Genomic DNA, 136373 nt, shown 5'->3' with positions numbered 1-136373 from the left:
TGGGCCCGGGGCTCAGGAGGCGGGAAGCAGGTGGCCACTCCCTGGTGCCTCTCTCCGAGTTCCGAGCTCTGTGTGTTTCTGGCTGCATGAGAGGAGCAGAAACTGCAGGCTCTTGCTGGCACCTCAGAGGGAGAGCCCAGCCCAGGGCAGCCAGGTGTGGCAGTCAGCCGGGGCGTCTGCAGGAATGTTCCCGGTCAGCTGCTGGCCGTGCTGCCCGTGGCCCTCCCTCCGAAGAGCAGCGCCCCTTCCCTGAGTCTTGCCAGTTCTTTGTGTGGAGGCTTGTGGGGAGGAGGGGTGGCTGTCCTTCCAGAGGGGCCTTCATGGGGCAAGGGCCTGCCGTCCGGTTCTCGGCCAGCCGGTTGTCCGGAGTCGAACTGCGGCGGCCCACACTCCTCTGAGCAGTGCTGGCTCTGACGCCGGACGGATGAGGGCGCGTTTGTCATCTCTGGCCAGGGCTGGAAGCGAACCGTGACGGCTGGACAACGAGGGAAAGACCGTCCTGCTCCCCACTTCTCCAAAACACAAGAGTACCATCGATTTCCAAAACAGCTTCATTGTTCTGGGAGTTCTGTTTTGTTGTTTTAGTGCTTTTTAACAGTTACTTGCCAGTGACTGTCAAGGAAGGGAAAGATTCTGTTCCACCCCACCTTGTCCCTTTGGGGACTTCCCACACATTTTCTGATGCTGAAAGTAAGGTTTTGCAGGGGCATGGGAGGCCTTGGTATCCAGAGGGTTGGTGGCGAATCCACGGGATGGGGTCAGGGTGGACATCCAGTGTCTGCAGTGAAACCCATTCTCAGTCTTGGGTCTAGTGGACACCTCTGATCAGGGTCCCAGACCCCCTGGCCCGGTGGAGACGAGCCTCTCCCTCTCCTCCTGAGGGTGGCTGGGCCACAGGAATCATGTATGTGCCCCCCACCCCCAGAGTCTGCAGAAGGGCTGGGGGGTGGGCCACCCCAACCCTCCCCCTTACACCCTCTGCTTTCGAGGGGTTTTTTGTGTTTTGACAGACAGGCTGGTAGGTGATCTCCAAGCCCAGTGGTGCAGCCAACCCCAGGGGGCTTCTCCTTTTGGGAGCTGGAGCCTGAAGTGTCCTTCCACTATGGTGTGCAGGCCAGGAGTGGCAAAGGTCGGGGGAACTTGGGGAAGGAAGGTGAGTGTCAGAGCCCTGGCTCAGGAGCATCGTTGGCCTCTTATGAGGTCTGATTCTTGGGCAAGAGGGCATGAGACCCAATAGTCCATGACTACGTGTCCTTAGAGAAGACTTGACTTACTCTCAACAGTGTGGAAGTAACAGAAAAGATGACCTACTTAAATTTTTTTAAAAGATCAAGGTGAATCTTTAAAATTGCTATTTTCACTTCATTTTGGGGTTTGGCGTTGTCTTGCAAATTTAATCTGCTTCCTCTGTACCACAATAATCAGAAATAGGTTAATTTAAGCATAATATGAAACACGAATTATCCTGTGGAAAATATTAATGGTACTTACAAAAATAGCTGTGCAGTTTCTAGAACTGTAAAATCTTCAGGAACGGTCCATAATGCAGGGCTTGGGCTGATTTAGGGTGGCTCTGAGCTGGGGATTTAGAGTCTACCTGTAGGAGACAGCTGGACTCTGTCACAGAGCATCTAGCATCCCCAGTTAGGATGTTGGGGACCGGAGGCCCTGCCCCTGCTGGGGCCGTGCAGAGTCTCAGGCTCATGGGAAGGAGGACGCTGTTTGTGCTTTCCTGCTGGGCCTCTCACTGGGCGGGGGGCTCAACTCCCTGCCCTGGGAGCTGCTCCTGCCTGTTGTCACCATCACCAGGGCCCAGCATGCCCCACAGTGGGGAGGGGGGCGGTGTTCAAGCCACTTGGGCCTTGTCCTTGAGTGCGCAGGTCTGGTCAGAGTGGCTACGCTCGCCACATGGTCCTACATCCTTGTGCTCAAGAATGTGCAGACCCCCATCTGAGGGTGGGAGGAAGGAAGCCCCTGCTGCCTGCCCTGGGCAGTGAGAGTGGTGGGGTGGGGGGGGGGCGTGGAACGACACATTCGTTCCAGAGGCTTTCAGGACCTAGCTTCCGTTGTGGGGATTTGCCACATCAGACACTGAAGCTGAGGCCTCATGGCCCAAGAAATGGGGTGTACGCTTGAACTTGTCGGTGGTGGCAGGACCTTGAATCTGAACCTGAAAGGTCAAGCCGCCATTCTGGTCCCTCCTCTGCCTCACCTCTGCAACCTGAAGGCTTGCTTCTCACCAAATCCAGAAGGTTCTTGGCCGCTGTCTCCCTACTCTCTCCTTCTGGAATTCCTCCTCTCCTCTTTCACGTCTGTTACCCTCTCTCATGTGTTCATCTCATTTTCCTCTGCATTGCATTTGAATAATTTCCTTAAGAACTGTTTTTATTCTGGAAAGTTCTGCTTTTTTTTCCAATCTGCGTGATCTTTTTTGATGTCTTACTCTTTTCTCACATTTTTTTCTGTATGTGTTTACTCATTTTGAGCTAGGTCTGTTTTAGCATTTGTACCCGTTGCTCTGTTGGATGAGGCCCCGGGGTCTGGCCCGCTGCCTGCGTGAAGGGCCTGGGGGTGTGTGCTTGGTGCGGCCCCCCTGACTCTGCTCCTCTCAGCTTCCACTGTGGGCTCTGGGAGGTCCGTGTAGGTCCGTGGTTACAGGTTCCCTGCATCCCCGGGGTGGGGGGCGGGGGTCCTTGACCCCTGGTGGCCACGGCAGGCCTCCCTGGGTCAGCATGGCTGACACGGCATGTGGTTTCCCTCCCCTTTGGTCCCGGTCCCTTGGGCTTTTCCTTTGGAGCTCAGCTCCTGTCAGGGATGCTGGACAGCCTTTTGTGTTGTGTGGGGTGGTTGTGGAGGACGACACCTGGCCTCCTGATGCGGGCTGAGAAGCAGACGTAGCAGGTGCCCCTCCACCCCGACCTGTTCTTCAGGGGTCACAGCCTGACAGCGTCGCGGGGTGGGCTGCTTTGAAGGCCTGATGACATTTCCGTGAAAAGTTTTCACCTCTAAATTTGTGGTCTTGGCTATTTTCTGCCGACCCATTACATGAGAGTGAAATTACGACATGAACACTTGGGCTGTTGGGCCCTCTCTTCGAGTGTCACAGGGAGACCTCCCGCACGGCCGCTGGCCCTGCCCTGTGCGCTCCCCAGAGTCCCGGCCTGAAGCCTGCCGTCTTTGCTCTGGAGGATGAAACCCACAGGTTCGCGCCCCCGGGGCCGTGGCCGCCTGCATGAGGTTGGTGAGACCGAAGGTTCCGGGTCACCTGGAACCTGTGGACCACCTAAATGCTGGGTCCTGCCTGCCCCAGTTCTAAACCTGCAGTGGGTTTCTAACTTGGACATACCACTTAGTGGTTGAATTCTGTGTTAAAATCTGCCAAACCATGAGAAAGAATTGCTTTTTAATTTAGTCTCTAAGTTAGGAAACAGATGCATGTATTCAGACTCCTAAATGGGGTTTTTCTATGACATCTCTACCTGTTAAAAGTGCTCACTTGTGCTCAGACACAATGGTGCTGATTTGTGAGAACTCCTCCCACTTGCCTTTCCAGGGCCCCAGTGTGGGGGGCACAGGCTGGTTCTCTCAGGGGAGCGTCCCTGAGGTCGGGGGGCCGGGGTTGCTTTGTCTTCTGAGTGTTCCTGAGAGTGGGGGGTCCACAGGTGATGCCGAAGTCGGTTCTGCTGGACAGGGTGCCCCCCGCCAGGTGCCCCGGTCAGGGATCCGACGGGGAGTGTCAGAGCACGGGTACTGGCGGGGAAGGGGAGGGGCCTAGATGCTGACACGGTGGCTTGAGAGCAGGGATCTCGGGTCGGTGCAGGGGGCGGGGGCATGTCCGCCCAGGCCCGGCACTGTGTGAGGTGGGGGTCTCAAGCAGCACCACCTGCCCCCATCTGTGAACTGGCACCAGGTTGAGAGAGCCAGCTGGGGTAGGCCTCCTGTGGTGCCCACTGCGCAGGACACCGGACCACAGGACTTAGTGGGGTGGGGGCCAGGCGGGCCTCAGGAACCACACGGACGCCCCCCTGCCCTGAGCCCGTGCGTTTGCATACAGCCACCCCGCCCCCCAACCTTGGCCAGGGCCACGTCGTCATCCTGGAATTGCCCTGGCTGCCCAGCTGGGCACTGAGGCCTCGCCCAGAGCTGACATAGGATGCCTGTCCCTTGCCTGGCATGGAGTGGCTTCTAGGAGCCCATGTCCCCACGTCTCCCCCGAGCCAGCTGCTCTTCACACACTCCTCCCCTCCCGAGGGCTGCCTGCACTCCTGGCGGCTCAGCCCTCCCCCACCCCCACGCTGCTGGCCAGTGTCTTGGCACCAGTGGGAGCCAAGCTCAGTGGGAACAGGCTGGGGTCTGTGCCAGGCCAGGCCCCGCCCATCATGGAGTCCTTGCCGCCGCTCACCCCACAGCTTAGACTGGGGCATCTTGTGGCCCGGGATGGGGCCAGACCGGAACATTCCCTGACCTTTGACGGGGCGCTCCTTATGGGTTTTGTGTGTGAAACCTGACCCTCCGAGGGAGCCTCGTGGTATCTGGTGGTGGTGCTGAAGAACCCGCTAGTCCGTGTGTCTCACCGCGAGGGGCCGCTTGGTGGCTCAGGTACCCACCTGTGCCCTGCTGGAGGCAGCTCTGGACCGCTCAGGCGGCTCACTTTCCTGATTTTATAACTTTGCTTTCAAATAATTATGGTGTAATTGGCCTTTCTCTCATAATTGGAGAAACTGGAGAAAGTGGGTATGGGCCTATGATCACAGGTCAGTGGTTTTAAAAACACGTAATGAAGTTTCCAATACTGTATTATGAATAGGACTGTAATCCTGTATGAAGCCTCTTTGCCGGGAAAGCTTTGTAACGGTTCACGTGTCAGCGGATCGGTGAGGCTACCAGAAGGCGGTCCTGTCGCTGCTTCGTTACCAGCACGTGGAGTTACACCCGTAAATATGTACGAATTTATTTTTTACGCCATCTTTTAATTTTTGACGTCCGTGTTAGTAACGTGCAATGTCTCCGGTGTTTCCTGTCGTCCGTACGAGGCAGCATTGGTGTATGTACCGAGGGGCAGTTCGTCTTGTAAACAGACCGAGAGGGACAAATACCGTCCTGCAGGTGTATTTTCTCTTTCTTTTGATTTTCTTTGTAACACTTTGTTTTCTGTAGCTTAGTTTATTGTGAGAATACAATGTATATAACACACAGAACATGCAGAATGTGTGTGGATCAACTCCCTGTGTGACTGGCAAGGCCTCTGGTCAGCAGTGGCTATTAGTCATTAAGTTTTGGGGTGCCCACTGTGTGGGGGGCTGGTGCCCCTCACCCCTGTGTTGTTCAGGGTCAGCTGTTCAGGTGTTTGGGTCCCTCTTCTCAGTTCTGGGTCGTGACTGAGGAGCGGCCTCCCTTCCAGGACGGCTGCACTGTTTCCATCCCCTCCCACGTGCTTGAGGCCCCTGGCCCCCCTACCTCACAGGGTGGCACCTCACCTTGTGGTTGGTGGTTCTGTGATTTTGGGTCTGTCTGATCACAGCCATCCTGGTAGGTGTGAAGTGGTCTCTTGCTGCGGTTTTGATGTGCGTTTCCCTGCTGTTGAGGGGCGCGGCCTCCTCGGGTCTAGCCCCGCCCTTCGCCCTTTGTCATAACTGAGGTTTTGTTGACTTGCACTGATGCAGGTCCCTGAGCAGATGCCCGATCTGCACGTTGTTTCTCCCAGTCCGTGGTTGTCTTTCCACATTCTTGCTGGCATCCTTTGAAGCACAGGAAGGTCTTGACTTGGATGAGTTCCCACTTTCCTCCTCGAGCGTTTGCTCCTCTCGGCAGTGTGGGTCGTCGCGGCAGCCGGGGTGGCGGCCGGGGTGGTGCCCATGGCCCCGGCCCTGTAGACACCGAGTGTTCGAGTTTTCTCTGTGATGGTATGAGGAAGCACTTGTTGGTAGAGAAGGCGCCCACAAGCAGTCTTCGCCCTGACAGGCCTGAGGGGGGCCCCCCACGGGAATGCTGGTTCTGGCGGCGCGGGCGGCCCCCACTTGGAGAGCATGGCGAGCACACGTAAGAACCACACACGAGGCTTGGGTCGTCTCCCTTCACGGAGCCACTGTTCAGCCACGTAGGAAGCAAGCCAGTGATGGGAGCGGCGCTAGAGTAGGGGCTTAGAGAGGGGCCAGACCGGCGGCGGGACCTCAGGCCACACTCGGCCACATTTGCCTGGGACTCGTGGCCCTCGGGAGGGTCAGCACAGGCTGTGGCCCTCGTGGTGGCCCTTCTTTCCATTTGAAGAACTCGGGTGTGTGGGTGACCCCACTAGGGCACGCTGGTCCCCAGGGGTGCCACCCCCCCACTGCTGTCATGTCGGCCCCCTGGAGGAGGTCGCTAGTGCGGCCAGTGACCTCACTCCCGGGCCTCAGCCTCTGCGGGACACACGGGTGCTGTCTCCTCATGTTGGCCTCGCCACTTCGCAGAAATCCTTCCCCTGAAATCAAAACAGCTTTGGATGTTTGGTGAACCGCTCTCCCTAGCTCCTGGCATGGACCGGCCTCGACTCCCTGACTGCCGACGAGTGCTGGTCTGGCCGGAGGCCGGCGGGGCCGGCACAGGATGGGGGGCGCAGGGCAGCTGTGTTCTGCAGGAGAGCACGTGCGCCCAGCTCTGTGAGCTTCGGGGCGCTCAGGTTCATCTCCTGGAACTCGTGGCTGCTCTGTGCCGTTCACTTGTCCAGAGTGGAAGCGGCTCCGTGCAGAGGCTGGTGGTCCTCCCAGTACCCGACTGCTTTCCCGACGGCCATCTCAGCCGGACACGGCCGTGCCGCTCGCAGGGCCGCTGCAGCAAACCCTGGCTTCGCGCAGACGCCCGTTCGCCGGGGGCTGAGGCCGAGTGCCGGGGGCAGGCCGCGCTTCGCCCCGCGTTGCAGTTGCCCTGGTGCGGGAAGTGGTGGGGGCGTTGCTCCAGGCCCTCCTCCACGTGCCCTGGGTGGGTTAGGTTTCGCCTTCACTCGTGGGCCGGGACGTGGCATCTCTGACGTGGCTGTGGCGGTGGCCCGGGCAGAGGTGGGACGTCTGTTGGCCTGGCAGCCCCTTTGCCAGCTGCTCTGTCATTGGAGCCCCGTGCTGTGCTTCCTTACCAGTGAGACTGTTGGAGGTCTGAGTGGTCAGCCTCAGGGTCAGGCTGCCTGAGGGCCAAGCAGCAGGGTCTCAGGAATGGATTGATGTTCCCACTGAAGGGGGCCCTGTATTTGCTGATAAATAAGCAAGCAAGAAGGAGTCCCCCCTGTGGCCGCCTTTTCCACCATTTGGCTGTATCCTCCTTGGTGTCTAGGCCTTTTTCAGGGACCCCATCCCCTTTCTGGGAACCCTCTGCCATCTCCCTGCAGAGCCCTGCCCACCAGCGCCATGGGTCTTTGTGTGAGGGTGCTCACAGATCTGGGTCCTGCTCCAGGACCAGCACCCCTGGCTGGCTTGGACAGCCGTCTCTGTGGGTGTGTGGAACTGGGAAGATCCACCTCTGAGGCTGGGCCTCAGAACCCAGGTTCAGATGCTGCTTCTCTGTCTGGGGCCCAGGTGGCCTCCCCCAACCAAAACACCCTGCTGGGAACATGACTGTGGCCTTCCAGGGCTCCTGGGGGCCCCTCAGCACTCCTGCTCTGTGGGGGACAGACTGGGGGATTCTTCTGGCACCAGCCAGCTGGTCTCTTGGACCAAGGCACGTAGCTGACCCAGATCTTGTAGGACTTGCTTGAATCTCCTAAGACTAAGAGGATGTGAAGACCAAAGTGGTGGAGTCCAGTCCCTCCTCCTCATGCCACACCCCTCAGCCACGCATGCGCCCCCAGCCTCGACACCACGAGAACTTCATCTGTGCTCATTCCCGAGCTTGACGACCGTGACCCCCCGGTGTGGCTAAAGCTGCCTGCTCAGCGCCAGGCCAGCAGGACCCCTTGGGGGGCACTGGGCGGGCGTGGAGGCTGGTGTCTGGCGGTGTTTTGTTTTGCTTTTGGGTGTAAAAACCGTTTCTGTAAAGTTTGACTCAAACCCCTTGTCTGGAAGTTTCAAAGCAGGGACCATCAGCACCAGATTGGCCGTGAGAGGGAAAGGGGCTTTGGTTCAAGACCTGTTGTTTGGCTTCTAATTAGTAATTAATTGGTAATTAGGCATTAACAGCCGAGTAGATGAGCAGTGTGGAGAGCACGAGGCTGAGGCCCAGCAGCTGGGCACTGCCCAGAGTGACTGTCCCTGTCTTGGGAGCCCCTAGTGGACAAGGCGGTGGGGTTTGCCCCTGCTCTCCTGTGTGGCCCATCTGTGGCATCCCTCCGTGGGCCTGTGAGGGAGTGGGGCTGGGCTCTGCTGAGGTGCTAGGGCCAAGGCCACGGGGGAGGGGGCGGGGGGGCTGCTGCAAGGCTCTCGGCCCCCTGATCATGGAGCTGTCCGCTGTAGGGCATGTAGACCTATAGACCGGGCTCAGCCTGCTGTGGGGTCACTCATGGCCGCTCCTGCCCAGCTGCCAATGACCCACCGTCTGGGTGTGGCCAAGATGCCGCGCTCCCTGTGGAGGATGCGTATGGTTGGAGGCCCCGAGTAGCTACAGGATCTGCTAAGTCCACCCCCACCGTGACGTCTGAAAGGGTTCACGTGCTCCTGAGCCCTGGGGAGCCTCTCCTAGGTCTGGGTCATTGGTCCTTTGTCCTCCTTGGACTCTTTGCAAAGGTCTGGCCCACAGTGAGCTGGGGGTCTTGGGAGGATAGGATTCTGCTCTTCGTCCCACCTGTGACTTTGAAATTCTCTTTCCTGATCCCTAGGGAATTGACCAGAATTCAGCCCCAGACCACCTGCACATTGGGCAGAAGAGGGTCTCAAATGGGTCTTCCTGATGTTTTTTGCCCTGGCGTTTGGCTGAGGGCTGTGGTTCTGTTGTCATCAGCTTGTGCTGGGGCAGCTGGGCTGCTCCCCGGCTCAGCTCTCCTGTGCCCGGCCGGGGGCCCCTGCCTAGACCTGGTTGCTGCTGCTTGAGCACACACCCCCGGAGAGGCTTTCTGGCCCCAGGGGCCGTGCCTGACCCTCACCTGGGCCTGGTGCTGCTGGGGGGGCAGATTGCTGCTGCTGAGCCCTTCCCTGGCTCCCAGCCTCGGCCCAGCCACTGCAGGCTCAGGGACCCGGGCTCTTCTCCTCTGTCGGGATGCCCCCCGGCTTTGCCGAACCTCAGTGGGGATCCAGAGGTCTGGGCCTGCAGACGTGCACACAGTGACTGGCCGCAGTGAGGACGCTGGTCTTCTGTCTAGGGCCACACTCCCCCGTCAGTGCCCAGGCATCTTGCTGGGTGGGCGCACTCACCTTTTTCTCCAGCCATGGTGCTTAGCACTGTTGGGCCAGAGGGGACCTGGGTGGCAGTTGATGTCAGCCCCGCTGTGTGGCGCTCGGGGCTGCATGTGTCCCTGGCTTTAGTCCACGGGGCCAGAGCGGGTGGAGCACCTTAGTGTAGTAAGAAAACAAAACCAACACAGTTCCCATCTGCTGGGGGGGATGGTCCTCGCTGTGCCCGGTTGTACATGCGCTCGCAGGTACCAGTGACCTTTGTATCTGTGAGCAGCCTGCACAACCGAGCTGAGTGTGCGCTGGCCTGGCGCCATGTGCCAGGGGTGCCCAGACAGGGCAGGGGGAGAGAGGGGCCTGGTGGGGGACGTCGCAGAGAAGGGTGGGGGAGCGGGGGTGTGCTGCCGCTGCCGGCCAGCCCTCAACAGACGTTTGCTTTGGGACCTCGGCTCGCCTGGCAGAGCTGGTGCCCCTGGTTCTGTGAGCGTCCGTAGCCCCAGTTCTAATGACAGAGTCTTCGGACCGTCATGTTCAATCCTCAGCCCAAGGCCCACATGTCCCCCAAGTACGCGTGGATAAAGTTTGGGGTCCGTGGACCTGGGTGGAGAAGGTGACTAGTATTCCCATCGACTTAGAGGGACCTCTTCCTCCTGCGGGTCCGCCACCCAGGGCGGCGCCCGTCCCGCCTGTGTGAGCTCAGAGCCGCCGTGGCAGGTGTGGGGGCACAGCCCCGTCCGAGCTGGCTGTGTGTGCACACGGCGTCTGGTACATCCGTGCATGCAAGCTGCTGGCACACGGTGCAGACCTGCCCGGCCTCGCTCTCCTGGACCGGTGCTCTCCACGCGTGTCCTGTCCTCGCAGCCGGGTGTCCCTCCTTTGGGCCGTCTGGGTCCGTGACGCGTGGCTGTGTGCCCAGCCGGCCTCTGGCTCTGCCTGGCAGGTGGGTGGGAGCTGCCCCCCTTCACTGCCAGTGTCACCCCGCACCGGTTCCCTGGAGCAGCCAGAGCTCCGTGCCGAAGTTGGGGTGTGGGCCTGGGCCTCGGGCCAGTGCCATTAGCCAGCATCTGGAACATCTTTTCTCCCCCACTCTGATCCCCCATGTACGGTTTTTCTTTCTGTTTGAAGGTGTCCGGGGCGGTGCACAAGGAACCGTGCATGAGAGGTGGCGGGGCAGGCCCTGGGGACCTCTCCTGGGTTCATCCCAGGGCAGTCTTGGGAGGCGGAGTGGTAATGAGCTCATTCCCCCAAGAAAATGTGGGGTACTGCCAGTGGCCTCTCTCCCAGGAGTCTTGCATCTAGGGGTTCCCAGATGCCAGGTCAGGGCCCACGCCCAGGCCTGCTGCCCTGCTGCTGGGACGTGGGGTTCTCAGCAGAGCGTGGGGGAGGGGACTCAGAAATCCAAGGTAAGCCGCTGGTCTCTGAGCCCAGAGCTCTCCTTCAGCCCTGCCCTGCTTCTGGGCCTTGGCATAAGCTGTCCCTCTATGCGTTTGGGGCTCAGGCACAGAATGAAGTATGTCCTTTGTGAGCACGAGGCCCCAGGGCTGATGCCAGAAGCTGCCCCAGCTCCTGGTGGCCGCTGGCCGTCTCGTCTGCCCGGCTTTTCCCTGCACTGGCCTTGGGTGGTGGCCACAGCCCCAGCAACCACCCTGCCCCCCACTCCCCTTGTATCTGATGGAGCCTCTGACATGACGGGGTCCCGCGGCCCAGCTCGACAGAAAGGTCCCATAGGAAAGTCACTCCTGCGTCATACCCCCACATCCTTGCAAACCTCCCGAGGCCCCTGGGCAGAACCTCATCGTGGGGTGTCCTCTCTGCTCTGTGGGGTGCACACTTGGCTGCTGGAAAGCCCTGGGTGGGCGCCCGCGTGGTCTGCAGCCAGCTTTTTTTTAGAAACATTTATTTTTAAAAATTGTGGTGAGATGTAGACAACATAAAATGTACCTTGTGCGCACGTGAAGCGTACAGGTCAGTAGCAGTAAGTACATTCACATTGTTGTGCGGCCATCACTTCCAGCCATCATGGAATTTTTTTCACCTTGTAAAACTGAAACTCTATACCCATTAAACATAACTTCCATTCCTACCTCCCTTCAGCTCCTGGCAAACACAGTATTTTTTTGAACTTACTAGTTTCGGAGGTAGAGATCAGTGATCATCAGTTGCATAGAACAGCCTGTGCTCATCACATCACGTGCCCTCCTCAGTGCCCGTCCCCCAGTTACCCCGTCCCCCCACCCATCCCCCCTCCACCAACCCTCAGTTTGTTCCCTAGAGTTAAGCGTCTCGTATGGTTTGTCTCCCTCTCTGATTTCGTCTGGTTTTATTTTTCCCTCCCTCTATGATCCTCTGTTTGGTTTCTTAAATTCCACATATCAGTGAAATCCTATGGTATTTGTCCTTCTCAGACTGACTTATTTCGCTCAGCCTGATACCCTCGAGTTCCATCCACGTGGTTGCAAATGGAAGATTTCATTGCTGTTGACGGCTGAGTAGTATTCCACCGTATATAGACCACGTCTTCTCTGTCCGTTCATGTGTCCGTGGACGTCTGGGCTCCTTCCACAGTTTGGCGATGGTGGACATTGTGCTCAGCCCTTCAGCAGAGTGGCTGCTCCGTGGCTGGCAGGGGTCCCAGAGGCTGTGTGTGTCCTGCGCGGGGGCGTGTGTGTGTGGGGGCACACTTGTGCATAGTGGCCCATGCTCTCGCCCTTGTGTGGGGCAGTGCTCTTCTCTGCCCGGAGCCCCACGGGTAAGCATCTGTGGGGAGTGGTGTGGCGTGCTGTGGTAGCCGTCCACGCGGTGCGGGACCCTCGGCAGGCTCTTGGCCTGAGGCTCGGGGGAGTAGGCCCAGAAACCCGCTCCCTCCTTGAGGGTTGTGGGCCCCCATGATCCAGCTTGGACCAGCCTTGAGAAGGGTCAGAAACCAGAAGTGACTGTCTTTACCTGCTTGCTGATCTCTTGTGGAATGGGGATGCCACGGGCTGTTGCTGGGGCTCAAGTGGGCCCTGCTAGGAACAGTGGCCTTCCAGGCCCGGAGAAGCACGTCCTGCCAGGGCTTTAGATCGCTCTCAGGTGAGAGGGAGCAGCAAACCTCCCTCAGGGCCTGTGTCCATGTCCTGGCAAGGCTCCCCTGCTGGCCTCTTCCTGCTGCTCGCTCACTTTCATAGAAGGTTCTGCTCATGGGGTTTGTCCTGCTGTAGGACTCTCAGAGGCATTACTCCAGCTGCCCGAAGACCCATCCCCATCCTAGGGTGGACAAGCTTGGGGTGGGGGGTGGGAGCGTGGGGGAGGCTCAGGCCCTTTCTCCAGAGCTCACAGGCTCGGTTTAGTGCTCCGTGTTTGCAGGCCAGGTCCCTGACTGGCAGCCTCACTCCCCCACCACACGGATGGGGTTCTGGCCCGTGGGCGCGGGGCGCCACTAGCCAGCCACCATGTGGGGGGGGGTGACCCTACAGCCTGAGTCGCGTGCACCCCCCAGGAGTGCTCCTGAACCTGCGGGAGCCGGTGCCAGGCCTGTGGCTTTTCTCTTGGTGAGAACTCAGCTTGTTTCCTCTCCTCCCTGCTTCCTATCTGCTCAGACAGGAAGCTCCACCCTTGCTGGCGTAACCGTCCCCCCACCCCATTGCCCGGCCGCCAGCCCCCCGCTCACCCGCTCGCAGGAGGTATCCAGGCCGCGCGGGCAGACGTCACCGGACGCTCTCCCCTAAAAAGCACCAACAAACGGGTCTTTCTTTCCTGAATGATTGTTTCATGTCTGAGCAGACCGTCCACAGTCGTCTGTGGGTACCCCCCCGAAGCGCCTTCTGGAGCTGGGCCTGGGCCTCTGAGCTGCGGGGCTCCGGGCCTCAGGGCAGCTGCTTCTCTGTGAAGACAGAGGCCAGTGCACCCTGCACAGGGTCTGAGGTCCTAGTATTTCCTCCCTGGGTCCCGAGGGCTGCCTACGTCCCAGAGTCCTCGACCCTGCGTGTTTGTCCCCCGAGAGGGGCTGCCGTGGGGTGGGGTGGGGTGGCCCCGTGAACACGCGTGCATACGGACATGTGCCGGGCTTGGTCGGGCCCTCTGCCCAGGATCCCGTCTGTCCTGTCTCTGGAATTTTGTGATGACGGCCCTGGTAAGTGGGGCACCTCCGTTGACCACTTGCCTCCCTGCTCTCTTCCCCTCCCAGGAAGCCCGTGTCCCCCCAAGGGGCCAGGTCTGTGACACAGTATTTTCTCCAAGTGTTCCTGGAGGTGGGAGGAGCCTTTCTTCTCTCCCCCCCACCCCCCCAATACTGGTCTCCCCTCCAAGGCTTCCCAGCTGCCGGCAGAGCGCCCCCCACATCTGCTCCCTCCTCCTGAGGTCAGGCCGGGGGGAGTGACAGGGCATCGTCCTGTCGGCCCCTGGCCCTAGGTGGGTGATGGCGCAATGGCCTGTGTGTGGCCCCCAGCACAGCTGCCCTGGGCGGGGGCGGGGGGGGGGGCACTGTCCATCCTCCACAGACGATTCTGTTTTCTCGGGAAGAGACCCTGTCTCCCTCAGGATCCTGCGCCATTGGGTTGGGGGACTTTGTTCTCCTGAGGCCAGTTCTGGAGGCCACTCTGACTAGTGTCCCGCAGACACAACTTGGGGCCCCTAGGACGCTGGAGGAGAACACGAGCGTGGCCTTGGTCCTGAAGCCCTGGGCACTCGGTGGAGAGGGTCGTCTCTCTCTCTCTCTCTTTTTAAAGATTTTATTATTTGAAAGAGAAGGAGAGACAGTGAGAAAGTACAGCAGGGAGGAGAGGGAGAAGCGGTCTCCCTGCTGAGCAGGGATCCCCATGCGGGGCTCGATCCCAGGCAGACGCTTCGCCAACTGAGCCACCCAGGCACCCCAAGAGGGTCGTCTCTTATTTGGAGAATGCCTTTCTCCTGAGATCTTGCCAGACGGATGCTCTGGCTGACAGCTAGTTGTCGGTTCTGCTTGGTGGAACCCAGAACTTTGGGGACCTGGGTGAACCCCCCTGATGGAGGGCACCACACTTGGCCAATGAGCCTGCCCGCTGGGCTGCCCCTTCCCCATCCTGGCATGACCACGGCGGGGAGGCCAGAGTCCACGGCTCCCGTCAGCCATTTCGGCACCAAGTCGGCGGCGCACAGACTGGGGGGCTGGGGCAGGGGGCTGTCCCCTCGAGTCCCCGCCCGGAGCTCGGCCTGGGCGCCCTATCCTGGGCCATCTGCAGCGGTGGGGTGAGGTCCCGGCGCGGCAGCCCCACGGAGCGCTCGGGGAAGTGGCTTGTCCTGCCCTGGGGTCAGGGTCTGCGCGTCACTGTACGCACCTCGTGCACGGTCGGGTCTGCTGGCTGGAGGCCTTGCCCAGAGCGCGGATATCTCCGGAGGCGCCAGCAACAACTTCTGTGTTTCTCACAGGTCTCCTCCGAGCCCCCGGCCTCCATCCGGAAAACAGATGACGCCCCTTCCCAACTCCCTACGTCTTCTGAGAAGGACAAACAGTCTGGCTGGCTGCGGACCCTGGCCAGCTCCAGCAAGGTTGTGCGGGGAGTGGCGGGGGGGGGGGGCTGCTGAGCACGTCTGCGGGGTGGGGCGGCCGTCACTGAGGCTCCGCACTGCAGCCTCTCACACCCGCGCCTCTCTTCCCGCAGAGCCTTGGCTGCGTTCACCCTCGCCAGCGCCTCTCCGCTTTCCGACCCTGGTCCCCTGCGGTGTCCACGAGTGACAAAGAGCTCTCCCCACACCTCCCGGCCCTGATTCGAGACAGGTGGGTGCCTGCCATGCTGGCGGCCAGTGGTCAACACAGGCCTAGGGACGTGGGGCCGGGGTTGGGTTCTGCCCCCAGGTGTCTGTAGTCATCTGCTGGGTGAGACCTTTCCTTTATGGGGTTGCCTGGAGTCTCTCAAAGTGCACACGATCTAAGAGAGGCTGTCGCTCTGCGTGTCTCAGGACGGGCCTCCCCCAGTCTGCGGGGCGCTCCTTCGGTGGCCTGAGTGCACAGTGAGGCGGGCTCCGCGTGGGCGGGATGAGGTGCCTGGAGCTGTGGGGCCGCATGGCCAAGGGAGCAGCCGGGGAGGCCGGCCAGTCACCACAGTGCTGGTCCTTTAGACGGTGTCAGGTGCGGCCAGCTACCCCGCAGCTGCTGGCCTGCATCTCCTCCTTCACACTGTCCAGGGGGCAGGTCCCCCGAGGAGCCTTCACGTGCTGGCCACGGTGGGAGGGGGACTTGGGGGGGAGGGGCAGATGCCTGTGGCCCCAATGCGCCCCCGCCCCGTGCCCCGCAGCTTTTACTCCTACAAGAGCTTCGAGACGGGTGTGGCCCCCAATGTGGCCCTGGCACCGCCGGCCCAGCAGAAGGTCGTGAGCAGCCCGCCATGCGCCACCGTGGTCTCCCGGGCCCCCGAGCCTCTGGCCACCTGCCTCCAGCCACGGAAGCGGAAGCTGACCGTGGACACCCCCGGAGCCCCGGAGACGCCTGTGCCCGTGGCCGCCCCAGAGGATGACAAGGACTCAGAGGCTGAGGTGGAAGTGGAGAGCAGGGAGGAATGTACGTGTGAGTCGGGGTCCTTGCCTGCCGATGGCGCGGTGCCGCACGGTGGTGCGCCGAGCACCCTGGTGACCTCCACTTCCGTCTGTGTTTCCGCAGTCACCTCCTCCCTGTCCTCGCTCTCCTCCCCATCCCTTACCTCATCCAGCTCCGCCAAGGACCTGAGCTCCCCCGGCGTGCACGCCCCGCCCGCCGCGCCCGCCGCCCCTGAGGCTGCGGCCCCTGCCGACACCGCGAGCGGCGGCCTGGAGGCCGAGTTGGAGCATCTGCGGCAGGCCCTGGAGGGCGGCCTGGACACCAAGGAAGCCAAAGAGAAGTTCCTGCACGAGGTGGTGAAGATGCGCGTGAAGCAGGAGGAGAAGCTGAGCGCCGCGCTGCAGGCCAAGCGCAGCCTCCACCAGGTGAGGCCGCCACGCCCGCGCCCCCCCCCCCCCCGCTCTCCCTGCGTGACGCGCCCTGCCCCCGGCTCGGGCCCTCGCGGGGCTGGCCTGTCCATCTGGGGGCAGCGGAGGCTGGGCTGCTCTCAGCGGGGAGCCCAGGCCGGTTGTGGGTCCTTGGCGTGCGCGCACCAGCACGGCCTGGAGTGTGCAGGACGCGGCTCTGAGGGTCCCTTCCCCACACGTGGGGTTGTCTGAGGTGCAGCGGGCAGGTGCTGTGTGGCGAGCGTGCAGGCCGGACCAGGTGGCTCCAGGCACAAGCTCACGGCTTCTAGCTGATTCCACAGAAGTGACTGCTTCCTTCTGAAGAGGGGGCTAGAGGCCTGAGGGTGTCTGGGCCCCACCTTCGTCCGCCTCCCACCTCAGTAGGGGGCACGCCGCAGGGCCAGCCCCCAGGTCCCCGGGCTGTGGCTCCACGCCACCTTTCCTCCCAGGTGGGGGAGGCCCAGAGTTCGCAAGGTCGGCCAGGGCGGCGCCTTCACAGTGGGGCTCTGCGGCCTCGCCCGAGGCCCGCCCGGTGTCGGCTGAGTTCACACCTCTGCGGCTGGCGGCTGGCGTCTGGCAGCTTCGCACGTGGGCTCCTAGCGCGGCACAGCCTCGCCATCCTGAGCGCCCCAGAATTTCAGACGTCTCCCCTCAGTGTGTGTCAAGCGCTCGCTCAGGACGCCCTTTCCCTCGTTCTGGGTGGAGGTGTGATTTCACACGTGCATCCTCCTGAGCACGTCTGCGGCTGGGGCGGCCGTCACTGAGGACGGGCGGAGGCCGAGGTGCTGCGGAGGGCGGCCCGGGAGCCCGAGCCGGGGCTCTGCCTTGAGGAGGTCCCGCGGGCTCTGTGAGCCGGGCTGAAGCTTGCGCGGCGCCGCCACCACCGCAGGCCGTAGGCTGGGGAGCGCTGGGCCGTGGGACCCTGTGGGAACGGGAAGGCGGGTGGCAGCCTTGTCGGGGGCGGCCTGGGAGGGGGCACGGGCTGGATGGTGACCCCGGCCTGCGGGCTGTGCCGCCTGCCCGCCCAGGAGCTGGAGTTTCTGCGTGTGGCCAAGAAGGAGAAGCTGCGGGAAGCCACGGAGGCCAAGCGCAACCTGCGGAAGGAGATCGAGCGCCTCCGAGCCGAGAATGAGAAGAAGATGAGAGAGGCCAACGAGTCCCGGCTGCGCCTGAAGCGGGAGCTGGAGCAGGCGCGTCAGGCGCGGGTGTGCGACAAGGGCTGCGAGGCCGGCCGCCTGCGCGCCAAGTACTCGGCCCAGGTACGGGCGGGGACTTCGTGGCGGGTCTTTGGGGCACCACCTGGGAGGCAGGAGCCCGGGCCTGGCGGGGGGGGGAGGGGGCACGGAGGCCTGTGCGGGGCCACGAGACACCACCTGCGGACTCAGCTGTGTGGCAGGTCCCAGGTCTGGGCGGGAAGTGGCAGGTGCTCTGTTGGCAGCTCCGGGACGCACTGCAAGCGCGGGGGACCGTGGGGGCCCAGCAGGCTGACTTGAGCACTGCACACTGTCCTGGACTCGGGGGTCCGTCCTCCACAGGGAGGCGGTCCCCTGGCCAGTCAGGACCACCATGCGGGAGTTGTGCACGACTGTTTCCCGCCTGGCCATGCCCTTCCGCGGTGGCTTTGCTTGAGGAGCGAGCTCTGAGCCAGCCCCGGGGGTGCAGACGAGCCCCCATGCAGCCCCAGCTTCTGTCCTGGGGCCAGGGCTGCGGCCCGCCCACCGTGTGCGGTTATGAAAGTCTCAGCACAGCCGATCGGCCGTCCTGCCCGGCCCGGAGTCCTGGATAAGGGGCCAGAGGGCACCGAAGCTCCTCCTCCCCTGGCTTTGCTTCTGCTTCGAGGGCCTGGCCTGGGCAGCAGGCTCTCGAGGGAAAGTCTGGCCTCAGGAGGTCAACAGGGTACCCCCAGGCCGCTGCTCTTGGGGCGCATGCCATGTCTGGACGTGGGTCATGCTGCCGCCTGAGAGGCTCTCCCAGGCTCTGCTCGCTGCCTCCCTCTCTGGAAGGAGGCCGGGCCGGGCCGGGGAGCGGGGGCCGCTAACGCCCAGCGTCCCTTTCAGATCGAGGACCTGCAGGTGAAGCTGCAGCACGCGGAAGCGGACCGCGAGCAGCTGCGGGCCGACCTGCTCCGGGAGCGCGAGGCCCGGGAGCACCTGGAGAAGGTGGTGAAGGAGCTGCAGGAGCAGCTGTGGCCGCGGCCCCGCCCCGAGGCTGCGGGCGGCGAGAGCACGGCCGAGCTGGAGCCCTAGCGGAGCCCGCTGTCTGCCGCCGAGGTGCGGACGCCGCAGGGAGCGGGCGGGCGGGCGGCCCACGCCAGCGGGGGCTGGGGGGGGGCTCTGCGCGCCGGCGGGCCCACCCCCACGTCCACATAGCACAACGTCTTACTGTGCCTATAACCAAGCGAGTGTTTGGAACCACATACTTTTGGAATCCACTGCAAAATTTTCTACTGGCCAAGTTCAAATGCGCAAGCCGGGTTCCCAGCCGCAGCCGGAGCCAAGGGCTCTGCGCCTGCAGCGGCCCTCTGCTTGCTGGAACGTTCTAACATTTACATTTTTGTTATAAGCTATTTAAAACCAATAAGAAGACTTGATACTCAGAAAAATCAACAGGTTTTTTTAATGACTAACTTTTAAAAGCCCCACCAACACGTGACGCCATCCGAGGACCTGCTAAGGGAGCCGGGGTGCAGTCGCCCCGCCCCGCGAAGCCATCGCAGCTCGTCCGTGGCCGCGAGAGGACAGGGAGGGTTTTCTCCAGAGTCTATTTTTTCAGCGACGAGGACCCAGGCCTCCTGTGCCGCCGCCAGGAAGAGCAGGGAGGGCTCGGCGAGCCGGGCCGCCTGACCGCCCGCCTGCCCGCCTGCCCGCCAGGCAGCCCCGGGGGGCGCAGGGAGTGCCGGGCCCGCTCCGCCTCGGCCGCCCTCCCCGGCCCGCTCCTGTCGCGTCGGGACTGAGGCTGCAGCGTTGGAACAAAACAGCATTACTTCACTTTTTTTTCTTTTTGTTTGTTCATTTAAACATATATTTAGAACTGCACTTTGTCAAAAATCTTCCCTTCTCTTTTTATTCCCCAGTTAACTGAGGTTTTTACTTTTCAAATATTGCAAACCCATTTATAGAGCAGTCCACATCCTAAGTGCTCGAGTGTTTAGAAACCCCCTCTGGTGCTTGGTTGAACAAGGGAATCACAAAACGAAAATGCAAAAACTGAACTTCGGGGGGTAGTTCTGTGCCTTCCAGCATCTTGTACAGCAAATCCTGACTCGTCTTTTTACCCCCGAGACACCTGTCTTCAGACTGAATCTGCCACTATCAGAATAAGTTACTTGCATTTATTCCAAATAATCTCGTTTACTCTCAACTGTTCATGCAAATTGTATAAGGTTTTTTATGCCCAAGCTTGAAAAATGATTTCCCAGTAGACGAGAGGCGGCTACCCATCCTGAAATTACGGTATTTATGTACATGAGAAAGATCTTACCAGAATTCTTCGCTTGACCCCGTTCTAACGCCGAGGCAGCTGTGAGCGCAGACGGAGGTGGGGACTGCTGGCCCAGGTGCAGGCGCCGCCCGCCGCCACGACCAGCAGAGGCTTGGTGACCATGTCATCTGCAGGGTTCTCGCCCGTGGTTTACTGGGGGGAGGGGCGCAGGTGCTGCTGGACCCCCCTTCTAAAGTGCAATGCAAAAGGGACACCATATATATGCAGCGTTTGTTTGGATTTTTTTTTTTTTTGCTTTTGTTTTTTTTTGCAGTTATGAAATCTGTATGCATGGAATGTTAAACCTCTGCCGTATGTGTACCCATCGATGGGCATTATTACCGGGTCCTGGAAGGGGCCGGTCGTGCTACACAACACTCAGAATGCTGTGTTCAGCCTTGTTTTTCCAGAGTTGTGTTTTTTCAGTCATTTCTTCAAGGGAAACTAAATGATTTCGTCGGAGCAGAGCTTTAAGTGTGCCCTCGTGCTTCTGGGCGGCGGTGCTCTGTTGCCAGGAGAGATCAAAGGGCCCCTGCGGCCCGGCCCCCCGGGGCCACCCGTTCACTTTTTGGTTTTGGGCTCCAGAGGGCCGTGAGCTTCTCTTGAGTTCTGTGCAGGGGCCCCGCCTCCCGTCGCCCTCGCCCTGCCCACCTCCGGTCACCATCTCGACCGCTGGGTCCACGCCTCCACTTGCCAGCTTCGTCCCGGAAGGTCGGGAAGAGCTGGATGCGCCGCGGCCGCCCCTCCCATCCCCACCCGTCCCCGCCCGAGGGGCCTGCGGCCCGCCAGAGCTGGGGTGGGGGGACCTGCCGTCCCCGGCTCCCCGGGCACCAGCAGCTCGAGCCCTCCTGGGCAGCTCCCTGGGTGAAGCCGGGGGGAGGGGCGCAATCGGCTCCTTCTGGCCGCTTCCATCCGAGGGGGTCCAAGACCTGGCTTTCGTTCGTGCAGCTGCGGTTCAGTGTCTCTGCAGAAGGGAGAAGAGTCTATCTTGTCGGCTGCTGACGCTCCCTGTGTGTAATATCCATTATCCAGATGATTGTGTATTCAGTTTAATTACTCATTATTTCTATGCTGAAAGAGGATTTTTAACGAAGGGAAAAACAACAGCAATAACATTCATATCTTTGGAGCAGCTAACTCACACATAATATCCTGCTTTTCGTACAGAACTAGCCCCGTGTAAAAACAGTCCCTGTAAATACGTTCCCTGGCAGTGTCGTATCACGCGTACGCGGTGGCTCCTTTCTCAGAAACTCGTTTCTTACCTGGTAGTTGTCTTGTTTTCTGGGTTGTTTTGAACTGAGGAAGAACAGCTCACCTGCCCGAGGGGACGGACCCTCCGCCAGCCCCCATGGCACCCCTGCGCCCCCCAGCCCCGGGCTCCGTCCTCCCGCCCGCCCGCCCACCCACCTACCCACCGCGTCCACCAGGCTCGAGAGGCCGTCTTGTTCTTGCTTTAAGTCAGGAGTCACAAGCGACATTTTTTTTTCAATTAAGGAAAAAACCCCACAGCTCTACCTTCACATCCGCCAGGAGCGTCTGCATCGCTGTCCGCGTTCCCTCCTTCGCTGCTGCTAATGACAACAGGATGACTTACTCTACTATCGAAAACTATTTTTATGTAATTAATGTATGCTTTCTTGTTTATAAATGCCTGATTTAAAAAGAAAAAAGAAAAAGCTTGGCATATTTATCTACTTCGCTGTGTACCCGTTAGTCCTTTGGCGCCCCTCCCCCAAACAGATGACATTGTACAATAAAGGACTTTGAGAGTACGCCTAGGACAGCCGTGCTTGCCCCCCCCCGTCCCCCCGGGTCACCATCTGGGCCTGATCCCAGGGAGGGCACGGGGGTGTCTGTCTGCCTGTCAGACTGTGCGGACCTTTGGTCTCCATCGACCCCGAGTTACGTGGGGCTTCGGTGGGCAGCGCCCTGGCTGGGCTGCTGTCTGTGTAGGTCCCACCCGGCTGTGGCCCACGGATAGCAGCTGGAGGGGACCGTGCCCGGGGCCTGGAGACCTGCCCCCCGGGGTAGATGGCCAGCTCCCCAGCGTGCCATCCTGAGGGAGCAGCATGGCGATGCCACAGTGCCGGGCACTGCGGTGCCGCCTCTCCCAGCTGCCCGTCCCTGCCCGTGTCCCGCCTCCCAGCTAGCTCCACAGCCATCCCTCCAAGGTCATGTGGAGGTCACTTGGAGAGCCGGGCGGTGGGAAACCCAGTGTCCAGGCCCCGGCTGCACACGCACCCCAGCAGTCCTCAGGAGCCCCCCAGGGAGGGGTGCGGGGTTGGCTGGGGTATGGACCACCCCACCCAGGCAGCCTGGAAAAACCCGCTCTACCTGGGCTCCAGGCTCCTGCCCAGGTCAGGCCTGGAGCGGGAACAGTGGGGACCAGGAGGAAGAGCCTCCACGCCCACCCTCGCCTCTACCTGTCATTCGTGGGCTCCCCGAGGCCAAGATCCCAGCCACTTGTGGGGTGCCACCTAGGGTCCGACACAGAGGCTGAGTTGGGGGCAGGTGAGGAGGGAAGGCAGACGGTTTATAAGCTGGGCCCCAAACCACAGCCCCCACCTCTGTCCCCTCCTGCCGCTTATCAGGCCCCGGGGCCCTGCCTGGGGTGCTGGGCTCGGAGGCATGGATGACAAGCTTACCGCAGTGGGACTCAGACCCCAAGAGCAGAGCCCAGCCCCCTCCACCACCGCCCCCTCGGTCACCTGGGTGTCACCTGGGCCTGGCTCCCCGTTCCTCTCGGGGGTGGTCTCCCAGGGAGCTGTGGGACCATTGGCCAGAATCTGAGTGCCCCCTTCCTGGGTAGGGCTGGAGACCTGGGGTGTGGGCCCCCTATTACCACCTCTGCCCAATGTCCAGGGCGCTGTCCAGCACTGTTGGGAGGGCTGCCCCTTGCTGTCTTCTGGGATCTCCCAAGTGGACAGTTGTCCACTGTGGCCTGCTGGGGGTCCCAGGGGCACCCCCGCAGCCATGGGTGTGAGCTGAGGGCTGCAGCCAAGGCCCTACCTGTCCCCGGGGCCAAACACTTGCCCCTTTCTCAGCCTCACGACCAGGCCCACCTGGATGGGCAGCAGGACCTCGTGTGACCTTGCTGACTTGTGCAGACCTGCCATCCCCATGGGGCATCGATGCCGTCACTGACGTCCCCTCCGTGGGGCCTCCCAGGCCTCGTCCTTCCCCAGAGCATCTCCTGCTGCCGCTGCTCGGGACCCGCGGGCTCTCGGCCTCCCGGCCTCCACCCCAGTTCCACTGTGAAGGTCTGCCTGCCACTCCAGGCCCCGAATGTGGGAGGAATGAGGGTGGGAGGCAGGAGGGGAGAGGCAGTCCCGGAGGAGGGCAGGAGGCCCATGCCGGCCGGGGAAGGAGGGCTTCCCCAGGGCGCAGGGCCGGTGCCGGCCGTGGGTGCACTGTGTGGCCAGCGTGGGGCTTGGCCCGGGCGCGCCTTGGCGCGGGGCTGGCGGCCGACTCAGAGGCGCGGGATGCTGGCCAGCACCTCGAGGGGGCCGGGGCTCCACTTTTGGGTTCACTTTCGGGTATAAATTTAACTTTAAAGGGCCCTGGGTTGGGGCACCCGGGTGGCTCAGTCTGTTAAGTGTCCGACTTGTGATTTTGGCTCGTGGGTATGGGGACGGAGACCCGCGTCCATCTGTCTGTCCTGGCTCCGTGCTCAGCGGGGGGTCTGCTTGAGACTCTCGCTCTCCCCCTCCCTCTGCGTGCTCTCTGTCTCTCTCAAATCCGTCTTTAAAGGGCCCTGGACACCCTGATGCGGTGCAGACAGGACAGAAGCTGCCTGGACAGAAGCTGCCCCCTTCCCAGTATTCCTGGCCGCACCCTGCCTCTTCGCCCCACCTCTGGGTCCCCTGGCTCAGGACCGCCCACACCACTGGCATGCCGGCCAGGCTCTCTTCGGGGGCCCATGAGGCTGTCCTGCTGCTTGGCCTCCCTTGCCCAGAGCCCTGGCCTAAGCCAGGGTCCCTGTGCCGGCCGCTCTGGGGCCCTCCCCACATGGTGCTGCTTTCCAAACCGCCCAAGGCCCCAGGAATGCGGTGAGCCCGGGGTAGAGGGGGTGCTCCCGGGTGCCTACTCAGGTCCCAGGTTTCTGGGCCTGCCCTGTGACCCCACCCCCCACCCCCAGCTTTCACTTCTGCCTCTGTCACCAGCAGCCAGGGCCCCACCCGGGTCTCCTGTGCACTCAGCTGTGCCTGCCCGTCTCTGTCTTGGGATCTCCACCCCTCCTCCAGTCTGTTGACCCCAGAGCCACAGTCTGGCCCCCCAGGCCCCACCCAGCACCCTGTGGTCAGGGGGGCTGACCGCAGGCCAAGAACTCGCACCCTTATCTGGGGAGGCGGATGCCAGGCGCACCCTCCGTGGAAAGAGGAAGCCGCCTGCCCATTTACAGTAACAGCTGGTACGGCCCATCCTCCCCTGGGCCCCCGGGGAGGACTGTGGGGTCAGTCCCTGGCGTTCAGTATGGTCCCCAGCCTCCACCCCACCCACACCCCCAGCTGTAGCCAGCAGCCCCCTCCCTGGCTCACCCAGCCTGGAGCCTGACCTGCCTCTGCTCCCCCCTGACACCCCTTTCCCTCTCCGCCTGTCCTGTCGTAGGTCACCCCCTTCTCGCTGGCCAGGCAGGGACAGGCTGGAGGGCTCACAAGATTCCCAAGGCCCCACACCACACTCTGCTGGCCAGGGGCCCAGCACACTCTGGGTGAGCACCGCCTGCAGGAAGGCAGGGGTCCTGTAGGGAAGATGGGCAGGAGAGTCCCGCAGGACAGTCTGTGCCCTCAGGAAAGGCTGTGCTGACCCCAGCCGGATGTAAAAGCAGGGCCTTGGAGGGGGACCCTGACCCTCCCCACAGAAACCCACTGTGCTCTGTGCCCTCCTGTGTGCCCTGCCCACTGCTAGGCAACCCTGTCATGGGTGGGGGGAGAAATTTGGGGGCCTGGATGCCTGCCTGCCCGCCCCCCCCCCCCCCCCCCCCACCCAGCGGGGACGTGGGCCTTGTAGGCCCCCCCAGCGCGGCCACTTTGGCCCAGACCCATGCCAGGGGCTGGGGGCCGCGGATGCTGGGGCTCCCAGCCCCTGGAGCAGGTGGCCCCTCTGTGGGGGGTGGTAGGGACAGGCAGGTGGAGCGGCCTGTGCCAGGCAGGGTCGGGCCTTCCTGCTCCAAGCCTGGCCCAGGAGCCCTTATTGGCAGGAAGTTTGGCCCAAACTCTTGCCCAGGTCACTCCTCCTGCCACAGAAGCTTGTTCTGGAAACCTCCAGGGACAGGCACCTTGTGAAGGATGGAGCCTGACGTCAGGGCTTGGCCCCCACCAGAGGACACCTGAGTCTAGCTCGAGGCCCAGGCAGGGGTGGGAGAGAGGAGAAGGCAAGAGAGCGCCCAGCACACAGGGTAGAGAGGTAGGGCAGGGTCCACATTGCAGGGTCCCCTCTGCAGCCCAGGTGGGCCATGGACATGGCTGTGGTGCCCGCACACTTGTGTGCATGGGAGAGCCAGGCCGACTTGCACATAAGCCGGCAAGTGACAAGGTGCCCACCAGGCCCCCTCCCTGTCCCCCACCTCTGCCCTCCCTCCACTTTCTTCCAACCCCCCGCACCCCATTTCAGCCCCACCCAGGTAGACGTAGGTATCCTGGACCCTCCTTGCCTTCTCTGCTCCCGCACCAGGGCTTCCCTCGGGCACGGGGGGCTGCAGGCGTGGGGCAGGGTGGTGAGTTCCCCTGGGGTCCAACTCCCCTCCCTTGCCCCTGGTGGGGCCTTGACCCAGTGGAGGTGTGGCCCACACCCCCGATTTCCTGTTTCTAAGAAAAAAACAGTCCCAGCAAAGGCGCTGGGGGTCTATGGAGACTACTGGCCAAGGTCTGGGGAGGGGCGGGGAAGGAGTTTTGTTTTGTCCAGAGGCCCTGGGACCCGGGGAGGGCTGCAGCGGGTGGGGCCAGCCTGGTGTCACTGGCGGGCCATCTGCCTTCCCTGGACACCTGCTTCCCCAGGCAGGACGGCAGCGGTCAGCTGGGGCGGGCCCAGGTCAGGGCTCCTCCGCCGAGGCGCGGCCACCTCGGGTCTAGCCTCCCCCTCAGCACCCTTGTGGGGACGCAGGCCACCCACCATCCTGCACCCCCATGTTTGGAGTTGACCACCCCTCCCAGTCAGAAGCAGATGAGGCTCCTCTCCCGCGCCCCCCCCGCCCCGCCCCTGCCCCAGGGGGAAGGGCAGGGGCTGGGAATCCTCCCGGGAATTAGAACACTGGTTCCAAAACATTCCAAATTCCTGCTCCTTCCGGCCGGGCCGGAAGCCCGCCTGGGGAGGGGTGGGCAGGGCGGCGGCCGCGCCGTCCCCCTGCCCGCCCCCGAGCCAGGGAGGCCGGGTGTGCCCTCCGGGGCGCGGGGGCCCCTGGCAGGCCCTTCTGGGGTGAGCCTAAAGCCGGCTGCGGCCGCCCACACGGATCCGGGTCCGGGTCCGGGGTCCAGGCCGCGGACTCTGGGGGCCGCGGTGCCCGGCGGGGTGTGGGGGGCGTCGCCCGCGGCTGAGTCAGCGCGAGGGCGCGCCCCTGGGGGGGCGGGCAGGCCGGCCTGTCCCCGCTTCCTTCCGCGGAGTCGCCCTCTGGGGGCTGGTGCGGGGGACGAGGGCCGAGACGGAGGAGGGGGTGCGCCCCCCGCCCCGCGGCCTCAGTTTCCTATTACGCGCCTGGCAGGACCCGGACTCGATGCCCCCCCGGGGCTGCCCCGCCGCCCGGTTTCACTTCCCCCCACTCCCCGCCGGGCGTCGCGTCCGAATTCCACCCGCAGCCTCGCGCTCCGACGGTGGGCTGCCCCTCCCCCCGCCCCCGCGAGGGGCGGCCCCGGGTCCCGGCCGCCGGGGGGCGCGGAGGGCGCTGGGGTTCCCCGAGCCCGGGCGCGTGCGCGCGGTCCGGGGGCGGGGGGAAGGCGGGCGCAGGAAGTGCCCCCTCTCCCCCCCAGCCTGCGTCCCGGGCGCGGTTAACCCTTCCGGTCCCTGCTTGGGGGTGGGGCGGGGGGAGAGGGTCTGGAGCTGGGGGACCCCGCGCCGAGCCGAGCCCCGGCGGGCGGGACGCGGACGTGCCTACGTGTCGGGAGCCGGCGCTGACCGGCGGCCCCCGGCGGCGGAGGCCGGAACTGCAGCCGCGGCCGGGACGGGGCCGGAGCGCGCCTGGGGTCCGCGTCCCCGTGGGGCCGGAGCCCGAGGGAGACCGGATCCTTCAAGCGCCAGCCCCCTTCCTCCGCCCCGCACCGGGGAGGCGCCTGCCCGCTGGTGGAAGAGCGCCCCTGCCGCCAGACCTCTGCGCCTTCCCGGGGCTCCGCAGAGGCCCCGGGCCCTGTCCCCCCGCGCTGGTCCACATCGAGGCCCCGAGTCACTGCAGGGGGACGCACGTCCAGGGCCCAGCTGCTCTCTTTGGGCCCCGTGTACCCCCCTCCCGCCCCCGCCCCGGTGGCTTGGGGACACTGTCAGGGCCCTGGCTGGGGAGTGGGGTGCGGGCCTTGGCAGGTGTGGCCACTGGAGACCCCAACACCCATGGAAAGCCACATGGTGGCCTGTGAGCCTCTCCTGCCTCTCCCTTTCTCCTCTAGAACTGGCCCCCCCTGCGGCGGGCACTCACTGTCACCAGGATGTTGACCCCCTATCCACACATCCTGCTTCTCCCCCAAGCTGCCCCCCCAGTTGGGACCCCACTTACCTAACCCCCCAGTCCACATCCAGGCCTAGCCCCCACCCCCAGCTGCTTGGGCTTCTCCCTCCTCCCTTCTCTGCTATAGCGCAGAGCAGGCCCAGCCCCCCCACACCTGGCCTCATGTTCCCACCACCCCTTCACTCGGACTTCAGTGAACCCCCTGGCCGGGAGCTGATCCGTGGCCCACATGTGCCCCCAACCCTACCCCGGGCATCCACCCAAAGGCCCTCTCACCTCCATTTCTGCTCCACCTTTGCCCTCCTTCCTGGGCCGGCGGGGGGGTTGCTCTTCAAGAGGGGGGCTCACTAAGGATTTGCAGAGGGAATGAGGGACCCCTGGAAGGCCGGCCCCGCCCTGACCTTAGCCTGTGCAGAGGCTCCTGTGGCCTCCGTGGCCTGTGGCCAGCACCTGTGTTGCGGGCAGGGCCAAGGAGGGTTTGAAGGCTTGGGGGAGTTGGTAGCACCCCTCCCATGCCCTTCCCCAGGCCGCCCCAGGAGGAAGGCCCCACAGACGGGTCCACCCTGCAGGGCACTTGTGGGTGGCACTTTGTCCTGGTTCCTCCTGCCTCTGGTTGTCCAGGGTGCAGGACTGGGGGGCGGCTGACAGTTCTCTGAACCCCTGGGCAGAGTTACCAGGAGGAGCAGTATCTAGAGTTTTGGGGAGTGTCACCATCCGGGGGTCACATGGGGTGGGGAGGGCTGGCCTGGAGGCTGAGCCCAGCACATCTGGCAGGCTCTGTCCGGCTGCCCGGCTGCCCGGCCGGCCGATGACAGCCCTATTTATAGTCTCCATCAGAAAACGCCCGTGGCCATGGCAGTGGGGCGGCCCGCCTGCTCCTCGACACCTAGGGCCTCGTGCCGAGAAGAGCCCGGGCTGGGGCAGCTTCGGCCAGCGCGGGTTGCTTCCTGGCCCACTTCCTCCCCCTGGCCACCCCCTAGGCTTGCGGGGGGACCACAGCAGTCCCCGGCCTGAGGCTGTGGGGCCCCCAGGTTACCTGATGGGCAGGGGACCCAGGGCAGCTCCTCCCCACCTGCTCAGGCTCCCCCATCTGACTCCCAAGGTGTCCTGTGCCCGCTCCGTCAGAGAAGCTGTGGGCTGGCTCTCAGTGGCTGTGCCCTGCCTTGAGGGGACAGGGCAGGAAGGGGACGGGGCCCCATGCAGCTGTGATCGTTGCCAGCGCTGAGGGCTGCCCGCCCCGACATGGCCTTGCTGAAGCAGGCCCGGTGGCTCCAGTAACAGTTGCCCAGGGCTGAGGACCCCCAGGGTGCTGGGGGCCACCTGGGGCAGCCGGGGGGCTGGCAGACTGAGCCAGGCCGCACGGGAACCCCTCAGGAAGCCCCGCCTGGGAGGAGGGGCTCCGCACTTGGCCTTGCCACCCTCCTGGCACCGAGACCGGGCGGCCTGCCCAGGCTTTGCGGAGGGGGGGCCTCCCCCAGGAGCATCCTGGGCGACTGGCCGGCCGGCGGGAGAGGAAGCTGGGCGAGCTGTCTGTGCCGGACGCCAGGTGAGGGGTGGTCTGAGACGTCGCACTTGCCAAGGCTCTGCTGGGAGGTGGGCCACGCAGAGAGACGGGCATCTGAGCTCTCTGTCTCCCCAGTCTCTGAGCTGTCTCCCCGATCTCTGAGCTCTCTGGACTCTGGCTGGAGAACTCCTCGTGAAGAACGAATATGTTCTCTTCGAGGCCGAGCCTGGCCAGGTGCTCAGTGTGGGGTTGGCACCCTGCCAACGTCCCCTGAGCAAGTGCACGGCAGGTGGGGAGAGCACCGCGGAGAGACTGGCCAGGAGAGGCGGCTTTCGGTTGCACACTAGATACTGCTGGGCCCAGAGCCTCCTCCCCAAGCCTCCTGGGGGCTGAGGCGCTTCTTGGAGTGTAAGGCATGTCGGGGCCGCCTCCCGCCACCCCCTCGACCAGCCCCTGCCTGCCTGCCAGTCCCAGCGAGACCCGGGAGAAGCCTGCCGTCCTGGAAGGAGAAGGCCCTTGGGGTCTCTGGGGAGGGCCTGAGGAGGCTGTCACATGGCCCCTCGGTCAGGACCCTGCGCATAACCCCCCGCCCCCCAGCCTCCCAGCCCGCTGGGACAGCACCCATGCTGCCCTGCCCTGACTCGGGGGGCGCTCCCCCAGCCCCCCACCCGGCTCTGCCCTACGCCAGGACAGGTCGCCACGGGCACCGTGCTGCCCCAGAGGGCCCAGGCCACAGTGCGTCTCCCCCGCCAGCCCGGCCGCTGGCGGATCTGACGGCCAGACCAGTGTCTGCGGCCAGGCCTCTGCGGACCCTCCCTCTTCTATCTTGAGAATTCACATTTCTTGTGGATTTGTCTGTGGGACACGGTGCGAGGACAAGGGATCAGGTCAGGGTGAGAGCAGCTGCCTCTGGTGTCACCCAGCATGGCCGCGCCGTTGGCAGACGTGCCCGCCAGTCCCAGGGCAAAGCCCCGGGAAGGGCTGCTTGGCACTGGTCAGAGGGGCCCTCAGCCAGGCGTCCCAGCGGGCGGGAGGCGGGGGGACAGTGGGACGGGCCAGGGAACCCCGTCCGGCTCAAACACGGGTCCGTGGGGGCTGAGCTCTCCCCAGGCCTCGCTGAGTGGCCCCTGCCCCCGGGGCCTCAGCTGCCCCCCCAGGAAGCTGGTGGGGGGCGGCGGTGGGGAGAGCCTGCCCGCGGGTTTGCTCGGACGACCGGAAAGCAGCCGGTTTCACGGGCCGTGTATGCAGGCCTGCGGAGCTGGCTTCGCTCCGTGTCTGCGAAGGGCCCGAGGGGACAGACTCCCCCTCTCCGCCCACGTCCAGGGCTCCGGGGGCCTCGGTCTGCTAAGGGAGCGGACTCTGAACTTGTGTCCTGGGTTTTGTGACCGAACCCTGCGGGGCTGATTTGGAAAGAAATACCGGAGGACCCCCCGGACAAGCTGGGAAACACAGCAGTGGCTTCTCTGCCCAGCACGTTTTTCTTCCTAAACTCAAACATCATTTTCATTGTTTTTTTGACAGAAGTGTGGCTTCATCTAGAAGAGAGGAAAGAGCCTCAGAGCAAGTTGCCGAGCCTCAGGGGCAGACCGCGGCGGATGGTGAAGCTCAGACAAAGCTGGGGGACTCTGGAGTGTGTGGCCCTGCTGACCCCTGGTTGTCCACGCGGGACTCGGCCTCCATGTTGACGCGGACACGTGTGGGTGCAGCCCCCATCTGCCTCCTTGCACTTTGGGCAGGGCGCAGCCCCTAGGGCCCAGGCACTCTGACCCAGGAGTCTGTGGGTCCCGGGAATGGAAGCTTTCTGGGGACCCACTGCTGGGGACACCGGCAGTCTGTGCCTTCCTAAGGGCCAGTCAGAGGCAGAAGCCCGGCTGAGCCAGGCTGGCAGCATCTATGGCCACCTGAGCTCTTGGAACCAGAAGGCTGGCGGATGCAGCTTGCTTCCCACACGTCAGGCTCAGAACTACCTCAATTCCCCGGTCATGGAGGTTCGGAAGCCCCTTTCCCTCGCTGGCTCCCATGTCTCCCGGTGGCCTGCCGCTGTGGTCAAAGCTGGCGCTCTAGCGTCGGCTCCACCAGCTCTGGAGGCCGGGACTGAGCAGGGGCGAGGACCAACTGGGATGACCAGTCTGCCAGCCATGAACTGGTTCAGTCCTGTTAAGGCAAAACTGGATGGGAGACCGATGAGGGAAGAGCAGGAAGGGCAAAGGGAGGGGGCAGCTGCCAGGGGGGTGATGAGAAAGGCTCTCTGGCTTTGGGTTGGTTTTGACGTAGGGATCCTTTCCTCCTCTGCCACTTCTTGCCTTTAGTAAGAGCACAACTGTTCCATGTGAGCCTACCACCTAACGACAAACGAACCTCCGCTCCATACATCCATAATTACATCCATCCCCCACCACGCTCCCACCGGACCACCCATCCGTCTATCTGTCTGTCCATGCATGTACTCATCCCTCTGTTTATCCACACTCCCATCCATTCATCCACCCAACTGTCCATTTGTCCATCCACCCATCCAACCATCCACCCAACCATCCATCTGTCCATCTACCCAACCATCCATCTGTCCATCCATTCACCCATTCACTGTCCATCCATCCATCCACCCATCCACCCATCTACCCAACCACCCATCTGTCCATCCATCCAACCATCTGTCCACCCATCTACCCATCCACTGTCCGTCCATCCATCCATCTATCCATCCACCCATCCACCCATCCAACCATCTACCCAACCACCCATCTGTCCATCCATCCAACCATCCGTCCACCCATCCACCCATCCACTGTCCGTCCATCCATCCATCCGTCCATCCATCCATCCATCCACCTAGCCCTCCTTCCAGTTATTCCGCTACCCATCTCCCTGCACACCTCCTCTGCCCAATTTGTCTCCAGTGCCTCCCATTCTGCCTGGCACAGAGTAGGTGCTCCACATTCACCCATTCATTCAACAATTATTTGCCAAGGGCCTCCTAAGGGTCACGCACTGTGCTAGATGCTGAGGTTATACAAGTGAACAAAACTGACCAAATGCCTCCCTTTGGAGGTTGCAAACCAGACAAGTGAAGTGCACCTGTGCAGAGGACGTGAGCTGGGGAGGGAGCAGGAAGTGTTTGCTGGAGGTGGGGTGAGGCTTCAGAGCTGGTGGCCAAGGAAGGCCTCATGAGAAGGTGGCATCTGGGAGATGAGCAGTGTAGGCAGAGTGAAGAGCATATGCAAAGGCCCTGAGGCAGAAACATGCCTGGCAGGACGGAGGAGCTGTAGGGGCCGGTGTGAGTGGAATGCTGAGAGCCAGGGGGAGCAGCAGGAGGTGAGGGCAGTGAGCATGGGACCAGCTCTGGTCGGCCTGGAGGTCCTGGCACAGACTTGGGGGATGAGCCCTGACAGAACTGCTGTGTGCAGAAGCTGCAGGGTGTGGGTGGATGGAGTCAGGCTGGGGATGCACTTTGAAGCAGGATGGACAAGACTTGCCATGGACCACAGGGCAGGAGCGAAGCACAGGCAGAAGCCAAACATTTGTGCCTGAACAACGAAGACTACAGGGTGGGGGGGTGGGGGATGCCCCAGCGCGGGGCCGTCAGGGAGCCGAGGGAGCAGCTGCTGTGTGGGTGTGGGGACAGTGTGTGGTGCCCCGAGGGCGGGGTGGGGGGCCCCATCCTGGAGGGTGGGGGGCAGGGTGCAGACGCAAGTGTAGGAGGGAAGTGGGTGCTGGACGGAGGGGCACGGGGTCTGTAGGGTTCCCAGGATGGGAAGCAGCAGTGTGCTTCTCGTGGCTGGGGGCTGGGTGCTCCCCTCCCCGTTCCTCATTCCTCGGAGAATGACGGAGAAGAGTGGTGGGCTTCGAGCGAGGGCCCAGCCTAGCTCCAGCCAGTGCCGGGTGGGCACAGGCTGAGCCCCAGGGGCCACGGAAGCTGGAGCCGGGCGGAGGCCTTGGATCCTGGCTCTGGCCTGCTCAGTGGAGGCTGAAGGAGGCCCCACCACCCGCCCTTCCCTGTCAGCCTGCCACAGCCTCCCCAAGTCTCCCCGCTCCCCTGCCCTGCCCCGCTCCCAGGCCCTGGGTGGGTTTCAGAGGCAGCTGTAAAATCCAAGAAGTGTCCCCCAGACACGAAGCTCGTTTCCGGAAAACCAATCACCTGCTGCTGCCTCTTGATTTCTCATTTGGCAGCGGGTTCCCATGTCCCCGGGCTGCCTGTGAGGAGGGGTGCCGAGCCACCCTCCAAGGCCGGGATCGTGGGCGGGAGGCAGTGCTGGCTCGGAGGGGACAGGAGGGCCGGCTTCACTGCCAGACTCTTTGGGGAGCTGGGTGGGGCAGGACCGCCCCCTCCCCAGCCTGGCCTGGGCTCCCCCTGGGGACTGGAGGTGCCAGCCAGAATGGGGCCTGGCTGTGTGGGAAGGGGCTTGCTGTCAGGGTCAGGCGCCTCTCGGGAGTCGGTGTTGAGCGTTTTATTGAAGCCATGGGATGCTTGAGGGGGGCCCTCCAGCCCGCACTCAGTCCCACCGCGGAAGTGCAGGAAGGTGCCCCGCAGAGCAGAGGGGGCTTCTCTCCATTCGAAGTGAGGATGGTCTCCCGAGGGGCATACTGGTGGCTGTCAGGAGCATGGGGGTGGCTCCCCTAGCTCGGGGGTTCGGGGCCTTCTCCAGGGACGTGGGGCTGCTGGTCCGTCCCCTTCCCCAAGACCCGAAGGTGTTTGAAGGCGGTGGGCAGCGTGTGGCCCAGGAAGGGAGGGTCGGTCACATCGCGGATCATGATGACATACTCCCCTGCAAAAGACAGGCGCTCAGACGAGGCCCCCAGGGCCCCTGACTCCCCCCCCAGGCTCCTGCCCCTGCCTCTCTCCGGCCTCGGTTTCTGTCCCCCCACACACCCTGCCTGGGACCCTGGGACCCTGCCTCAGTGCCCCGATGGCGGCTCCAGGCCTTCTCCTCGGCTGGTGACCCTGGGACCCGGGGGTGCGGAGAGCCCCTCACCGCTGACGGGGCTGCACGGCTGAGTGCAAGGATTCTTTTGAAAATATTCCCTATCTTTTTAGGAGAAAGAGAATTCGTTTCCTCTAAAATGTTTTTTTAAACAATGAAGCTTCTGAAAACGTGGCCGCCTGGCCGGCTGTGGGCTAGGGCAGGAGGGCCGCCCTCCGGTGCGCTCGGAAGAAGGAGAAGCACTTTCCCTCTTGCAGTCTGTAAACTGTCTGCAGAGCTTCAAAGTTGGAGAAACCATAAAAAAGAAAATAAGAAATAACAGAAAGTGCGGTTGCCATAGAAACCGTCCTCTCCCCTCCCCCGAGCCCAAGGGGGCTGGCACCGGAGCGTGGAAAAAGCTCGCTGGGCTGGCCCGGGCTCACACCAGGAATGCAGCCGCAGCTGAGATGGGGCGCAGGATTCGGCTCACACCGTCAGAGGGAACATTCCAGCGCCCCGGTCTGGAAAGCAGGCCCTCTCCCCGCTGCGCCCTGCGGACACCGCGTGTTCCTGGGGCAGGATGAGAAAGGGCTTCGGCGGCAGGAATTTGCTGGGCTCTGAGTCAGTTCCTTCAGCAACTCGGGGGGCCTGGGAGGGGGCCCACATTCCGCAGCCCGGGGCACCAGGCCCCCTGGTCGGCCTGGAGGAGACGCCGTGCATGGCAACGCCGCAGTGTTTCCAAGCAGCACGGGTTTCTAGGTGTTCCCAGGAACACAGCTCCCCAGCCTGTGGCGCCGGCTGGGGAGCAGGGCGCAGTGGGCAGCGGCCGCAGAACCCAGCCCAGCCCTCGTCTGACCTCGCTCCTGACGCTCTTCTCCCAGAGGCCGGGAGAGGGTCTGGCTGGTGGCCACCCAAGGCCCGGCCCACACGGTCTGGCCGCGGGCCCGGTGCCCGGCGTCCCCACAGAGACGGCGCTGCCCACATCTCAGGGACCTGGCCACCCGCTGGCTTTGCCCCTCGCGGTCTGGAAGTTGCTGCTCCTCAGGGCCTGGCCCTCCTCCAGCCAATCCCCCATCGGCCCCTCCCAACTCAGCGTGGGGCGTCCCCTCTGCCCACCCTCGCCCCCTCCCGCTGGGGCGCGCACGAGGGTCCCAGGGGCCTGAAGTGTAGACTCGTGTGGCTGCTGCTGGGGCTCCCAGTGCCAGCCCAAAGGGGGACGTGGGGGGCGCTGCCCAGGACCCAGCCCTCCTCCTGCACAAGGTGGGCTCAGGGGCCACGGGCCCTGCCAACACTCCCAAATACACGCGGGGTCAGAGGGGGCCCAGACCTGGAGGCCTGCCAGCCTTCCAATCAGGACCCTGGACACAAGGAACCGGGGATGTTCACTTTGCCCATGGGGACAGAAGGGCACCCAGGATGGGGATGGGCAAGCACCCCTCACCATACCCTGCCCCGTGCCCGCAGCCCTCTGAAGGGACAGAGGCTGGAGAGGGTCTTGTGGCGGCCCTGGGCCCATCCGTGTCCCCTCCACCTCTGGTGCCTCTGGGGGTGCCCGGGTAGTGTGGGGGTGGCCAGGCTGGGAGCTGCCCGAGCCACGGTCAGTGTTGAATTTAGGGGTGCATTCACGGGAAGGGGGTTTTTCCAAAGGGTCCACAACTATGATACATGCAGATTGTGGGGTGACCAGTGGCCTTGGCCCGTTCGACTGAGCCCTCCTCCTGCCCACCTACCTGGGAAGGCTGCTGCCGCCGGCTCGGTCGTGGCCGCCCCGTCAGGCCTGCAGGGAGAAGAGGAGGAAACCCCTGGAAGACTGCAGCCCCGAGGACGGCAGAGACGCCGCAGTCCTGGCCCCGCGTGGGCCCAGCCACAACCATCCTGTCCGGAGGCCCCACCCCTGCCTTCCGAGCGCAGCGTGCGCACTCCTGCTGGACAGCTCTCTGCCCCCCTGCCGGTGCCTTCCCGTCTACACCCGAACACGCCCGTGGACGGACGCTGGAGCTGGAGCCTCACAAGCTCGCCCGTTTCCACAGCTGGTGCCGCCGCGTGCACAACCAGGTGTAGCTTTTGGGGGCACCGAGGCCGCACAGCGCCGGGCAGAGCAGCCGCCCAGGAAAGGGCCGATGCGCCGGGTCCACTGTGTTTGGCATTTATATTCCAGTGGCAGCTGGGCTCCGCGGGAGGTGGGGCCGTGGGGGGCACTGGTGTGTCCCCTTGGGTCCCCCTCAGAAGGACTGAAGGTCGTTACCTGGGAGACTCACAGGAAGGGACAAAGTAGCAGGCAGAGACAGGAGGGCTGGGCCCAGGCCTGGCCCCAAGTCTGAGGGACGGAGACCCTCACTTCTGGCCACGGCAGCCCCAAGAGGGCCCTGGTGGGCAGCCCGAGGCAGCAAGCCTGAGGCCGAGGGCTCCGACCCGACCGGAGGATCTCCTCTCCGTGGTACGCGGTGATGTGCCCGCTCCGCCCGCCTGCGGGGGCGGTCACCCGCCCGGGGGACGTGCCGTGTGCCGGTGAGGACACCTGGAGCACGTCGTCAGCTTCTGCCCTGGGTCAGGCCCTCAGCCTCCTCGCAAGGTGGCAAGCCGGGGCAGTGTGGACGCCCACCTGAGTCCTCCAGCTGCTGGACGCACTTTCCTGGTGGGACAGAGGCCCCGAGTGTGGCGGGCTGGGCTTTGCCCTGAATTATCTATCCAATGGGACTTGGGCAGGGGGGCTGGGGGACTCCTCCCACCCCTGCCCTCCATGGCTGTTGGTTTCCTGTCATCAGAGCAGGGGCGGGGGGCTGGAGGCCAGGGGGCTCCCTGGCATCAGTTCGGCGACCCGCCAGGCTCCGACCCTGTGCCAAGCTTAATTACCACAGGCATGGTTTGGGTGATAAAAAATTAAAGACAAAAGATTTTAAAATTACTTCATTTCAAGTGGGGGAAAATGGGCCTTGGCTTGGACCCAGGAGCCACGTTACAAATTCTGAAGTGTGGGTGAGGAGGGGAATGCAGATAAATAATTCAGCACTAAGAATAACCAGAGTCTGTCAGCCTGCCAGCTTCAAGAGAAATAGACGGGGTTACAAGAATCCTGAGAGTTTTTACAGAACCCCCAGGGCTTCAAGAAAGCAGAGGCAGAGCCGGGAAGGAGCGGGGGAGCCTTGGTGTGAGGTGATGCCGGGGGCGCCCATTAGCGGGATGGCTCTCCAAGCCGCGCGGGGTGAGGGCACGGAGCCCTAGGAGACCTGGGAGGCGCGTCCGAGAGCCGGGCGGCTGAGGGTGCAGCCGGAGCCCTGGGCAGCAGGAACCCTGCACTGGGCACGGACCTTGCATACAGCACCAGGCGGAGCCTCCAGGGTTCAAGGGCGATCAGGGCAGGGAGAGGTGACAGGCCTCCTGGGCAGACTTGGGAGCCCGTGGTGGGTGGGCAGGGGGCTGGGGGCCTGGGGCTCAGGGGCTGGTGCCGGGAGCTGGAATGGGGCCGGGGCCCAGCACTGCATCCTGTGTTTTCTCTTGATCTGCAGCTGGTGTCCTTGTCCTCAAGCTTCCTGTGCTTGGGGTTCCTTGTGTCTTGAATCTACAGGTTTATATTTTTCATGAAGTTTGAAGACATTCTGGCCGTCATTGTTTCTTCTGTCACTTTCTCCCCTGCAGCACTTGGAGCCTCTGATCCTGCATGTGGTTGGCCGAGAGGCGCCGTCTGGCTCGTGATGTTCAGTCTTTTCGTTCCGGGTTTCATTTGGGGGGTCGCCAAGGCTGTGCCCGCAAGCTCACGGCTCTCGTTTCCTTCCACCCGTCCCTGCCCACATTTTTCAGCTCCGGCGGGTGAGTCTACTCCTTCACGCCTCCGTGTCTGCCGAGCGTGGCCAGTCTTCCCTGCTGGACATGCACAGTCCACTCACAGCGTTTCACCTCCCCATCTACTGACTCTCCCATTTGTGTCATTTCTGGGTTGGCTTTGATTAGTTTATTTCTTCTCATTATGGGTTGTACTTTCCTGCTTTCTTCGTGTGCCTGGTAATCTTTGGTCAGATGTGAGACATCGTGAATTTTACCTTCTTGGCTACTGGCTACTTTGTATTCTTTTTTTTTTTTTTTTTAAGATTTTATTTATTTGACAGAGAGAGATACAGCGAGAGAGGGAACACAAGCAGGGGGAGTGGGAGAGGGAGAAGCAGGCTTCCCGCTGAGCAGGGAGCCCGATGCGGGGCTCGATCCCAGGACCCTGGGATCATGACCTGATCCGAAGGCAGACGCTTAACAACTGAGCCACCCAGGCGCCCCTACTTTGTATTCTTATAAATATTCTTGATGCTGTTCAGTTCCTTAGAGATGGTTTGATCCTTTTGGGTCTGGCTTTAAGGTTTGTTAGGTGGGGTTCAAGATAGGGTTCATTATTCCCCACTACTAAATACTCTTCTGATGTCCTGTGAATCTGGAGGTCTTCCAGGCTGACCGCTGGACCGAGCACTCTCCACAGCCCTGTGTGAGCTCTGGGCAGGGCTCGCTGTGACCCTCTCTGTGGTTTTCCTGGCCTCAAGCACGTTCCTCATGCTCTGCAGATCTCTAGGACTCTCTCCTCTCCCATGCCCCCTCCTGCAGACTCTAGCTGCCTTGGCTTTCTAGGACTCCCAGCTCCATCTCTGCCCTTGGGGGGACCCCTGGAACTGCTGGGTCCCCTCCCTGCACCACAGCTGGAAATGCTCAGGAAGTGAGCTGGGGCCTCTAAGTGTTGTGAAGGCTGGCTGTTGTTTCCTGGATCTTGTCCAACTTGTTTGTTGTTTACCTGTGTGTGTGGGAGGGCCAAATCCTGCCCCTTGCACTTCATCCTGGCTGGAAGCAGAAGCCTGTTTCTGCATCTGTAGACCAAACTGGAATGTGGTGCCCCGATGGCCCCAGCTCGTGTCCTTGTGGTCCGTCCTGAAGGGCTGGGGCTCCTCGTGGAGGGCAGAGCATGAGGCCTCTGCCACTGCTATTTGGGGTCATCCTTTGAGGGCCCCCAAATGGCATCTTGTCCTGACTGCTTGTGGCCCCTTGAGGCGGGGCCTGGTCCTGTGAGAATCATCTGTAGCGTGGAATCACCTTCCCATGGTGGGTCTTCCAGTCCCCACAAGGCCCCAGGAGGGGAACTGGATGGCCTCCTGTCAAGGTCAACAAGGTAACCCTGCAGGTTCCTCCTAGGTGCTCAGCTACCTGAGTGGCTCACCAGTCCAGTTGCTGTCCCCTCAGCACAGCTGGCCCTGGTGCTCCCCATGACCCCATGTCTTTCCCTTTCTTCAGGCCCTGAGAACGTCCTTTCTGAGCCACGTGACCTCGACTAGGACAGGTGCATCTCAGGACTGCACTGAAAAGTCATGAGGCCCCTCAAGAAGGCACCTGGGACTCCGTCCCACTGGAATTACCGTGAGCATGTCTGACCCTAAGCAGAACTGTCGCTGAGGCGATGCCCACAGCAGCCTGGGCAGGGCATGGGGACCACAGGCAAGGTCTGGGGCATGTGGGTCCTCAGTGCTTCTCTGCAGGCCCGGGTGTTGGCGGGGGAGAACAAATTGGCAGAGCTGAAGAAATGGCCATAATTGGAGAGGAAGCCTGAGGCCAGTCAGCCAGACCCTGGCCCAGTGGGCCTGGAACCTGTGTGTGCACTTGTCCTTTCACTGGGCAGCTGAACAGAGGGAGGCAATGGTGAGGGGGTGTGAAGACCCCATGGCCAAGCACACGGTGGGTGGCAAGAGAAGGGGGTTCCCTTGGGTGAACCAAAGGTCTCCAGTAGCCCAGGTGACCCGGGCCTGTCCACCCACAGGTCATTGAGGGACCAGCAGGGCTTTGGGCTTGGTGGCCCTATGGTTAGACAGAGGAGGCCCATTGGCTGAAGACCGGACTGGGCGGCAGGGGGCTGGGGGAACAGGCTCAGGGCTTCGTCAGGCCTGGTCCTGACCTTTGTTGTCACTGGTTTTCAGGCTGTGGAGGGGGCACGGGGACCAATCTGCCCAAGGCCCACCTAGGGCAAGAGGGCACAGGGACCCTTTCCCGCATCCTGGTTGGGGGAGAGCCCCCACCTCCGGGGCAGTGTGTGCCAAGGCCCAGGATCCTGGCCTTTGCCCACGGTCCCCTGGGCACCACGGCTGTCCTCCTGTACTAATGGGTTGTGCTGGCTGAGGGAACCGGGGAGCCATGGAGTCAAAGACACAGATTAGGAAAACTGCTGCCCGGAGGGCGTGTGGCAGGCAGAGAAGCTGCCCGGGCTCTCCTGACCTGCTCACGTGGGATGTGAGCCCCAGGGCTTTCTGTGGCCCCCATGGAGGGCCCGTAAGGAAGTTCCAAAATTAGAACAGTCAGCTAGCTGCGGGAGCAGGGCTGGCCTGGATCTGGGGCCGAGCTGGACAGCATCGCGGCTCCCTGGGGACCCCCGGGATGCAGGAGGTTCAGGGCCGTGGGCCCCGAGCGAGAGCCTCGGTGGGCAGCCCCGGCTTCTCTCCCAGACAGCGCGGCCCCAGAGGGTGGTCTGCTCCGCGGGGCCCCCAGCAGGTCTGTCCCCACCTAAGCTCACACTGGGATGGGGGTTACGCTGCCACAGCGGCCCCTCGAGTGAGGCCCCTGCACACACGCGTGTGTGGGAGAGCGGCTGGGGGCCAAGAGGGAGGGGGCGCAGATGCACCCAAGACTCCAGGAACTCTCAGCCTAGACCCGGGGGGCCAAGGCGGGGCGGGGCTCCAAGGACCATCTAGGGGCCCCTGTCCCCAGTGGGCAATCAGCTCTGGGCCCTGAAAGCCCACAGGGGGTGCCTGCTCCCTCGCGGGGGTGGGGGGTGGGGCCACCCGCCGGTGGCCTGCCGTGGGCGTGTGAGCGGTTAGGGCCCCGCCTGCTGCCAGCCTCCGTCTGCTGTCACGGTCACTGTTCCGGCCCCGCGGTGCCGTGGGGGGTTAGGGCAGCCCGAGCGCCAGCCCAGCTGCTCCGTCCGCCCCGCCGGTCCTCACACCTGCTTCCGTTTATTATTCCTGCTCGGACGAGATGGGGCTCATTTCTCCATCTTTTAAGTTTCGGAGGAAGCAGAGAAAGCCATCAGTCCCTATCTCCTGTTTCCCACGAACACACGCAGAGGAGCTGCCAGCCGCCGGACGGGACGGCAGAGACCGAGCCCACTCTGTGAGGGCTCCGTGGCCAGGGGAAGGGCGGCAGGTTGCAGCGGGGACCAGAGCCCCCTACACGGCGCCCTCTTGTCTTGGGAGCTCTCACCCCCGGGGGGGCTGTCCCAGGGCCCACCTGAGATCAACCCGCCCCTCCCTCAGCGCCGCAGCAGACCCGCGCCAAGAGCCCCCTGACACACTCCCTGGTGACGCAGGCTGCAACCCAGCGGAGGGTCAGCACGTACCAAAGGCTGGAGGGCCCTGCCTGCACAGAAGGGGGTGGGGGGGAGGCCTGGGGGCAGAGGGGCCTGTGGGCTTCACCCTGGACCTCCTGTGGGGTTTCTTTTTTTTTTTAAAGATTTTATTTATTTGACAGAGGGAGGACAAGCAGAGGGAGAGAGAGAGAAGCAGGCTCCCTGCTGAGCAAGGAGCCCGATGTGGGACTTGATCCCAGGACCCTGGGATCATGACCCAGGCCGAAGGCAGCTGCTTAACCGACTGAGCCACCCAGGTGTCCCCTCCTGTGGGGTTTCTTTGGGTCATTGGAGATTCAATTCAAAGCACCTGCCCCAGCCTCCTGGGCTGAGCCCTGTGTAGGGCCCAGAGTGGAGGGAGAGGGTGGGGTACACCCAGAGTGGGCCCCCAGAGATGCCATGGTGCGGTGGGAGGCCTGCGGCCCAGCCAGGAGCCACGAGGCTGCTTCTCTGTGCTCTGCGGGCCCCGGCCAGGCCTGGCGGCACAAGCTGCACTTTCGGGCTCACACCCAGCTCTGGCTCTTCACCGGCCGGGTCTGCCCCACAGGACCCCGCACCCCGCCGGGGCTGGCACCGCGAGCCTGTCCTGCTGACCCTGGAGGCCCCTGCCCAGAGCATCTCTGGGTCATGGTGAGGCCAGCCAGGGGTGGACAGGACAGTGCCCAGGCCCCAGGGCAGACGAGGGGGGACGGTACGTGGACCTGTGTCCCTGGGGCAGGGTCAGCGAGGAGCCCAGGATGGAGGGGATGGGGGCCTGCGTCAGGTGCTCAGCGGTCACCTGCCCGACCCTGCGCGGATGGGCTGCCAGCCCCAACTATCTATTCAAGTAAAAACATTAATTGGCTCCATCTGTGTTGGCCTGATGACTGATTAAATGACTAATCACGGAAGTCTTAATTAAACCCATTTTTCTCCGAGTGAGCAGGGGAGGGGCTGGGCCGGCCAGCACGCGTCGGGCTCCGGCTGGCCCTGTGCTGAGCCGGCAACGAGCGGTCAGGGGCGAGGTCGCCCCCGGGGCCTCACGCAGGGCAGGCTGAGGGGTGGCGTTTCGGCGGCTGGGGCCGCGGGCCGCTGCGCTGTCCCACTACAGAGCACACATTTAGGGTTTCGGGGAGGGCGAATGCCCTGTTCGATGGAATTCTCGTGGGTGGCTGGGCAAGCTCACGGCCACATTTCCAAAATCGACTCCATCTTTTGCAGCTCACAGGATCTCACATCACTCAGGAACCGACAGGCCTCTGTGTCATGTTGTGAAACTCCGTGATGTGCCAGGAATGTCTCCGCAGGAAAGCAGCGAGAAGCTGCGGTGGAAGCTGGGCTCTCCCGGGGAAGAGCGGCAGGCCAGGCAACGCTCCGCGGTCAGCGGGGACCCAGAGAGGACAGGCTCGCGGTGCCAGCCCCGGCGGGGTGCGGGGTCCTGTGGGGCAGGCCCGGCCGGTGAAGAGCCAGAGCTGGGTGTGAGCCCGAAAGTCCAGCTTGTGCCGCCAGGCCTGGCCGGGGCCCGCGGAGCACAGCCGCAGGCCCCCGGGGCCCTTGGGACGGAGCCTGGCCCCAGGCCGTGGGCACAGAGAAGCAGCCTCGTGGCTCCTGGCTGGGCCACTGCCACACTCGGCCGCAGGGATGGAGTAGATTCGCAACTCCCGCGGCCATCTGCCGACCCGCCCAGTCTGGGTCCACACTGAGGGGCCCCAACCACAGGCTGCCTCCCCCTGCTGGAGACGGCTGGCCTTGCGGTCCCACCTGAGCCTGAGGAGGGAGCAACTCAGGGCCCGCCCAGGCTCTGAGATAGTGGAGAAGACAGGGCCCCAATTCATGCCATTCCCTGGGGAAATGGAGTCAGACGGGGCCACACCCCTTCTGGGACCCCAGGACCCGGCTCAGGACCTCAGCAGGCCCCTTCCCTGTCAGCCACACGCAGGGCCCTCCCAGCCTGGGACTCTGCCAAGCGTGGCTGGGTGGGGGTCTGTGTGGCGAGGGGCCCCGAGTGGGCCGGGGGCTGGGCCCCTTAGCACTTGGCTGCCCCTGAGTGCCCCCTTCCCTGGGCAGGCACACACCCCAAGAATAAGTAGTCAGAGCATGTGTGCTGGAGGGTAGAAGCCCAGTGGCCACGGCGCCTGACCGACCCTTCACCTCCCTTCCCTCCACCAAAATGCACAAAGGTGATTCTTCTTAGACAGTGAAGATAATGCAGAATTATGCCTGGAAGTTGTAACAAGAGGCAAAGGATTCCTCTGGAATGCTCTACCCTTCTTATGTAAATTAAAACCTCTGCCAGGCTCCAAAATTACAGGGTGGCGAGTCCCTCTTAATCTTTTTCAATCATTTCTATTGTGTGAGCCTCCCGGATGGTAATAATGGGCTGCTCTGTGGGCAAAGTGAGTAGATGAGCAAGCGCGTGGTTTACTGTGGCTTTGAGGGGTCATCAGGGAGGGGGGGACAGACAAGGGTCCACAGCTGACCGGCGGCTGGAGGCTCAGCGAGACCTGTCCTTTCCCAGGGCCCTGGAGCACGTTAGAGGTGACTCCTGTCCGTGGGGCCGCAGGGGGCTCAGGGTACGTCCGAGGTGCCCTTGCGGGACAGACGGCCTGTGTCTGCGGGCGCTGTGCCCCAGGCCCGCAGCCCAGCCCCCGTGACCGCTCCCACAGACCCTTGCTCCCCACTTGGGTCACCCCAGGTGGGATGGCAGCCACCTGGACTGCTTCTCCCGCCCTCTCCAACCTCGGGGTCTGACACCACGCACGCACGGCTGGGACAGTCACGTCAGCCCAGTGGTGCCGCCGTCCCACTGCCCGCGGGAGTTCTTGAACCCGCTGCTGACACCCACAGACCACTTTGCGCCCCTGGTCGCTGGCCACTGGGAGGGGGGCAGTGTGTGGTGGGTTTCTGGGTGCGGAAGCCATCTGCAGACACCCCCACGGAAATTCTCAACTTTGGGAACTTGGAAAGGACGGAGGCTCTGGAGTCGCTGGGGGGCGAGAGGAGGTGGGTAGAGCCCGTGGTCTGGAAGTGGTGGTACCAGGGCCCTCGGCTCTGCATCCCTGGGGCTGTGTTGGGTGCGGCCCCTTTGTTGGATAGGGGGAGACGGGCTTGGGGGGGCGCCCCCTCCCAGCCTTTTCCCCCCACGGCCACTCCTTCCAGGGGGCTCTGTCTAGACTGGGAGGCAGGCTGCAAACCCACAGGCAGAAATGCAGAATGCCAGGCTGGGATGCCCAGCTGGCCTGACGCAGTCTGGGGGGGACCTGTGGGGAGAGCCGACGGGGCCCGGCACCCCACCACCGGCCCGCTCCCCATTACAGAAGGTGGGGTCCGACTGGTGGCCTTCCCGGGAGGCCAAGGTGTGTGTGAGATGGCATCGCAGGCCCCTCGGGAGGGGAAGGTGGTGGCTGCGTGCTGGGTGGGGGCTGGCCTGTGGCAGGAAGCTGCCAGAGCCCCTCCCAGACGCTCCCTCCCCCGTGGGTCCTGGCAGCTGGGGGCTCGCAGAGCGTCAGGAGCATCTCGTTCCCTTGGCCCTGTCTCGTTCATGTGGAGGTGACCCCAGGGGTGGTCCGGAGGGCCACCACACATCTGAGACGTGGCCGAGACCCGGTGGGGGTTCCTCACGGCCAACCAGACCCAGCGTGAAGTCCAGGCCTTCTGACCTGCCAGAGTTGCTAGGAAGGATGGTTTTCTTAGAATTCCAAAACGTGGGCTTTGGGGGTCAAGAGCCAGGTTTGGACGCTGGTGTGGGGAGTTGGTGCCCGAACCAGAGTCGGAGGCTGGTGGGGGGACATCGGGACACCCCGTGTCCCACAGCAGAGCTGGTAGGGGGTGCTGGGGCCGATGCCGGGGGCCTTGGGCAGGCTCCCCCTCACTCTTCTGTGCATGGGGCCGGGGGACCACAAGGCACCCAGATGGGTAGGGGGACTCGGGGGCACAGAGCAGGGGCCCCTGAAGGCAGTTGTGGGGGTGGTGGGGTTTGAGAGAGGTGATGTGCCACACAGACCCTGTGACAGGGGCAGGGGAGGGGGCTCAGGGGGGCGCTCTACAGCCACAACAAGGCTCAGACCTGTGCCTGTAAACGTGCCCCCCCAAGTCACGCGATCCACTGGAGCTCACCATGAAAACCATCTGTCCAGGCTTCTTATATGCGGAAGTTGTCAGCTGGGCTGCCCAGAGATTTGGGCTTCCCGGGGAGAAGGGGCAGCAGCCCCCACGAACCTCAGACGGGGGCAAGAATGCGTCACGGCCACGTCACCAGCTCACAAAGCTCACTCACAGAGATGCGGAGCATTCCACACGCAAACATGCCTTCCTGGGACTGCCAACCCCCCACGACAAGGGCCCCGGTCGGACCCCTCCCTCCCGGTGCTGTCACCCCCCACGACGAGGACCCCGGTCGGACCCCTCCCTCATTTTCCTCAGGAGGGACCGGACAGCGAGGGCCTTCTGTTTGCTCGAAGTTGCCACGGTTACAGCCCTGAGCCCGGAGCCCTGAGACCTGAGACCTGAGCCCTGAGCCCGGAGCCCAGAGCCCTGAGCCCTGAGCCCTGAGCCTGGAGCCCTGAGACCTGAGCCCTGAGCCCTGAGCCCTGAGCCCGGAGCCCAGAGCCCTGAACCCTAAGCCCTGAGACCTGAGACCTGAGCCCTGAGCCCGGAGCCCAGAGCCCTGAGCCCTGAGCCCTGAGCCTGGAGCCCTGAGCCCTGAGCCTGGAACCCTGAGCCCTGAGACCTGAGCCCTGAGCCTGGAGCCCTGAGCCCGGAGCCCTGAGCCCTGAGCCTGGAGCCCTGAGCCCGGAGCCCTGAGCCCTGAGCCCTGAGACCTGAGCCCTGAGCCCGGAGCCCTGAGCACTGAGCCCGGGGCTGTGGGCGGCTGTGTCCGCTTCTGGCCCGCACATGCGTTCCTGCCACTGAAACACTGGGTGGCCGCGGCGTCTCCACGTTTAGCAGATCTTGGTCGTTTTTCCCACATCTCTGCTTCTCTAGTTACTGTGCAGAGCGGGCCTCATAGTTAATTCACACACCATGACTCAGAGCCACACGCAAGGGAGGCACCTTCCCCGGGAAACAGCGGGTCCTGGCTCTGCTGCGTGAGCGGGATCAAAGGCTTGTCAGCCGGCCGACACGGTGCCAGCCTCCGGGAGTCCCGGCCCGGCCCACGCCCACTGGCGTCAGCGATGAGCAATCTCACTGCGGGAAGGCATCAGGCTGTGGCGGCCCTCTTCCCATTTCTCCTGGATTTCTCAGTTTCCTCAAGTTTCGTCATCGGGTCTATGCCCACAGGCCTCTGCCCACGAGCGTGGCTCTCTCTGCAGCCCCCTGGCTGGCGCGTGAAGAGAGAGGTGCGCCCCGGGCGCGGGCGCCTCGGCCCCTGGAGCTGATGGGACCACACGCGCCCGTCAGAGGCCTGCCCTCGCTGGCAGGTGGGCATCTGGGAAGGCCTGGCACCCGTCCCTGTCGCCGAGGGGCCACGTTGTCCCCTGCCCCGCCCACGCTGGGCCCCGTGCGCCCTGTCTCCCGAGGGAGGGCTCCTGTCTTTCAAGAGCAGGTGATTTTTCTCAGGGTCGGCGCGCCGCAGTCAGGACGTCCTGCTTGTAGCCCCAGGTCTGCTCTGCTCGGGGGGGGGGGGGGGGGGGCGGGGGCGGGGGCTCTGCACCCCCGTGTGCGGCCCATGGTGCTGCAGCCAGCTCTCTACGGCTCCCAGCTGCTGGGGGAGCCCCGGGGGGAGCGAGGTGAACTCAGTCGGGCCACACGGTACTGACGAGGGCGGTCTCCTCGGCCCCCGCAGTGGGGCACGCAGCCCTGTCCAGTGGGGCTGCTTTGCTGCAGGACAGGCCGGTGGGGACCCCGGGCCTGTGGCAGGCATGTGGCTGGCGTGTGGTGAGCCCGTGGCCGCCTGGCACGCAACAGTGAGGAACGCTCTGCCCACGCTGTGGGCCCCTCCCGGCCTGTGCGCACGCTCGAGGAGGATCCCTTTCTGCCCAGCTGGCCCCCGGGGGAAGGACCGGCGCGGCTTCCCCACCACTGGCATTATGTGAAGAAGCAGGCCGCCCTGCTCTGCCCACCTCGGGCCTATCTGAGCGCGCGGGCCAGCGCGGCCCGACTGGACCAGGGCTGGGCTCCCGTGAGGCGGCAAGCCCGGCCTCTCCTGCTGTCCAGGCCCAGAAGCACCCGCAGCCCCCGGGCACCCTGACCTCTGCCTGCATGCACCTGGGAGGCTACACCCGCAAACGCCCCGAGTCGGTCAACTCTCCTACCTGCTGCCTCCTGGCGGGTCCTGCACGGCGGGCATCGTCCTCCCGGGGCCCAGGCTGCCTCTGGGCCTGCAGTCCGCCTCCTAGAAGGAGTGATGGGGGAGGGCTCAGAGGGGCTCCCGGGTGCCCTGGCTCGGCGCTGGGCAGTGTGCGGGCTGAGCCGTGGCGGGGGTGGCGGGGGGGATCTCCCTGCCCCTACCTCACGGAGGCCGTCCAGGAAGAGGACGGGGCTGTACCCGGGCGGTGGGGGCCCAAGGCAGACGTCCGAGAATCGGGCGCAACCTTGTTTGACGCGCCGGCAGTTCTCAGGGCAGTGGGGCTCGCATCCCCAGGAAGAGGAGGAGGTCTCTCCTGAGAAGCGAAGAACAGAAAGACCCTTTGCAGTAGCACGAAGCCAAGATTGGAGAGAACCTTCCCGTGGCCTCTCCGAAATGCAGCTTCTGCCACTGAGCCAGCTGGGGCCACGGGCAGCCACGTGGGCCCGGGGTGCTGGAGCCCTGCTGCCCAGAGCGCTGGCCGTGTGGCCATCTCCAGGTGAGTGGCCGGGCAGGGGGCAGGGCCTGGCGTACACAGCAGACTCCAGGCCGGTATATTTTGGGGCCCACCATGAGGGCCTGGCAGGCAGATTCTTTGGGGCTGGGAGGGTCCTGGGTGCCCGGGACAGGGCCTGGACAGGCCCCAGGTCGGAGGCCCTGCACTGGGCCGGGACGGGCCTCTCCTGCCCCGTGTGCCGGGAGGAGGACATTTCTACTTCATGGCTGCGTGATGGCCATGGAACACGAAGCGCTGGCAGCCGCCAGCCCCCATTAGGGGCAGCAGCCTCCCAGAGACCCCCAGATCCTCTGGCATCTAAGAATGGCAGTGGGCTGGGCTCAGCCCTGCAGCAGGTACCCCCACTGTGGACCCTGTCCCTCCTGGCTTTCTTCATTCCCCTGCTCCTGGCACCCCAAGGTGTGAGGGGGACGGGGCATTTCCCTCCCCAGGCCCCGCCCCACTGGGCTGTCCCCTTCCTTCCGTCCCATGCACAGGAAGTTGGTGGCTGGGACGGGGTTGTCACCGGGGCTGTCCCAACACACATGCATCAGGACCTGCTATCCTGTAGGGGCTGGGCTCCCGGCTCTCCCGACCGACCTCTGTCCTGAGGTCCCTGCCCCGCGCTCACACACCGTCAGGGAGAAGCCACCAGCAGGAGTGGTCAGACCTCAGGGAGGAGGCTGGATGGGGCCCGGGGGCTGTAAGCATTAAGGCCCCTTCCCTGGAGCCCAACTTCTGCAGACGGGCCCCAGAAGTATTTCCAGATCACAGGTAGGGAATAATTTCTCTCAGAGGTGTCTTCATTTCATCCTTATGGTGCATTATAAAAAGTAAAGTCTGTCCTTTGGCAAGGACATTCTTTAACTAATGCCCTTCTCCCCATTAGCTTTTGCTGTCCTCACGCGATTTATGTCCTGGGCAATGACTGGGGGCCGCGGGGCTGATGGCATAGTTTCTATTTCCGAGTGCACGGACGGCTTCCAGTGGGCTCGAGCGGAGCTGGTTGCCTCCGGATGGTAAAGACCCTGGCTCAGTACCCTAGACCCCCGTCCAGGTGACCGCGCAAGAGTGGGTCGCGGACGCACCTCCGACAGCAACACGACGTTTCCCGGGGCAGGGGGGGGGGGGGGGGGGGGGGACAGGCACACCCAGCCCGGAGCACGTCCCCTCCCTCCGCTCGGAGCCAAGCCGCTGTAGGCCGATCCTCCCAGAAATCTCCAGGCCTCTCCGAGCAGAGGTTCCGTCATTACATCCACTTGGTGAGGAGAAGCCAGGCCCAGAGAGCCAAGGGCGCCGCCCTGCTGACCTCCACGCTCTGCCTGGTGGCACGGATGTCACTGAACTCAGCAGGGCCCTTGGGCGGGGCGGCACGGGGACAGCCAGTGCGATTCAGTAAAACCGCGTCTTCTAGCCACAGGCTTGACATCCGCCATCACCTGGTCTCCCATCCGCCCCTCCCCACTCACCACCACAGGTCTCCCTCTGCGCCATCCATTGCCAGTGGACCAGAGACCCCTTCTTGTCCAAACCGAGAGAAACCCAACGCCAATGACCTTAAGCCGAAGCAGCCATGTGTGTGCGTCGGGGAGGCAGTCTTCTAGATTTGGCCTGCTCGGGCCCACAGGGTGCCGAGGTCCCTTCCCTGCATATGTGGGCCCCTTCCGCACATGGGGCTCACACACCTGGCCGCCGCCCCCGCCGTCCCCACTTCTCAGATGTGACGCCCAGGCCTGCTGCCACCTTCCCAGGGATGGGCACCTCTGGTGCTCGGGGCACAACCTAGCCTGGCCAAGCTCGGTCCCCACACACGGGCCCCTCCTCCTGGACACGGCCCCGTGGCCTCCTTCGCCTCCACGTCTCAGCTGGACCGTGGCTTCCTGGCTCGTACATCCAAGCGGTCGCTCAGCTTCTATCTGCTCTGCATGTGAGATGTCCCAACAGGCCAGGCCTGCCGTCCCCTGCCACCTGCCCGTGCGTGGACTGTGGCCCAGGGCGCTGTGGGGTGGGTGGTGTCTCGGCCTGGCCACAAGCCTCCGATAGAGTGTGCACCTGCCCCCCCGGAAGGTCTGGGAGAGGCTTGCAGACCCTGCCCTGCCCCTAGGACGGAACTAGGGGGCTCTCTGGGCCGCGTAGGAGTTTAAAATCCACTTACAGCTGCATCTGCTCAGGGTGCTGTCAGCTCAAAGCTTCACCAGGAGAGTTTAGAATCGGGGTTTCCCACAACCTCGGCCCGGTGTCCCCGGCCCTAACACCAGCGCACCTTGCCTGGGCCTGCACTGCTCTTGGGCACCAGTGGCCACAACTGACCGCCCCCGCCGCCTCCGTGGGCGGACACCCAACGCTGCCGCCCCCATCCACACCCCCTTTGGGTGGGCGCCTTACTGCGCTTGGAGGTGAGCACCATGTTGGTCCAGCTCCGGCCTCCTCGGGGTCAGATCCTTGCAGGAATCTCCACGGGCTGCCTCCCAGACGGAGCTCTGGGTCCCCCAGACCCAATTCCTACCCCTGCAGGTCCATCCCCCACTCTCACTTGCTCCACCAGAAACGTGGGCGACATCCTTGATTCTGCCCCTCCCTTCACTGGCGTCCCCTCAGGCCTGGTGTCTCCATAGCCACCACCGTGGGCCCACCCTCACTCCCAGCGCATGGATCCACCGCCGGGGGAGGGCCCCGCCTGCTCCAAACCCCCACTGACTTTCTCCTGCGTCCTGAGCACACACCCAGCCCTGTGGCCGCAGGACCTCCAGCAGCAGCCACTCCCGCTACTCACCGCACCTCACCCTGGCTCACCACCCTGCCGCAGGCCGAGCCTCTGGACGCCTGGCCCCTCCGGCCTCCGCTTACGCCCCGACCCGGGCATTGCTGCAGGTGCACAGGGTGGCCACGTGCGCCCCTAACACTCACCGCCTCCTGCAGCCCCTTCTTCACCCTGTCTGCCCTGCGGGTAGGTGCCCCCCAGGGGATGTCAGACTACCTTCTGCTAAAGGACCACACTGCAGGGACACCGCCCGGCCCACAGCACAGGCCAGCGCGGATCCCCCTCCCCAGCCGCGCTCCTGGCCAGAGCCCCCACCCTCTGAGAGAACTGCCTCACCGCAAATCAGATTCTCTGGGGACCCCATCCTTCTCCTCCACCTGGGCCCCACGGCCCCGAGGGAGCCGCCAGGAGAAGCAAGTGTCCCAAGATCCCCTCCTGCTCCTGATGGGACAGTGTTCTTGGGTGAGGGCCCCGCCTTGGCCTGTAGGGGCCCTTGGAGCTACTCCCGGCCACTCTGGGGGGCACTCCCCAGCCTGGCCACCCCACAAGGCAGGGCCCCGACCTGCAGATGCTGACTCCAGCTCTCAGGAGTTATTTCCAAAACCTTTATGTCGATTTTAATTATCCGCAAGATAAAGGTCACTGCTGCCTCAGGGGGCTGGGGTGGGGGACTCGTAACGGAAGGCTGCGCCGCGGGGAGATCGGCGCTTGACCTCTCTGGGAGGAAATGTCGATTAATTATCTTTTTACAGCCAACTCAATTAGACTCCCTAATCACCTGTGTAGGACGCGGAGACAAAGGCAGAGCGGCGGCCGGAGTAAACAAGCCTCGCGGAGGCCGGGCCGCGACCGTCAAATGGCCGCTGTGGGCCCGGGCGGAGGGCCAGCCACAGGCTGGAATGTTTTCTTCATTTAAGTGAATCAAAAAAATAACTGTTATCGGCCCTGAGGGGCCGAGAGCCGCCTCACGTGGAGGTGACCAGACACACTGCATTAGTCTTTAGAGCAGGCTCAATTAGCCGAGGAGCTGGTGGCTGCCAAAGGCAGAGGACTCGCGGGGCCGGGTCTCCACGACCCAGGGGGAGAAGAGGCCGCGCGAGTGCTGGGCAGGGCCGGGTGGGCACCCTCGGGACCCTTCTCGGATGGCCCAGGTCGCCGGACAAGGGCTCGCTCTGGGCTGCGTGCTCCCTGCGCACCCGTCCATTTGTCCAGCGTGGGGCTGGCCTGACAGGGCCTCAGATGTTGTCTTCGACACGACCCTGGGGCAGGACCTGCACAGTCCCAGGAGCCCCTGCCAGGAGCCCCCAGCCTGACCTCCGCCCCACGCGTCCACACAGGCTGCAGCCGGGCTGGAGAGGCCCGGGGAGCCAGCCCAGACACAGATGGTCCCCACGTGGGCGCCTAAGGCCGCATCCGGACTGCAGGCCTGGGGCAGGTTTGGTTCATGGTTTTATCCAGAGGCTTTCAAACTCAACAGTTTCCAAGGAGCCTGTGTGAGAACCAGGCCCTCAGGGAGCTCGTGGGGCCTGGCAGGGAGGGGTGGGCGCGCAGCCGATCAGAACCCCAGCCCTGGGGCCCGCAGCGTGGACCAGGACCCCCGGCCCCTCGGGCTGCGCTCGGCAGGGCCCACGCCGGGGCCACGGACTGTTCCTGACGAGGAACCTGACACCTGCCTTCCCCGTCCTTTACCAAAGCGTGGAAAATGGACTTGACACAAAGCCATTGTCCCCGTTGGCCCACGTCCTTTCTGGATGCTCAGAAAATAAAGGTCGCACTGCTGCCCCTGAAACTAGCACTCTGGCGCGGCCCTGTCCTCTCCTGAATGTGCATCCTTCTGAAGGGGGCTGTACGTCGTGCGCCCCGCCAAGTGGCTAAAGCGTCCCCTTCCCCCAAACGCTACCCGAGTGCACACTGCTGTTTCCAGACTCCCTCCTGGAGCTCTGCGGGGCTGGACTCGCAAATGGGACATGAAAGAGGGGTGATTCTGCTGGCAAACCCCCAGGATGGGGGCACGAATGTGGGGGGTTCTTCCTGAGCCTGTCTCTGATGTCCCCCCGCTCCTCGCCTCCAGAAGGCTCCCTGGCCAGGCTGTTTGTACCGAGGGGCCAGAGTGAGGCCGGGCTGCCCCCGAGATGGCCGACAGGGACCCCGGCCCCCGGGGCTGAGGCGGACAGCCCGCCACCCACACAGGGTGCCTTCCCCCGGGGCTGCTGCTTCTCATCTTGCAGGGGCAGCTCAGCGGGGTGGGGAGTGGGGGCCCCTAGGAGCGGCCCCGGGACGCGGGGTCTGACGGGCGGCTGACCTCACGATGCTTGGGCGCTGGTAAGCGCCGGGCGGCTGCCATGGAGGCTCTGCTGAAGGGGCGGGCTGTGCTCGGACTCCCAAGCCGCCGCCGCAGCCCTTCTGCCCCCTGACGCTGCCCGTCCTGGGAGGACCAGCCGGAGCTGCTCTGTGCGCCGCAGTCCTCAGGGCTCTCAGCACAGGCCTGGGCAGAGGCCTCGGGGGCCACGAAGGGGCTCGGAGTGCGGCAGCTTTCCAACGTGAGGGCCACCTGCAGGGGCGGGAGAGGCCGGGACGGTGGTGCGGGACCCTCCGCTGGGCCGGTCCAGAGGTCAGAGGTCTCCAGACGCGGCAGCAGGCCTCCCAAGAGGGATGGAGTTGGCCTCGGGCTGAGGTGGTGCTTCTCCTGGCAAAAGCGAGCTCCCTGCCCTGCGTTCTTCTGGGAAAGATGAAGGGTCTCTGTTGTGTCTCTAGGAGCGATCGGGTGAGGGAGAGAGCGCTATGGGCCAGTGGCCTTTACGAGGAGAAGGAAGCTGGACCTGAGGCCTCCAGAAAGGCCCTGCGGGGCCTGCAGACCGCCAGCCACACGTGCGGTGAGGGCCAGGCACTGAGGAGCTGGCCGCGACCAGGGGTGCGAGCACATACTTAGACATCACCCCACACGTTCTCTGCACACGGGAAACTTGCACACAGATGCATGCAGTCTGCACACGAGGGTGCACACAAGCAGAAACACTCCCGGTCACCCCGTGCTTACACACACTGGCAGGCGCACACTCAGCGTGTGAGCTCCCACCCGCACGCACACGCCTGGCCCACGTCCCCTCCGTCCCAGGGCTGGTCCTCAGCCACGCCCCAGACCTGCTCCTCTAGCCTGCCCTGGGCATCCCCCTGCCAGTCCAGGCCTGACTCTGCCCACCACGGGGCCTGGGCCGGGCCTGCCCCACACCCACCACCGCCCAGGACAGTAGCGACCCCAAGCAGACCCCTCCCCAGAACCTTCACCAGGGGATCCTGGACAGGTCAGGGTGCGAGGTGTGCCCTGGCCTCTTGCCCTCCTCAAGTGTCCTGCCCGAAGTGGTTCCTGCATCCCAGGGGCCACACTGGGCACCAGGAGAGCCCCATGCCCCTACCGGCTGGGGCAGGGGCCTCACCCAAGCACTGTGCCCACTCCCAGTGGATGGAGAGCACTGGGGCTGACAAGAAGAAGGCCAGAGGCCCTGTGACGCGGGGTGAGGGCAAGCAGGGCTCTGACCGCAGGAGACCAGGCGCCCCTGCTGGCCGGTCCCAGGAGGGAGAAGGGCTGCACATGGGCAGCTGGGCAGGTGGGATGTGTCCCCTCCCATTTGTGCCTCAACAGTCAGAGGCTAAACCCGAGGCAGATCAGGACACAAATGCAGTGTCTGTCCCTGCCTGGCCTGGTGGCTTTCGGCGGTCTGGGGTCTGTCCAGCAGATGGCCTAAATCCCCCAGTGCCGTGGGGAAGGGGGCCCACCCTGCCCCAAGCAGGGCTTCCTGGGCGGTGTGGGCATGGAGACCATCTTGGGGAGCCCCCTGGGTCCCCCCTTGTACAGGCATCTGAGGCCAGAGCCAGGGTGAGAACAACATCCGAGCTGGCTCTGTGCCTAGCTCTAGAGCGGAGTTTGCTCCTGCCAGAGCAGCCGTCCCCCCAAGGCACATCCACGGGGGTGCAGCACCAGCAAAGCCTGACGGAAGCCCAGGCCTGTCTGCCTCTCTCCTTTCTCTGCAGGGTCCCCCAGAGACCTGCTGCCTGGGGTCCTGTGGGTGCTCCTGGGGTTCCCGCTCTGTGGCAGGTGCTCCCGGCCTCAGGCCAGGAGCTGCAGGAAGGAGGGGAACCAGGGAGCCGAAGGGGAGAGGGGCTGCGGTCTCAGGTCCTGTGGCCACCCACCCCTCGGATGCGTGGTTTCAGGCAGACACGCCCCCTCACTTTTGCATTCATCCCACTGGTCCTCCCTGCATTGGCCTCGGAGGCACGGGGGTATCTGTTCTTGTCAGGGACATTCTGTGTGGTAGGATTCCTCGACGAGAAATTTACAGCACAAATTTCCCTTTAAAAATATGGACCTTTCATGCCAGCTACTCTGCCATAATTAACCATAGACAATTTATATTAAAACATGTTACCACCCCAAGAGGCAATGAAATTTCCAGAAGTTCTCTGCTACCCATTCCGTCACTTTTATTGTCACGATTGGATTAGCGGCAAAGGGCACCTTGATTTTTAAAATCATCTTACAATTACGGATGATTCTTCGTAGATCCCATCCGATGAATACTCAAAACCATTTGTTCAACAAATGGAAAAGAGGGACCACTCAGATCAGCTGGAAACATTTCCTGGGAGGGTTTTGTGCATTCAAAAAAAAGAGAGAGAGAGAAGCAATCTGAGGTTCTCTCCCTGCTACAGCTTTATTAGGTTCCCAAATCCAATTTACGGGGGATTGTCTGGGCCCCTGGGCTCCTCTGCCTGACAATGTCCCTGCAGCAATTATCAGCACCTGCATTAGGGCTCAATGGGCCTAAATTGCCAGGGGGCGAGCAGACACCCCACTGACGGCAATTAACATAAAAGGGCGCTACCGTTTAAAGCTGTGGGTGGGAATTACAAAAGGTTAAGTGTCTAAATATAAAAATCTTTTTGAATATAACATCAATGTGCTTTGTTACTAAAATGTGGGTGCTGTAATTTCACCAAAATAGGGTTTAGAAAACCTGGCGATCATCCACGCCCATGAAATCGCCTGTTCTCAACGAAAAGCACATCATCTGTTCAAAAGTTAAAACAATTCAGCGACTGAACTATTTCATAGCAACAAAATAATCAAATACTGACTTTCACAATTACATATTACTGACACGGGGCCTCTGGAAAGAGAAAGTGTTTTCTCTCTTCGTTTTACTTATTTGCGTAATTGGAAACCAAGATTTTAGAGAGTTTACTTTCTTAATTGTGGGTTGGATGGGTGAGGAAAAGGGCCGAGAAGCTGGTCCCCGTGGGGCGAGGGCGAGGGCCGCGAGCTGGAAGGCGCCGGCGTCTAGCTCCACGTTCTCAGTGACTGGAGGGGCCAGGCGATCGCGGCTGGGGAAATCTGGGGGTACGGCGGGGCAGCAGGCTGGGGACTGTGCTCCACGTGCCTTCCGGTGTTGGCACACGAGCTTAAGAACTTGGGAGAAGCATGGATACTTGCTTTTAAGCGGTAGATGCCGCTTTGCTTTGGTTTCCCGCTGCGATGCCTCCCTGTAGGGCAGCTCCAGCCCCTTCCCTCCCTCCTCACCCTGGCACCCAACCTCCTGGCCGCTGAGAAAGGAAACCCTGAAGTACTCAAAGATCTGACCGTGAGGTGGGCAAGGACATCCTGTTGAACCGGCGCATCCTTCCGGTTCGGTTCTCGGAGCGCGGCGGGTGGGGCCGGGGGGGGCCAGACGGCAGGGGTGGGGTGGGGTGAGGTGGGCTCTGGGCCCGCACCCAGCACTACCCCCAGGAGCCAAGGCTGCAGGGGAGGCCTGCCAGGTGTTCTGTGATGCCGAGCCCGGCGTGAAGGCTGCTTGCGGAGCAGAGCTGGTGGCCAGGCCCCCACCCGGCCCTGCCTTTGCCCACCCCTTCGGTTAGGGAAGGGGACCCCCTGTCCAGGACCAGGGTGGTTGCCCGCACTGTTTCTTGACCGTGAGCTAACCCTGAGACAGAGAAGCAGGGCAGGGGCTGTGGGGCCGGGGCTCCCTGTGGCCCTCAGCAGCTCCTGGTGCTGTGGGACCCCATCTCCCACACTTGCCATCGGTCTGACAGACTAAGCTTCTTCACCTCCAGCCCCAGTTTTACCAAACCCATTGATCTGTGCCTTATAGCCCTGTCGTGGGACAGGGGCATGAGATGGGGGACATGGCGCCTTCGCGCAGGAGACACTGCCTACAAAGAGATGTTGAGCGAGGGCACCTGCCTTGTCCCTCCCTGGAGATGGCAGGAGGCCCAGGGCCTTGCTCCCGGCTGTGAGCTGAAGGCGGGTTCGCTCCTGTGGCTTCTAGGCCCTCAGGCCAGCATGGCTGATTGACACGAAATATCCATCCTCCGTTCTCTGGTAACAGAACCTGATCTTGGCTGGCAAATTGTATCTCCTGTCTCCTTGTGGCCTGGTATGGTCACGTAACCAGGTTCTGGCCAACGAGGGGTGAACAACGGGGTGTCCTGGAAGGGACGCTTCTTAGAAGGGACCAGCCGTGCTCCCTCTGCTTCCAGTTCCCACTGTCGGGAATAGGGGCCTGATGACTGGCACCTGTGCAACCCCCTGGGGCCATGAGGTGGTGCAGGAAGGACCACAGAGGAGAGGCAATGAGAACAGGGATCCCTGGTGATCACGGGGCCATCGCCCCTGCCTCTGAACGTCCACGTGAGCGTGAACATCGGTGGGGTCGAAGCCACCGCTCTGCTGTCAGAAGCAGGCTCCTAGGTGCGCTCGGGAGCATGGACCTGGGGTGGGGGTGCTCCTGGTGAGCAAGAGCGCAGCCGTGGGATGAGGCTTCAGCGGGAGCCGGGCTCCTGTCTGCTTGTGTGGTGGCGCGTGCTCGGTCATGGGAGGGCGTCCAATGGCGCCTGTGACCCGGGGCTGAGCGGGAAACCCTGGGCTTGGAGTCTGTGTGCTGGGAGAACATTTCAGTGGAACCCCTGCTCGGGGACACAGGAAGGGCTTCCAGAGGGACAGTCACCTGGGACATGTTCTGCCCCAATCTATTTTAGGCATCGACTAATCGACTGATTATCGACTGATCTCTCGGCCTGAAACCCTCCGGGCTGCGGTCTCTGCCCTGCACTTCGGAGGCCTGTCCGTGTGTCCTGGCTGCAGGCTGGGGGCCACCAGTGGTTGCTCCCCAAGACTTTCAAATGCACGCGGCAAGTGCCCACGGTGGCCTCAGCAGGTGCCACCCTCCCCACCCCGAGGCCGGCGCACGTGGCTGTCACCCAGGTAGGCAGACGCAGTAACTCTTGGCTGGAACTCCTGGCTCGCTGCAGGCTTGAACGGGGCTCAGGGGTCCTTGGCGAAGGTCGGGCAGAAGGAAGAGAGGTGGGATCCGGGAGCCATGCGAGAAAGCGCTGCGCCAGGCCAGCAATAAGAGTGAGAACGACACGGTTTACGGTTTGGCTTTGAGAACACAGACGTTCACTCGTCCGAGGGAAAGACTCCTGACTTATGTTCCCCGTGCGCGTGGGGGCTGCCATGGAATGTCACACATTTTGCTGTCTTTCAGGATAATGGGTAAAGAGAACTTACAAGTTAAAGATATCTATCCCCATATAGTCACAGAATAAGCCACTTCATTAAAAAAAAAAGAGAGAGAAAAAGCCTTGCCTGCTTCCCACCCAAGCAGCTCCAGGTCTCCCTGGGGCCGTTTCTGGGTTTTTCTCGCCGGCACGAGGGTCTCGCACGCACTGCTGGGCTGCCCCACGGCTGGAGCCTCCTAGACTCCACGCAGCAAGCTCCCTTGGTTAAGCTATTATCATGCGGGGTTTTCTCTTGCTTATGGCTGACCCTATCCTACCCGCGGCAGAGCTGACATTTGCAATGGCTTCATCCCCTCTTGGCAGAAGGCACCAGAGGATAGCCGCCGGCCCGCGTGTCCATGACCCAGAGCAGACCCAGGCTCCCGCCAACACGTCCGGAGACTCGGGCACCGGCCGGGCGAGGGGTGCTCTGGGGCAGCTGTGGGGACAGGACACTCAGTGTGAATGTCCTCCAGAGCGTTTGGGGGTGGACCGATCCCCATGAGAGGAGCAGAAGCACAGGGGACCCTTCCTGACCCCCGGGCAGGTATGCGGGTCGCTGGAGTGCCACCCTGTGAGGGGACAGGACGGGGTCACCATGGGGTTGACAATCTTGGGGACAGAGGCCGCTTGTCATTTTACAGAAGAGGAGGCCTGCACAGAGAGGCTCAGCCATAAGAGGGCAGAGAAGCAGCAACCCCACGTCTGGCGTCAGCCCCCAGACGCACCTGGCCAAGGACCGGGGGCCTCGGGTTCGGCTGCAGAGCTTCCAACAGGCAGCTGGGACACCTGCGGAGCTCAGACCTGAGTGCTGAGCATTCTCACAAAACCAAGGGCATGTTCCCCCTGGTCTCCCCAAAGATAATTTTCTGTGGCGCCACACCCCTATCCTAGCAAAGCTAGAAACATCTCTGAACGTGTTGGCAGCCTGAGAGCAGCCCCGCGAGCATGGGGTGAGGCCCGCTCCCCGAGCGGTGAGCCCCCCAGACCTGCACAGTGGGCCGGGCCCGGGCCGCCTGCCCCAAACCTCAAGGAGCAGACATGGCCCCGCTTTCTGGGCCTGGTTTCCACGGAGACCTCATTACAGGCTCTGAAATCCCTCCCGGTGGAAGGCGTGGCGCCCAGAGAGTGTTTTTACGCAGAAATATGAGAACTCTTCTGCCCTGCAGTGTAAAATTGCTTCTATAAACTGGGCTGGAAGCAGATGAGGGGTCGTGGCCAGGCCCCCCAGGGCTCCACCCCACGAGCCTCAGGGCCCCCGCCTGCCCCTCCAGCATGGGGCTCCCCGCAGCGAGGGCCCAGGCCCGGGTCTGGCCATGGGCCTTGTCGCAGCACTCCGGGTCCGCCTGTCCTGCTCTGTGACTCTGAAGCACCCGTCTGCGGTGTCCAGGGCTGGGATCCTAACTGCGGGGACGGGCCCCCCTTCAAAGGGCCGAGGAGAGCGTGAAGGCCCCCACAGCTAACGTGCACGTGAATTTGCCCAATGGGGACCCCTGAGCCCCATTTACTGAGCTTGCCGTGGTCCCCGAGGATCTGGTGCAGCTTCCTGGGGCGATGGTGGGCACAGGGGACCAGGCGGGACCCCATGGCCATGCTCGGCTGGGCCGCCTCGGGTAATGCAAACGCTCCCCCCAGTAAGATGAAGGCTGTATGACTGACGCATCAGGCTGTGTGGGAGGAGTCACGGCCCCGGACACAGTGAACTGCAGAGATGAAACTTTGATTTACCTCCTGAGCACTCGCTTTCCGGGAGTCATTCCGGAATAATCCACGGAAAAGCCAGGCCAGGCACTCCATGGCAGCAGGTTTTCAGGCACCAGGAGCCAAGTGCATGTGGAGATGCTGTGTGCTCTGGGCAGACGTGGAAGCAGCCGGAAAGCCAGGCGAACCCGCATGACCATTAGGGCTGCAGATGGCAGCTGACCTCGGCGGGTGGGGGCCACGAGGGCCGGCTCCTACACTCGGGGGTCCTGTCCAGGCTGACCACAGGCCTCCTGGTGACCGTGGCCTTGGTGGGTTTGCCTCTGGGCCCAGCCCTCGGTCTGACAGATGCAGAAACAACCCTGAGACCATCAGCCCAGGCTGCATTCTCCCACCAGGCTCCTGCAGCGCGAACAAACCACCTGACTTTACACTGACGGCGATGACCAGACACGCCCGTGGAGAGTGCGGGACGGCCACTGCGGGGGGGCCCCCGGGACCGCTTGTTCCCCACCGCACCGTGGGCACTGGGTTTGCACCCGAGGGGCCTGGATGCCCAGGACAGGTAGCTCCCAGCCTGCCCCTCGGCCCACAGCCACGGAGACTGGCCCTGCAGGGCAGAGGCCTGCGCAGGCCCGGCAACATCTTCCTGGGATGTCCTGTCTCCTCCAGGGTCGCTGTGCCTGGCTTCTCTAGGCTTTATTTTCCTCCTGCCCAGGTTCCGGGGCACCCGCTGTTGCCCCACACGCCCCTAAGCACTCATGCCACCTCCCGCCAACCAGTTGGCTAACTCCACTCACCACTGGGCATGTCCCTCTGGCCCCGAGAGGTGTCTGATGGCAGCGCTGGCCCCAGGTCCCCCGTGAGGAGCGGCGGATCTCCGGCACTTTCCAGGGCAGCTCTGGGCTCCAGGCCCCCGGACTCGGGACCCCACAGAGGATAGGCGATGCAGTCAAACCCACTACAAAGGGAATGGGTGGGACTGGGCTTTGCTGGACGCCAAGCAGAGGGCGACACCTGGCTGTGGGGGCCCTTCTGGGGAGGAGGAGGAGCTGAGGCAACCCCTCTGAGACTAAGAGAGCGGGAAGGAGGGAGGGAAGGAGGGGGAGAGAGTCTTGCTCCGGGACCATGTGAACCCTGCTGCGGCCCCAGTCCTCCCACCCCCGGCTCCCTGCCCGGCCCCCACTGCCTGAAGGTGCCTTTGCTTCTTCTCCACTAGACCAAGCATATCGTGTCTGGTGCTCACTGATGGGTGCCCAGTGCCCTCGGGTTCCTGGCTGGTGTGGGAGTGATGTGGAGACGGGTCTGGGTAGAGCAGTTCTGGGCCATCCCTCCTTGTCCCCCAGGCCACACGGGTGATGTCCAGGGTCGCCCATACTCACAATGGGGTCTGGAAGGGTGGCTCTCGGTTGTCCTTGTCCACTTCGAAGAAGCTGACCTCTGAGTAGGCCGGGAGCTGCACATACCTGACGCCGGCTGAGATCCTCAAAACCCGGCCGTCCTCGCCTTGGAAAGGAGAGAGAGGCGGGCTGTGCCAAGGAGTGGCCCCAGAACCCGTCTCTCCCTCCCTGGTCCTGGCCTTGGCACCTGTGAGGAGCTCGCAGGAGCAGTGCTGGCCCAGGCCACAGCTACATTCAACTTGAGCTCCCTGACCCCCTTCCTGGCCTCCCTGCCCCGACTCTTCCACCCCTCGCTGGGGAGCCTGGGCCTCAGGGTTAGGGTTAGGGTTAGGGCCTAACCTAGCTGTGCCCCTGGGAGGGCCTGTCCTTGCTGGCTGTCCTCAGGGCTTCACCTGCTCAGGGGCATGTGGGTGCCCTGGCCGGGAGCAGACACACTGGAGTTTTGTCTCCACCATGATCCTGCCTCCAGGGAGACATTGCTGCTTGTTACCCATCTCCCACCTCTGTCCCCCTTGTCTACACTCCTGAGGCACTCAGCACAGGGCCTGGTCATGTGGACTCTGGGTCCAGTGCAGAAGGACAGCCAACAACCACTGAGCAGTATCAGTGAAGGCCCGCTGTCCAGCCCCTGTGGAAGAGGAGACGTGGCAGGGCAGACACTGCAAACACTCTGACTTGGAAGGAAAGGAGTAGAGAGCCACGGCCCACTGGGGTTTGATCGGCTTCCGCTTCTGGTCACCACAGAGTACCTGGAACCAATTCATGCTCCTACTTGAAGCAACCAAAAAAGCAGACAAACTATAATAATAATACAATGGTTTTCAAGATCCTGGACCTCAGGCAAGGACAGAGGTCCCTGAGAGATGGGGGACAAATGGTGTGGACTCCGTAACTGCCCAGGTCACTAGCTTGAGAGAAGGTGGACTGGGTGCAGGGAGAGGGTCTGAGCAAGCCCAGGAGCCTCCTCAGTGAGGAAACAGGGCCGGGAGGCCAGGAGGACAGGCACACAGTAGGAGTCCTGGAGTCCTGAAGGCAGAGGAACAGAGAGGTGCGGGGCCCCTGGGGACACAGCAGAGCACAGATCAGTGCACGAGTGCGAAGAAATGCCTGGAGGCCAGGCTAAGCGCCACATGAGAGGGTGGGAGGGGCCTGGGCTTGCATGGGACTGGGAGTAGTGTTCACTCCCGTTGGCCACACTGGATGCCATGGCACACCGGACAAAGCTCTCAGAAGGTCTTGCTTCAACAATGGAGATAATGGGTCTCAGACGGAGCTCACCTTACACATCATAAAGGCAAAACCTGAAAGGATCAAACTGTCTCTGTGTCAACTGTGCCCCAGAACAAAGTCCAACAAGAGTTACGGGAACACAGAAATACACAGCCCCCAAATGGTAAAATTCTCAATGTATGGCACCAATCAAAGATTACCAGGCAAAGAACACAGAAAAGTATGGTCCATAATGAGGAGCAACCAACTGAAACCAACCCAGAACTGACCCAGACGTGAGAATTAGCAGGAAAGCACACTTTTTCAAAGTTTTTATAACTGTATTCCATGTGTTCAAAACATAAGTAGAGACACAGAAGATATAAAAACAAAGTTGAACTTCTAGAAACAAAAACGATGAGAGAAAAAATATACTGTATGTGATCAATGACAGATTAGATATTGCAGAAAAAAAGATTCATGAACTTGAAAACATACCTATAGAAAGTACCCAAAATGAAACACCAAGAGGAAAAAGGAAAAAAAAAAAAAGAAGAAGAAAAATGAAGGTAAAGAGAAAGGAGGGAGGAAGGGGAAAAAGAATCCATGAACAGTAGGGCAACTTCAAGCACCTTAATCCATGGATAATGGGGCCCCTAAAAGAGGGAAGGAAGAAGTTGTGATGGAAAAACTATTTGAAGAAATAAAGGCTGAAAATCCTCCCATTTTTAAAAGATTTATTTATTTATTAGAGGGGGCGAGAGAGAGAGGGAGAGAGCAGGAACACATGAGCCAGGGGTGGGGGGAGGGGCAGAGGGAGAGGGAAAGAATCCCAAGCAGACTCCTTGCTGAACGCAGAGCCCAACACAGGCTCAATCTCATGACCCTGAGATCATGACCTGAGCTGAAATCAAGAGTCGACACTTAACCAACTCAGCTACCCAGGCACCACCTTCCTTTTTTAAAAGATTTATTTATTTAGAAAAATTCCCAAACTTGATGAAAACTATAAACCCACAGATCCAAGAAGATCAATAGATCCCAAGCACAAGAAACATGAAGAAAACCACACCATGTCACATCAAAAATAAAACTACTCAAACCAGTGATAAATAGAAAATCTTAAAAGCAGCCACAGAAAAAGCATGTTTGTACAGAACAAACATGGATAAGGATGACAACAGACTTCTCATTGGAAGTAGTGCAGACAAGAAGACAATGGAGCAGCACTGCTGTACTGCTGGGAGTGAACCAGAATTCTATACTTGGTAAAAATATCTATGAAAAATGAAAGCAAAATCAAGATGTTTCCAGATACATGAATACTGAAAGAATTAATCTCCAGCAAGCATGTAGGACAAAAAATGTTAAAGGTTAAGACCTTCAGGCAGAAGGAAAATGGTATCAGGTGGAAATCTGTATCTACAGGAAGGAATGGGGAGAACTAGAAATGGGAACTATGGGGGTAAGAGATGGGATTTCCTTTTGTACTTGTTATGTATTCTTTGAAAGATAAATGACTAAACAAAAGTAATAATGTATTATGAAGTGTATTCGATATTCGAATGTCAAATGTATAAAAACAATAGTATAAAGGTTGGAATTGTAGAAAAAGAAGTATGTACTATCGTAAAGTTCTTATATTATATGTGAAGTAGTGTGGTATCACTCAAAAGCAGACTGCGATAAGTTAAAGATGTATACTGTAAACCTTAAAGCAACCCCTAAAACAAGAAAACAAAGGGCAATAATGAATAAGCCACCAGAGGAGATAGGGTGGAATCATAAATAATACTCAATCCACAAAAGGTAGGAATAGAGTTTAAAGAGGAAAACACAGCGGTGGCAAATAGAAAACAAACAGTGAAATGGTAAGTTTGAAACGGTTATATCAATAATTATATTAAATGTGAACGGTGTAGGTTGCTTGGGTGGCTCAGTCGGTTAAGCATCTGCCTTCGGCTCAGGTCTTTCGATCTCAGGATCCTGGGATGGAGCCCTCGTCTGGCTCCCTGCTCAGTGGGGAGTCTGCTTCTTCCTTCCCCACTTCCCCCTCCCCCACTTGTGTGCTTGCTCTCTCTCTCAAATAAATAAATAAATAAATAAATAAAATTTAAAAAACCCCAAATAAATGTGAATGGTGTAAAAACTTCAATTAAAAGATAGATGTGGTTAGATTGGATGAAAAAGCAAGACCCAACTATATGTTGCCTACAAGAAGCACACTCTAAATATAGACTTAAGTAGATGAAAAGTAAAAGTGTGGATAAAGATACACAATGCTGATATTAGTTAGGAGAAAGCTGGAGTGACTATATTAATATTATAGGAAGTAGTTGCCAGAGCAATGACTACGCCAGGGATGAAAAAGAAAATACTGCAATGATAAGGGGTCAACTAATTAAATGACATAAAAATCTGAGATTTCAATATACCACTGTTAGTAACTGATAGAACAAGCAGATAAAAAATCACCAAGCATATGCTAAACTTGAAGGATGGTATCAATAAAATACACCTGATTGATATTTATAGACTATTCTATCCAACAAAAGCAGAACTCATAATTCTTCTCAAAGTGCACACACAACATTTACCAAAATGGAACAAATTCTATGAAAAAAGTCTCAATACATTTAAAGGAACAGTAGATATACAAAGAGTGACTCCAACCACATGGAATTAAGTTAGAAGTTAATTACCGAAAGATCTCTGGAAAATCTCCAAGTATTTGGAAATGAAACAACACACTTCTAAATAACTCATGGGTCATCAAAGGAAATCAAAAGGGAAATCAGAAAGTATTTTGAACTGAATGAAAATGAATGCAGAACCTAGCAAAATTTCCAGGATACGGCTAAAGCAGTACTAAGGGGGAAATTTATAGCAATAAACTCTTATATTAGTAAAGAAAGGTCTGAAATAAATGACCTTGGTTTCCATCTTAAAAACTAAAAGAAAAAAAAAGAGAGAGCAAATTAAACCCAAAGTAAGCAGAAGCAAGGAAATAACATCATAATAGGAATTAAAGAAATAGAAAATAGACAACAATAGAGAAATCAATGGAACCAAAAGTTGATTGTTTATCAATGAAGCTGATAACTTGTAGCCAGACTAGTCAGGCAAAACAGAAAGAAGACATCAATAATCCATAGTAGGGGGGCCCCTGGGTGGCTCAGTCATTAAGCATCTGCCTTCGGCTCAGGTCATGATCCCGTGGTCCTGGGATTGAGCCCCGCATCAGGCTCCCTGCTCTGCAGGAGGCCTGCTTCTCCCTCTCACACTCCCCCTGTTTGTGTTCCCTCTATCGCTGTGTCTCTCTCTGTCAAATAAATGAATAAAACCTTTACAAAAAAAAAAAAAAATCCATAGTAGGAACAAAAGAGGTGGTATCAGTGCATTAAAAGGAGAATGAGGGAATATTATGAACAAACTTATGACAATAAATCTGACAATTAGATGAAATGAACAAATATTCCTTCAAAGACATAAAACACCAAAGTTTACTCAAGAAGTAGATAACCCAAATAACCTTATATCTATTAAAGAAATTGAATTAGTAGGTAGAAGTCTTCCCACAAAGAAACTGCAGGCCTCAATCGCCTTCATATTGAAATCTACCAAATATTTAAGAAAAAATAATACTAATTCAACACAGACTCTTCCAGAAAATTGAAGCATGAGGTCAGCATTACCCTGATAGCAAAACTAGACTAAGACATTATAAAAAAAAATTCGGAGTACCTGGCTGGCTTAGTCGGTAGAGCATGTGATTCTTAATCTTGGGGTTATAAGTTTGAGCCTCACATTGGGTACAGAGATAACTTAAAAATGAAAAAAAGAAAAAAAATTCAAGACCAATATCCTTCATGAAAGGACATGCAAAAACTTTAAACAAAATTTTAACAAACAGAATGCCCGGATAATTCAATGGGGGAAATAACAGCCTTTCAACAAATGACACTGGGACAACTGGACATTCACATGCATAAGAATGTAGTTGGACCCCTACCTCACACCACACATGAAGATTAACTCCAAATGGATCATAGTTCTCAGTGTAAGAGCTAAACATATAAAATTCTTAGAAGAAAATATAGGAGTAGATTTTCATGACTCTGAGTTAGGCAGTCTTCTTAGATATGAAACCAACAGCACAAGCAACAAAAGAAGAAAGTAGGCAAATTGCACTTCATCAAAATTCAAACCTTTTGAGTTTAAAGGACACTACCAAGAAACTGCAAGACAATCCACAAAATGGGAAAAAAATATTTGCAAATCAGATATTTGATAAGGGGACTTATATCCAGAATACATAAAGAGCTCTTAATAACTCACATCAAAAGGCAAGCTACCCATTTTTAAAATTTATTTATTTATTTATTTAAAGGTATTTATTTATTTATTTATTTGTTTATTTATTTATTTATTTGACACAGAGAGAGAGAGACCACAAGTAGGGGGAGGGACAGAGGGAGAGGGAGAAGCAGTCTTCCTGCCAAGCAAGGAGCCCAACTCAGGGCTTGATCCCAGGACCCTGGATCATGACCTGAGCCAAAGGCAGATGCTTAACTGACTGAGCCACCCAGGTGCCCCAAGTTACCTATTTTTTTTTTTAAATGGTCAAGATCTGAATAGATATTTCTCCAAAGAAGACATACAAATTGCCAATAAATACATGAAAAGATGCTCAACATCATTACTTGTAAAGAAAAATGCAAATCAGAAGCACAACAAGATACCATTTCACACCCAGTAGGATGACTAGAACCAAAAAGACTGATGGTAATAAATGCTGGCGAGGATCTCGAGCAATCAGAGACCTTGGTCATTGCCAGTGGGAATGTAAAATATTGCAGACAAATGAAAGAAAACACATCCAGACTGGAAAGTAAGAAGCAAAATTAGATAATTTTCTATATAGAAAAATTCTAAGAAATCCTCAGGAAAACTAGCAGAGCTAGCAAATGAGTTCAGCAAGGTCAAAGGATATGAGATCAATATTTTAAAATCAATTGTAGTCTAGTAATCTCTGAAATAAAGGTAAGGAAACAATTCCATCCATAATAGTATAAAAAGAATAAATATTACACATTTATTAGTGAACAAATTATAATTAAGTTATAAACTAAATAACTACTGATAAATTATTTATCATTTATTAGTAAGTTTAACAAAAGAAGTGCAAGACTTGCACACTAAACATTACAAAACATTGGTGAGAGAAAGTAAAGATATCAGTAAATGGGGAGGTGTCCCATGTTCATGGATGGGAAGATGCAGCACTGTTAATGGCAGCTCTTCCCGGCCAGAGTCAAAGCAATCCCTAACAAAATCCCAGCAGGCTTTTTTTTTTTTTTTTTGGCAGAAATTGACAAGCTGATCCTAAAAAAATTGTATAAAATATAAAGTTCCCAGAATAGCCAAACCAATTTTGAAAAAGAAAGCAAAATTGAAGGAGTCTCTAATTTCCAAACTCAGGGTGAGGCTCCAATAATCAAGGTGTGGTGGTAGTGCAGGGACAGACACGTGGGTCAACGGAACAAAATCCAGAGTCTGGACACAAACCCTCACTCTTACAGTGAAGCGGTTCTCGATTGAGGTGCTGAGGCAATTCAGTGGGGAGAGGACAGTCTTTTTGGCACATGTGCTGGGATGGCTGGACATCCACGTGAGAAAAGATGAATTTAGAACTGCATCTTATCCAGAAAAATTAACTGAAAATGGACTGCAGAAATGCAAGAGCAAAACTTCCAGCAGAAAACAGAATATCTTTGTGTACTTGGGTCGGGGTAATCATTCCTACATACATTACCAAAATTATGATCCATAAAAGAAAAAATTGACAAATCTTTATCAAAATTAAAAACCTTTGCACTTCAGAAGACAGCATTAAGAAACTGACAAGATGAGGGGCGCCTAGGTGGCTCAGTCGGTAAGACGTCCGATTTTTGACTTTGGCTGAGGTCATGATCTCAGAGTTGTAGGATGGAGCCCCAACTCGGGCTCTGCGCTCAGCAGGGAGTCTGCTTGAGATTCTCTCTCCCTCTCCCTCTGCCCCTCCCCTGCTCTCTCTCTCTCAAATCAATCAATTTTTAAAAAAAAGTTTAGAGAAAATGACAAGATGAGCCACAACTGAAACTATTTGCAAAGGTGTATCTGATAAAGGACTAGTATCCAGAATATATAAAGAACTCACATAACTGAAAAACAAGAAGAGTGAACAGCCTAATTTTAAAAAAATGGGCAGCATGGTTGGATAACCATTTGTCTAGAGAAGACACACACGTGGCCAATAAACACATGAAAAGCTGCTCCACACCACCAGCTGTGAGGGAAGCGCGACTCAGAACTTCAGTGGGACGCCGCTTGACCCCCTCAGGACGGCTGCGGATGTGCAGGACGTGGGGAAATCGAGCCCTGTGCCCCTGGCAGGATTGTAAAATGGTGCAGTCAATTTGGGAAACAGTCTGGCCGTTTCTTTGAAAGTTTACACATAAATCTGCCATGTGATCCAGCAGCTCCCCTCACGGGTGCATAACCGAGACACAGAAAACACAGGCCGCACAAAAACTTGCACCAAACATTCCCAGCTGCCAAAGTGCAAGAACCCAAATGTCCGTCAACAGACGAGCAGGGAAACCAAGCGCAGACGCGGTCACCGAAGCACCAACACGACTGCGTGGGTCACCTCAGCCAAGGACGCCGGTCAGAGACGCAGAGCCAGAGGCCACGTGTCGTGGGACTCCACTCATACCAAGTGCCCACAGCGGGCACATCGGTGGGAACGGGGCTGCAGGTGGGAAGGAGCGGTCTTTCTGAGGTCAAGGAAATGGTCTGAAACAGGACTGTGGCGCTGGCTGCCCCACTCTAAATTTGCTGAAAATCAAGGAATCACTTAATACACGAGGATTTCGAGCTATACAAAGGACACCGCAGTAATGTTATTAAACCAACTGTGACTGTCTTTGATCCATGCTGCTCATCGTGGCTCCGTCCTCAAAGCTTCTGAACTCAAGTGAACTAATGGACATTAAGAATCCCAGGCATGCGTTTATTACCGGTGGTCCTGCCCCGGCCACCGCACAGTGACCGCCTGGGGGCCGATCGGCGCACTCAGGGTCCTCTGCCCTGCCGCCGGGCCAGAAGGCCCCTCCCCGCACCGGGCACTCTGCTCACGGGTGGGAAGCGCTCTGGGAGGCCAGCTGGTCCACCCTCAGCATCGCCGCCCGGCTCATACGATTCCTCAAAAAGCAGCCAGATGCTACTGGAGATCTGTCTTCCCCTGATAACCCATGGAGGACACAGGAACTCGCCCCTTGCCAGGCTGAGGTGCCCCACAGACGCCAGTGGCCCTGAGAAGTCACCCATCGTCCTGCGAGATGTGCGATGGCCGTGGTCACGCGCACACACTCATGATGCATGTGGCTGCCTCCCGCCAGTGGGGGGACTCGCATGCCTGCTACAAGGACACCCGGTACCAGAAGCCACATGTGCCATTTCGTCCCTAACCCTAAGAACCTGACACCTGTTTATCTTTCCGAAAATCCAGTCGTCACCCTGGAGATGCTTACTCCTGGCCACTTCCCCATTGTCCTGCTGCAGCTGGACGTTCAACGTGAAGGAAGACCCCTGAGCCACATCCATCACCTCCGGACCCAAAATCACGATCCTCTTGGCTTGTGCTGGGAGAGAGCAGAGCAGAGTGCGGTTCGGCACAGGTGAGCGGTGGGCCCAGCGCCTGCTCGAGCCCACGTCCCCGCTGGGGCCCTCCCACGGAATAGCTGTGCTTCCCAGGGCACCGAAGGAGAGGGATGCGCAGTTATCACACACAGGGCTGTAAATCCCCTGCATGAGCCACCGCACACAGAGACCCCGGCAGTCACTAAAATAAGACTGTGACCCCATCCTGAGGGTCAGCTGTGACTTTTAAGTAACTTCTTGCAGAACTGGTTACATTAAAGAGACTTCAGAGGTCCACTAAATGCTGAAGGGCTGTGAGTGAGTGGCTTGTCGGCATTGGGGTTTGCACACAGTGGAATTTCCTGCACATCCGCTAGTTGGTTGGGACTCCGGCCCTGCACTCCTTGCGTCTGAGTCAGCAGCTCAATGTGTGCTGGATGAGGCGCTGTGGACACCTGCTGGGGAACTGGCCAGGGCGCGTCCATGCACAGTCTGGACCTGCGGGGCATCCTCTGGGGTCTGTGCAGCTGGAGACGGTGTTCTCGGTGTCTGCTTGCCCCCAAATCTCCGACCCCCCCGAGTGTGATGACCTCTGGCACAGCACAAGGTTCAGGGTGTTTAAAAGCAATCACTGGGAAAAGCTTAGGACAGGACTTGAGTCTGATCAAGGACGTGCCAGCTAGGCGGGAGCACACACAGGCACGTGTGCAGGGCGACAGGTGCTTCACAGTGACGGGGGGCCTGGAGAGCCCCGCTCTGTTCTGGGAGGACAACCTGGCACCCAGCAGGGTGAGGCCAGAGCCCATGTCAGCTGTCCTAGGCTTTTTCCAGCATTTGCTGAGACTCGGTTAGGGGGACGTGAGGACATGGCTTGCCCCCTGCCTGAATCTTTCACACCCAGGGATTCCAACATCCCTAATTTGGGGTGGGCTGGGATCTGGGTCTCTTCCCAAGGTGAAGTTCCTAAGGTGCTCCTGGCGGACCCTGCCTAAGACTGGCCCGATCCCCAGACCCCGGGACCCTGAGAGCGTGACTGAGCCGAAGGTAGACCAGTCACAAGCCCTTTTGAAACCTGATTGGAATGTGTTTTTCCTAAAGGGGCTGGCGTTTTCGATCTCACTTCACCCCTGACCCCAAACACCTCCGGATTCGGCACCCCCGTGCCTGTGCCCGTGGCCACCTGAGAGGGAACTCAGCAGACCCCAATGTGACCCCACAAGAGGACAAGGGGGAGGCAGGGGTGGGAGAGGCACCTACCCACCGGGTGGCCATTGATCCACATGCCGTGGTAGACGGCCCCGGAGCAGTGGGTCATGTTGCCCAGGCCACTGAAGACGTCACTGTGCCACTGCCCCTGTGGAGAGAGCCGTGTGGACGACACTTGAGACAGCAGGGGAGGCCCGGGGGGGTCCCCGCAAGCACCACGCCCCCGTGCCACAGGCCGAGGACCGAGTCTGCTGGAAAACCACCCCCTCGGGGGCTGGGAGTCACGTGGTACCGCCCTGCCTCCGAGCGGCTCTGCAACTGAATGGTAAGAAGAGGGTCAGTTTGGGGACAATGGCACATATGTAAATGGCTCAAAAAGGGGCACTTTCAGCACAAAAATCCTTTCAGTAAAGATATTACATTTGTGCGGGGTGGAGGGGCCCCCTGAAAGCAGCAGGGCCCATTGAGGGGACCTTGGCGCCCACGCGGCACGCTCCACCCCACTCGGCCGCCCCCAGAAGCAGCCTCGCTTTCTGAGCCACGCGCACAACGGAGTGCGAGAATAATGTGGGAGAGCGGCAACAGTGTTTTGTGGAAAACTGCAGGGTCCTAACGGTATTTTGAGTGTGAATTACTGCTGTTGGAAGAAAAATCAGCCAGAAGCACGTTTGGTTCTATGCATTTTTCTGTGGGAGCTAATTGGGCTCCCGCTTCCCCGCCCTGCTCTCCACGCGAGCCGCGCGCCCTCGGTGCCCACGGGGGCTGTGGGAGGCAGCGCAGCGGAGGCCGGCGCCGGGCTCTCCCAGGCCCTTGGGAGGCTGTGGGAACGGCCCCCGAAGGCCGCAGCCCTGCAGAGCTCGGACGCCCCGAACCTGGGGGGTGGCTTGGAGAACAGTCACCGAGCACCAGGGCTGCGGAGCCAGGTCACGTTGAGGGGTGGAGGGCGACCTCCGCGGCCAGGCCCCATCACGGCGGGCCTCTGGGCAGCATCAGTGGGTGCCTCGGCCCTGCGACCAGGAAGGAGTCACTGCACACGCAAGTCCGTGCTTGGGGATGACGCATGCGCCTGTGCTCCCACGTATGTACGTGCGTGCGCGTCTGTGCATCCGTGCGCGCGCGCGTCCGTGTCCGTGCTTGGGGGTGACGCATGCGCCTGTGCGCCCACGCATGTACGTGCGCGCGCGTGTGTGTATCCGTGCGCGCGCGCGTCCGTGTCCGTGCTTGGGGGTGACGCATGCGCCTGTGCGCCCACCCATGTACGTGTGCGCGCGTGTGTGTATCCATGTGCGCGCGCGCGTCCGTGTCCGTGCTTGGGGGTGACGCATGCGCCTGTGCGCCCACGCACGTACGTGCGCCCGCGTGTGTGCCGCGGGACAGCGGTGCTCTTTCACCGGAATGGGCAGAGTGAACTGGGCGGGAGACAGCAGAGCAGGGGAGTCCTGGGCTGGGCTGCTGTCCGTGGGTCAGGGTGGGGACAGCCCTGGGAGGGTTGCCCCAGAGCCACGCGGGCACGTTAAGCCCCAGGCCCCACACCCCCGTTACTCTGCTTGCTGGGAGGCGGCAGGTGAGGCTTGGAAGTAAAGAAGTCGCTGAAATGGTTTGCTTGCCAGGAAACCCTTCCCTTCACGACACCATCTTCAGACCCAAGAAGTTACCAGTTTCAGCTCAGGCGACAAGACTCACAGCCAAACAAACGCAAACCCCATAGGAGCCGAACCAAACCCACTGTCCCCAACACCCACCCCGCCCTCTACTTAGAAACCACTGGGCTCAGTCCCCAGGCCTGGCATCAAGAGGTGGCACAGCGGGACGTGGTACAGGGGGCCTTGGCCACAGGGAAGGGCTGTGCCTTGCAGAGAACAAAGCCTTCATGTGGGGCCTCTCCCTTTTCCCCAGCCCCCTTGCTCCAGCCGCCCTCCGCCCTCCCAGTGGCAAGAGCAGCGGTCTCTGCGCCCACCACGTGCCCTGGGCAAGTCTGCCACCTGCCCTCACATTCCAGTCTTCATGCCTGTCCCTGTGCACGTGTGCTGGGTTCTCCCCATCCTGCGGGGATGGGCGTGGGGCCCGTGGAGTCTGGCCACGTGCTCATGTGCTCTCCCAGGTGGGAGGCTGGGATTCAAGATGCTGGATATTGGCTCCGAGTTCAGTCTGCACGGGGCACGGACGCAGCCCCATGCCTGCACCGTGGCGCCCCACACCTCCCTTGCTCGTCTCTCCAAGACGTGGCTCCAGATGCTCCCGCCAGGTGGAGCGAAACCCTGCGGCACTTCCTAGCAGCCATCCCTTCCCCATCCTCGGGGGCGTCTGAGACTCCTGGAGCCCGGAGTCACAGCTCCCACGGATGGATGGACGGACAGACGCTAGTCATAGACACTCCCTGGCTCCCTCAGGACCGCGTGGGGGCTCAGCTCAGGCCGAGAGGCTGTCCAAACCATGAGATGGCTGCTGGGCGCATTTCCCGCGTCGTAGCCATTGCTGCCGTGAGAACGGCCACCTCTCGTCTCCGCTCTCCCTCCGTCGGACTAGGCCTCTGCGAAGTGCCGGTGCTGCTCTCAGGAGGAAGGCACAGCCTTGGCTCGGCTGGAGAAGGAGCTGACTGGCGGGTCATCCCACACCCAGAGCTGGCGAGGACGGCCTGCGGGACCGTGGCACCCCTGCACCCACTCTGGGGGCGCACACTGCGCTCACCACCCATTGTGTCTTCCCTGGTCGTTCACAACGGGCGACCTGAACTCGCTGCTGGAACCTCTGGGGGAGCTGGGTATTCACAGCGTTAATGCAGGACTTCCCCAGGACAAATGCACCCCAGTGTGCAATGTAACTCACCCAGCAGCGTGGAATCTTTTCTAATTAATGTTATAAATCATACCCTTGAAAATTCTGCCCTTTCTCAGCTGACTTGCACCCAAAGCATGAACCAATACTTACAAAAGCATCTCACAGAGGAGGCGGTGGGGTTCCCCACGAGGGGGGGTGGGGGTGTATTCCCCCGGGGCAGGGGCTCCCTCCACTCTTCCTGGCCCTCCCTGCCCATGTGAGGGCTCATGCATGGTAGGTGCGATGCGGGAAGAGGGGGCAGGGGCCTGTGTCCACACCACAAAGGCTGGCGGGACGGGCTTCAGTGTTAGGAAGCGGGCCCAGGGGACTGTGGTGAGGAACGCCTGTCACCCTGCAGTTGCTGGGGCGCCCCCAGGGCTGAGGGGGATGCTGCAGACAGCCTCTGCGGCTGGGCCCACCTCTGAGCATCCACAGCTCCCAGGACAGTCGGGCCGCTGGGATGAGAGACTCCTTGGGTGCTCTCCCACCACACATGGTGGGGATAAACTGTGAGAAGTATTTGACTCTCTTCTCATTTTAGGGAGCACGTTCTGTTGATTCTGTTTTTCTTTCTGAGGGAAGGGCTACTGTGCTTCTCCAACTGCGTGCCCCCCCCATGCCCCCCGGTGCTCCCTGGCGCACACTGTCCAGCCTGGCACATCGGTCACGTCCTGCCTCCAGCCCTCCCTGGGCGCCAGGGTTTGGCTGGCCACACCAGGAGGGCCCAGGGGCCTGACTCCCCAGTGCCTGCCTCGGGCGGTACTCGGATGGCCTCCCCTATCATCGCCAACCTTGGAGCTGGAGCAGGTGACCACTTTCTTTGAGGTCACAAGCTTGTAGACCAGCGACGGGTGGTCTGGGGTCAGGTCACATATGTGGTTATGGCCCCGGACCACCTGCCTGGGCCCTGCAACTGTCCAGGGGGCCTGGATCTCCAGCTTGTGGGACAGCCTGCCGGGGTGGCAGTGGGCACATAGGCCGGTGTGTCGGGGGCATGGGTGTGTGCCCCGCTCATCCATCTCCCCAACAACAGCAGGGTCATAGGGTGTCGTGTTTGACCTCCATGACCTTGGTCGTAAGTTCCTCGGATTTCAAAGTGTGCACTGTGGCTCTCCATGCCTTTCCGTGTCTGTTTCTGATGTCTGATGACATGTGGACCGCGCAGGGAACACAGAGCCTGGCACTGGATCTGCGATGGCTCTGGCAGTCCGGACCCCTCCTCCCGTGCGTGCTCCAACAGACCCAGACGCTCCGACTGTCCTGTGTGCGGTGCACCCCTGCAGTCATGGCCCCACATTCCTGGGCTGTGCAGGGTGGCAATGGGGACATAAAGGCCATTGGCATTCCTGAGGACACACAGGTGAGGACGGCGGAGGCTGGGAGCCGCCAGCAGGTGAAGATGCACATAAGGCTGGCCACCTGCTCCGAGCGGCAAGCAGGTGTACCAACCAGCAGGCCTCCCTCTGGGAAAGCCAACACGAGAAGCACAGCCAATGTGCACAGAGCGGCGCCCAGGGACGGCCCGGAAGCCAGCAGCTGCTGGGGGGACCACACAGGTAGGGAACGCTGTGCCGTGCAAACACACACCGGGGTTCACCAACAGCTCGGGTCTGCTTCCGTCCGTGGGGGACGTGGCTCGCCTCCACAGCGCAGTATCAGCTCCGGGGCTCCCTCAGGGATTCCAGAACGCTGCCGCTCTCAGAGGGGCTGCCCTATGCCCGTGGGGGTCACCATGCTGCGGCCACGTTCCCGGGAGGAGCCAGTGAGCCTGCCGCTGCTGGGCACGCCCACCCCCATGTCCCGCAGAGGTGGAGGCAGCACGGAAGGTCCCGCGGGTGCAAGCCGGGAGCCCGGGGGTGACCCGCACAGAACCATCACGGGGTAGCCGGGGCAGGAGATGCCCTTTCCAAGATTTGCCAGTTACAACCACCGGCCCCAATCCTGACCACGTGGCTCCTGTCACGACAGAGGGAGAAGCAGTTCTGGCTTTGGGATACGTTGTTTTACGTCCTGACAGAAGATGCTAGAACATTATTTTCAGGAGTGGACTTTTCCTGGGGCTCATTACAGGGGTCTGCATTGAGGGATACTGGTGACGAGGCAGCGGGGACCATGAGGCAAAGGCCCGCCCGCACTGGGTGGGAGAGCTGGCCGTGCGGGGGGATGGGGACGGGAGCCCCACAGTGTGAATGTGCTTCCCGCCCCTGAGCCGTACGCTTAGCGGTTACAACCACGAATTTTACGTTAGGCGTATTTTACGATATATAGGGACGTGTTTTAAAAGAAGGCCGACTGTTTGCCCAGTGAGAGCCCAGGGAATGGCCGCGCCCTCACGGGAGACGCGCCTTGGGGTGGCGCCCAGCTCCGTCCCACGGCGCCCCGTCTCCCGGGTGACTCTTGAGAACCGGAGGTCGGAGGTCAGGCGTGAGGTGTCCCTGCAACACGGAGAGGCCTGAGCCTTCCCCATCAGCCAGGCCTGGCGACAGAGCGCGAGCCAAGTCTCCCTGGCGGCTCCGGAAGGCGTGCTGGCGGCGGCGAGCGCGTGGGCCGTGTCCGAGGTCACCGTGTGGCTGCAGCCGGACCCCACTGCCCTCCCGGGCGCAGCCCTTCTCCAGACGCCCCGTCTGCACGGCCCCCTGGGAGCCGGTTTAAAAAGTGGCCGGAGGGCAGGGGAAGCCGTGAGGGACCCCCGCGCCCGCCCTCCCTCCGGGACCTGGGTGCCCCTCGGCCGTCCCGTCGGCACCCGGGCTGTGGGTGAGGTGGCTGCTCGCGGCCCTGCCAGCACGTGCGGCTGGGGGCTGCCCACACAGACCCCGCGAGCACGACCGAGGACGGGGTCCCAGCAGTGCTCAGAGCTGCAGGGAGCAGGCCGGTTGTCTGAGGTCCTTGGGCACGAGGCTGCAGAAGGTTGGGAGGTGCCAAGCAAACAGAAATGCAGGCGGACGTGAGTCTGCATCCTGGGGAAGACGCAGCTGGAGGACCAGGCTTCCATGTTCACTCATGTGGGAGGTGCCCCACGTCGAGGACACGCCACCTCCCTTGAGGATGTGTGGGGGTCCTGAGATCTGCAGGCTGGGACGGCGCGGCCCATGACACTGAGGGGTGACCGTCCAGGAGAAGGCCTCCTCACTTGGCGAGGAAGCAGCCTAGCCATCGGGAGCTGCAGCCGGGGTGGTTTGGTCTGAAATCAGGCTACGGCGGTCAAGTTGGAGGAAAATGTCTCCCAAGCGGGAGAAGCCCGTAAGGCCTGGCCGGCCAAACTGCTGGCGGGGCTGGGCTGCCCCCTGGTGGAGCGCTGGGCAGGCGATGGGCGCCCGGGTCAGCCTGGGGTGTGGAGGGCCACTGCCCTAGTCCCGTCCCCTCCTGGCTGAGTCATGACTCGCAGGGGAGGCCTGAGCGGGGGGCCCAGGGGGCAGCCACAGCACTGAGGCCCGGCAGGCGGCCGAGGGGCCGAGGGCCAGAAAAGCCTCCAGGAACAGGGCAGTGGCGGGGGCCCCAAAGAAGCGGATGCTCCCTCCGCCAGCCCTGTCCAGCCGTGAGGGGACCCACCTGGGCTGGAGGCCATACCATCTGCCCCCGAATCTCACTCGGGCTCCAGGCCGGAACTCCCTGCCCCTCCTCTGGGCCTGTGGCCTCACCCACGAAGGGGGGAGAAGAGCTGAGGCCAGAGGCTGGTGCTTGTGGCGCGAACAATTCTGCTGCCGCGCGCTGGGAACCTGTCCGCGTCCACCCCAGCCCTCGAGGTGTGCTTGTGCACGTTTGTGGGGACGACTCCGGGCGTGGCGCGGACGGGCGGGGGCGGGGGGAGACCTGCCCTCCGTGGCTCTCTCCCACTGCAGCTCTGGAGAACCGAGGCCAGGCTGTCTGCGGTGCCTGTGCTGGGCCCTACGGGCGGGTCCGTAAGGACGGACGGCCCTTCGTGCAGAAGCAGCAGGCCAGCAACATGGACGCGCACGGGGCACACTGGCCCCTGCCGCCTGTCCTGAGGCCGGGGTGTGCTCTCACCTAGGCCGAGCTTGTCTGATGAGCAGGCTAGGCTGCTGTGGGGAGCTGCACGGGCCAGGCCAGGATGCCAGCCGCCCCCGCTCCGGCACCCCGCCCGCCATCAGTTATCACCTCTCAGCCCCAAAGCCACTCTTCGTGGCCGGCTCTGGGCTGCCGGAGCTGGACCTCTCGCCATCTCTCTGGGCCGCCGGACGTGTGGCTCGTCGGCAGCAGGCCCTGCGTGAACGGCCGCGTGCAGCTGGGCCTGGGCTCCTGCGGCTCCAGATTCAGTGGGCGCATCGCAGCCACTGTGGCAAAGTCACCGCACACCACGAGTCTCCCTTCCCAAGGAGCCCGGCTGTGCAAGGGGGGCCCCAGGTCCATCTTTGGGGCGTCTGCAGGGCCACCAGTGCGTTTGCTGTTGCCGTTTCTGCTTTTACCCCTTCCAGCACTTCACGGCCCTGCACCGGCCAGCCAGCTACCTCTTTCCACGGTAACGTGCTGGCCTGGTTCCTGTCTCCCGACAGGATCCTGCTTCGGGCACCGCCGCCCCCCGATGCTCGGTCCCAAACCCAGGAGTCATCCTTGCTTCTCCTCTTGCCTTCGCCTCGACATCCAACCTGCCAGCAACGCTGGTGTCTTCACCTCCAAACCACCCCAAGGCTGTTCTCTGCGCCCTCCCCTCTCCTGATGGCAGAGTGCCCCCTGAACAAGAACCGGAGGGACTTTTCAAACACAGAGATCAGACCACCGCTTCCTTCCAGTGCTTCCGGCGATCCTTACAATCACACTCCGGCCCGCTGAGGCTCAGGGTCTCCGCGGGCCCCTCCCGGACCTCCCGCCCGGCTGTGCCCTTGCTCTTCGGTGGCCGTGGCGGCTTGTCATCATTTAGGCCTCAGCTCACAGAACGACCCAGGACAGACGGCCAGGCTCTTGGCCCCCCAGCTGCCTGCAGGGCCGACGGGGCTACTCGTCACTCCAGCCACTGGCTGAGGCTCGCCCTTCCTGAGACCACATCTCTGGCTCCTGCTGCGATTGCTCCCGGCTGGGCACGCGGCCAGCGTCCAGTAAGAAAAATGGATGATGGATTCTGGGGTCCCAAGGAGGTCTTCGGATCTGCCTGGTCTCCCTCCCGCCTGTAGCAGCTGAGCGCCCCCAGCCCCAGTCAGACCCGAGGGGTACGGCCTGAGGCAACAAGGAGGGGGGAGCGTCCTCTCCCATGTTATCCAGGTGGGCATTTCTCATCAAAAATGCTTCAGCGGCCCTGAGGGCGTCCTCAAGGGACTGAGAAATGTCACCCGTTCGCACAGGTGACACTGCACGGGGCATCTCAGGAGCCAGACAGGAAAGGTGTCAGCCGGGGCCCTTCCCCTTCCCTCGCTTCCTCATCAGCCAAGAGGGGCGGCCGCCCTCCCTGCCCCTCGGGGTGGAGGAGCAGCACTGAGGTGCCCCATGAGGACGCCCGGGCGGCACAGACGCCCAGCGGGGCCCCCGAGAGCCTGGGGTCCTGCCACATCTCCAGGTACCTCGTAGGTGGAGCCGTCGGCTCGGCACAGCACCCCGTGCCCCTGACGCTGGTCCCGGACCCAGTCGCCTTCGTACTTGTCACCGTTCCTGGGGACACAAACACGGGGCAGCTCTCAGACCGGGGAGAGCCAGGTGGTGGTGCTGACTCAGACCCGCTCCTCTGACCGGGGCTCAGCACGCGCCACCGGGACTGAGGCAAAAATAGGCCCCGAGCAGATGGCGCGAGCTCCTGCCTTGCCAGGGCCTGCTGCGGGGGGGCAGGGGGCCTGGCGCTTGGCGGGGGTGATGGCAGCGGCCTGCAGCCCCCTCTCGCCCGGTCCCCAGCTGGGTAAGACTTGGAGAAAAGTCAGTGTGAACCTACACGTGGCCACGGCGGCGTTGTGCACGAGCCACGGATGGAAAGGCAGGCTCACCACGTCCTGTGGCGCCGAGAAAGCCCCTGCCCGCCAGCCCCCTGCCGCCCAAGCCTCTGGGAGGTGTTCACCAGGGGGAGTCAAAGTTCTCTCTACTAAACACGCTGGTAAGCAGTGTCGGTAACTAAAGCACCGAATCCCAAGTGTTGCCGATGTGCCAGAGGCCAGGGTGGCCTGGGGGGCGGGGGGGTGGCGCACTCACCGGAAGACCATGTGCCCCCGGCCGTGCCTCTTGTTCTCATGGAATGACCCCCAGTAGGCCTGTCCGTCCTGGTCCACCAGGCGCCCATGTCCTAGGGAGGGAGCCCAGGGCAGTAAGCGTCACTTCCTGCCTCCTGTCAGAGGAACCTTGCTTCCACCCCCCCAGAGGGCGGCGGTAGATTCAGAAGAAAGCTGGGGTCAGAATGGCTCCAGGAACCGGGCCGCCCTCCCAGGCCAGGGGTGCCCGGGTAAGACACGGCAGCTGTGATTTGGGGCGGCACCAGTGACCACCACGCCAATGACAGCGGTTCTGGGGTCCAGCTCTCAAAGGTGCTGAGTGAGGGCAGGAGGGGTGCCCCTTAAGGTCCCCCAGGCCCCAGCATTTGAGGCTGGAGTGCCCTGCTGTTGGCTGGGGCCACCCCACAGCTCTGCCATCGTGTCAGTCCGTGGGAAACTGCACGTCACAGACAACGGCAGTGCTGGGCCTCCTATGACCGACTCAAAGGCCCTGGGTCTAAAGGCCAGAGCACAGGGGCGCCTGGGGGCCTCAGTCGGTGGAAGGTCCGACTCTTGGTTTCAGCTCAGCTCATGACCTCAGCATCATGAGATTGAGCCCTGCGTCAGGCTCCGTGCTGGGCGGGGAGTCTGTTTGAGATTCTTTCCCTTTCCCTTTCCCTCCACTCCTCCCCTGCTGGCATGCCCTCTCCAAAATAAATAAATCCTAAAAAAAAAAAAAGAAAGAAAACAAAGGCCAGAGGACACACTCATGAGGACAGGGCTTCATTGCATGGTTTGGGACAGCTTGGAATTGCACGCGCATCTTCCAATGTAAGCGGACCCTGGAAAGGCACTGTCGGACCTTGTGGATGCATGGCTTGCTCCTGGAGGCTGGTCTTCCAGAACAGTGAGTACTTCTGTCTTCGGGCGCCAGGGATGCACACCCACCCCATCCCCCCCGGGCAGAGTCCGCTTCCCCACAAGTGTGGCCTCCTGACTCGCTTTGTTCAGCAGCATGTCCTCAGAGAACCCCCAGCTTCTCGCCCCCCCAGGAACCCTGAGGCTCTGGGCCAGGGCCCAGGAATCACCAGCCCTGCCTGAGCTGCTGTGACCACCGCTGTAGGGGTGACCCCATGTGAGGCCAAAAGCGTTGCCCAGCCAAGCCGGGGACAGACTGCTGACCCCCAGGTTTGTGGGTGAATAATTAAATGGCAGCTTTCTGAGCTGCTAGATTTTACCCACAGCAGTGAACTGATGCAGGACCTACGGTCTCAGCCCCAGCAAGCAGGGTCCCTGGGCCACGGCCCCCACATGGAGCTGCAGCAGACGTGGTTCTGGGGGCAGGGAGAAGAGCACCTCCAGTCCGGCCGGGTGGACGTCAGGGCCCCCGAGTTAGATCCTGGGGAGGGGTGCTGGGGCTCAGGGCTCCCCACAAAGCGCCCTGCCACACTCAGCAAGCTCCTGTGGGTATCAGACCTTCTCTCAGGCCGTGGGAGAGCTCCCCTTCATAACGTCCGCCAGCTTTGTACTTCATGACGCCGTGTCCTTGAGGCTCTCCCAAAACAAACTGTCCAGAATAGGTGTTCCCTGGTGCAGATGAGGAGAGGGGCACACCCAGGGTTAGAGCTGTTCCTGAGTCCCCTGTGGGTTGACAGTCACACCCCTCCCACCCCTGATCAATGGTGGCAGCAAGTATCATTTCAGAACACGTGAGGGGGTCTCTTTATCGCCCGTTCACCTCGGCTAATGAGAGAAAATAGGATTAGGTGGGTTTGGTCCTGCCCTCCTGGTTACTGTACAGCCCCCCCTCATAGCAGGTGGACGCAGATCCCCGACCTATGACGACCCTCTCTGCAGCATCCAGGTGCCCAAGGGCAAAGACCTCTCCGGGTCAGAATCTGTGGGGGTGGGGCTTCTCTCAGCGGAGAACAGCCACCACGCTTGCCTGGGAAGGTCTGTGAGTGGTTGCCCCTGCCCTCGGCCGGCGTGCGGCTAATGCGGGGGAATGTGATGGAAACCAGACCCACACTTCACAGGGGGAGGTGCCTTCTGCATCCGGAAGCCAGGGACAACTTACACCAGAGATAGTTTACGAGGAAGGAGTCAGCACACCCGCACCTGTCTCCACTGCTAACCTGATGAGGCCCAGAGCCGGCAGCCTTCTCCCGTGATCTCCCCGTCCACAAACTCGCCTTCGTAATAACTCCCATCTTTAAACAGCAGCTTCCCCTGGCCTGGGGAAAGAAACCACGATGTGAAGTCAGACCAAAGTCGGAGAAACCCCTGCTGCCCATGCGTGGCTGGACTCGTTTCTTCGCGGGAAGAGCTGGGCTTTGAAGCTCTCAGGTCTGTGTTCGGCTCTGCTTCTTGTCCCAAGCCTGCTCTCTGCAAACTCACCCACACACGTTTCTCGATAAAAACGTTCCTGAAACATGACTAAGGCCTGCTGTCTCGGCTGGGATGACAGCAGAGCTACCCCAACCTCTTCGGAGGAGACACTCCAGTCACCTGGCCTCCATCAGCACCGGGGCCGGAAGAAATGGAGTCTGTGGACACAGGGCAGCACTCAAGAAAACATTTAAAAAGGGAGGACCACTCTGTCCAGCCCAGGCTCTGGCAGGGTTCTCAGACGTAAGCCTCCATGCCAGGCCCAGAGGAAGAGAAGCAGAGATTTCAGACAAAAGTGAAAAATGTCTGTGTGGCAACAACACAAGTCAAGAGCTTAAAAACACAGAAAAATACTGGCAGCCAGCAGCCACAAAAAGAGCTCATATAAGAAAATGCTGAAAGACCAATTCTCTAGGAGAAAAATAGGCAGAGGATGTGAGCAGGCAGAACCCCCAAACAGACATAAAACTGTGTGAGCGTAAACACAGGCAAGTCTGGGCCCACCCCTGGGGAGAACTCCAGCGACTCACACTCGGTACTTTCTTTCTTTTAAGGCTGAGACTTTCTACAAAAGTACGTAATCTCTCTCTTTTAAGAAGTTTTTTTTTTTGTGGGCGCCTGGGTGGCTCAGATGGTTAAGCGTCTGCCTTCGGCTCAGGTCATGATCCCAGGGTCCTGGGATCGAGTCCCGCATCGGGCTCTCTGCTCCTTGGGAGCCTGCTTCTCCCTCTGCCTCTCTCTCTCTCTCTCTGTCTCTCATGAATAAATAAATAAAATCTTAAAAAAAAAAAAAAAAAAAAGAAGTTTTTGTTTTTGTTTGTTTAAGTTCAATTTTGGTAACGTACACTGTATTATTAGTTATCAGGGTAGGATTTAATGATTCATTAGTTGCATATAACAGCCAGTGCTCATCACATCACGTGCCCTCCTCAATGCCCATCACCCAGTTACCCCATGCCCCCACCCATCTCCCCTCCAGCAACCCTGTTTGTTTCCTAGAGTTCAGCATCTCTTACATTTGCCTCCCTGTTTTTCTGTTATTTTATTTTTCTCTCCCTTCCCCTATGTTCGTCTGTTTTGTTTCTTAAATTCCACGTATGAGTGAAATCATACGGTATTTGTTTTTCTCAGACTGACTTATTTCGCTCAGCATGATGCCCTCTAGTTCCATCCACGTGGTTGCAGATGGCAAGATTTCATTTTTTTGATGGCTGAGTAGTATTCCATTATATATAGACCACGTCTTCTCTGCCCGTTCATCTGTGGATGGACATCTGGGCTCTTTCCACAGTTTGGCTATTGTGGACATGGCTGCTGTAAGCGCCGGGGTGCAGGTGCCCCCGCGGGTCATTACGTTTGTATCCTCTGGATAAATACAAAGGTGGGTAATCTCTTACTCATCAAAAATAAACCGTAAAGGTAATTTTCACTTTGGCAAAGACAGACTAACACGCCAGGGAGGATTTCTAAGTTGGGGCTTCCCCTGCCCAGGATGCCCCAGCGCCTGAGAGAAGGCTGCTAGCTGAGGGGTCTCCCAGGGCCCCCGGCATGTGTTGTCTGGTGAACTTTGAAGATCGCTGCAGGGAATGGCCTTTCCTGGGCACTAGTGAGAGGGAGTGTGGGGACCCAGGGCCGGTGGCTCCCAGTGCCACCTGCCGGCCCAGGCTCGCCGAGGACGTGGCTGTCGGTGCGAGGTGGCAGCCGTGGGAACAGGCCACGATTTCTCACCGTGTTTCTTCCCTCCTTTCCATTCTCCTTCATATCGAAAGAAAGAATTCGGGTACACATAGACACCGTAACCTGAATGTCGGGAAGAAGAGGGACGGGTGAGCGGGTGGTGCCACGGGTGACCGGCTGACGGCCAACAAACCCTCAGATGGGGCGGCCCTCTGGGCCCTGAGGGCGCGGGGGCGGCATGCGCGAGCGCAGGGCCCGGAGAGGCCGCGGCTTGCGGAGGGGCGACGGTTGCCGGGTGAAGGGGCGGGAGGCGCCAGCCCTGCCGTTTCTCTGCAGGAATTCACCAGCGGCCTCTGGTCCCCGCAGGACAAAATCCACACTCACACCCAGGGGGCGGCAGGGCTCCCCTCCGCACCAGCCCCGTTTCCACCGGGCGACGTGGGAAGCGTGGGAGTCGCCAGACTCCCGCATCTGCCACAGAGCAGCTCGGGCTCTACCCGAACACGGTTCTTCGGATCTTCGAGCAGCGCCCGCCCAGCCTCCGAACGGCGCCTCCCGGCTCGGTCCCCAGGAGCCGGCGGGCTCCGCCGCCCCGGGCTCGGAACCCCGCCCGCCCGCGGGGGCGCCCCCCCTCCCAGGGTCGGGGCGCCGGGGCTTCCCGGGGGCTGCCGGCTGGGCTTGGGGCCGAGAGCGCGCGGCGACCGCCGGAACCCCGCCCGTCTCCCGCCCCCCTCCCCCATCGCGGACGGAGACCCGGCCCCGGCCTGCAGCCATTACCGTCCCGTGGCGGCCGGCTCGGTGGGTCCTGGAGCGGCGGGCTGGAGCTCGGGCTCCCTCCGCCCGCGGCTGCCATCTTGCCGCTAGGGGTTTCCTTAGCAACCGCAAACCTCTCCTCCATTGGCCCATGGGCCAGTCCCTGGGCGATAGCAATCTCTGGAGTGGATTCTGCCGGCCCGGAGCCCGTAGACGCAACTACACATGCGCAGCACGGCGCGTTTCCGCTGCTGACGTCCCTTCCGCCGAGGGGACTGCCCTGCCAACTGCCTGGGCGCCCTGCACCGGAAGAGGAAATGGTTGGAGGCTCTCGGCTCCGCCCCGACGGCCATCTTGGAGGCTCCGGAGGCGGTGCCGCGCAGGACAGAGCGGAAGTGCTCGGCTGGCCCTTCCCGGACCGTGCGAAGCGCCGGCGCGGCCGCCTGCCCGCGTCCTCCTTCCCGCGGCCCTCGGAGACCGCGCTCGGCCGCAGGGAGCGGCGAGGTGCCGGCGGGCGGCGGGGGTCCGGGCGGGCGGGGCTGGGCGCGGGGCGGGCCCCGGGCGGCGGGCTAGGCCGGGCGGGGGCTGGGGTCGCGGGTCCCGGGTCCCCCGGGGGCGCGCAGGGACCGCCCCCACCCGCACCCGCGGGCGCGGCCCGGGAGGGGTTGGCTGCCCACCCCCGGCTCGTGCGCTGACGGTCGCTCTTCCTTGTCGGGTCCTCGCTCGGTACTGTGGCTCGTCTGTAGGGTTTGGGTAGGAGATCGTCGAGACGAAGAGTTAGGTTGCTCAAGGTGATCTCTGGAAATACTGCAAATTACGGTCGCAAAAGCCAAAGTTCTCCAGGTCGACTTTGCATCCGACGGTGCTCCCGCGCCGGGGATCGCACAGCCCACAGCCGCCCTCGCCCGTGAACCTTCTTCGGGGCTCCGCTCCCTCGCGTCCTCAGAGTAGAGGCGGCCTGGGAGTCCTGAAGTTTCCCCGAAACTCGTTCTTCTCAGTGGGGTTGGTCTTTCACTTCGCGGGGATAGAATCCCCCGTGAGTGAGCAGGGTCCTCGGTGATTGAGAGCCAGCTCCTGTAGAGCGCAGGAGGTGACCTCGGCCAGGTGCGCTGTGGTCAGGGCCAGGTGCAGACCTCCAGGATGGTCATGCCCAGAGGCGGGAGGAGGCCTGGACGGGGAGGGCGGTGTTGCTAAGAATGAGTAGGTGACGCTGGAAGGGCATTTCAGCGGAGGGAACGGCACCAGAGGTTGCAGGTGGAACTGCCCTGCACCGGACCTAGGAGGAACGAGGGAGGAGGAGCGAATCGTGGGTGATCCGGATGCCTGGCAGAGGGTTATAATCCTTTAAATGCCGTGCTTGCTATTTGAGTAGTGCAGACACTGGGGCAAGTGGGGCCCCAGGACTAGGCACAGAGAGAGTTTTGTGCACAGTTTCAGGCATGACACTCACGGTCTCCTTGGAATGGTTTTATTTTGCTTTTTACTCTTTTTTTGGTGTGTGTGTGCCTGAGCATAAAACAGTTGAATCCGGCAGGTAATTTGCTGATTGCCTGCTGTATAACGGGCCTTTTTAGGTGGCAGGGCGCAGGAGTGGTCCAGACAAGGTTCCCCCTGAAGAGGCTTGTATTCTAATAGGAGGAAATAGAGAAACAGGATGAAAATAAGAAAATGATTGTTACATGAAATAAAAACAGGCTGATGTGACTTAGGGATTGTTGATGGGGCGGGCCTTTGTGCAGAGGTGGCCTTCAAACTGAGCAGAGGGAAGGGGATGGGAGCCGGGCTGGTGCGAGGCAGGGCCAGCACATCTGAGGGGCCAGCACGCTCCCTCGGTGCCAGGCTCTGAGGCTCACACAGCTCACACCCCGAGAGAAGCCGTTGAGGGCGCGTTTGCTGTCACCCCGTTTCGCAGATTGGAATGAGGGGTCACTCGGGCCGTCCTGCTAGAAAGTGACCGAACTGGACTTTAGAAGGAGACTGCTTGACTCCAGAGTTCCCGTGCTTCATGTTGCTGTGACAGTCTCCTCGAGACGTGGAGAGCCACGTAACGATGGATGTGTTGCTTGTCAGACAATCAGAGGCTGGCTGACGTGTTCGGAATAATTTCTGCACATTCATCTGAAGGAAGCAGACATCTCTAGCTAGAGTGCATGCTTCCAGGGCATGTTCTAATACTGCTTTTCCTGCCTCAGTTCAAGTAAAGGGTTTTATGGGTAAACACTTGGTCATAAAGAAGTAAAAGAAGAGAAAATTTGTGAGGATCCACAGGTTAAGGAGTATTACTGACGTAGGTTTCTGCTGGCCTGGCTTTGGCCTAAACAGGGAAGCCAGCCATCCTAGGGAATGAGTTTTAATTTAGGCCCTCTTAAAATACGGGATTTTCTCACTTGAGTGTAAAAATACATCTCCTGAAGAGATGGGGCCCCGGGGGCCATACTTCATCGGCTTAGTTCAGTCATTTATCTGGACTTCCTGTGTCTCTCGTGAGGGCAAAGAGCATTTCCCCATCACCTCCTGGACACTCCTGGCCCTCTGCCCTTCCTTACGACGCTTACGGAATCACAGTTAAACCTGTAACGCAGACCTGATGCTGGGGGGCTGGTCAGGTGGTCTTAATATCTCAGCTGTACTTGAAAGTTTTCCACTTGAGGTCTCGGGTCACATGAGCCTGCTGACTTCATCTCAAAAAGAGGATGTTCTGAGCACTCACCGTGAGAATGTGATTAAGAAGCACGGCGCGGGCAGGTGTGGGTTCGGCTTGTAGCCCTGTGTGAGCAGGCTGGCCAGTGGGGCCCCGCAGCCGTTGTGAGCCCCACTCTCCTGTGTGCATGTGAAGGGCTGCTGTGTCCGTGAGTGCCACTGGCCAGATGCGGAGGCCAAGGCTGTGCTGCCATACAGCTCAGGGGCCTTGGACACCGGCCTGGAGCCAGAGTCTGTGTCTGCTTCCATGCCCCAACCCTGCCGTGGTACCCGTTGGGGCAGGTGCTGTGCACAGGTTTGGGGGGCAGCGGTGAGCTTTCCCCGGGCGTCTTCACCAGCACCTCAGTCATCTGGTTTGGGTGGCAGTGTGCTCGGATAGAGAGGCTGAGGTCTGGCAGAGCAGCTCCTGACCTTGGGCAAGTGGCTTAAACTATTTGAGGCTCGATCGTCCTTAGTAAGATAGGGGTGATTAAGCTCACTTGGTTATCTGGGTTCTCATCAGTTAATTCCTCATGGAATCCACAACAGCATGTTGAAATAGGAGCAGATACGATCAATTCCACTTACAGATGACGAACTGGGGCACAGACAGCTCCCTTGCTGGGAATTGGGTGGCATTTTCCTGTTTGTGGAGTGGAGGACCGGGCCCTGAGAGGACCAGGACTTGCACAGCTGGCTGCTGGTGCCCTGGGGAGCAGCCTGGACAGAGCCTGGGCCTGGAGAGAGGGGTTGCCGGGGGGCGGGGGGGAACCCTAGGAATAGACCGGAGGAGGGAGACCTGGGTGCAGTGGCCTGTGGTGTGGACCAGCCCCAGGGAAAGTGTGTCCACAGGACTCCACGGTCAGCAAGGGCAGCTCCTGAGAACCAGCGGGAGGAGTGCGGGCCAGGTGACATTAGCAGAAACAGAAGTCCACCCAGTGCTGCTTTGCATGTCACGTACCATTCTGGCTGTCCACCGGAGTGTCTTGCTTGTTTCTTTCTTTTTTTTTTTAAGATTTTATTTATTTATTTTAGAGCACGCACGCGTGGTGAGTTGAGGGCAGAGGGAGAGGGAGAGAGAATCTCAAGTAGACTCCCTGCTGAGTGCAGAGCCTGACGTGGGGCTCCATCTCACCACCCTGAGATCATGACCTTAGCCAAAATCACAAGGCGACGCTTAACCGACTGAGCCATGCAGGCACCCCTCTTGCTTGTTTCTTTTCCCTGGACACCTCCTGGCAAAGACACCCAGAAAGAAGAAGTGAATACTGAAGAAATTAGCTTGATCGTGTTGGTGGAAATGGGGCAAAGTGATGAGATCCTTGAATATTTTTATTTAAAGTATTTTGTATGTTTTTCAGTTACAGAATGTCCGAAGGTGACAGTGTTGGAGATTCTGTCCATGGGAAACCTTCTGTGGTGTACAGATTTTTCACAAGACTTGGACAGGTTGGTTTTTTTGTGTGGATGAATTGCAGAACTGACTTGAACTGAGTGAGAAACGGTCGACCTCGGGACGTGTTCCTGCAGGGCACCGGGGCGCTAGCTGCTCGCTTTCCCCAGCCTCAGTTTACACTTGCCCTCTGCTGCGAATGTGCTCGCATCTCTGTCCTCTGTAAAGGGCCAGACAGTGGTTTAGGCCTTGGAGGCCACCTATGTTCTCTGCCCTACACTTGTTTTCTGTTTTTTTGTCCCCGAACAACCTTTAAGAACCTGAAGGCCCTTCTTAGTTCCTCGGCGGCACGGCTGTGGGGGCGGCCGCTGCCGTGTGCTTACTGTCCCCGGCCCGGCTCTGCACTGACCTGGGGTGTACCTGTGTGCTGTGCTGAGGTCTGCCGTGGTCAGCAGCGCCTGAAGCTGCTACGTTCAGTGACCGGTTGTGTAGACTGATGTTTTGGCTTAGAATTAAAAACGTATGTTCTTAAAATTAAAAAAGAACATTTGGAAAATTTCACAATTATTGAAGCCAGGCTGTGGGTACTTCTGTTTTTATGAATGGTTGAAATTTTTCATAAAAAATTAAGTTTAAAAATTAAAATTATTAAAAAAAAAATTTAAAATTAATTACAAAATTAAAATTAAACAATGCATGTATGTCTGCTAATTATGTGTACTTGCACACAATGCACGTGCATATCTGGGTAAAACCAAGGATTCCTTCTGGAAACTCCACCGCTTTGTGCCCACCGTGCCTGAGCTCCACACCTGCCAGAGGTCGGGCTGTGGCTCACTGTCCTGAGGGCAGAGGCAGGGGCCCCCTGTGGCTGCTGGGCAGGGCTGGGGCCAGCTCTGGGAGGGGCGGGACTCTGAGAGTGAGCCCCGTGTAAGGTGCCCACATGCTTCGTGCTCTCTGGGTGAGGTTAGGTGACCTCATAACGACCCCTCAGGCTGATCCTGTAGGATTGGCTGCTGTGAGAGATCGTCCTGTACTATTTTTGCTTCAGGGGTGGGCCTGTTTCAGGAATTTGGGTTAATAGTCACTGCCTTGTGTTGCTGACTTGAAGTCCGAAGCTGGTGCTCTGCGGTCCACAGCGCATGTGAACTCCTGTCTTTCTAGATCTATCAGTCCTGGCTAGACAAGTCCACGCCTTACACGGCCGTGCGATGGGTGGTGACACTGGGCCTGAGCTTCGTCTATATGATTCGAGTTTACCTCCTGCAGGTAGGTGTGGGCTGGGAGCCGAGCCCCTGCCATGTCCACACTGTCCAAATGTGGCCTTGGATGGGATGTGGGTTTTTCCCTCTATTTCTGGAGTAGGAGGGTTCAGGGTGGCCGGACGCAGCCTGCGCGGCCTTGCTAATATTGACTTAGAATTTACTGTAATTGTTGTTAGGATTGTTGTTTGAATGGGAACTTGGTCCATTCTCTAATGGAAAGAGTGACCCGGAGACCTCGATTTAGGGGTGCAGGTGGGATGGGGATGCAGTTGTCTTCTGAACCAAGTCTGCACCTGCTTTGGTGCCCCTTAGGTGTGGCTCTGCAGCATGAAGCTACGTGAGCTTTCCACATCTAGTGTGTAGTTTTCAGACTTGGAAAGTTTTAAGACAGAAGGGTTTCCTCGTGTTTGCATGCACGTTTTTTTAGGCTTTTAAAATTGATAATGCATTGCATTCTGGTCTAATAGGGTAAACTTGAGGCTTTTAAAAATGGATTTAAGGGGCGCCTGGGTGGTTCAGTTGTTAGGCGTCTGCCTTCGGCTCGGGTCATGATCCCAGGGTCCAGGGATCGGGCCCCGCATCGGGCTCCCTGCTCTGCGGGAAGCCTGCTTCTCCCTCTCCCACTCCCCCTGCTTGTGTTCCCTCTCTCGCTGTGTCTCTCTCTCAAATAAATAAAATCTTTATTTTTCTTTTTTTCAAAGATTTTATTTATTTGAGAGAGAGAGCAGCGAAAGAGGGAACATAAGCAGGGGGAGAGGGAGAAGCAGGCTTCCCGCTGAGCAGGGAGCCCGATGCGGGGCCCGATCCCTGGACCCTGGGATCATGACCCGAGCCGAAGGCAGACGCCTAACGACTGAACCACCCAGGCGCCCCTAATAAATAAAATCTTTAAAAAAAAAATGGATTTAATCAGGAGTACGTGATGGTGTGCGGGTGCTCCCATCTTTGCGTCTCCTGAGGAGGGTTTGGCTCCACAATTTTTTTTTTTGTTTTGTCTTTGTTTTTCTAAAGACTTTATTTATTTGGGAGAGAGCACACACAAGCAGGGTAAGAGGGAGAGAGAGAAGCAGACTCCCCACTGAGCCGGGAGCTGCATATGGGACTCGATTGCAGGACCCTGAGACCACGATCTGAACTGAAGGCAGACGCTTAACCTGACTGAGCCACCCAGGCGCCCCTCCACATTTTTTTAACCTCATTCTTGATTTCCTGATTTTCCGGTTCTGGATTTCTTCTGGGCAAAGATTATTAACAGCCCTGACCAGTGTGTGGTGGTATGGGGGCCCACCAGCAGGAATACTAGCACATCCTGAGTGACAGCTCAGATCCTATCTTCTGGGTCAGGTAGCCATTGGTGAGGCAGGGTCTGGGCCAGGTGTACATGCCAGTGTCCCTCAATGTACGATCCACACCTGCCCCATGGTGTGGCCCCGCTCAGGCGTGTGGCTTTGGGGAAAGCCTCCCCTTCTCCCTGCATCCCTGCTGGGGAGCTGGTGGCTTCAGGTGCTCCGTGCATCCACCGGGACCCCTGCAGAAGTCTACTGTTTGCACCGTGGCTTGTCCGCTGTCACACTCACAAAGTAATTTGAGATAAACTGTCATTGTGGATGTTCACTGTGCCTTCTTGTCACTTCTTGCAATCTCCGGACTGGAAGTAAGTTGTGCATGCTTTGAGGTTGAGCTAAAACAAGGTCGTGAGTTACTGGAACGTTGGGGGGCTGCTTCAGGGCACGGGCGCTGGGCTGTGTCACTGACCGAGTGCTCCTCTCTTGCAGGGCTGGTACATCGTGACCTACGCCTTGGGGATCTACCACCTCAATCTTTTCATAGCCTTTCTCTCGCCCAAAGTGGACCCTTCCTTGATGGAGGACTCAGGTATAGTAGAGATCGTCTGCTTGGTTCTGTCTGTTCGGGAGGTTTGTGATTTTGTACACTTCACAGATGCCTCATTTTCTCTAGAAACCTTTGAAATCCGAACTTTTGAGACTGTCGTCTTGGTGTTTAAAATGTATTTAGAACCTCGGTGAGGATACACTTGGGTGTAGATTGAGACATTAAACCTTAGTTGTCATGCCTCATGCGGGCCGGGTATTCCTGCTACTCTGTTGCGGGTGAGGAAGCGGAGGCGCCCGGGGTCACGAGACTTGGCCAGGGTCGCGTGGGAGCAGGGGTGGCACTCCTGCCGAAGAGCCCGCCTGTCCTCAAGTCCTGTCTATGCTCCTCGGGTAGGTCCTCTTCCTGGGGACCCAGAGGTTTCCACGGGCAGCTCGCTGTGCCCAAAAGTGGCCACTGGGATCCTGACCATCCACGGTTGGGCCCCGTTGAGGGTGGTGGCACTCCCTGATTTCCCAGGAGGACAGGTTGAAAAGTTCTCGACTCAAACTGTTCCTGGCCATATCTGGGCCAGGTAGGAGGGCCAAGTGCACACCTGACTGTCCAGCCGGGGAGGGGGAGGGGTACAGACATGTGGAGACTCGGTCACTCCTGCCAACATGTGTCGCCGCTGTCTGAAAAACCCGGGCACAGCTGCCTGCTCGTGGATTCCCCTTGTGACAGCGGTACTTCCTGAGTACAAGCTGTCTTCTCCAGGCTGCTCCAGTCCTGACCAGAAGCCTGTGGTTTTTCTCTATGGAGTATTTAATGAAAATGTGAAAGGAAACAACACTCCCATTTGTTGCCATTTGGGGGTATTAGAAGATGATTAGGAGAGCTTCTCCATAGGCCTCGGTTCGTGTGTGTAGCTGGGCAGGGCGTCTGCCTTGGGCAGGGTGGGGCCGCCTGACTATACCCAGCTCAGCGTGGGAGGCTCAGCTAGGGGGGGCTCAGTGTGGGGGCTCCTCAGCATGGGGGGGTCTCAGCCAGGGGTGCTCAGGAGTGCTCAGTGTTGGGGGGTTGCTCAGCCAGGAGGGCTCAGTGGGGGTGGGGATCAGCGTGGGGGGCAGCTGTTCTGAGTTGGACTCTCAGCAGATAAAGCTTTGTGTGTTTCTCCGCTCCTTTTCCCTAAATGTTCTCATTTTTCCTGTGTGCCTTTGTGTGCTACAGTTGATGTGTGTCTGAAAATTGGTCTGCAGTTTAATTTTACGCAATCATTTAAAAAGTGTAGTTCTTTTAAAAAAGAAATTCTATTCTGAATCTTTTAAAGCAATGCATTGATTCCGAAATCATTTGAAGGTTCTCCATGTTGTTTGGCTAAATAACATAAATGTGTGTTTCATGCGTTAGGCTAGTTCAGCAGCTTTAGGGGAAACTTATAAATGTGATGGGGGCAGGTGGATGAGGCGCCCGTTCCATCGCACTGACATTCTGCCTTTCAGATGATGGCCCCTCATTACCAACCAAACAGAACGAGGAGTTCCGGCCCTTTATTCGAAGGCTTCCAGAGTTTAAATTTTGGTGAGTTAATTCCTAAGGGTAGTTGAGAAAGACATTTGTCCTCAGTGTGGCTAATAAGAGTGAGAACAGAGGGTTTTTGTTTTCGTTAGACAGCAAAGACTTCTGAAAGAAACGAGAGTTTTAGTGTGTGTGTGTGTGTGTGTGTGTGTAACATTGATCCAAAATGCGAGTTGCTGTCCTTGGCGGGGTGTGGAGGCAGGTCACAGGGGCCCCTGCAGGAGAGCCCAGTGCCTGGTGGCCCTTTGGAACTAGCCGAAGAGAAGCTGCTTCCGGGGCGGAGGGTCCAGGGTGTGTTCGGACGTGGGCCTTGGGAGGGATGCGTGCCCAGGCTCTGGCTGCCCTGCACAGACGGGCCGGCCTGTGTGCCGCCCCTCGCACCGCACCCCTTCTGGTTGCTGGCACGAGTGGACCATGTCCCCCGCCCTCCTGCTCAGGGTGCCTGCACAGAGGCAGGGCTGGTCCAGCCTTGGGGCAGTCTGCTTTCACTGCAAGTGCTGTGTTCTGGGGTGGGCTTGGATGGGACTTGGCTTGTCCCCCAGGCCTCCTGGAGGCGGTGACATCTGTGTGATGTTGCATGAGGATGCATGTGACAGGTGGACAGGTGACCCCTGCTGTCATGCGTGAAGCATGCATGAAGGGGACCCCCACCACATGAAGGCTGTGACCTCGTCTGTCCTCTATTTGGTGGAGCAAAAACCCGAAGGGAAAACTGCCACACCTTTACTTTGTGTTCTTGGGGCTGTGTGTGGGATGTGGCAGGCACTCTGCAAGTCTGCGGGCTGGGCGGGAAGGGCTGGAGTGAGGGCACTGCTGGGAGGGAGCAGAAGGCAGGCAAGACGGCCCTGCACGTCCCCCGAGGAAGTTGGCCTTTGTCCTGTAGGAAAGGGGAGTGCCGAGGAGCATTTTCAGTAGCCATGAGTCCGGTGGGCTGGGCCCTGAGCTGGAGGGAGCCGCCTGGGTGCCGCAGGATCTCCTCAGCGATGCACAGCCCAGGGGAGGGGCCTGCCAGGTGGCAGACGAGAGACACCCAAGTTGGCCTGAGCAGTCGCACCTCTTTGCTGAATGTTTCACACTGTAATTTTGGAAGGAAACCGGGGCCTTTCGAGGGACTGAGGGAATGCTGTGTTTGTAGTTACATGCTGTGCACTCTGTAGGAAACACACACCGCGCCCCTACTGCCCCAAGTAGGGATGCTGCCGTGGCCCCAGATGGCGGGGCAGCTGGTGGCACTGACCTCCTCCCCTACTTTAAGGCATGCGGCGACCAAGGGCATCCTCGTGGCCATGGCCTGCACCTTCTTTGAGGCTTTCAATGTCCCGGTGTTCTGGCCCATCCTGGTGATGTACTTCATCATGCTTTTCTGTATCACCATGAAGAGGCAAATAAAGGTGAGCGCGGGTGGGCACCGCTGCCCTGGGAGGTGCTGAGAGCCCCGCTTGGGTCTTGTCTGTCTGTACTTGGAGCGTCCCGAAGCTCTGTGCAACAGGGACACGGCACAGCCCCTTTCCGCCAACACATACCTGTCCAACGGTGCAGCTGTCGGGCACACAAACCGCTCCCCGGGGGCCTGGTGGGCGAGCCCTCGGGTCTGCTGTGCTGTCCTCACTGGCATGTCCTGGGGGCACAGAGCCCAGGGCCCACCGGCCAGTCAGCGTGTGTTATGCCAACATTACCCTCAAACAGCCCCCAGAGCAACTTTAGCCCCACTGGGCCCCTGGGTATATCATAGGGGTCCCCAGCCGAGCCCTAGCCCTTCCTGCATGCAAGGGGTCAGGAAACCTTTCCCAGACCCTCGGGATTTCCAGCGAGCTCGGACAGCTCAGTGGGCTCTGGAGGGTTCTGCTGTGTCACTGGTGGGGAGGGGACTAGAAGCTTATTGGAACCCTGGTTTCCTTGCCCTGTGTGTAGAGAAGATCAGGATTCAGATTTGGAGAAGACATAGTTCATCGTGAAGCCACTCTAAAACGAGTCTGTTTGTCCCCAGCACATGATAAAGTACCGGTACATCCCGTTCACGCACGGCAAGAGGACGTACAAGGGGAAGGAGGACGCAGGCAAGACGTTTGCGAGCTAGGTGCTCGGCCGGACCCACCACAGAGTCTGAGGACGGTTCTGAGCCATTGTAACAATGCCTTCTTCCTTCACATAAAGTAGTTGATTTCGAGGGAGTCGAATTTTCTTTTTAAAAAGGAGCTTCAATTATTTGTAACTGAAATATCAGGTTCTTGAAGAAACTGACATTTAAACCAAATTGCATTGATTTATTTTTCAGTGACATTCAAGTGTTCAAATGGACAGAATTGTAGTAAACTGCTGCCTGGGCGGACAGCCGGGTGGGGGCGTGGGGAGGGGCGGGTGGTCTCTTGCTGGGCGGCTGTGGAACAGACCTACACGGAAGGAGCCGGGTTGTGCCCCAGCTGCCCCCACCCTGGACGCCCGTGGCCACGTCACCCAGCTGGAGGATGCTGCTAACCTGATTCCTGCGCGTTGGAAGAACATTTGAAAGGTGATTTCCAAGTAACTCTGGGGTTCTAATGCCAGTTTCCCACTTTCATCTCACCAGAGATGTTTAAAGTTGGTCTCTTATCATAATGACTCAAAACTTTGTTCTTAATTACCATGATTGCTTTTGAGGGCCTGGAATTATAAATATATATATTATATTTTAATTGTTTGGAATTATTTTGACACATTTCTTTGATACCTGAAGAGTTGTTTTTGATTAATTTGAAGTTGTTCTCATGCAGTGGCCCCTTTACAAAAACAATGGGCAAGGGCAGACCAGTTTGTGGGTTTTCACACACGGCTTCTCACTTTCTACGGGAAAACAGAACTCTGACCCGCATGTCAACTTTTTTGATGTGATAAAAACAAATACTCGTAAACATTTTACTAAGTGACTTTTTAATTCCAACTTTATTAAAGACAGTGTCCCCTTTCTTGTGGAGTCTTTATCTGAAACACGACAGCTCGCTGCCCGTGAGCAAGCACTTGAGCTGGGCCGGTCACTGGGGCACCGGTGCTGAGGGGCAGGCCCAGGGCGTCCTCCTGGTCTCAGGCACTGCAGATTTGTAGCTCTCTGCAGTTTCCCGTCTGTTTTAGGGCTTTAGGCACTGAATGTGTTTACTGTCTGGCTTTTTTGGGCCAATTTTTGCAGATATCTGAAGTTGAGCTCCTCTTGCTTTTAAGAGGCCATACGAAGACCTCTTAGGTACCTGATCCTGTATTTTAATCTCGGTACTTAAATGATACTCTGGATCAGTATCTTTGATACAATATTGTGGCACGTGAGATGTTGAAACCCTGGACACTTTTATTTTTCATACCGTTTTCCTGGTAAATGCTCAGGCCTAAAATGTGACGGGAAATGGTCTGCGCTTGGTCAGGGTGTACATAAAGGGCCTCAGGAAGCGTGGGGCCCCTCTCTCGGGGCTCTTCAGTCTGGCCTGTGGTCACGGTGACCTGTCTCAGTTGGCCAGCCTGCAGTAACCGAGGAGTGTGGAGCGATGCATTCCTGGACGACTGTGTCCGCTCAGCTGCTGGAATGGTCTGCAGAGGCCTCTCCCAGAAGCCTGGGCCGCAGCCTCACACGGGGGGCGGGACATCCTGACCACAGGTTCTTGCCCTTTGTGAAATGTGATCTTCAGTTCACCCTGATGGCCTTCTTAATACACCTACACTCCTGTGGAGTCCGTTTCTTAAGAGAGCTTATGACAAAGACCAGTCTCCGGCACAAGTTAAATACTTTTAAAGACCTGAAAGTAACAAAAAGGTGGCAGGAAGTAGGCTGGACACAGCGGTGAGCTGGTGTGAGCAGCCAGCCTGCCCAGGCCTCGGGAGCTGAGCTCTGAGAGGTAGCTATGGGTTAGGTGTTCAGAAAGTGGAGAACCGTGCTCTACACCGTGGAGCTCTGAGCAGACCCCAGCAAAATGCAGACTTCCGTTTTCTAAAATGGGAAACTAACTGGAACATGTATTAAAAGGTATGAGCCACGCATCTCAGGTGGAGATACGGCTCCTTGGAGTCTTTGTACTCCTGTGAATGGACGTGGCCGAGCCACCAGAAGCCTGCCTCTGATGAGGGCAAGGTTTCCAGGTCGTTGGGGCGGGCGGATTGGCCAGTGGGTAAGCCCTGCTGTCTGCTGTTCCCCACACTTGCCCATTCAGGCCAAACCCTGACTGCCTGACACAGACTCATTTTCTCATCATGTGAATGGCTGGTCCCATTTCCGAAGCTAACTTTCCCCTGTATGGTTTGGGGACGGGATGAAAGCAACCTGGTCCAGCAGAGTCCGGCTCCTGAAGAAGTGACCCAGATGCACCACAGTGGGGGTGTGGTGCGGCCCCCTGGCAGGCTCGGCCCCAGCTGCTGCTTTGCCCTCTGCGCTGTGGGCCCACACTCAGCCCAGAGGCCTCGGACCTGCCATCGTGCAGGCAGATCCAGCCTCTCCCCGAGCTGCTGGCGTAGTTTATGTGACAGGAAATGAAATCTCAGAATTTAATGATTTCTGTGCAAGTAAAGTTAACCTTGAGAACGGATTGAGTTTCTCTCCTGATACCAAGAAAGAGTCCTGGGGTCCTCGGTCCTCGGTCAGGTTAGCGATAGTGCCGCAGGTAGACGAGCTTCTGGGGAGGGAACTTCTCCCTGCAGAGAGGGCACTCCGTCTGCAAAGGGGAGGAGGAGGCGCATGTAGGCTGTGGCCAGCACAGCCCCTGCCACAGGCCCTCCCACAGCGGCATCTGCAGTAACCCGTGGGACATGCACACGTGTCTATTAACTTCGAATGAAGACCATTTCCAAAAAGCACTTTTTTCAGAAGACACAAACCTGAAGGGAAGGCCTTAACCCTGGGGGAGTGGGGGAGTGGAGCCGGGAGCAGTGGCCAGGCCAGGGAGGCAGCCTGTCTGTCCGTGTGGTGACGGGGCTGGCGACGGCGCTCGTGGCCGCTATGTTGGGTTGTGTTGAGAGGAGCACACGGGGCCCTGTCCGGCTCAGTCCCAGTGGCCCCGCCCCTAGGGGCCGGTCGGATTCTCTCTTGTCCCCAGGAAGGTCTGCTGGTCTCCCACTAGGTGTTCCTGCCTGGGGCCAGCCGCTTACAGGAGGCGGCACCTGTGTTCTTGAGGGAATCCCTCAGAATGGGGAGCAGGGGCCCCAAAGTGGAGGCTGTGTGCCAATCCAGTGGGACCCACATGGTGCAGACATTTCACAGGTGCTGATTCTAAGTCAGCTGCAGCCAGGCTCTGAGGCCACGGCCACTGTGGACCCCGGACACAGGCCCTGAGGAATGCCCCTTGACCAACCGCTGGAGGTGAATGTCCTCAAGTAAGAAAGAGGACGGGGCGTTTAAACTGTGAGGCACACATCCCGCCCCTTGTTTACCTACCTCACCTGTGCGGCCCTCCCCACCCTCCGCCCTGAGAAGGCTGGATTTGGGCTGAGCCTGGGTGGCAGGGCTGGTGGGGGGCCCAGGAACCCCGGCCCTCCCCGGAGTCAGCGTGGAGGACCCGGCCTCCACCCCGAGGTCTCAAAAGGCTGGAGTAGGTGGCTCTGCATGCTGAGGGCTGCATCTGTCTAGCTGGAGAGGGCCGTGTGCGTGCAGGCGAGCCGGGCTTCCAAGCAGCGGCAGGGTCGGGGGAGACTCTAGGAATGGAACCTCAGGGCCGGGCTGCTGTCCCCACCTCCCAGCAAGGCCTCTGGATGCACAACTCTAGCACCCTGACTCCGGGTATGTCCCGTAAACGGTTCACCTGGGAGCTTTAGAAAGAGGCCCACCTTCCCATCCCCTCCTAGGATGTGTCTGGGCCAGGCTTCTTGATTCCTGGGCAGCCGCCTGGGCTGGCCTGTGCACCTGCTCGTGGAGCCTGTGCTCCCGAATCACAGCTGCTGACCCTGGGCGCACCCACCTTGGTGTCGCACCACTGGGTGATGCACTCCCAGCAGAAGAGGTGGCCGCAGGGCGTGGCTGTGGAGTGTCTGCGTTCCTCCAGGCACAGCGTACACGTGGGGTTTCTGGAAACGGCTTTCTCTTCCATGTGGCTCCTGGAGGTGGGGCAGGGAGACCCCAAAATTTACCTCAAGAGTCCTGGCAATGCCTGCTTAGCCCCCACCCCCGCCCCCACCCCCTGGGCTGGAGCAGCCGAGCTAGGGCCCCACACCCTCCCGCCGTCCCCACACCTGTGCTGGGACAGGCCGCGGTGCAGCTTCCACTCCCGCCGGGCACGCTGCCGCCGCCCGAAGCCGTGCAGCTGCAGGCCCACGGACAGCGCCAGGTGCAGCAGGGACGCGAGCCCCAGCAGCCTGTAGCTGGCTCGAGCCCTCGGGTCCTCTGTAGCTGGGCAGCGCACGCGAAGCTGTCAAGGACCCCAAGGGACAGTCACACGATCGGCTGGCACAACGCACTGAGCAGCCTGGGCGCCAGGCCACCCCCTGGCGGTAGAGTGCCCCATCGAATGACGCCAAAACCTGCCCTCCTGGCACAAGGTGGGGGCACAGAGAGTGATCATGGGGCCTCTTTGCTGAGTGAGGAGGGCAGGAGCACCCTGTAAGGTCTGAGCACCAAGTGGGGGCCGCTGCTGGACAGCTCGGGGCCTCACTTCCAAGGGGACTGAGTGAGTGCTGAGTGAGGGCAAGGAAGACTGCCCAGACTCCCAGTCTGCAGTCCCTCTGGTTGCAGGCGAGGATTTGGGGGGTGGGGAGGTACATTGAGGGACTCACATCTCAGAAAAGGTACCGGCAAAGAACCCGGAGAAAAACAGCACGGCGGTGGGGTTCGGAGGAAAAGCCCCCCAGGCAGATACCGTTAACCAGCTTCTCTATCACACGAACAGAGAAGCTCCTGGCTTTTAGCAGGACGCCTGGCTCCCCCCTTGACTCAAGACCACCCAGATGACACTGCAGCTAGCGATGTGCCCAACGTCAAGGGAAAGTCCGCTGCCCTCCATTCTGGTCTCCCTCCCCTCAGCTGGGAGCCCCCCAGCCAGGCCCCATGTGCCCGTGCAGAGAAGGCCGCTGGAGAGCAAAAGCCCTCTGTCTGGGTTGAGGCTGTTTTTCCGGCCCTTTGCCACAGCAGCTCAGCACACACCCTGGCTTACGGCGGGGCCGTCCGCTCTCATGAGCGTGCACGCTGAGGGCTGAGGCCGGAGAGGGGAGAGGCAGGTGCTCAGGACAGTGCTGCCAAGTGAGGCGAGAAAGCGGGTGACCCTCTGGTGATCAGGGGCCTGAGTTGAGACTTTCTGGGTGAATCTGGAAGCAAAGGCACCAGGTGAGAAACAGGACGAAAAGTGGGACTGCTTGGCAGGCTCAGTCCAGGGAAGGTCCTGGCAGTGACAGGAGGCGTCGCTACACCTGACCCTCGGGCAGGGCAGCTGGGAAGGAGCTGGCGTGGGGCCCGGGGGCCTGGAGCCTCGGCGGCTTCTCAGAGTCAACAGCAGGGTGGCGTGCAAGTGCTGGCTGCAGGAAGGCAGGCGTGCCTTACCCTCAGGGTTGACTTTCTAGGGTCTTTTAGCAAATGTGATGCAATAAAACCCATGTTTTTCAGTAGAGGATCTTGGCTCCAGCCCTGTGACCCTGCTAGCTGCCAGAAGCTGAACACACAGCAGCCAGAGTCCAGCGAGTTGGGACGGCACCAGCGACTTACGTAAGTGACTCCTGTGAGCCTCTTGGCCAAGTGGTAGAAGGCGCCCTGGATGTAGAACCAGGCCACGTGGAGCCGCTGGAGGCAGCCGAGGCCCTGCCTGAGCACCGACACCGCCCGCAGGAGCGTCCTCTTCTGCTGCTCTGTCAGGGCGGCCACGTGCTGGCGCACCCAGTGCCTCGATCCCGACCGGCCACGCCCACCCAGTGCCAGGCTGCCCTGCGAGGGCCTGGCGCCATTGGCATCAGCCTGCAGCTCGAGCTCCAGGTGCAGCAGGGCCTTGTCCAGCAGGTAGGGCAGGATGGTGTGCAGCGCCACCAGCACGCCACGGCGCAGCCTTGAGGGCACTCTGCTCCGGGATGGGTCCACCTGGATGACGCCAACATACTCCTCCCCGAGGGTCTGGTAGCCTGCCGGGTGAGGGCGTGGGGGTGACCCTCATGAGAAACTGAGGCAGGGGCCTGCCATCCTTTTCTTTCTCCTCGTACTAGATTTTGCTTTCAGGTCCCTGCCTTTCCTCCGAAGAATGACGCTCCACTGGAGCCCCGCTGACCTTGCCCCGTGACAGGGCTTAGTGCTGGGACCCCCTGAACCACAGAACTCACCCACAGAGAAACAGATCCAATGGCACTCTGGGCAAAGTTGAGGACAAAGGTTCCCAGGAACACAAAAAGGAAGAGAGGAGGGCACAGAGGTGACCCTGGGAGTTTCAGAGGCTCCAGCTGGGGCTCAGGGCCTGGCCTCTCCTCCTCCCCCTGAGACTGTGTCTGGGCCAGCTCCAGGGACACGGGGCAGCACCTCCAGGAGCGTCTCACTCTGCTGGCAGCACCCCCACCCCCAGGCTTGGTGTGTCCTGGGCCCCTTGGGCTCAAGGTCCCACCAGGACCACTACCTGCAAATGTGGTGAGGCCAAAGTAGGCCACATCCGACAGCAGCTCGACCTCTCTCCTGCACTCCAGCCACCTCTTTGCACCTGAGAAAGAGGGTGCAGGGGGCGCGGCGGTAAGGGTCCAATCCTTCCTTGGCTCCTCCTGCTGCCAAGGTCCAGCCACCCCTCCACCAGGCTGAGACCGTCCTAAACCACACTCTTCTCTCGGTCCTGGCCTCCGTGCTGCTCCAGGTCTCCCGCCTCGTCTGACAGTCTCCGGAGAACCTCCCCACCTGCAGCCATGCCCCCCTGCGGGGCCCGCCAGGGTAACTAGACCCCGGAAGGGCCACAGGGCCGGGAGGGTAGGACGGTGACCAAGTACTCAAGCCGAGACTGCCGTCCGGCATCAAACCCGCCCCCTCATAGCTGCTTGTGTCCTCAGGCAAGTTAAATGCGTCTACGGAACCCCGAGTTCCCTCCGTAAAACGAGGTACACCAACGGAGTCCTACCTGGGAACGACGTTTTGAGAATTAAACAGGCAGTGTTTGTGAAGCACCGAGAACGTTACTCGGCACAAAAAAAGTCGAGGTGTAACGTAACCACAAGCCGCTGCTCCCGCCCACACCTCCGCGCCGCTCAGCGCCCCCAGCCCCGCGGTCCCCGCCCGCTGCCCGGACGCACGCTGGGGTCCCCTCTCCCCCGCTGCAGGCCCGGGCTCACCCGCCAAGCTGTGCAGGGCGCCGCCCGCCGCGCCCCGCAGCCCGCCGCGGTAGTAGTCGTCCTTCTGCGCCGCGCGAACCACCTCCGCGGGGCCGGCGGCTGCGGGCGCCATGTCTGCGGCTCGCTGGCGCCGGGGAACCACCTGGCCACGCCCACGCAGGCGCTGCCTGATGACGCCAGCGTGCGACTCACACCTTGTGCGTCCTAGCGCGGGGGCGGGGCTGACGGGTGCCCACGCGGGGCGGAGCTGTACAGGCGCTGAGGGGGCGACGTGGACGCGGGCGGGGGCCGGAGCCGGGGGCGGGGCCGAGAGGGGCGGGGGGCGACGTGAACGCGGGCAGGGGCGGGGTCCGGGGGCGGGGCCGCGAGGGGCCGGGGGCGGGGCCGGGCCTCGGGGGTGCGGGAGCGGGCCGGGCCCGATTCTGGGGCGGGCGGGACGTGATGGGGTTTCCGGCTCCGAAAGCTGATGTGGCGGGTTCGTCGTGGTGAGCAGGGATCGGGGATCCACGGTGACGACGATAAGACAGGCGCCGCTCCTCATCCAGGGGGCTGCCCGGCGCGGGGCTCCGCAAGTCCCGACCTTGACCGCTCGTAGCCGCCCTGCTCACAGAGGAGGGGCCAAGGGAGGCCGCACAGCCGAGGGCGAGCGCTGGGAGAGCCCAGTGCCCAGCCACAGGCCACAGCTGGACTTGAGCTGCGTGGGGCGGGGGCAGGGGGCAGGGAGGTGGGAGGAGGGGTGGGGGCCCGCTGCGCATCTGTGCCCGCCTGCTGCCTGGCCGAGGGAGGGCGGGGGTGACCCAGACCGACCTGAGTGGCACCAGGCCTGGCTGGCTGGGGAGGAGAAGCCCCTTGTCCTTTCGGCACTGCAGGGCCGCGGAGCCCCTGAGCCTGCGCGGACCTTGCCCGGGAGGGCGTACAGGGCGGGACAGGCTGCAGCGCTGGGCCTCACCGCTGCTCTCCTCCGCGGGAACCCAGCCCACTGACAAGCAGCCAGGCCGGAGCTGATCGGCCGGTCCCGGGCTGTGGGCGGGCCCCTTGCGCAGCCTGGCTGGATCCCGTAGTCCCTCCTGCTACTGGGGCCCCCTGCCCTTTTGGAGCCAACCGCCGCCCCTGCCCCTGTTTCCTGGAGACAGACTGCCTGAAGCTTCAGTGGGCAGCCCAGGGTAGACCCTTCAGCGGGAGGGGGGGGCAGGGGGAAGACCCTGAGGCCTTCACAAATTTCTGACCAACTGCGTCTACCAGTCTGAAACGCTCAGCTCCTTCCTGGTCCCCAAGACGCCCTGGCCCATGGGTTTGCACAGACAGACTGTCCACCGGCACCCAGCTGGCTTTGGTGGAGGTTTCCTTCCCTCACCGGCTGGTCGCACCCACCAGTGGGTCCTGCTCAGGACTGCCCCTTCCAGGCAGCTCTCCTGCTCAGCCTCACGCCCGGGCAGGGCAAGGCCCGAAACGATGTGACCAAGTGTGTGTTGTTCTGGGCAGGTGGGACCTGGGTCCACCCGGTTTCAGACTCAGTGTCCAACCCCGGATGCTGCACCAGGTCCTCACTAAGAGGACTTGGGGTTGGAGTCAGATTGCACAACGGCCAGCAGGTGGCGCCATCGGCCCATCTGCTCCACCAGGTCAGCGGCAGAATTTTAGGGGATTAGGGAGTGAGTTTCACCCCAAAGAGTGAATCTGGATCAGAATTCAAAGAGGTAGCAGAGTGACTCTGATCTCCTCTGGCAGGAAGGTAGAGAGCCGTGTGGACCTGCGCCAGGCTTGAGGTGGCCGGCTGGAGTCCAGCCCTGGTGTGGGGCCGCCGTCCTCGGCTGGGCCTGCAGTGAGGGGCTGCTCCATTTTGAAACCGAGTGTGCTGCTTCCTGTGTCCAGTGGAAGCTGAGCCATTGGCTGTGCTGACCAGGAACACTGCCGGGCTGGTCTCTGACCTTACCAGCTGTGACCGCAACAGGCCCTCGGTCCCTTACAGAGAGCTCTCACATCCGTTCTGCCTTAGCCCCCAGACCTCTTCTCTGCTCTGTGCAATGGGAGCGCTGATAGAATCAGCTGGTGTTTATTAGGAGCCTGGGTCACAGGCCAGGAGCAGGAGTGTGACTCTCAGCACGCAGTGTCCCGTGTCCCTCCTCCGGGAGGCCTGCTCTGGCCCCTCACTGAGCCCTGCTGCATACCCCACCCCCGGGTCCCCGCCTCGTCTCCCACCTCCACCCAGCACCACCCAGCGGCCTAGTGGGCCAGCCAGTGGTCAGCTGGCCGGCTTGTGTGTGTCCCTCTGCTTCACCAGGGAGGCCGGCTTCGCCTGGTGTAGCCTTCCTGCTCGGGTGGCCTGGCACCCATCGGTGCTCAGGAAAACAGTGCCGGGGGGAGAGAAGAAGGAGAAACCCTGTGGGTCAGCTTGCTGCCCCTGTTCTCACTAAGGTGGTCTCAGCATGTGACTCCCTCCCCCAGTCCCCAGGGCTCAGGGTCCCTCCATCAGGTGGCCGGTGGGGTGCACCCCTGTCCTGGGACTGGGAGTGGGGGTTCCCAGGCAGAGATGTCAACCCAGGGGGCGGAGGTTGGGGGACACAGGATGCTGGAGAAGCTGTGTGTGTGTCCAGACGCCACACGCCTGGGTGCTGGGCCTGGGTCCCTGACTGGGCAGGCGCCCTGGGGGGGCAGAGCCGAGGAGGGCACTGCTGCCTTTTGAGGGGAGCATCTTCTGGACAAACCCGGAGAACAGGTTCCTCCACCCCGTGGCTTCCCAGAGGGCTTGGCGGCCCAGGAATGCACCTCACTCCACCGGCTGGCATGGGTGTGCAGTGGCCATGGGGTGGGCAGGGGTGGGGGCAGCCTGCGGAGGGGAGGGGAGGGCAGTACCTCCAGAAAGAGCCAGGGCTGCACAACACTGGGACTCCCGCCAGCCCCCCGCGCAGAGGCCTCCTGAGCCAAGGGGTGGTCCCATACAGCGCCCAGTTGGGGGGCTTGTTAGGTGGGGTCAGGACAAGGGGCCAGAGTGCGGAGCCTGGGCTTGGGGCTTGGGCTTGTCTGGGACGTGATGTCGGTGATTCTGGGGCACGGGTGGGTGGCTGGGGACCAGTGCGTCCTTGTGCCGGTCAGGGATAGGATTTTCCTGGCAGAACTGTGTGTCTGGCAGGAGCAGAGCCAACCTGGTGCTCTGGGGCTCGGGGCCAAGGTCAGGGTTCATGGGGGCAAAGGTCTGGGTTCACGGGAGCCAGGACAGGAATCCGAACTTGGGGGCTGAGGAAGGAATGTGGCAGAGCTCAGAGAGGCTGTCCTCTGGTTAAAGCAGGCACCAGGTGAATCCCAGCTCTGTCTGGTCCCACATCTGTACCCTAATGGTTTTGCCTATTGCTGGGTGGGGGTGGGGTCTCCACGTAGGTGTGGCCATCATCCTGGGCGGAGCTGTTGGTATAAGACACTGAGGGCCCAAGGAAGAAACAATTCAGGAGGGCTTCCTGGACAAGGAGGCTTTGCACCGGCAGAAGGAGAGGGAGGACTCTATCCAGACAAGAGGTGATGGGTCATCCTCCCGGCCTCCTGTGGGGCTGGAGGGAGAAAGAAAGTGGCGGGGGGAGGCCAGGCCCCTGCAAGGTGGGGTGCCCAGAAGAGTGAGGACCCATGGACCACGGAGAGCCCGACAGGGACGCCTCAGCGGGGCCACAGGCTGGGCAGGGTGTTGGGAGCGGCACCGGTCACCCACGCTCCCCTCACTCCAGCCAGGGGCGTGGCCTTCATCCCGGGGTGCTGGGAGGTCAGGCCCTGTCCTGGGGCCATGTCCTGGGTGGGGCTGTGGGCAGGTGGTCACTGTCGAGGGACTGAGTGCTGGAGGCTCCTTGGAGACATTCTCGGGGTATCACTGTCCTCGTAGCCGCCTCTTCATCGTGGGGAGCGGGGGACGGGGCTGCCGCATCTGCACAGCGGTGCGACCCCCGGCAGGTCCCCACCTTTCCTGGGCCTCGGTTTCCTCTTCTGCCCAGGGAGGCCGTAGGGGCGCTCACCTCCCAACCCTCTGGGAGCCGCAGGGCGTGTGTGCGCGGTGCTGGCCGGCCTGGGCCCTGGGGGGCTGAGTGGCTTGGGGTCCTGGGAAGTGGGGGCCGCAGGGGGTAAAAGCCTCCACCGGCAGAGCAGGGGTTTGTCTGTGGACTCGGTGTCGGTGCCGGTGCTGGGGGGTCAGTCTGGGGCGCTCCAGACCTGCTCCCTGCTCTGTTCCCAGCAGGTGCTGGCCCGCAGCAGGGGCTCCCCCTGTGGTAGGGGAGGGACTGCGTGGACGGGTGACAGCAGGGCAGGACAGGTGCTCCGGGGGACCCAGGGCCGCGGCCCATCCTGCCCGTGTCTCTTCCAGGTCAGGGCTCTGGGGGCACTGCGCTCAGCTCCAGTGCTGCTTCGGTTGGTTTCTGGACGTGGGGTGTGCAGATCTCCAATCTACAGGCGTCAGCAGCGGCCAAGGGCAACAGCCCCTCCCTGCTCCCCTGGCCCAGCTCGGGGTGCACGCCGGTGAGCCAGAAAGAGGCGGACGGGCTATCTTAGCTTCAGAGTTGAAGAACTGAGGCTATGGAAAGCCCATGGCCTTCCCAGTCTCAGATGTGAGAGTCTGGAAGTGACAAGGCCTGTGGGGCCTCGTGCGCACGCGGGACAGATGCTCCTGCCCAGTGGAGACGCCCGAGTGCAGCCCCGGGGGTGGCCTGAGTGTGCACGGGGTTCTCCTGGGAGTGGAGAGGCCAGTGGGCAGGGGCTGAGGTCTCCAGCAAAAGGCTCTGGGTACACCCCCACCCCGGGAAACTCCTTGTGGTGGCCCGATTATTGGCTATAAACTGACAAACAGGTGTGACCTACCACACGTGTCACCAAAGGCCAGGGCCGAGGGGGGACCCACTGGATTTGGTGGCTCTGGGCATGTGGTGGGGCTGAACGCCCTTACAGGTCAGCGCCTGGTCCCTGCCTCACCACCTCCTGCAGCACCGAACCTTCAGAGTCTCCCCAGTGCCTGGAGGACAGAGTTCTAGGTCTGACCTTGGCACCGGAGGCCCCATGGATATTATGGGCACCTGAAAAGCGGGGATGCAGGAACACAGGTGCCCTGTTAGGTGAACGCTGCCCCCGCCCGTGAGCATACCTCCAGGTACCGCCTCGTCCAGGACCGTCCCTCCAGTCTGCTCCCCTGCTCCACATGCCTTCGCAGGCGTGACCCCCCTCCTCAGTCCTTTATGATCTGGGTAGTGGTCTGCTGCCCGCTTTCTGAAAATGTGAGCCACGTAAGTGTGGCTCTTCTGACGGGTCACTGCCGTGTCCCTGGTTCCACGAGGGGCTTCGGAAGTTCTCCTGAACTGGCAGAGAAGGGAACGAATGAGCTCTCATTTCAGTGCCGAAGGCAGGAAGGGGTGCCCCCGAACAGCCGCTCCTGGACTAGAGGCTGGCAGGGTCCTTGCAACCTTCCCCGGCCCCTGGGGTGCCATCGGGTGAGGGGGAGCCTGGCAGGCAGGACTTTAGGAGTCTCTGCTGGAGACGGCGCCCCAGCTGCCCTCTTGTGCCTGCTGGATAGCACAGCTGTGTCCCCGGGCCCGCCACAGGTGTGTGGGTAGCGGGTGGACATGTGCGCAATCCTCCAGCCTTGCTTGGCCCTGGGCGCCTGCCTGGGACCACCAGGGTAGGGGAGGGGAGCTCATTCATGGGCTTGGGCAGCTGGAGGAGGCATTCAGGGGAGGCCAGGCCAGTGGGCTCCAGACACACCAGCTTTAATAAGGTGGTAGCGTTTTGTCCTTATTCCCCGAGGCCTTGGATTCTGGGAGGGGGCTGGAGGTGGAGGATAGGTCTGCAGACCACGGGCAAGCTTCTGGCCCTGTCCCCAGGTTGGTCTAGAACCCTGTGGGCAGTGCCGGAAGCCTTGGGCAAGCCCCCAGCGCCTTGATAACATGGGCACCAGAGGGGAGCACAGAGCATGGGGCAGGACAAGGACGGCCGAGGTGGCCCCCAGCCTCTGGTGGGGCATTTCCCTGCCTGGAGCCTGTTTCCCCCCTGCCCCTGGTGCAAAATGGGGTGAGTAATGTCTGACTGCCCTTTTTTTTTTTTTTTTTTTTTTATCACAGCTGGTCCTGTGCCCATGGCCTGTCCCGGCCGCCCCCTCTCCCGGGCTGGAAGCCCCTCAACCCCCATTATTCCCAACTTGGTCTTACCCAGGCCTCCACGTGTCATGGCCCCCAGCTCCCCTGCACCCCCACGTCCAGTTAGAGGACACCCCCACCCTGGGCCCGACACCCCTTGTGGTGCTGGCGTCCTTACTGTCCAAGGCCCCCCCAGTGTCTGCTCCCCATTCCTCAGTGGTGGCTCCGAAGACCAGTCCTCTCCCCCTCTCCCAGCTGTGCACCCACCCTGGAGCATAACACTTCTCAGGATAAGCTTCCTACCCAGCTTCCTCTCCTCTCCACCCCCACCCAGAACTGCTCTTTTAGGGGTCATGGCACCCCCATGCCCAGGCCTCCCAGGCCTGTGGTCCTCAGCGGCCCTCCTCCCCCCTGGACCTGTAGGACCTCCTCGGTCTCCCTTACAGTCTGCTCGGCTGCCCGCTTCCACGTGCCCGCCCAGCCGGCCACCCCAGGTCGTGGCTGGTCCTGGGTGTGCAGTTGGCGGGCCCGGGGACACAGCTGGTGGACGTTCACGGGGAGACTTCTGATTTGTGCCCCCCCCAGCAGTAGGATGTGGGAAGCCACGGCCTGCCTCCCTGGGGGGTGTGAGGACAGTGATGGAGCAGGGTGCCCCCAGCTGTGGAGGTCCCCGTCAGCTGAGAAGTGAGCTCCTTCAGGCTCATCCTTGGAGGACGCCGGGGGCTTCCGTCCCAGTTCAGTCCACACTGGGACCCGGGGCTCCGCAGCCGCCCTGGGTCCATGGATCAGGGGGCCCTTCCTGCTGCAGAGCCTTTTCACGCCCTGTCCCTTCTGCCTCAAGTGTCCCCTCCTGCAGAGGGTCCTCCTCACAGCTGAAGCCTGGGTGTGGCCGGCCCCTGGGCCCCTCTGAGCCCCTTTGTGGCAGCTTGGCTGGTGGGTACAGGGCTGCCTCAGGGTCTCTGGTTATTGGTCAGGAGCTCAGTGCGTGCTGGGTTAAGGACACAGGGACGTGGGGGACCTGCCCTGTGCCTCCTCCTCCCTCCTCCTGCCCCAAGCCTCGACTTACCTCTCACTGTCAGGAGACTCCGGCTTCCACCCCAAAGACTCAGCATCTCATTTGGGCTGCGGGGAGCTGTTGGATGGAGGCATTCGAGGCAGGGTCTCTGCTGTCCCTCACGGCGACCCTGCGCTGTAGGATTCCATTTTTACCCCCCGCGCTGTGGGGTGGAGAACCCCCTACATCCCCAGCTGGAGCTGGTGTTGGGCCCCGAGTGGCACTCTGGAGTGGAGAAGATGGGGTTCAGGCAGGGGCAGGGGGCTCCGGTCTGCTGGTGGGGTGTGGGGGCTTCTCAGGCCTGTCTCCTTTGTGGGGTGGAAACCCAATTATTTGGGCCCTGCCCCCGTGGGTTGTGCTCCCACTACAAGCACGGGGAAGTGTCCCCAGGTGCGGGCGTCCCAGGGCATGAAGACTGGGAGGGGCCTGTGCCTGCCTGCCAGGCTGGGCTTCTCCGGACCCGGGCGGGTGGACACCGGCACCTGCTGCCTCCTGCGGGGGAGGGGGCGCTCAGCATGCCGCTTGACGGGCGAGGAAACCAAGGCTCAGAGAGAAACTTCAGGGCTGTGGTTTCGACCCGCGTTCTGACCGTGATACCCCCCACTTCCTCAGGGGTCCTCAAGCACAGAGAGCCGCAGGGGCTACTCTCGTGAAGGACGGTATTCAGGGTGCATCTTTTGTTGGTATTTCTCAGCATGGATAGTGTTGTTTTGCTGCAATTTTAAAAACTCAGTATTAGCAGAGCACAAGGTGGTCTCCGGACCCGTTTCCAACCTGAGCAATTTCTGGGGACCCCGAAGTGCTTTGTGCAGAGGTGACTGAGCTGCGCGCACGGGCTTGCGAGCCGGCTGTGCGGTCTCCAGGAATTCTGAGAGCTGGTTGTGACACACGGCCGTTATTAAAATCAAATTAAACTAATTAAATTATGTAAAACATATAAATTATCAAAAAAGCAAGGTAATGAACAGTCACACTTCTCGCCTCCTGACTCAAGTCACATCTTGCTGTTATCTGCGCCCTTATCTTGAGGCAGCCGAGTCTGTGCCATCTGCCTGGCGGACGTCCCTGGGGGACAGGATGTGACCGCATTTCCTCCCAGCTGGAAATTGGCTGCCACGGGCATATTCTCATGGAAATTGGCAAACGGCACCCATCAAGACTTTTAACCCCGAGGAGCTGGTTGGTAAATCTTGACCAGTACATTCCTGTTATTATTATTATCTGATATTTACTACACTAGATATGAAAACTAGATATCACCTAAAAAAATTCTGTTGATGCAGTTTTATTGAATAATAATCAACTGATTACACGTTAATAGAAAGAATGTTTTTCGGTTTTTGTTGAGGTGGAGTGGAGTGCGGTGTTGTGTTGGTTTCAGGTGCACAAGGCGGTGACTCGGCAGTCCCATGCATCCGTCACGCTGCGCTCAGCATGATGACTTTATTCCATCTTGCTGACTGCATTCCCCACGCCGTCCTCTCCACCCCCCACCTGCCTCCCCTCAGGAAACCACCAGTGTGTTCTCTGTATTTAAGAGTCTGTTTGTGTTTTTGTTTGTTTGCTTTGTTGTTTAGGTTCCACATATGTATGAAATCATGTGCTATTTGTCTTTTATGACTGACTTATTTCACTTAGCATAATACTCTCTAGTTCCGTCCATGTCGTTGCAAATGGCAAGATCTCATTCTTGTTGATGGCTGAGTACTACTCCATTGCGTACAGACCACGTCTTTATCGAGGGACACCTGGGTTGCTTCCACATCTTGGCTACTGTAAATAATGCTGCAATAAATATACGGGTGCTTACATCTTTTCAAATTAGTGTTTTTGTATCTTTGGGTAAATACCCTGCAGTGGAATCCCTGGCTCATATGGTATTTCTGTTCATAACTTTTGAGGGACTTCTATGCTATTTTCCACAGTGGCCGCACCCATTTACATTCATATAAATAACATTTTATGAAAAATAACTTTTTTTCCCCCCAAAACCAAATCCAGTGAGAAGGGTGGTATTGCTTTGCACTGTTGCAGGATCCGAGGTGCCGGGCAGGAGGAAGGGGCCGGACTCTGGATCAGCTGCTGCACCCTGGCCGCCGCACCTGCCATCGGGGGTGGGGGCACGCACGCGAAGGAGGCCCCCCCCCCCCAGAACAGCACGCGGTCCTCGCCGCTGCCACAGCTAAGCCCCGGGGCAGGAGGGGTCGCGGGCGAGAGCGGAGCTGGGGCGGCGGCCATGTGGCGTTCTGCCTCCTCGGCCCCGGCGGTCCGTGCTTCCCTGTGCGTGGCTCTCTCTCCCCAGCACGGTTCGGGCTGGAAGCCACCGGCCGGGGGCTGGGGCAGAGGTCCCGCATGCTGACGCATCGGATTCTCTCATCGCCACGCTGTCGTGAGGAAAACCCTTCAGACACTTGGGAGCCGTCAGACTCGCAGTGCTGGCTACGTGTTCTCCAAGATGCTCATTTCTCCTTCAGCCTGAACGTCAGCATTGGCAACAGAACCTATCACTTGGCTTTTTCGGTGGCGGGCTTGCTTGTTGGGTTCTGAGAGAGCGGCTGCCAGACGTTGGGTGCGTCCAAGCCGCCCTTCCCGGCAGACGCCGCTCTGCGCGCCCCGCGGCCCCCGAGCGCCTCCTCCCGGAGCACACGGGATGCTGCGAAGAGCTGAGGTTTGATACAGTTCATCTCTCGCAAGTTCCCAGGGCAGCGGCCTTCTCCGTAAATCTGAGCGCGTGGTGACAGAGGTGGCCGAAGGGGTGACCCAGTGCCCTCGGAGCCGCGGCCTGGTCCCCGCGCACTGTTACCCGCTGTTGTGCTAAAGTCGGCCCAGGGACGAGGAGGATCATTGTGCAAACAGAGCAGACTGCGTGCCCCGTTCTGGGGGTTCTTGGGACCCCCGGGGTTCCCCGCAGGCCACACTTTGGGAAGCAGTGCCCCACTCCGGTCTCTGCTTCCTTGGCTCAGGTCTGGGGGTTCTGGGGACCCCCGGGGGTCCCCACGGGCCACACTTTGGGAAGCAGTGCCCCACTCCAGTCTCTGCTTCCTTGGCTCGGGTCTGTGCTCTCCGGATGCTTCTTGTTCCTGTGGTTCTCACACGGTGTGTTATTCCTCTTGTGGGTCCCCCTCTGGACGGGGCTGCTGCAAGCATCTTCCCGTGCCCCTGGGGGCCTGGGGGGTGTTCTCTCTGGAGCAGAGCGGCTGGGTCCCAAGCCGTACACATGTGTCCTGCCTGCCCCCCCACCCCTGGGGGTCGTTCCCAGCCAGCGGATGCCAGGGGAGAGGCAGGCCTGCTGGTGCCCGATGGTAGGGGTGGGGTGGGGCAGGGGGAGGGTTGGGAGCAAGAGGTTGTCTGGGGGCAGGCTGGGGCTTGAGGTGGTCCCCTCGGCACCCCTGTGGGGAGCCAGCCACTCTGCGGGACACACCAAGGGGGCGCCTCGGGCATCAGAGCCGGCAGGGGTAGGAAGCCCCGGGAGACACGCCAGCCCTCCCTGTGGGCAGGGCAGTGAGGGTGGGCGGGGCACCGTGGACTGACAAGGGCGGGCCAAATGACGACCATTTTGTCCTCTGGGGGCTTGGGGGGGTGGCCATTCTATGGAGGGGGGCCTGTCCGTCTGGGTATAAGCATCACGCCCTTGGCACTTGGGCTTGGGTTGGGCCACCCTCCCCCCTATCTGGGCCTGGGCTGTATGCCCTGATTAAACAAACTGGCACTGGGGGCAGGGGTCAAGTGGAGCTCTCCGCCCTGTCCCCACCGCCTCGCCCAGCCTGGCACTGAACAATGTTATCCATGAGTGGTCACCCGTGGTTAGTTCCCAGGACTTGATGTCGGCATCTGGGCGGGCGTCTGAGCAGAGGCTGAACACCTGAGACGGGAGGTGCCCCCTCCTCACCTGGGGCCCTGCAAGGAGAAGCAGGCTCAGCTGGGGCAGCCCCTCCTACCCACAGCCCCCACCCCACAAGGCTGCTGACTCTGCTGCAGGCCCCCTAGACTGTAGCGGGCCCAGCGTGGCTGGAAGTGAGGGGCACCACGAGGGGCCCTGGCAGGGCTCGAGGGGCAGGGGTTGGTGGTGAGGGGCTCAGCTCACACGGCAAGGTGCATCAGGGCTCATGCCAACGGCTGACCTCATGGTCCTTAACGGCCGTGCCCTGGCTTGTGGTGTGGCGCTGTTGCCTAATTAGGTTGTACTGTGCCAGCCCTGCCGAGCCCCACGCCCGGCCTGCGCTTACAGACGTGTCCAGGCACGGCTCCTGGGCTGCTGTTGCGGCAGGAAGCTGCACTGCCTGCCCGGGAACGCGGCAGTAGCCGGCTGGGACGGTGGCAGGAGCTTGTCCTGGCCTCGTGGGCTGCGCGGCCGAGGGGCTGCAGCGATCCGGCTGCCTCGGGCGAACCTGCGCCGGGAGACCCCACGCCTGCTGGTGAGCCTGGAGCCGGGGTGTCTGGAGGGGTGACCGGGAGCAGAGGGTGGGCCTGTGAAGGGCTGTAGCGGGCAGAGCCGGGCTGGGGCTGGAAGGGACCCGTGAGTCCTGGGTGCCCTGGCCTTTGGGCCGCCTGGGCTCTCCCCATGCTCTTCTGAGGCACGGGACTCCAGAGAGCTCCTGGTCGGCAAATTCTAGGTCTGCTGGAGGGAGTAGGCTAGGTGGAGGCCTGGGGGCTGGAGCGTGCCAGGATGAGGGAGGGACAGACTCCTGGGAGATTGGAGGACGCCCCAGGGGCCTGGGCTTCAAGAAAGTCATGTGCTAAGGCTGACCCGTGGGGACCTGGGGAGAGGGGGTTGCCGCGGGGAGCCTGGGCCTGCCCACCTTCTGTCGTTCTTCCTACTTGGGCAGAGCATGGCTCTGGGTGTCTGGAGGGCCCAGGTCTCCTGACGTCTACCCCAGGGCTAGGCCCCGAAGCTCTGTCCTGGGTCCACTGGTCTCCCACCCCGGCCTCTGCAGCCTCTCTCTGGCCCCCCAGGAGGAGGAAGTCCCTGGAAGGAGCCAGCCAGGGGTGTGAGGAGGGGCTGGATGGACGGAGTGGGGGCTCCAAGCAGGAGAGGAACCTGAGCAGAGGCCAGTGTGGCTGAGACTGGGGGGAGCACAAGGAGGCGGGCAGAGCCTGGGGCCCCGTCGTCAGGGGTTTGGAGAACAAAGTGGCTCGATCCCCTGCACAGACCGTCAGGTGGCCGAGAGGGCCCGAGCCCCAGGGCTGGGGGTGACGGCGCAGTGGGAGCCGAGGGCTGTGGACAGGGCGAGGGGGCAGTCTCCTCGGGCTGCTCCTGGGCTCCGGGCCGCCCCCCGACCCCGTGGCCCACAGCATGTGAGCACCTCCTTCACAGCAGAAGGCTGAGCTCTGTGGAATGATGCCTGTTTGCCTTTGAAATTCCTAGAGCCGTGGAAAAGTCCCAGCCCAGAGCAACAGTCACACTTTGCTGATGGAGCCGTTGCTATGGTGACCGGCCCTCACCTGGGTGGGCTGTTTATCTCTGAGGGGTGTTGAGCTGGGCTGCCCCACAGCAGCCCCCCGGAATCCCACCCCGGTGTCGGCCTGCATGTCTGGCCAGGCCTCATGCCCCTGCCCTGCTCTCTCTCTAGGTGTGTGATGAGCCACAGGTCCAGCTTCTACTCCAGAGGGGGGCACCAGGGGCCCCGGGGACAGAGGGACCTCAGAGCGGCTTCTTCCGGCCTCCTGCGGGTGGCTGGCCCCAGCTGGTGACCCAGGCCAGCCCCGTCTCTTGCCTGTTGCCCCCACCGCCGAGAGCCCTCCACCCCTCCATGATGGCTCCCCCTCCAGAGGACCCGGGACCCAATCTGAGGAGTGGACAGTCTTTCCTGAACATCAATATTCTGCCTGTGGGTGAGTGAGGCCTCTGGTCGGACACGGATGTGGTCCTGAGTCCAGCTCTCTGACCTGGGAGAGGGAGCTCTGCCTGCTCCCCCAGAACAGGTGGGCTGCCGTGGGGGGCGGGGCCCAGCACGTGATGCCAAGAGCGGCCGGTGTGCCCCTGTCCCCAGTGCACAAGGGTGACATGTCTTTGCTGGTCTTTTTCCGAGATGGGGGCTGAGGTGGCCCCACCCAAGGTCCCTGGCTTTCCTCTAGTTGAACAGGAACTGTGGCCCCTCGAGTGTGTCCAAGGGAGGCTCTCTGCGGCTTCAGGCAAAGGGCATGCAGGCTTCCTCCAGGGCTGGGGCAAGGGGTGGGAGACAGGGACCCGAGCAAGGTCACTCCCCAAGTCCCTGCAGCCCTGGGTGTGTCCTCCCTCAAGGGCCAGGGCTAGGGGTGGCAGAAGGAACAGACTTTCCTATTAGGAAGACAGCCTTGGGGCTGCCAGCTCGCCCATCAGCTCTGTCCATCTCAGTTGGACCCCTGGGATCCTGGGCCAGCTCGGGGGTCCTCAGCACAGCTGGGCTGTGCAACCCGGGGAGATTCTTGGCATCTCTGGGCCTGTGCTCTCTGTGCCTCCCGTGGCCTGTTGGCAGTGACCTCTGCGGTCTCTGGAATAGGGTAATGCTGATTGGAGCATGCCGTCTCCTCTCCCAACTTCAGAAGAGATCTATCACTATCACGTGCACACTGTAAAGTGCTTGCATCTTAGGCGCATGGCTAGATAAGGTCCTGCCACGTGAACCGGCCACGGAACCACCGCCTTATATTTGTTTGCAGCATTTCGGCTTCCAACATTCGAAGCACCCAGGTGTACCGGGGTACAGGTGGGCCTGGCCAGCTGTGAGTGCCCCTTGCCCGAGGGCAGGGTGGGTGCCCGCCCCTCCCCAGCAGCCCAGGCTTGCCCGGAGACATGGGCTCCAGGGTCTCTCCTGCTGTGTAATTTGCTCCGCGCCCCGCCAGAGAGGATCTGCCCACGTGGAAGAATTACATACCGCTTGGGTGTGAGCCTGCAGGCTGGGCCCAGGCTCTCTGAGAAGTGAGGGGTTTATCCCCCTTCGGCCCCAGGACAGTTGGCTGCTGTGTCCTGAGTATCCGGCAGGGGGGGCGGAGCTGGGGCCACTGGGGGCATCTGTCCCCAGTCCTGGGACTCAGGCCCCCCAGGCCCCTCAGGCTGGGCGGAGCTGCTACCTGCCGGCTGGGGTCCTGACTCGGAGGTGGAGCTTGGAGCCTGGGGGCCCGCTAGCGCCTAGCCTGTGTGTGGAGGGCCCCGACTCCTTCTGGCTCCTCCTTTGGCAGACACGGCAGCTGGTGGGACCCTGACTCAGCAATCCCGGCGGCGGGGGAGGGGAGCCAAGAGGGGGGGCCATGGGGGTGAGGCTCAGCCAGCAGGGCTTTGCAGGCCTGAGACAGGCCTGCATCTCAGGGAGGCGGGGCGTGCGCGTGCGTTCACGTGGGTGTATTTGCACACGAGGACCTGCTCTTCCTGAGGCTCTCTGCTGTTTGCTCAGGGGCTTGCCCCTCAGGGTAGCGGTGGTGGAAGTGCATGTGGGCCCGCGCACGTGGCCTGGATTGGCGTGCACACCGTGAGGGTCTGTGCACACGTGTGTGTGTGGAGCGGGCTGTGTGTGTGTGCTCTGCGCACCCCTGCACCCCGAGGGGCCGGACCCGGCTTGTTCTCCCACATTCCCCAGACGTGCCCCAGCAGGTCTCCTCTGCTGAGGGGACACGTCTGCTCAGAGGCCCCCAGCCCCCTGCCCAGGCTCTGGGTTGCTGCTCGGCTCGGTCTGGCATGGACGCCCAGAGAGAGGGGCAGCCGGACCAGAGGCCGCAGGCCCAGACAGGGCCCTGGGGGGAAGCAGTGGGAGCCAGGGGCCATGGGGGAGGAACGGGCTCCACCCTCAGACTGTCGTCCCCTCGCCGTGCTCCCTGTCCCACCTCATGCTTTCTGTCCCCCGCTGGTGCTCTGTGTCCCCCTCCAAGCCTGGCTTGTGGGTGCTGATGCGGATAGGCCCTGAGCTTGGTTCTGGGCCGAGGGCTGGGGTAGGGGTGCTCAGTCCGGCCCTGGAGGTCCTTCCGGGAGGCTCCCGGGGGCAGCGCCACTGAGCAGAGGGAGGTTTTCCAGCCAAGAGGGCAGGAGAGGCCCTGGGGCCCTGGAGACGGTCTCCGAGCCCGTGGCGCTGGCCAGCATGCCCTGGAGGCTGTGTGGGGACAGTCAGTGGCTATAGGTTCTGTCTCCCTGGCAGTCAGGACGCCCCTCTGGCTTTGGACTGACCGATGTCGGGGCCCCTGGGAGCCACAGCACCTACCCTGGCTGCTGCCAGCTCTGTCCCAAGTGGGGGCCCCGTGGGTGTGTGGGGGTGAGGCTCAGAGCCGTGCCAGGAGGTGCGTGACTGGGGTCTGCTCTGGGGCCCCGACCCCTGGGGCTTCGGGACCTGGCTGGTGGGTTGTGTGGAGGCAGGGCCATAACCCGGAGCCTGCTCCGTGCCAAGCCCACTGGGACCCCCAGCCACGTGTCCGCGATGGGGTGCAGGCCCCAAGTTCCAGGGGAGGAAGTGAGTGTGGCCTCAGCCCCTCGGGCAGGGGGAGAGAACCTCGCTTCCTGCTGGAGCTGGGTGCGTGGAGCTCAGGGGCCCAGGACCAGGGCTGGGACAGCAGGACCGTGTCTGGAAAGTGGCCGCCCCCACGGCCCTTTGCTTACCCAGTCCTCACAGGTTTCCACTCGAGCGACTTGGTCCTGTTGCGCAGGCGAAGGGTTGGGGAGACTGCTGTGAGCTGCTCTCTGGCGTCCTGAACGCGGGGGTGTGGAGGGCTGGGGTGCCGGGCACAGGCTCTGAGAGGCCTGCAGAAGGGGGCCCTTCTTGGGGGCGGTGGAGACCTGAGCTCCCCAGCCTGGGCTCCTCCCTGGTCCCGACAGCAGACGCACCAGGCCCTGCCAGCGGCCACCTCTCGATGCCTCTGGGGCCATGATGCTGGGTGGGCAGGGTTAGAGCCCGGCCCGTTGGGGTTGGGCTGGACAGACACAAAGGGCATGCCCTGTAGGAGGGCAGGGGCGGGGGGGAGGGGTCGGGGGGCGTGGCCCTGGACTCCTCAGCGAGGGAGTGGGAGTGACTCTCCTCCGGCCACCGGTCATCCCCTCCAGGGCTTTGGAAGCTGGGGTCTGTCCTCTGGGAGGTGAGGGGCCTGGCACCAGGTTCACCCATGGCTCCCAGGTGGCGTGCGTGCAAAGGGGACTGGCGCAGGGCTTCTCTGAAGGAGCTGGGCAGGGGGACGCCCCGGGGAGCCTGCCGTCCTGGGAGCCGGGAGCCGTCCCGGATGCCTCCTGGGGTTGCTGAGCCGCCTGGCTGCCCCTGAGGCTGCCACTCCTACAGCCAGGTGGGGAGGGGGCTGCCGTGCAGCTCCTTTCTCTTTTTGCGGGGGAGGTCCAAGCGGTGGCCTCCTTTCTCCCCCCAGCGCACAGAGGCCGTTGCGGTGGGAGAACTCAGGGGGATCGGCCCTGGGCCGCAGGGGCCGCGTGTGCCCGCTGTCTCCGGGGATGGGCCGTCTGGAGCGGCCGGAGCTTTGCCGGCGCGGCAGTGGTCAGGCCGCCCGTGAGCTCACAGCTGGGGAGGCCGGGGCGAGCTGCCCCACTCCACGGCCCCACCCGGGATGCCGAGCCGTCGAGCTGAGCGGGGTCCTCCCTTCCCTGTGGCCCGTCCAGCCTGAGGCCCGGGCCTGGGCCAGCCCCGAGCTGTGGTGCTGACGCAGCACAGAGATGCTCAGACACCTTCAGTCACTCACTCAAGCTCACACAGCAAGATTTCCAGGGAGACGGTCCAGCCTGGGGAGGGTCAGCAAGAGGGTCAGGACACTGTGGGATGAACGAGGTCATGGTGTTGGACCCGACTGGCCGAGGGACCGGAGATGGCCAGGTCTCTCGGGCTGGAGCTGCCGGTCTTCTGGAGCCGGAGCAGTGGTCCTCCCTCGCCCTCCCTGGGCGTCCCCAGTACTTGGCTGGGGCTGCTGAGGCACGGCTGGGCTCGGAGCTGACCAGTCCTGCTGCCTCCCTGTCCCATGGGTGCCCGGGTCGGGGACGCTGGGGCTTGTGTCCGGGCCTGCGTCCTTATGGAGCCGGCGCTGGAGAGGCGGGGGTGCTTGTGGCCTCTGGGCCGGGAGGCGGGGAGGGGGGGAAGCAAGCGTGTGTCCACAAGGCAGGAGCAGGATGTGCGGACCTTCAAAGTGTGTTCAGATCCACTGCCTCCCCCTGGGACCTCCCACCAGCTCTGGGTTGGTAGTCTTGCTTGCAGTTCTTTCTTTCCTGACTATGAAAGCAAGAAGCAAAACTTGCTCAGAGGAGGTGCTTTGGAAAGTACGGGAAAATGTGGAGAAGAGACAGGACCCGCCACCACCGCCCGCACCTTCCGGGGGGCTCTGCGTGCGGGTCTCTGTGCTCCCGGCCCCGCGCCCCGCTGACGAGCCCTCCCCTGGGCTGGGACGCAGCCTGCATGCCCTTCAAACCCCTGAATTTTCTTCTGGAGCCTCAGTTTTCACGGCTGCCTCACAGTCGGGTGGACGAGACACAGAAGCCGCCGCCGAGCGTCTAGGAAACCTGGAAGTGCTCGCAGTCACAGATAATGTCGCCCGGTCTGTGCCCCTGGCTGTGTCCTTGGAGGCGCGTGTCTTCCACATGGCGGCATCTGACGTGTGCACAGAACCCTTTGAAGCTCCCGCCTCCAGCCTCCTGCCTGAGTGGCCAGGCGGGAGGCGGGAGGCCGGAGAGGAGGCCGTGTCCTCACTGCTGACTTTCCAGAATCAGCCTCGCCTGGAGCAGACCTTACCCGGGGGGCGGGGCACGCACTCACCTCCGGGCACCCCGCGAGTGGGCAAGTGGCCACGGCGCTCCTTCGCCTTCACTCCCCAGGCAGGGACATGCTCCCCCGGGCAGTCTTGTATCCAGAGAGCAGCCTGGTCTGGGGAAGTAACATCAGGCCCCGCGCCTGAGTCAGCGGGATGGAGTGACCTGTGCAAGGACTCGGAGCGCGTTTGTTTCCATCTGGGGCCCACTCACTCGCATAGACACAGTTCTATCAGGTGGCCAGTTTCGGGGGGAGTGTGGGAACAGTCTCTCCCCCCAGCAAGGAGAGACATGCCAGGCTTCTGGGTTTCCTAGAACAGGTTCCCGGAACCTTGCTGGGTGCGGCCCCTCTTCCCGGCGCCCTGTGGGCTGACGCTTCTTGTCCTCGTGCGGCCGGCCAGGTTAGGTGAATGCAGCCGTGAGGGTTATGTCCGCAGGCATCCACCCTGTGCCTGGACCCGCGGGGAGACCTGAGCCTCCAGGCTGGGGTCCCCCGGAAGCAGTGTTTTCCCGTGGCCCGAAGCTGGCCACACAGGGGAGATCCCTTCTGACAAGCACGGGGCTTGCGGCTCCCAGCTACCCATGGACGGGAGCCTGATGTGCGTCAGAGCTGCTGGGCCCTGGGACAGAGACCTGGCTTTGCTGGCAGATGGGGAGCCAGACAGACTGAGACCCTCCGGCCCAGTCTGCAGGGAAGCGAGTGGCCCGGGCGAGGCCAGGGAGGGGGGCTCTGCATCAGGGAGGAGGGAAGGGGTCACTGGTCAGAAGCAGGGGATGGAGCTGGTGCTGGTCCACAGGTTGTCTGGAGGCCGGTGGACAGGCCAGGCTGGGTGGGTGCTGCGGCGGGCGGTCTGGGTGTTGCTTCCTGCGGGGAGAAAATCTGCTTTTGTGGCATTTCCTCAGTGAGGCCAGGGGAGCCCACGGCCTGACGCTCTGGGCCTGGGACTCCTCTGGGCTGGGGGCTGGCTCTTTGACAACCCTGGCGGGGCAGAGGGAGCCAGCCCAGCCAGCATCGAGCTGAACGGAAGGTGTTTTGGGTTTCCCTGAGACTGGAGGGTGGGCAGGTGCTCGTAAGGTGGGGATGCTCTCTGCAGGGACTGGGGAAGGGTGTCCCCTGACCAGGCTCCGTGCTTTGGGTCGCAGGATCTCCCTGTGTGCGGAGCCTGGGGAGGGCGGTGTTGGGAGCAGGTCCTCCCCGTAGGGCTTGAGGGCCAGGTGGCTCTGCCCCGTGGATTCCAAGAGGGAGGCTGGGCTTCTGGCCCAGCCCAACCCTGGGGGCTCCTGCTCTGCCCCGCACAGGGTAGAATTACTGCCTGCAGGACTCAGAGGAGAAAAGGTGAGGGCCCTTCCTCCCCCCACCCCCTGGGGCCAGAGGAGTAGCCCCTCCCTGTCGCTGTCACCAGCTGCCAGGTGCGGCGGGCCGTGGGGCTCAGGCTTCGCTGCCTCCCCCCACCCCAGGACTCACCCTGGAGCCCAGAGCCCTGAGGGCAGGGCGGCCCCGTGGGGGGCAGACGGCGGGCACTGACATGCGCTGGCCTAGGCCTCTGTGCCCGGAGCAGGCCGCAAGGGAACAGCGAGCCCAGACCTGGCCCGTGGGATGAAAGGGTCTTTCCAGCCAGCCGGGAAAGAGTAGATAAGCATCAGCCAGGCGGCACTCCACCCAGCTGGGCGGGGGTGCTCTTCTCTGAGCCTGGCCAGCGGCCGCTCCCACCTGGGGGTCACCCCCATTCACGGTGTCCAGCCCCCACTCTTTCCCCAGCTCACCTGGGACCTCCTGAGGCCTGCTCTGCCTGAATCTCTCAAACCTACCGGCATTGACAGCTCCACCCCAGACCTCCCCCTCCCAGCTTCCCTGTCGGAGCCAAGAGCACACCTTGGTCCTGTAGCCCAGACCCTGCTCCTCACTGTCACAAGTCCCCTCGCTTCCCTCCTTTACAGCCGTGCCCTGTCTGAACCACCTCTGTGTCTGGTGCCCAGGCAGCCAGACTGCCTGCTTCCTGCAGCGCCCCCCTTCCCTCCTTTTCTCCCACCTCCACCCTCCGACCCGGCCCGCAACCACATATCCCAGTGATCTCCTAGACCTGACCTGTGAACACCTCCTTGCTTTGATCTCTAAGACCCTTAGTGATCTGGCCCTGGCCCTTGCCTCCCTCACCAGCCCTCTCCCTCTGCTTACCCCATCCCCACTGGGTAAAGCTCGGCACTCCCATCTGAGGCCGCTTCCTGCTGTGCCCCTCTCCAAGAGCCCACCCAGTGTCAGCCGTTACGGTTTTTGTAAACTACATGGGGAGTAGTTTGGGTGCATGTTTTATGCTGGTCAGTAGGCAGAGACCTACTCCAGGGCTGGGGGCTTGGGATGGGGTCACACTGAATTCCTAGCTGCCCAGCTGGGTGCCCTGGGGACGTGCAGGTTACAGGAAGGAGTGAGTGAGTGGGCCTAGCCACCAGCCTGGCTGCTGTGTGGGGGGTCATCGTTGCTTCAGGGCTGAGAAGGGGGGCCAGGGCCCAGTGCCCCCTGCTCACAGACACCCGGGGTGGCTGAGGGACCGAGGGTCTGTGGGCAGGCCTCTCATTGTGCCCTGGCCACCCTCTCCCTCTTGCCCCCTCCCCCCTCTCCAAGACACACTCCCCTCCCCCCTCCCTCCCTGTCACCTGCATCCTTCCCTTCTCCCCAGAGCCCCCCCAGCACCCCCTGCAGGCCACACGAAGGCAGAAGCAGGGCTGGGGTGCCCACGGGGAGGCCTGGGAGGGGCTGTCCGCCTCCACCCAAGGATGATGGACGAGAGGGTATCCCCAGCTCCCCCTGGCTTGGCGGGGAAAGCCCCCACCTGGCTGCCCTCTGGGCCTGAGCCCTGGCAGCACCACCACCTCCTCCCGGCCTGCTGGCTTCCGTGTCCACGTGGAGACGTGCTGCTGACTGCCGGGCCCATTTCCTCCTCACCCGGCCTGGGGTCACCGGGGCTGGGACCAGCCCCCAGCCCACTGTGTGCTTCTGCACACCAACCTCCCCCCACCACGGGGAACTTGCCGTGGGTTTGCCCTGGGGCGGCCAGGGCATCGTGCAGCTTTTCCAACCCCCACCCTCCTGAGCTGGGCTGCCCTGCCCAGGGGTCTGGGCTGGCCTGGAGGAGCTGAGACTCCGGCTGTGTGGATGGCCGGCCGTATTAGATGTGGCCTTGACCCTGCCCTGACCCAGCTTACGGACCCTCCCCTGACCTACCAGAGTTAGGTGGAAACACCCACCGCATCCAATGACAGAGGCCCTTTGGGGGCAGGATACCTGGTCTCCAGGAGCCTGGGGCGGGTACCTTCTCCCCGTGCCTCAGTTTCCCCCTCAAAGAAAAGGTGGTATTGGGAGTCAGTGATCCCTGAGGGCTGGCAGCGCCTTCGAGACCTTTGGCTCGTCAGAGGTGGCCCTCCCAGGGTGTCCTCACCCCTCTGGTGGGCACCACCTCGGCACAGCACGCTGCTCGCGCGGGGGGCTGGGCCGCGCAGGCGTCCTCCTGCGCCCGGGGAGAGGCCTGGCACAGCACTCATGCCAGCGCTGGGCAGGGCGGCCCCGGTCTGTCCCCCGGCTCCAGACTCCGTGTGTGGGCAGCAGGAGCGGGCCGAGCTGACACCTGATCCCTGCACGCTGTCTGGAGTTCTGACGAGAACGGGACGTCTTAAGACCAGATGCTGGTGAAAAATGAAACACACACTTTCTAAATTTAGCCAGTTGAGAATTGCACATTTACCCAATTAGGCGTATTGATTCGGCGTGTGCGCCCGGCCTCCCCACTTGCTGTGCCACCAGCTGCCTCCACGGGGGCCTCTCTGGGCCTGTGTGTCCTCGTGGGGCTCTCATCGGGCACCCGTTGCTCCTGGGGGCAGCGCCGCCCATGGGGACAGTCTCAGCGTACCGGGGGCAGCTGGTCAGTCGGGCTGGACACCTCTCTGCCAAGGCCGAGCGGACACACGGCCGAGGCTGCGCTGAAGCAGGGCCCAGCCCATGTGTGTGGGAGAGCCGTGGGCACGTGGTGCCCTGCCTGCAGGGCCCTCATGATCTTCCAGGCAGCGAGACTCAAAACAAGGGCAAGGCCCTTGTGACGTGGCGTGTGAAATTCTCTGCTCAGACCGGGGATGCTGCAGTCTCAGAGGGGGTGAGCTCGAGGGACAAGGCAAGCAGGGGAGGCTTCCTGGAGGAGGCACCTTGCTCCAGGCCCTGGAAACCAGGCAATGGGGCGCCCTGGGTGCCAGGCTCAAGGGCCTGATGTTGCCTGACAGGAGAGTAGAGTCCTTGAGGGTTTGGAGCCAGGAACAGCCTGGTCAGGCCTGTGTTCCACAGTGTGGGGGAGGCTGGAGGCCAGAGTGGGTCTGGGAGATGTGGGAAAGGAAGACTGGCCAGGGCAGTGCTCAGTGGGGGTGACAGAGGGCTATGGGGGCGAGCAGGCTGTCCCTGCTGCTGGAGCTGCTCCCGGAGGACCTGGCAGTCACAGTGGGCACGTGCACACACCACACGCCCCGCACGGTGGCCTCTCCCCGTCCACATGGCCCCGAGCCCCACCTGCCCAGACACCTTCCTCTGCTTCTCACGGTGTTTGGAGTCTCTGGCTCAGAAGGCAGGTTTCTTTCCTGGTGGTTTCCAATCTGTATCCCAGTTTTGCTCTGAGCAGGAGGAGTGCAGGTTTCTCTGTTTCATTGTCTTGGTTTCTGTGTCTCTGTCTGTCCCTGAGCCTTGTTCTCTGGGCCACGCCCCCAAGGCGTGCTGGGACGCCCCGTGCCCAGGCAGCCCGCCCCCAGGACTGGCGTCTCTGTGCCCTGAGACCCGCTGAGCCCCACGGTGCCGGGGGAAAAGGTGTGCATGTGTGCATGGTTGAGGTGCCGCCTACTCTGGCCTGCACTCGGCCCGGGGGCTCTCAGCCAGGAGGTGATGGCAGGGGTGCCCGGGGCTGTCACTCTAGGAAAGCCTTGGGGGGCTGGGGATGAGCAAAGTGCAGAAGGAAGCCCCCAGCCCCTGCCTGGCCAGGCCCTGCTGTGATGCCTCTGAAGCTGAGTGTGGGTACCCATGAGTATGATCCCCAAACATCGTGGGGCCTCAAGCGAGTCTCCGCCTGGCCTGGGTGCGGCTCCTGCAGGCTCCTGAGCATGTTCTAGCCGCTCAGGGGTAGGGGTCGGGCTGGGGAGGAGACACAGCAGCATGGCCCTCCCTTGTCCTGGGCAGTGGGCCCCCTGCCTGTCAGGGTGGGGTGTGCTGGGGGCGGGCGGGGGGGGGGGGGAGGGGGCCTTAGGAAGCAGGAGGTCTTATACCCGGAGAAACTGAAGCCCAGAGAAGGGAGGGGTTTGGCTAAGGCTAGTCGAGGTCTCTCCCACATCTCTTCCTGTTGTCTCTGGCCCAGGGCCAGCTGGTGGGGTCTCTCTGGACACTGTTGCCCGGCTGGACATTTTCTCTTGATCTGATCCCCCCTCTTCCCCACTGTTGCCTGCTGCAGAAGGGGGTGGGGGGTGGGGGTCCCCAAGAAGCCTGGTCTGGTGGGGAGGTCCTGTGAGCGAGGGTCCCAAAGGGTTCAGGGCTTGTCTCTGTTGCTGCTTCGGGGGCCCTCCAAGACCTGGAGCAGTGTGAGGGGGACATATGCTGAGACTGTGGCCTCCTTGGGGTATGAGGCCAGTTTGGGGAGGGGAGGCCATGCGCCAGCCCCCACTGTTGCTCTTGGTTCCATTTCCAAAACAGCAGTGGGCAGCACCCCTCCCCCCACCGCGGGCGCTGCCCCCATGGGAACTAAGGAGTGCCTTGTGCCTGGTGGGGAGCTACCATCCCTCAACCCACCAGGACTAGACACTTGTGCAGCTTTCTCCACTTTCTCCCCCTTACGTCTTGGGGGAGGGGTAAAGCCAGGCAAACACCCCTGTCTCGCTGCGCTCACCACCCGCTCCGCAAGCGCCCAGCCGCTGGATGGGGAAGCGGTCCTCGGTCCGCCCCCTTCGCAGTCCCACCGCCTGGGGCCACGCAGAGGGGCGTGTAGGGGGGAAGAAGGGGGAGCAACGAGGCCGCATCTCTGCGGGGAAAGTCTGCTGGCCCCACTGTGCGCCCCGATCTGCACCCCGCTTACGTCCCTCTCTACACCCGGCTCTGCGCCCCGAGCCCCGCTCTGCATTCGGTGCTCCTCGACTCTGCGCCCCGCGCCCCGCTCTGCGCCCGCCGCCGAGCCCGCGCCCCCGGCCCCCACCCCGCACGGGGCGGGCAGGGGGTGTGGTGCGGGCGGCACGAGTGACAGCGCTCTCCTCGCGCGGCGCCTCCACGGGGCGCAGTGTCAGCGCGCACAGCCCGCCGGCGATGCCGCCCGCGCCCCAGTCCGAGCCCGAGCCCGAGGCCGGCTGCTGACTGCGCCCCCGCCGCCCCCACCCCCCGCCGCAGCCGCCGCCGAGACAATGGACGCGGGAGCCGCCCCGCGGAAGCACAGTAGGTGCCGCGCCGCTCCCGGTGCTGCGCCCGGGCTCGGTGGACGCGCGGGGGCGCCGCTGCTCGGGGCGGGGCGGGTCGGGGCCGACGCGGAGAGGGGGCGCCCGGCTGCCTGTGCTGCGCGGCGGAGCGGTGGGGCTAGCGGCCTCCGAGGGCCAGACCCCGGAGGGAGGGCTGGGATGTTGGAGGGGGCGGGCGGGGGTGTGGGTGCGGGATCGCGTCCTGGGCTCTCTTGGAGGCCGCAGGTGCGCGCGGAGGCATCTGGGGCTACCCCTTGAGAACTTTCCTCCCCTGGTTTAGGGTGGATAGGGCCCTGGGGCTGTGCCCCTGTGCCAGGCTGAGCCCTGCTGAGCCCAGATAAGGCACCCTGTCCCCTCACCCGGTGTGGATGGTGCAGCGGGGGCCCGGCCATCCATTTGGGTCTGTGGTGCGGTGCTGGGTGGAGTGCGGCTGCCGCTGGCCTGGGCGCATCTGCTTGGCTGCAGGTGTTGCTCTGGTCCCTGACTGGCACTAGCAGAGAGTGCCGGGGGACCTGCCGTGGCAGGGGACCCAGCCAGGCTCCGGGGTGGCCCTACCCAGGCTGTCTGTAGGGTGCTGGTACTGATGGTGGGAAAGCAGTACCTCCTGGAGTTCAGGGCCGGCTGACAGAGCTATGGGGCACCCGTTAGGGCAGGTGGACACTTCTGGAGCCGGCAGAGGGAAGATGCCAGGGGCACAGGAGCTCTCCCCTCCCCTCCCCTCTACCTCCACCCTGCCCAGTGACCCTGGAGGCAGACAGAATGACCGCTGACTCCCCAGCCAGGATGGCCCCTCTCCCATGGCCTTCCCACCCCTCATCCATGGCACTGTACCTTGTTTGTGTCCTTTCTGTGCCCTATGCCCTGATCTCCCAGAGGTGATGCTCAGCTCTCCTGCACCTGGGCCACGGTGCCGAAATGCTTGTCCTGAGGAGCCCATTTGGGTCCTGCCAGTGTCCTTCAAGCCCAAAGACTCAATCAGGGAGCTGTAGCCACAGAGGGGAGTTCGGGCCCCTGAGCCTGGCAGGCAGGTCAGAATTGGGGACAGGAGCCGGCGTATCTGCCCCGAGATCTGACTGTGGCCCCTGCCTGGGGGTGCAGAAGGGATGGGCTCTGCAGCCTCCCAAGCCCCCACTTCATTGTAGTTCTCGCTGAACTTAACCCGTGGCCACGTCCTCTGCACGGCCCTAAGGAGAGGGTCTGGGGGTCCAGGACGGAGGGGTGTGTGTGGCAGGCGGAGTGTGTGCTGTTGTGTGACTGAAGGGTCCTTCAGCCCCCTTCCCCAAGGCTGAACATCTTGGTGGCCCAGTCCTGGCCTGTGCCTGGCCAGAGGCTGTGGCTCTGCCCTCCACCCCCGCCCCCTGCCCCCCCAGAGGCAAGAGAGCTGACACTTCTTGGGGGGTTGGGACTCAGTGTGAGCAGGTGCTAGGCAGTGCCCTCTGTGCCTGGGGCTTCCCAGAGGGTGGGCCTGGTGGCCTTCACGTCTTGGACCCTGGCCCACCTGAGCTTTGAAGTGGGCATGGAGCTGGGGTAGGGTCTGCCAGGGTCCTGCGGGTCATCCAGCCGCCAGCAGCACTCATGGTGCTGCTTCTGGGGAGCAGCTGGGAGCACGGGGAGCATGTGTGGCTGGCCGTGACCCCTCCTGAGTGTGGTCAGCCAGGGACCTCCTCAGCTGGTGCCTGAGCCAGGTCTGCGGGGTCCCATAGGTGCCAGAGGGGCCCGCCCACCAGGCCCTCACTCCCTGAAGCTGAGAGTTCAGATTACATAACCCGCCCGCCCCCCCGATTGTTGTAAGTGGCAGGAGCCAGGTTTGACAATAGGAGTTGTAATTGGATTTTAATTTTTAATGTTTGCAGTAGATGAAGAGCTGTGGGCCCATTGGTACATATTTTGTTACACTGCGCCTAATAGGGCCACTTCATTAGCAGGACACTGTCCTGTCGGAAGGAGGGAGTCGGGCTGCCTGCCACCCACTCCGGTGCGGTGCGGGGCAGGGCAAGGGCTGGGCTGCCAGTGGGCACTCCTGTCACCACTGGCCACCCTGCCCCTCCCTCTTGTGCACTCACGTCCACGGAAGTCCCCAGGCCCTGTGTGCCAAGAAGGGGCAGCCGCTGGAGGCTTGGGATCCCAGCCATGGGAAATCCAGCTTCCATTGTGGGCCTGGCCAGGCCTTTTGACCCCAGGGACCACTGGGTACAGATGGCCCTGGACCTTTGGGGCTCTGCCTGCCTCTCCCAACTGCCCGGCCGGCCCCTGGGAGCCAGGAGTCTGTATGTGACCCAGTTTCCCAGGTGCTGGGGGTCGGTGCAAACCGGGCTGCCCCTTGGGCCTCCAGGTGGCCTCAGGCCATGGGCGGAAGCAGGACCCCTGTGCCATCGGCCCCATCCTCCACCCCCAGCTTGAGGGGTCGCAGGAGGCAGGACAGCTCCGTCCCCCTGCACTGCCCGCCCTCTGGATTATTCTTAGGTCTGTTGTGTAACACGCACAGCACAGGGAGCAAGGGCTCCTGGGAGCTGTCTCCAGCGGCCGCCGCCCGCCAGCCACGAACGGAGCTTTTGTCCCTTCTACCTGCCCAGCGCCGGGGACAAAGGAGGCTGCCTGGTCACCGAACCCAGCTGAGAGCTGGCAGCCTGGGCTGTGGAGAGGGGGCCTGGGGCCAGCAGGGGCTCCTGGGCTCCCGGGCTTCCGGGGCTGAGTCTGGGGGCCTCAGCCTGCATGAGTGCATGTGTGTTCTCCCAGGCACGGTGGTCTCGGGAGGGCGTCCACCCCAGTCCTGTCTGGCCCCTCACAGCCTTTCTTCCTGCCTTCTTTCCACCCCCTCTGTGCTCCCAGAAGCCTCCGGGGATTGATTCTGGGGTCTCCACCCCCACAGAGCAGAGCAGGCTCCTCACCTGTTCCTCCGCGCCCGCATCACACCCCGGTGGGCGGTGGGCGGGAGGCTCCAGGAGGATGGGGCTGGAACTGGCAAGCAGGCTGGGCCTAGAGGGGCCTGGGGCAGGGCGTCCACTCAGCCCAGAGTCTGAGTGGGAAAGGCCCCGGAGCACTCGACTCAGCTGGGTCCTGTGCGGTCGTCACCTCCCCCCTCCCCTGCTGGACCCGCGTGTGGACCCCGACACTCACATACACGTGCACAGACACGCAGTCACAGGACCCGAGGCCTCCAGGCTGCTCAGGGGAGGGAGGTGAGCTGGCTGGCATATCGGGTCCCCCACTTTCCATCCTAAGACTCTGCTGTACTCAGAGGGGACTTGGCAGCTGGGCCAGTGTGAGGAGCCAGGGGAAACACAGGCACGATGGGGATGCCAGGGACGGCGTGGGCCTGAGCTGACGACCCTGGGAGACAGAAAGGCAGGGAGGGGTGGGGGCCGTCTCTGAAATGTCCCTCTGCTCTGTCTCTCAGGAAGAGCCCAGGGAGGCCTCTGACCCAGACTAGGCACCTGCTTCCCCCAGCGTTGCCTCTCCTGGTCCCCTTACCGGCTGTGGTCACCTAACCAGCTGTCCCTCCGTCCTCCTCTAGAGAGCTTGGGGTTCTGATCAAACCAGTCCCACAAAGCGTGCAGCTCCTGCCAGTGTTGGGGGCCCCAAGGCCGCTGTGGACCTTGTGTAGGTGGCCCCCAGGCAGCTAGACCTGGCAGAAGCACCCACCTTATCAGGAAGGCTACTTTCTCCGTGAATCCCACGGGAGACGCTCCTCCAGACCAGCCTGAGAGGGCCTCGTAGTGCCCGCGGCGGCCAGAGCAAATGAGCACGAACCTTTATCCCTGCCTGGAGGCTGGGAGCCCCAGATCAAGGTGTTCAGGGCTGCGCTCCCTCCAGAGGTTCTAAGGGAGGATCCTTCCTGCTTCTTCCAGCCCTGGGGGCCCCCGGAGTCCCTCCAATCTCTGCCTCTGTCTTCACATGGCCTGGTCCCCCTTGTGTCTTCCCCTCCTTCTTATAAAGACACTTGTCATTGGATTTAGGACCCATCTGGAGTGATCCAGGATGAGCTCATCTCAAGATGCTTAACTTGATTACACCTGCAAAGATCTTCTTCTGCATAAGGTCTGGGCTGTGGGTGCATCTTTTGGAGGCCGCCACTTGGCCCTCTATAACGGTTGTATTGTGCACCCCCCATACCCCTACTCTACACCTGCAAGCCAGAGGTGGGACCACATCTCACACCCCGGGGCCCCACAGGCTGAGGCCGTGCTGAGTGCATGAGCGGAGCTGCTCCACACAGCCCCTGACTGGCCTGACTCCTGGGTCCCCACCACCCCAGGCTCACCTTGGGCTGGGCACGGGCTCCAGAGGCTCCTGAGGGAGGGTGGAGATGTGCCCTGGAGGTCCTGGCCTCCTGGGGGATGTGGAGGCCCTCCTTCAGTGAATGGCTGCTCCTGGATCCTGCCAGCCACTGGTCAGGGCCACCCCAAGGGGTGGGGTCTCCCAAGTGCCGTTTTCATCAAAGCTGGCTATTTTGCTGGTGAGGGGAGGGCCGGCCTCGGTGGGCTGAGCGGCGGCCTGCAGCCTGCGGTCTTAGGGTCTTGAGTGCATCTCTGTACCAGAGTGGATCCAGCAGCTCCCTGGGGCACTGGTCAGCGGCTCTGCCTAGGCACCCCTGGCCTCAGCATGGCCCTGAGCAGCCCTCGAGCTGTAGTGGGCTTTGCGTGTTACCTGGGAGCACGGAAAACAGCCTCGAGAGAGGTGGGGGCATCTCCCCCCCCTCTAGAGATGGGCCTTTGAACCGAGCTCCCAGGTGAAGCTGCCAGCCGAGGGCCACCCTTGAGGAAACTTAGGTGTGAGGGTGGGTGGAGAGCGGACATCAGGTCCATGGGGAGCTCCGCTATTGCAGGCTGGCTTTTGCTGGAAGGTGAAGCTCAGGCCCTGCCCAGCTCAAGGCCAGGGCTGGGAGGACCCCCAGAGTGGGGCAGACTTGGGTTGGCTCCCCGTTCTGCCACCAGCCCCTGTGTGGCCTTGGGCAGGGGACCTGGTGTGAGCGTCTTCACCTGTGCCGCGGGCAGGGGACCAGAGGCTGTGTGCAGAGTTCCGATCCAGCCGCCGCTGGGCACCACTGCTGCTTGCCCTCCCCGACCCCCCAGGAGCAAGGCCGAGAGGCCAGGGCAGTGGCCGAAGGGGCCTCCTCCCTCCCTGCTCCCTGGTGCTCTCCCGAACCAGCTGTTCCCTGGAGAGCCACCCGCCCTTGGCTCTTCCTGCTGGGGCGCAGAGGTGAGGGGTCAGGAGGCTGGCTCTGGGCCGGGACAGCCTCTGGCACGGTGGGCCTCAGTGTCCCTGCGTTCAGCCCCTGGGTCACGAGGCTCCTTGGGATGCAGGTGAGCCACTGGTCTGTACCCAGGCCGTGGCGACCCCCGGGCTTCCCCACCCGTTGGACCCTGCACCCTGAGGCTTGTCAGAGACAGGCCCGCCGGGCGAGCTGTCTTCCTCTGTGGCCAAGCCTGGAGACGGAGCACGGCGGGGTATTGGGGGCCCTCCTGCCAAGGGCCTGGGTCCTTCTTCCTTCATTGGTGGTCCGTCCAGTGCAGGTGGGCACCTCCTTCACTAATTCCGAAATGCCCCACTTTCTCAGAGCCTCTGATTGCCCCCCCTCCCCGAGGATAGCGAAGACGCGGACCCTCGGGGCTGTCTCCTGCAGCCTCCAGAGATTATAAAGGGGCTAATTCACAAGCCTGGTCCTGCTTAATGCCTCCACCCTCACCTGGGTCCCTCCCTGGGGACACCTGGGCTGGGCAGGCAGGGCCCCCCAGAGGCCAGTGTGAGGCCAAGTGTGGGGCCACGGCCAGGGGGGACCTGCTGCGGGAGCCGGGCCTGTTTCAAACCCTGGCCCTGCCACTCCCTGGGCTGTGCATTCCTAGGCCAGACAGTGGCTTCTCTGAGCCCCAGGTCCTCATCACCGTAGGGAATTCGAGGGACGTGCCAGGGGGACGATCGCTCCACCAAGGCTGGTGTTCTCGCTAGCTCCCGGGAGGGGGACCCTGGGGGGCCTTGCTTGGCCCTCTGAAAGTGGGACTTGGGTACAATTTAGGACAGCCCTGGATGGGGGCTGCTGCCGTGGGCCCCGGGTGCCAAGAGGAAGGCCAGGGCACCACCAGCCTCCCCAGGTCCTACTGCCTCTGAGTTGAGGGTGGGGTGGGGGTCTAAACCATGAGGCCCGGAGCCCAGAGCTGCATGGGTGCTCGGTGGTCCATCCCCACCCCTGGTGGGCTTCGCTAGCTCTTTTGGGTCTTGTCACCCTCTGCTGCCTGGTTATAAACAGGAGCGTCTGTGCACAGAGTCGGCGCTCACTGCGTGCTGGTCTCTGTCCCTCACGGAAGGCGTCCTGGAGGCCCCGGGCACGCTGACCACGGCATGGGGGCCCTGCCTCCACCTTCCGTCTCAGTGGGGAGAAACGGATGGCTCGCAGGACTCTACCCGTGGGCCCCCCGGGCCAGGCCCTCCAGCCCTGCTGCCTTTGCTGTCTGCCGGCAGGGCGGACCTCCATCCTCCGCACCCCCTCTGTCTGCGCTAGAGACGAAAGCCATGCCCAGCATCCACGTGCCACTGCCACTTTCTGGGGTCCTCCTGGCCATGGGCAGTGCCCCCTGCAATGCCCTGTCTTCACTCCAGCAGAGCCTGCCTGTGGGACCCCTCGAGACATGAGTCCCCAGTGTCCCCCTTGCAGTAGCCTCCGGCTCCAGCTGTCCCAGGACTGCGGCCCCATCAGGGCGCAGCCTGACGGAAAGGCCTTCCTCCACCCCTCCAGTGGGGAGGGGGCAGTGAGGGCAGCCCGAGGGCCAGACGCCTCCTCACCCAGCGCCACGCCTGGGCCTCGCGGGGGGTCTGGGCTGCCCGCTGCGGAGGCAGACCCGTGACCACCAGAGCTAGTTCCTGAGCCGCCAGGCCGTGGCCCACTTCCTTCGGGCTGTGGGGGCCACAGCAGCATTCCAGAGCCTCGGGGGGTGGCCTACCTCGGGCACCCCTTGATGGGCTTGGGGCTGAGAGAGGGACAGGCAGGGGCTCAGCGCCCCCAGAACAAAGCGTCTGTGCTCCTGAGGGGCTGAGTGGACCATCCAAGTGCACTCTTCCTGGGGCCCGTCCTCGTCACCCTCATCCAGCCAGCCCCCTTTAGCCACCCCTCCGGCCTGGCGTGCTGTGGCGTGGCATGGCACGGCGTGGCTGCCTCCTGGGTGGGGGGGCTGCAGGGGAGGGTCATTCAGAGGGGGCTGGCTGTCTGAGGCCGCAGACCTCCCGTTCTGTGGGGCTGGACCAGCAATGCCCTGTGTGGAAAGGGGCGGCCTGATGCTGCCCCCAGCCTTCCTGACCGGGATCCTGGGGTGGGGGGCCCAAGAGGTCCCTTCAGCTCCCCTCGTGGATGAGGCTCCTGAGTGTGGGGAGGAGGAGCCTGTGGGCACCAGCGGGCTTCTCTGGCTATTCACAGGGTCCAGGTCTGCCTCTGTTTCTCTGGTGTACCCCTGGGGCTGTGGGGTTCAGAGAGCCAGCCCATTCCGGGGCCCTGTGATGTGGGAGCCGAGGCCCGTGGGCACCTGCACTGGGTGCTGGCTGTTCTAGGGCCTGGAGCTGCTGGAGACCCATTAGGCACCCCGTCCCCCTGCCCAGGGATGTCTACACCCCACCCTTCTGCCAGAGAGGCCTGGGGCTGGTGAGTGCGGAGGACTGGCCACACTATAGGCCCACGTTTGCCTCCTCTGGGCAGGTCCACACAACACGGCAGTGCCCCTGCTCCTCCCAGCATGGGTGGGGGGAGCAAGGAGAGTGGGCAGGGGTTCGGGGCCTCAGGAGGGGGCTCAGGTCGGGGGCAGGTAGAGGCCTGGGCAGCCCCACTTTTCTGCAGAGGCGAGTTCCCCCAGGCCCACCAGTTGGCGGAGACTGGGGGGAGGAATTGTTCCGTGTGGTCTCAGGGGCAGGGTTGGGGAGGGCTGGGGGGGGGGGTGTCTCAGAGCTCCCAGGGGACTTGCCAAAGACAGGGGTGGGAGGCAGAGGGCCTGTGGGTGTGAGAGCACTTTCAGGGAGCCTGTCGCCCCTCCACCCCATGTGCCACCTGGGGCCTCCCCTCAGCCTCCGGGTGGAGGGCAGGGCCCCCTCCCCACCATGTCCCCACCTTTACCCCCTACCTGTGGAGGCGCGGTGGGCGGAGGCGGGCGTCCTCGTGGCTGGGTTTTGTGTCTGTGTGCGTTTTGTGTATTTTTAAAGCGACTCTGCAGCTGTGCTTGACTCAGTTATACTCTGAAGGAGCTCTGCACGCGGCGCATTGTGGGGTTATTTTGGGCTTGGCATTATTGGGAATTATTACATTCTCCGTCTGTAAGGAAACGCACCACCGCCCGGGGGATCATCAGGCTGAGGTGGGGGGGTACTTGATACGGTTTGGGAAGTGGGGCCCGGAGTGGGGGGGCTGTAACAGGGGGAGGCCGTGGCCGCCCCCAGCCGTCTCCCTGGGGCTGCCCCACACCGCCCGCCCCGTCACCCTGAGGGTCAGATGGCCCCAGGCCCTGTCGGCAGGAGGTGCCCCGCAGAGGCCTGTGGGTCTGCCGAGCAGGCCGGGCTCTGGTAGGGCTCCTGGGGGGGCACTGTAGGGAGAGCAGACACACAGACAGACGGGGGGCTCTGGCAGGGCTTGGGGGGGATGCTGAGGCCCAGGGGGCCTCCTTGCCCTCCTCCCTGGGGCTCCTGGCTACAGTTGGGGTGATCGAGCCTCCAGAACCAGAGCCCGTGGCAGACAGTTTCCCTGGAGCCCCGGCACAGGATACTTTCTCCAGGCCTTTATCCATTCGCCCTTCCTCTGGCTGCTCCTTGGGACTGGAGGACAGGAAGGGGGGGCTGCCGGTCCATTCCAGGAAGTCTCTGGAAGGGCACAGCCCCTCATGGACACGACACCCCCCATTATACAGCAAGCAGGCCCACCCCCAGGCCAGTGAGTGGGGGTCCACTGCACATCCCACTTAGGGGGCACCTTGCCCTTGTCAGGCCCGAGTCCCTCACGT

At 61.3% G+C, this 136373-nt stretch overlaps 4 protein-coding genes across 7 annotated transcripts in view; 2 read left to right on the top strand and 2 right to left on the bottom strand.

The window, feature by feature from the left end:
* The window catches only part of SKI (SKI proto-oncogene), a 68630-nt gene extending 50133 nt beyond the window's left edge, over positions 1–18497 (top strand). Inside the window, exons 2-7 of one of the 2 annotated variants that reach the window (XM_032395331.1) lie at positions 14676–14795; positions 14909–15024; positions 15542–15804; positions 15904–16205; positions 17255–17485; positions 18284–18497. In XM_032395331.1, coding sequence (XP_032251222.1) covers positions 14676–14795; positions 14909–15024; positions 15542–15804; positions 15904–16205; positions 17255–17485; positions 18284–18472 — 1221 coding nt within the window. In that variant the 3' untranslated portion in view covers positions 18473–18497. Of the gene's footprint in view, positions 1–14675; positions 14796–14908; positions 15025–15541; positions 15811–15903; positions 16206–17254; positions 17486–18283 lie in introns of both variants that reach the window. The other variant, XM_032395323.1, reaches the window with a different exon arrangement.
* A 14746-nt stretch (positions 18498–33243) lies between these two features.
* Positions 33244–85351, bottom strand: MORN1 (MORN repeat containing 1). 2 transcript variants are annotated; one of them, XM_032395278.1, is made up of 14 exons: positions 85176–85351; positions 84450–84521; positions 82469–82567; positions 81810–81920; positions 80338–80428; positions 79722–79809; positions 71446–71542; positions 70080–70190; positions 61279–61402; positions 60697–60857; positions 47552–47703; positions 47356–47435; positions 35493–35539; positions 33246–33627 (listed from the first exon to the last, which is right to left on the bottom strand). In XM_032395278.1, the coding sequence occupies exons 1-14, from the start codon at positions 85294–85296 to the stop codon at positions 33479–33481; spliced, it is 1503 nt and encodes a 500-aa protein (XP_032251169.1). In that variant the 5' UTR covers positions 85297–85351; the 3' UTR covers positions 33246–33478. The 2 variants fall into 2 exon arrangements, with proteins under 2 accessions (XP_032251178.1, XP_032251169.1); XM_032395287.1 differs by lacking the exon at positions 81810–81920 and having other exon boundaries at positions 33244–33627.
* Positions 85352–85481: 130 nt separating this feature from the next.
* RER1 (retention in endoplasmic reticulum sorting receptor 1) lies at positions 85482–96550 on the top strand. Its single transcript, XM_032395309.1, has 7 exons — positions 85482–85655; positions 89192–89279; positions 90388–90492; positions 92264–92363; positions 93803–93881; positions 95134–95269; positions 95866–96550. Exons 2-7 carry the CDS (start codon positions 89199–89201, stop codon positions 95953–95955), a joined length of 591 nt encoding a protein of 196 aa, XP_032251200.1. The 5' UTR covers positions 85482–85655; positions 89192–89198; the 3' UTR covers positions 95956–96550.
* A 263-nt stretch (positions 96551–96813) lies between these two features.
* On the bottom strand, positions 96814–103267 carry PEX10 (peroxisomal biogenesis factor 10). Of its 2 annotated transcripts, XM_032395298.1 has the most exons (6): positions 103104–103267; positions 102407–102487; positions 101518–101924; positions 100056–100231; positions 99785–99920; positions 96814–98545 (listed from the first exon to the last, which is right to left on the bottom strand). In XM_032395298.1, the coding sequence occupies exons 1-6, from the start codon at positions 103213–103215 to the stop codon at positions 98477–98479; spliced, it is 981 nt and encodes a 326-aa protein (XP_032251189.1). In that variant the 5' UTR covers positions 103216–103267; the 3' UTR covers positions 96814–98476. The 2 variants fall into 2 exon arrangements, 1 of the variants encoding a protein (XP_032251189.1); XR_004298176.1 differs by lacking the exons at positions 96814–98545; positions 99785–99920 and having other exon boundaries at positions 100183–100231; positions 100963–101924.
* Positions 103268–136373: the final 33106 nt, after the last annotated feature.

The sequence above is a fragment of the Phoca vitulina genome, unplaced genomic scaffold (genome assembly GCF_004348235.1).
Source record: "Phoca vitulina isolate PV1807 unplaced genomic scaffold, GSC_HSeal_1.0 scaffold2, whole genome shotgun sequence".
NCBI lineage: Eukaryota > Metazoa > Chordata > Mammalia > Carnivora > Phocidae > Phoca > Phoca vitulina.
Note: the sequence above shows the minus strand (reverse complement) of the source record. Positions and strands in the feature narration are given on the sequence as shown.

Bases quoted from the DNA above. Each gene is read 5' to 3' on its own strand.
- MORN1 (XM_032395278.1), bottom strand. From the start codon at position 85,296: ATGGAGGAGAGGTTTGCGGTTGCTAAGGAAACCCCTAGCGGCAAGATG. The intron at 82,568-84,449 runs GTGAGAAATCGT...TTCTTTCCCCAG, and splicing joins GAAAGGAGGGAAGAAACACG to GCCAGGGGAAGCTGCTGTTT. The intron at 70,191-71,445 runs GTAGGTGCCTCT...GCTCTCTCCCAG, and splicing joins GATCAATGGCCACCCGGTGG to CACAAGCCAAGAGGATCGTG.
- RER1 (XM_032395309.1), top strand. From the start codon at position 89,199: ATGTCCGAAGGTGACAGTGTTGGAGATTCTGTCCATGGGAAACCTTCT. The intron at 89,280-90,387 runs GTTGGTTTTTTT...CTGTCTTTCTAG, and splicing joins TTTTCACAAGACTTGGACAG to ATCTATCAGTCCTGGCTAGA. The intron at 90,493-92,263 runs GTAGGTGTGGGC...CCTCTCTTGCAG, and splicing joins TTCGAGTTTACCTCCTGCAG to GGCTGGTACATCGTGACCTA.
- PEX10 (XM_032395298.1), bottom strand. From the start codon at position 103,215: ATGGCGCCCGCAGCCGCCGGCCCCGCGGAGGTGGTTCGCGCGGCGCAG. The intron at 100,232-101,517 runs GTAAGTCGCTGG...GGTCCTTGACAG, and splicing joins GGCTCACAGGAGTCACTTAC to CTTCGCGTGCGCTGCCCAGC. The intron at 98,546-99,784 runs GTGGGTGCGCCC...TCCCCTTTGCAG, and splicing joins CCCAGTGGTGCGACACCAAG to ACGGAGTGCCCTCTCTGCAG.